The 111,785-nt window shown below is 35.0% G+C and overlaps 14 protein-coding genes and 1 pseudogene across 18 annotated transcripts in view; 8 read left to right on the forward strand and 7 right to left on the reverse strand.

Moving 5' to 3' along the window:
* The window catches only part of LOC110787198 (pectinesterase), a 5,249-nt gene extending 2,801 nt beyond the window's left edge, over nucleotides 1-2,448 (reverse strand). Inside the window, exon 1 of the mRNA XM_021991773.2 lies at nucleotides 1,156-2,448. Coding sequence (XP_021847465.1) covers nucleotides 1,156-2,239 — 1,084 coding nt within the window. The 5' untranslated portion in view covers nucleotides 2,240-2,448. The remainder of the gene's footprint in view (nucleotides 1-1,155) is intronic.
* Nucleotides 2,449-7,376: 4,928 nt separating this feature from the next.
* On the forward strand, nucleotides 7,377-15,780 carry LOC110787197 (pumilio homolog 23). 2 transcript variants are annotated; one of them, XM_021991772.2, is made up of 11 exons: nucleotides 7,377-7,599; nucleotides 8,036-8,340; nucleotides 8,456-8,819; nucleotides 9,130-9,429; nucleotides 9,769-9,936; nucleotides 11,626-11,769; nucleotides 11,985-12,104; nucleotides 12,467-12,652; nucleotides 13,925-14,073; nucleotides 14,572-14,754; nucleotides 15,248-15,780. In XM_021991772.2, the coding sequence occupies exons 2-11, from the start codon at nucleotides 8,066-8,068 to the stop codon at nucleotides 15,609-15,611; spliced, it is 2,253 nt and encodes a 750-aa protein (XP_021847464.2). In that variant the 5' UTR covers nucleotides 7,377-7,599; nucleotides 8,036-8,065; the 3' UTR covers nucleotides 15,612-15,780. The 2 variants fall into 2 exon arrangements, with proteins under 2 accessions (XP_021847464.2, XP_056685054.1); XM_056829076.1 differs by having other exon boundaries at nucleotides 8,088-8,340.
* A 2,551-nt stretch (nucleotides 15,781-18,331) lies between these two features.
* LOC110787194 (ubiquitin-conjugating enzyme E2 34) lies at nucleotides 18,332-24,642 on the forward strand. Its single transcript, XM_021991770.2, has 10 exons — nucleotides 18,332-18,531; nucleotides 20,434-20,540; nucleotides 21,589-21,643; nucleotides 22,531-22,569; nucleotides 22,704-22,767; nucleotides 22,863-22,924; nucleotides 23,016-23,055; nucleotides 23,415-23,442; nucleotides 23,640-23,731; nucleotides 24,185-24,642. Exons 2-10 carry the CDS (start codon nucleotides 20,484-20,486, stop codon nucleotides 24,459-24,461), a joined length of 714 nt encoding a protein of 237 aa, XP_021847462.1. The 5' UTR covers nucleotides 18,332-18,531; nucleotides 20,434-20,483; the 3' UTR covers nucleotides 24,462-24,642.
* Nucleotides 24,643-26,953: 2,311 nt separating this feature from the next.
* On the forward strand, nucleotides 26,954-28,472 carry LOC110787196 (peamaclein). Its single transcript, XM_021991771.2, has 2 exons — nucleotides 26,954-27,144; nucleotides 28,029-28,472. Exons 1-2 carry the CDS (start codon nucleotides 27,018-27,020, stop codon nucleotides 28,217-28,219), a joined length of 318 nt encoding a protein of 105 aa, XP_021847463.1. The 5' UTR covers nucleotides 26,954-27,017; the 3' UTR covers nucleotides 28,220-28,472.
* Nucleotides 28,473-32,392: 3,920 nt separating this feature from the next.
* Nucleotides 32,393-33,904, forward strand: LOC110787164 (peamaclein). Its single transcript, XM_021991738.2, has 2 exons — nucleotides 32,393-32,744; nucleotides 33,408-33,904. Exons 1-2 carry the CDS (start codon nucleotides 32,621-32,623, stop codon nucleotides 33,590-33,592), a joined length of 309 nt encoding a protein of 102 aa, XP_021847430.2. The 5' UTR covers nucleotides 32,393-32,620; the 3' UTR covers nucleotides 33,593-33,904.
* Nucleotides 33,905-35,949: 2,045 nt separating this feature from the next.
* On the forward strand, nucleotides 35,950-37,119 carry LOC110787193 (uncharacterized). Its single transcript, XM_021991769.2, has 3 exons — nucleotides 35,950-36,333; nucleotides 36,414-36,508; nucleotides 36,603-37,119. Exons 2-3 carry the CDS (start codon nucleotides 36,419-36,421, stop codon nucleotides 37,035-37,037), a joined length of 525 nt encoding a protein of 174 aa, XP_021847461.1. The 5' UTR covers nucleotides 35,950-36,333; nucleotides 36,414-36,418; the 3' UTR covers nucleotides 37,038-37,119.
* A 3,421-nt stretch (nucleotides 37,120-40,540) lies between these two features.
* On the reverse strand, nucleotides 40,541-42,219 carry LOC110787163 (RING-H2 finger protein ATL3). Its single transcript, XM_021991737.2, has one exon. The coding sequence runs from the start codon at nucleotides 41,836-41,838 to the stop codon at nucleotides 40,939-40,941; it is 900 nt and encodes a 299-aa protein (XP_021847429.2). The 5' UTR covers nucleotides 41,839-42,219; the 3' UTR covers nucleotides 40,541-40,938.
* A 7,285-nt stretch (nucleotides 42,220-49,504) lies between these two features.
* Nucleotides 49,505-53,776, forward strand: LOC110787192 (O-fucosyltransferase 36). The gene is made up of 3 exons (XM_021991768.2): nucleotides 49,505-51,161; nucleotides 52,553-52,802; nucleotides 53,294-53,776. The coding sequence occupies exons 1-3, from the start codon at nucleotides 49,837-49,839 to the stop codon at nucleotides 53,468-53,470; spliced, it is 1,752 nt and encodes a 583-aa protein (XP_021847460.2). The 5' UTR covers nucleotides 49,505-49,836; the 3' UTR covers nucleotides 53,471-53,776.
* Nucleotides 53,777-53,951: 175 nt separating this feature from the next.
* Nucleotides 53,952-56,626, reverse strand: LOC110787191 (uncharacterized). Of its 2 annotated transcripts, XM_021991767.2 has the most exons (3): nucleotides 56,389-56,626; nucleotides 55,107-55,127; nucleotides 53,952-55,014 (listed from the first exon to the last, which is right to left on the reverse strand). In XM_021991767.2, exon 3 carries the CDS (start codon nucleotides 54,978-54,980, stop codon nucleotides 54,072-54,074), a length of 909 nt encoding a protein of 302 aa, XP_021847459.1. In that variant the 5' UTR covers nucleotides 54,981-55,014; nucleotides 55,107-55,127; nucleotides 56,389-56,626; the 3' UTR covers nucleotides 53,952-54,071. The 2 variants fall into 2 exon arrangements, with proteins under 2 accessions (XP_021847459.1, XP_056685065.1); XM_056829087.1 differs by having other exon boundaries at nucleotides 53,952-55,127.
* A 6,081-nt stretch (nucleotides 56,627-62,707) lies between these two features.
* Nucleotides 62,708-67,204, forward strand: LOC110787190 (uncharacterized). The gene is made up of 8 exons (XM_021991765.2): nucleotides 62,708-63,109; nucleotides 63,924-63,988; nucleotides 64,079-64,177; nucleotides 64,527-64,574; nucleotides 65,170-65,239; nucleotides 65,326-65,397; nucleotides 66,328-66,450; nucleotides 66,800-67,204. Exons 1-8 carry the CDS (start codon nucleotides 62,903-62,905, stop codon nucleotides 66,938-66,940), a joined length of 825 nt encoding a protein of 274 aa, XP_021847457.1. The 5' UTR covers nucleotides 62,708-62,902; the 3' UTR covers nucleotides 66,941-67,204.
* A 1,974-nt stretch (nucleotides 67,205-69,178) lies between these two features.
* LOC110787162 (receptor-like protein 2) lies at nucleotides 69,179-71,422 on the reverse strand (annotated as a pseudogene).
* A 941-nt stretch (nucleotides 71,423-72,363) lies between these two features.
* Nucleotides 72,364-74,472, reverse strand: LOC110787161 (receptor-like protein 2). The gene has a single exon (XM_056834541.1). It carries the CDS (start codon nucleotides 74,470-74,472, stop codon nucleotides 72,364-72,366), a length of 2,109 nt encoding a protein of 702 aa, XP_056690519.1.
* A 6,063-nt stretch (nucleotides 74,473-80,535) lies between these two features.
* LOC110787189 (26S proteasome regulatory subunit 7-like) lies at nucleotides 80,536-85,480 on the forward strand. Its single transcript, NM_001426372.1, has 10 exons — nucleotides 80,536-80,715; nucleotides 81,575-81,656; nucleotides 82,381-82,472; nucleotides 82,563-82,640; nucleotides 83,141-83,202; nucleotides 83,764-83,908; nucleotides 84,067-84,285; nucleotides 84,371-84,552; nucleotides 84,641-84,816; nucleotides 84,996-85,480. The coding sequence occupies exons 1-10, from the start codon at nucleotides 80,629-80,631 to the stop codon at nucleotides 85,151-85,153; spliced, it is 1,281 nt and encodes a 426-aa protein (NP_001413301.1). The 5' UTR covers nucleotides 80,536-80,628; the 3' UTR covers nucleotides 85,154-85,480.
* A 1,220-nt stretch (nucleotides 85,481-86,700) lies between these two features.
* Nucleotides 86,701-89,947, reverse strand: LOC110787187 (methyltransferase-like protein 2). 3 transcript variants are annotated; one of them, XM_021991763.2, is made up of 9 exons: nucleotides 89,598-89,947; nucleotides 89,255-89,492; nucleotides 88,916-89,055; nucleotides 88,710-88,743; nucleotides 88,350-88,425; nucleotides 87,805-87,982; nucleotides 87,603-87,692; nucleotides 87,438-87,534; nucleotides 86,701-87,179 (listed from the first exon to the last, which is right to left on the reverse strand). In XM_021991763.2, exons 1-9 carry the CDS (start codon nucleotides 89,907-89,909, stop codon nucleotides 87,019-87,021), a joined length of 1,326 nt encoding a protein of 441 aa, XP_021847455.1. In that variant the 5' UTR covers nucleotides 89,910-89,947; the 3' UTR covers nucleotides 86,701-87,018. The 3 variants fall into 3 exon arrangements, 2 of the variants coding, with proteins under 2 accessions (XP_021847455.1, XP_056685081.1); XM_056829103.1 differs by having other exon boundaries at nucleotides 89,255-89,484; nucleotides 89,598-89,731; XR_002533043.2 differs by having other exon boundaries at nucleotides 87,040-87,179; nucleotides 87,438-87,527.
* A 4,434-nt stretch (nucleotides 89,948-94,381) lies between these two features.
* On the reverse strand, nucleotides 94,382-102,362 carry LOC110787186 (protein STRUBBELIG-RECEPTOR FAMILY 7). The gene is made up of 16 exons (XM_021991762.2): nucleotides 101,973-102,362; nucleotides 101,150-101,282; nucleotides 100,975-101,046; nucleotides 100,818-100,883; nucleotides 100,547-100,618; nucleotides 100,385-100,456; nucleotides 99,954-100,025; nucleotides 99,759-99,824; nucleotides 99,614-99,676; nucleotides 99,219-99,517; nucleotides 97,545-97,855; nucleotides 96,797-97,065; nucleotides 96,573-96,705; nucleotides 96,013-96,137; nucleotides 95,775-95,931; nucleotides 94,382-94,784 (listed from the first exon to the last, which is right to left on the reverse strand). The coding sequence occupies exons 1-16, from the start codon at nucleotides 102,058-102,060 to the stop codon at nucleotides 94,641-94,643; spliced, it is 2,142 nt and encodes a 713-aa protein (XP_021847454.1). The 5' UTR covers nucleotides 102,061-102,362; the 3' UTR covers nucleotides 94,382-94,640.
* Between the last annotated feature and the right edge of the window lie 9,423 nt (nucleotides 102,363-111,785).

Raw genomic sequence — 111,785 nt, forward strand, 5'->3', positions numbered from 1 at the left:
ACTGCCCGTTCTATAAACGGGCTAAAAAGCCAGTTATAAATAAAAAAAGGTAGACGAAAAAATTAACATGTGACTTATCATAAACAGGCATTTGATTTTTACTACTATGCCAAAACTTCATTAACAACATTAAATTATTTTCTACCTATAAATTATTAAGGATAAAGGATAAAGAGGGGGAAAAAGAAAGAGAAAAAGAAAGATGCGGAAATAATTTTGAACAATCACATGGATGTGTCATATTCGTATGAAAAAGCCAATTCAAATTATCTTTATCATGGAAGATTAGCAATAAAAGTCCGCCAACGATAAATTGATAATGACTCTTAGGCTCTATTTAACACGGATGAATCTAATGTTACTTATATGTAAGTTGTTTGACATTGAAAAAAGATGAGAGAAAATATCATCCTATAAATTTGAGAAGTTACTTTCACTATTGTTAATTGGGCAATTGATATATATTAGTGAATGGGGCAATTGATAGATATTAGTGTGAATTCTTTGGTGACTAATATGCTTATAAGTGGATATTGAAATTTTAAGATACCAATTAAATAATTAAATTGTTTGGTTAAGTGGGATTGAGGCTGAACTTGGTAGGGAGGACCCCGTGTTCGATCCCTCGCAATAACAATTGACAGGGGACTAGAACATATCCACTCAAAACTCGTCCCGAATCCGAATTAGCTCTAAGGATGAAACGAGTGGTACACCCAAAAAAAAAGGTTAAGGGGATACCCCACGTACCTTAATTAAACTCATATTTAACTAACCTTAACCCTTTTGATCAACACTAATTATCAAATATTATGTACAAAATCATTCTGATCAAGTAAAATTCTAATCAGTTAACTTATCGGATTCAACTCCTTTTCATTCATTGATATATACCAAACAAAACCCTAAAAACCTAGTGATGTATTCTTTTATCTCTTTTTAAGAAAGGAAAAGCAAATGAAAATAGGATAGTGATACATACATCTACCAAACTACTTAACTACCAATAAAATTATTAATGTGGGGTGATCTATACTATTCCTATTAATAATAATAAATATATAACATGGGGTGTATATATTAATTATGATTATTGAATTGAATAACTAAAATTAGGCTAGGTAAAGCTATGTGTTAATTAATGCATGTGCTTACCAACAGTTGCAGAATTGTATGTGGTGCTACCATCAATCACATTCTTCTTCCCAGTGATAATCGTCTTGGACCTCCCATCTCCAATAAACATAAGATTCGTCTTCTTATTATGAATATCTACATTTTCGTTGTACACTCCTGCTTTAATCCTAATCACATACCTCTTCTTACTCTTTACCGGTGCCGCCGCCACCGCCGCCGCTATCGTCCGGTGGTTCCCGGTCCCGTCAGCCGCCACAACAGTATCCGCCTTTACGGGACCCCCTTGAAGCATCCTTCTATCTACACTTGACATCCACCTTGGCCACCCGAACTCGTCGTGATCATGATCATGATCATTATTATTAGTAGAATAAAGTTGCCTCTTCTTAGTGGCTGCTTCGGCAGCCATATCAACGTCAGTCATGTTTGTTATCATGGCTAAGGCGTTACTACACATTTTTTCCACGTGGACCTGCCCGCTTTGGAGCGTGTCTCGCACGTGCCTATCGGCGTCCCCGTGGGAGAATCCGTCTAGGCATGTCTCTTGATCGGTTATGGCGGATGATATGAGCGTCTTCATATCATCCGCATAACCCTTTAAGGACTTACTGCGTGTTGTATTATTATTATTATTATTATTATTGTTGTCAGTATGTTGGTAGCTCAGGAGGTCCTGTAAGGTTCTCCTGAGCTCATCCAGAGTCTCATCAATAGACTCGAGACAGTCGTGGAGAGCAATTTTTTCGCGGACTGTAAGATTCTTACGAGTCTTGATGAGCTTTTTTACCGTGAAGTAGTTATGTTCCACGGCCAGTGTGGTGAGGTTTAAGGAGGCGGCAATGACATCTTTTAGGGTGGAGATTTTGGTGGTGGAGGTGGTGGAAGGAGCGGTGGCAATAGCCGAGTAGCAAAGGTCAGGGTATAGAGTGCTACTGCATGAGGTTTTAACAACGGCATGTGTTTCCGGGGAAAGTCTATGATCTCTTTGCCGATGAGATGAGCTTACTCCGACGCTAATGCCGATGGTGGTGGCTATGAGTAGGAGGGAAGAAAGAAGGGCTAACAAGAGTAATTTCTTGTGTTTTTTAGATAATTGCTTCATGATTATGGCCTTTCTAGCTTTCAATAATGAGTAGAAATGATTTTGTACTAATGTACTATGAATGTATATTTGAGAGAAAAATAAAGGATAACAAGTTAGTGGTTGTTTTGATGAGGAGGTAGCAATGGCCAATAGCGGGGTATATATTGGATTATTGGAATATTAATTGTGAGTTGAAAGTTCTTTTCAAAAAGCATATTGACATAAGATGCTTGGTGATTTTGGCGTAAATAGTGAAGTTTAAAGGAGATAAGTCATAGGTTATGTGTATATTTTACGTCATAATTAATGATAATATAAAAAATAATCAAAATAGGTTAAAAGTTATCAAAAATATATTGGGAAAAAGCTAACTGAGTGCGCGCAAGACCTTTTGATCTCAAATTTTCCAATTACTAGGGTAGTAACATACTTAAGAATAACAATAGGCTACAAATTTGAAACCCCCCTCCCTCATTTGTGTTTTATTTTCCTAAAAAAAAAAAAAAAACATCTAACATCCTCCTTTCTTTCATTGTTTAGTTCGTTGGGATCATACATTCATACTTTGACATACAAATTAATCCCATGAATGTAGTTGGTTGCCATTAATTAGGATGATCTAAATTAAAATAATTAACAACATGATTGAGATATTAATCTAATAATCTAGTGTTTAACACGGAGAGTCTATGTAGTGTAGGACGATAAGTCACCCATTCTAACATTCTTTTTTCCACTTGTAATTTATAATGACTTATAGCTCGTTTCGCACCTAAAAAAAAAATCAACGTCTATTCAGGTAATTGTAAAGAGAGAGCATTTTGCTTTACAAAAAATTTTGCACGAATAAGTTATACTTTAGTAATATTGAAATAATTTTTATCTAATTTTTTGTAACTTTTAACAGGTTTTTGTTGAACTTTTATATTATGAAAAATAAATGATAGGTAAATTTTAAAGGATTAAATATTACTTTTATATATCATTAGCAATTTTGAAGGAATACTTTTATTAAAAGAAAAAATTACATGATTAAAAAATAGATATTATATCAGGATCATTTTTAAGTATTATGATGAAGTTTTCCATTAGTTTAACCGCGGTTAACCATTCCTTAACAATAATAATAAATAAATAAATAAAACAAATCAAGAAATACTCCCTCCGTCCCTTAATACTCGCACCGGTTTGACCGGTGCGGAGTTTAAGACATTTGAATTGACTTATTAATTTAATGGGTGTTAGTTGATAGTGGGGTATTTTTTTTAATATAGTTAGTGGGAAATGTGTAAGAGGTGGAGAATGGTGAGTTGGGGTGTGAATTTTTAAATGATTTTTTGTAGGGAATAGGGGTGTAGGTGGGGTTAGTAAATAAGTGTGAGAAATAATATAATATTGGTATAAATTTTCATTTATAGAAGCGGTGCAAGTATTAAGGGACGGCCCGAAAAGGAAAGTGGTGCGAGTATTAAGGGACGGAGGGAGTAATTAAAAGAGATGTGTAGGCATTGAGATGCATATTTTTGCAGTAATTTTGTACGTAGTAATTTTTTATGACATGGAAGATCTAGGGAAAGTCATTCGTTAAACACTCCGAAATTTGACCCTTTTGAGAGTTTTGTCATGTATTTGAAAAAGAACATTCAATTCTCCATTGCGAGATACCTTGTTGATTGTTCATTCTAGACACTTGTAGTTTTTGTATAACACAATTAGTTGACATCTTTACAAAACTATGTCTAAAAAAATTAAATTGGCAAAGAAAATCACTTCGACAACATACTTGTATTTTAAGAGAAATTAATTCATTAGTCATCACCATTTTCTGAACATAATTTTTGATACTATGATACTATGTGTACTAACATGGGAAACATGAAAAGAATTTTTTTTTTTTTTTTTTTAACTTAGATAACCGTGGTTAAATATTTAATGGAATAAGTCATGGTAACAAAGAAGTCAATACCTTAAATGTACCATTGGCAATATAATTAAAATTAAGTGTATTATTGACAGAAGACAATAGTACAAGTGTACTAATGAGAATTTCCCTATTATTATAAATTGCCTTTAAACAAGAGTTTTTGCTTGCTTTATCTACTCTTTCACTGATTACTGAAAGTATAAGAATCGAAAGTCGGGAACCGACGAAGCTATTGAAATAAAAATACTTATCACGTTTAAAAGCATATAACTATTGATAGCTACTGAGATGCTTTCATTATTGGTGGAAAAATCAAAGGATCTCCTTTTCTTTTCCTTTACTTTCTTTACAACTTTTTTTGTTTTTGTTTTTAAGAATTAAATTTCCTCACAACTTGATATAACGTGGAGCCCCTTTGATGAAACGTTAACGAGATTTCCTCTCAATCCAATCACAATATTTTACTCAAGACGGATATATAGATGGTTGGTCTTGCCAATTGACGATTTAAGAGAATACTTTATCTTGCAATATCTGAAGTAAGGATCCTCTCCATTTTCTTAAATCAGCACTTGTAAATACAATGAAAGGAAAAGTAATTACAAACTTTTCTATAAGGCGGTCTTACATAAAAGACCAACTTGGTATCATATAAGTTAAACAATGAAACCAATTAGTTAAGCACTTGAACTAATTAGTTGCGCACTGAAACCAATTAGTTAAGCAAAAGAATTAATTAGTTAAGCAATTGAATCAATTAATTAAGTAATGTAACCAATTAGTTAAGAAATTGAACCAATTAGTTAAGTAACCAAAGTGGTCTTTCCGGTAAGGCGGTCTTACACAAAAGTTGCCGAAAAGTAATGGGCCGGGGTTTGGAATGTTCTTTTTAACTTGCATAGTTATCATGATATTAAGATAGAAAATAGATTAAAAAAAGAAACATAGATTACCTTAACATTAACGCCAATGTTTGAGTACCTATTTTCATTGTAACTTATATTACCTCCTTCTCTAAATAATCGTATCACTTTGACTTTTGTCACTATTCATTTATCAAGTTAATATTTTTTCTATCATTTATACAAGCTACTAAGGTCCTGTTTTTTTTTTGCTTAATTTCAGTTTCAGGATTTATTTCGCAGTTCAACTCAGTTACGGTTAAGATCAGTTCAGGAGCATTCAGTTCAGTTCAGGAGTATTCAGTTCAGTTCAGTTCAGTTCAGTTCAAGAGCATTCAGTTCAGTTCAATTCAGTTCAGGAGCATTCAGTTCAGGAGCATTCAGTTCAGTTCAGTTCAGTTCAGGAGCATTCAGTTCAGTTCAGTTCAGTTAAGCTCTAAAGAACATGGCCTAATTAGGGCCAAAGTTTAAAATTTGTGACCATATGAATGATAAACATGAGAAACATTATGGAACGGAGGAAGTATACACAATTGTTAACATAAATAATTACTTGATTTTATAGTTATTTTACTTTTGTTTTATATATTAAAAGAGAGGCATATCCGATAGCGACAATTTTCAGTTGATTTGATGCACCTCTCTTTTAGTACATGAACTACTAATCTACTATTTAGTAGTACTATAGTACTTGTGCGATGCACGACTTATAATCTCAATATTAATTTTGAATGAAAACTAAAACTATAGTTATTGACAATTATCATCAATATATCTTATACTCCCTCCGTCCCAGATTAGTTGTTACACTTACCTTTGCACAAAGTTTTAGGTGGTAAGTGGTTGTTTCATTATCAATTGTTATTTTATTAAAAAAAGTAGATGTGATAGGAGATAGTGGGGTATTTTTTTAATTGAATGAGAGAGAGTGTGGGGACAAAAAAAGTTTAGTGGGAAGAGAGAGACAATATAATAATTGTGGGATCATTCCTAATTTAGAAGTGTAACAACTAATCTGGGACGGACGAAAAAGGAAAATGTAACAACTAATCTGGGATAGAGGGAGTAGATGTTTTTCTAACTAAAATTAATGATAGATAGATATGTTATGGCTCGTTCAGTGTCTTATTTTATTTTTCAATAAAAAGTAAACCCACTAAGGGTATGTAAACCCCTTTTTGCATCTAAAGGGGTATGTAACAACTAATCTGGGATAGAGGGAGTAGATGTTTTACGATCTAAAATTTTCAATTAGCTATTAAATGAATTTCAAATTCATTTAATTCGGCGATCCATTTTATCCATTGTTGCGACCTTGTAGGTTCATTCAAGAGTTGTTGAGCCTAATAAGGATTAGTTCTCATTGATCGGAAGCATTGCTCCAGCTAATTCTGATCACTTAATCTTACTCGGAGAATTAACCCGAACCTTAGTATTAGACTAATGCACCTTGGTTAAAGGACAAATTCCCTTCAATATGTATGTTGAGAGGCCTTCTATTTTATATGTAGACGTGCAAAATGATGATATTTTTACCACATTTGGGGATGTATCAATCATACATACGGGATTGGTTGGATGAGTTAAGTTGATGATGTTTGTCATGTCTTGAATGTTTAAATGTTGATGGAATTTGCTAATCACCTTGAACTGTCGAACTTTGAAACTATAGAAGTTGGAACTTGAATTTTGCAGAACAACAACTTTGTGTAAGACCGCCTTATCGAAAATACCACTTTGATTATTTAACTTATTTGTTATTTCAATGTTTAACTAATTAGTTTCGTTGCTTATTAATTAGTTATAGTGCTTAACTAATTAGTTTCATTGTTTAACTAATTGGTTTCAGTGCTTAACTAACTAGTTATAGTGCTTAACTAATTGATTTCATTGGTTAACTTACATGAACCAATGTGGTCTTTTGCGTAAGGCCGCCTTATATAAAAGTTTATGTTTGCCGAATAAGAGGTTTGAACTTTAGAAATTTGAATATTGGAGCCTTGAATTTTGAAATGTAGATACCGTTCATAGCATGTACGGAGTAGTCGAATGGTAGGAATTTGAATGGACCTTGAACGTTCGCAAGTTAGTCACTCCTCCTTTCATTTTACTTGCAATGTTGGTCATTTTCACGCATGCCTGCACAACTTTGATCATTAATATATTTAGTTCTCTTTAAGCTAATATTATAAAAAATTGATATTTTAACCATACACATTGACATAATTTAACAACATTCAACATGGTTGTGTTCTAGCTTACAAAATCACCACAAATAATAATAGTAGAATGAGTAATAGTGTAAAAAGGAAACGGAGGAAATGGGGATTAGGGAAGAGAAGGGTAACATAGTAAAACAATTATTTATTGTTGAAATCCTGAAACTCCAACTCGCAGCTGCTGGTCGTCTCCTTCCTCTTCCTCCCGCCTCCTCCCGCCGCCTCCTCCGCCTAAAACCCTCCAACAAAACCACCATATTGTAGTTGTATAACCACCACTAATCGGCGCCGCCTCTGTCAACCGCCTCTCCTTCTCAGGCACTGATATTCTCGGTATGTACTTTCTTCGCTTACCTATGTTGTATCGATTTTTTGGATTATCTGTTGATTTTATTTGTATTTTCATTGATTCAGAAAGTGTAGTTTTCTGATATGATAGATAGATTCTGTTGGGTTTTTGTATTAGCTCTGTTTTGATGTTGTTTTATGTCCAATTAGTGTATACCCGCTTCATAGTCTATAGGTTCAGGGACGGGCCTGGTTGAACACTGCTTGTCTTCTGTCAATTTTCTCAAATGCTTGTTGATTATGGTCCTGTGGCAGCTTAGAAGTGTGATTGTGCAATTTTTTAGGTTTTCTGAGTTGATATTTTTGAGTGCAATGTTTAAGAAAACCTAAATTATAAGACTTCAAAACAAATTATGCTCTGAAAACCGGTCTTTGCATTGTTGGAGACTGCTTAATGTCTGTCAATTTGTTCAAATGACAGCTTAGAATTGTGGGGGATACTTAGACTCTTATGGTTGCTGTTGGTTATAAAGCTTTACCTCTTAGAAGACTGAAGGACCATAGTGTTGCCGAGACTACCCAATTTTCCGGGGAAGAAGGTTGTGTTGTGTATAGGCAGGGAAGAAGAAGAAACATGGGCAGAAAGGCGGATGGAAGACGGGGAAGTTCTGATGGGAATTATCAGTCCAAAGCTTCTCATGGAAGCGAATTTGACAAGGCTATGAAAGATAAAAAGTATCAAAAGAAGCAAGATTATTCGGGAGACGCTGAAACTTCACATATCAGGTATTTATTTCTGTTTGTTCCCCTTCACCAAGTGATAATATGTATGTTATCTTGTCATTTATTTTTGTGCTCGAGTACTCAACAAAATCTTAACCAAACTCTAATATCCACATAGGAATCAGATAGACCCTGAAACAGTGAAATACTTATCTGAGATTGCGAATGTACTAGAAAGTGGCGAAGTAGAGTTGGAAGAGCGTTCTGTCGTATGTGGCAATGCTTTAGAGGAAAGCAGAGGGAAAGAGATGGAGCTTGCAACTGACCATATTATCAGCCACACGATGCAAACGTTGTTGGACGGCTGTGATGCGGACCATCTTTGTAGTTTTCTCCGTAGTTGTGCCAAGGATTTTGGTCGGATTGCTATAGATAGGTGTGGTTCTCATGTAGCAGAAACAGCTCTCAATTCTTTATCCAAACATCTCCAAGATGAGGACTTCTACAATCTAATCAAAGATACTCTAACCTTGATATGCCAGGTAGTCTTTTTTTCTCTTGCCTATACTTATGTAGAACAAGGAGTTTCAAGTTTTTTTCAGTTGCTAGTATCTTTTACTGCTTCCTCTTGATGATACTGCTTTCGCTTGCAATATATGCTCTCTAAAATTTCTTTGGTGTGAGTTATATAGTTCACAACTTCACATGGTAGTTACTGATACAAAGTAGATCTTATAGTGCATAGTAAATTGTTCCTTTGTAGTATTTCGAGCATTTGTTTTTCCAAATTTATTTAGTTAGCATTTGTTTCTCTGTAGACTAACGGACATCATTTTTCTTTTTCCTTGTCAGGAAATTGTCCGAAAACCTGTAGTTGTTATGTGCAACTGTCATGGATCTCATGTTATCCGGAGTCTCCTTTGTTTATGCAAAGGAGTACCATTGGATTCAGAGTTCCATTCTGCAAAACCATCTACAGCTTTATCTCGCCGGTTGAATCTTAGTTCCGACAAAGAGCTCAAGAATGAGACACCAATTGTCCATCAAGGGTTTCCAGATTTACTTAAGTTTCTTGTGTCTGAAATGTTAAAGTGTAATGCAACGGATATTGCGGCCCTTCAAGTGGACCAATTTAGCAGTTTAGTTCTGCAGGTATGTTCCTATAGCCTTATAGTCACCACTACCTCTGTTGGCCTCTTGCTCTTGTTTGATACCCATTCTTTCGAAAAAATTGAGCTAGTGTGAATATTATGTGGGAAATCTGATTAATGTATCCAGGTAGCCTGAACAGAGCTGCCTCAGTCTCATTCATGCAATGGGCTGAGAAAATTTATAGTTTATGGCTTTATGCAGCTTCAGTTATTGGTTACCTGTCGCCTGTTTGTGCAAAGTTGTATATGTGAAGATTCTGTCAAGAATTATCTAGTTTACAATACTACAACCCGAATACTTGTCTACTTCCCAATAATCTGTGGAATTTGTGCCTTGCAGACAGCTCTAAAGTTGTTAGCAGGACAAGAGCAGGATCTCCTCCACATCATTCCAGTTATAATGGGTTGCAATGTGGAAAACGCAGATCAAAGTAGCTTTATAGAGAAAACAGAGGTGCAGAACATCAGAGATTTGGTCAAAGAAAATGCATTTAGCCATTTGATGGAGGTAGGCTGTTTTTGTATGAAAGTTATTTGACTTTGGTTCATGAACACTTATTTCTGATTCAAAATTACTACTGTAGTTTACTTTGGAGTTGGGTCCACCTAATCGAATGGTATTTTCCTTCTTGGATTGCTTAAGACCTTTGACAGTATGAAAATTTTACATTGTTGGTTCAAATTATAAAGGTTAGAAGTAAATTAACAAATTAAATCATGTACTCTCCTTTTTCATCATTATCATTATCATTACCCCATTGCCTCACAGAGGCTCCCGCAAGAAGCGGGGTAAGGGGGGGTCGGACGTACGCAACCTTACCCCTGCAATTGAAGAGAGGTTATTTCCAATTGACCCAAAAACGATAACGGGATGACCACAGGACGACCATCTTCTACTTCATGGAAAAGAAGCGAAGAGGTTTTAAGAGCCATTTTGATTTAGTCCATTATATCCCACAGCCAAAAGAACAAATGAATCTTTGGCTCCATCCGAAATGGACTTATACTCTACTTTTTCATCTTTAGTGAAAATTAATGAGAGCCATCTGTTTATTTTTCCTGGTATTCGCCGGAAGAAATTAAAGGGGGGGGGGGGGTGCCTAGGATTTGGGTGAAGAGGAATGAATTAATCCAAAATCATCCATCTGCAATCGTACTTCTCTTCTCTGTTTTAAAAGTATGCCAGCATGGAATTGCTACTCAACTTGCTTCTTAACTCTTAAGATATCGCTGTGGAAAGGGGATCATCTTAGTCGTCAATTAACGTCCGTTTTCTGTTGTCCTTTTTTGTGCTTCTCTTTCTCTTGCAATAAGTATATCTGGATTTACATCCTTGTAAAGCTAGAGGGAAGCTTCAGTATCATCATCCAGGCTTCAAAAGATTGTAGTTCTTTTTTTTTTTGTAATATACAAATTTTTATGCCAATTAGCGTAACCTTTGTACTACTTATCCTGTTATCCATACACAAGTATAGATTTTTGGAAACCTGATTGTTTCACTGGGATTAAGGCTTTGGTTTACACGACTTTGGTGTGGGGTTCATTAAACTTTGCTGCTTCTAATACGTTGTGAAGTAGCAAGCATCTGTTATGTGTCAGGTTCAGATTAAGAACCAACATAAATCGAAAAATCTGCCATATGAAGGTGCCACCTAGTTTCCCTCTTATGTACCCATGCTTGGGCTGATTTTGGTGAGAAGATACTGATTTTACCTGTTTGGTTCTGTTTCATGGTGTTTTGAAAGTTTTTGGCTGGACTTAATTTTAGAAGGGTACAGAATTGAGGTGTTCTTATTTCATTTTCGTTTTCTCTATATAGTTTCCTCAACCTCTATATTATGTGTATAGACTCAAAGTCTTTCCAATTAGTGGAAATGCATCTTTTTTTTGTTACTTTCTTCACAATTCTGAGGATTTAAGCAACTAGGCCCATCTTTTCCTACTGTGTAGCTTGCTGCATGTTTTCATATTAGTGGCTGATATATTAAAACTACCAGTTCAATTTAAGCCAAGCTCATAGGAAATATTGAAGAAATTGATTCAGTGATCCCAATAGTGTTTCGGGTCTCCCGAGGCAAAGGAGTGCTAAATTGTAGGGGGGGGGGGGGTTAGATGTTAGGTTTTAATCATGTTATATCTAGGTGTATCTAAGTTTCCATTTATTCTCTCCTTTTGATGAAAAAAGCCGACTTTGCAGGTCATATTGGAAGTGGCTCCAGATACTCTGTATGATGAGATATTCATGAAAATATTCAAGGATTTGTTGTATGATATTTCAAGTCATCCCGCTGCCAATTTTGCTGTGCAAGCCTTAATTTCTTATGCAAGAAGTCAAGATCAGGTATGTCGCTTGCTACTGTCCGTGGAGTGCTGGTTCCAATAGCGCAGCATCAAATGTTTGCTCATCAATATATCATACGTTCATCCTTTAATTTTTCCCCTATTAATTAGATCTTGTCATATTGTATTTTGAATCACTCAGTTATGCTGTGTACTGTAGTAATTCTGGTTGAAGTGTTACTCTCCTTATTCGATTCATGTTATATTATGCTCTAGGTAGGTGCAATAAGCGAGGAACTTGGACCAAAAATGAAGGATCTCCTGAAAATGGGAAGATCAGGGGTTGTAGCATCTTTGATTGCCGCAAGTCAGAAGCTCCATGCTAATGAACATAAGGTACACGCATGACACATCTAGGAATTATAAAAACTTATGTATGTCGATCTTATGTGTAAGACCAATTTCTTACCTAATAGTTATATATTGTGATCAAATAGTTATATATTGTGATCAAATAGTTACACATTGTGATCAAATAGTTATGCTCAATAATTACAATCAATCAAATAGTTACAATTTGTCATTGTATAGTTATATTTTTCAATGATGACATCAACGGTTTATGCGTATGACGGTCTAATAGGAGACTTACTCGTCTTAACAGTACACCAAGAATTATTTTGGCTTTCCTTTTCTGTGCTAAATTTATTTTCACATCAATTTATTAACTTTTGTCATTTTTTCTATCTGACTGGCAGTGCTCTAAGGAGCTTGCAGCTGCTGTAATGGCAGCTAATGAGGCCCCGATTTGTATTGTACCTCGATTACTGTTACTTGACAATTACTTATTCTCCAAGGATAAAGCCAACTGGAGCTGGACAAGTGGATGTAGAGTACATCTCATGGGCTCTCTAATTCTGCAATCACTATTCAAGTATCCAAGCGTATGTAACTTTCTTCTGTCTTTTTACTCATACAGTCATTTATGTATTGCAATCACTGTGCATTGGTTTGCTCCAAGGTTTTCAGTGCCATTATGCGCTATTAAGTATTTATCGCTTGCCGTTAATGGCGGTTTTGTGGTGGTGGTGTCTGATCTTGAAGGGGCAATGTTTAGGTTGTAAGGCAAGGATGGAGTAAGGGGTGGGAGTGTGGGACAGACCCATGAAAGTCTAAAATGGAATGTCCTGTAAAATTAGAAAGTGGAACGTCAAAGCGAATTCAGCTGTGTTTCTTTATCCGCAAATATTCTGAGATGAATGAAACCAAACTGTGAATACTTCAGCCAAAATTTTAGTATGTTGACTTTATCATATCAGAAAGCTGCGGAAAAATGGCTAAAATATACTATGATTACTCAACAGTCAGCAGGTTGAGTAGTCAAATTCATACTTCTATATACTTAACAATTTAAGCTTGTGAACATAAAATTCTACAGAGTACTTCTAAATATCATTCGGAAACTGTAAGCAACCTTCGGAATAAATTAAAACTGGATGACAATTTTACAATAAATCTGAACTAAACAGAAAATTTGATCAGATATCACTTGCAAGAATTTCAACATCATGATAAATTCTTAACAACCTAAGCAACTAACATAAGCTCTGATAGACTGCTCACAGTAAACATATGGCAGGAGTAATTCTGATTGAATCTTCATAATACAAGCAATTCTGTCACAGCAATTCTGTCCATGATCTTCGAAACAATGTCTCATTGAGTGGTGGGCAGCAGGGCTAAGAAGTTATGGACTATGAAGCGGAATGTGTGGATGGAGGTGGTGGCCACCGTGGGGCGGCTGGCTGGGATGGTGGGGCGGCTAAAAGGGAGAGGAAGGAGAAGAGGATTTAATGGCTGTAGAAGAAAAGAGAAAAAAAAATTACAATAGTTTGCCACGAATTTAATCTGTTACAACAAGTCATTACTCGTCCATACTCCCATCCTAATAAAAGAGAATGGGTGCCGAAGTTTGTATTGTTCTTAGTTAATCCAAAGGTCAACCTATTTTAAGCATACCGGCCAAAGGTTATTTTATTAGAATCAATTTTTCTTTAAAAAAAAAAACTCTAGTAAACATTAGAATTAGAAATTTATTTGCAGTGATTTGAACTCTTCATCTTATCTTGTAAGTTTGAAAAAACCCTTCCCTTCATACCTAAGTTTGTAATGTGACTGTGGAGAATCCTTGAATCAGTTAAGCTTGTTAATTGCAGGAATATATACAACCTTACATCACAAGCATCACATCAATGGAAAGCTCTCATGTCCTAGAAGCGTTGAAAGACTCCGCAGGAGCACGTGTTATTGAAGCCTTTCTGGCCTCAAAGGCTCCTGATAAACAGAAGAAGAAGTTGATTAGCAAGTACTCCCTCTGTCCCTTAATACTCGCATCGTTTTGACTTTTTACACTATTCACGTAATTCACGTTGACCCTATTTTATGTCTAGTATATGAAAACTAATGTTAGTATATAATATATGGTTGGCTTCATCTTAATATATATTTTCAAAATATTAAATTTTGTATAAGTTTTTATAATATGTAGTTAAAGATATTGGTGGTCAAAGTTGTGCATCGGCATGCGTGTCCAGTCAAAACGATGCGAGTATTAAGGGACAGAGGGAGTATACTTTTAGCCTTATTTTCTGTTAAATTAATGTTTTGTGTCCTTTTTGTTACCCGAAGTTGCTAATTAACCAACAAATATGATAAAGCTCTCTCCATAGCTTTATCAATCCTATATTCTCGTGGCAAAGGAGAAACTATAGAAGACCAAGTAACAAAGTGTAATTTAGGGTTAGCATTTCACTTTCCTTAAGCAGCCAGTTACTTTTCTGATTATTATTAATATATTGTGAAGGTTGAAAGGTCATTTTGGAGAACTTGCAATGCATTCATCAGCTTCTTTCACTGTTGAAAAGTGCTTCAATGCCAGTGATGTTCCATTAAGAGAGGTGATAGTCACTGATTTGCTTGGTGTACAGAAAGAGCTTTCTAAGACGAGGCAGGGTCCTCTTCTCCTGAGGAATCTTGATGTTGATGGGTAAGCCCTCGCTTAGCTAATTTTTAGTCTTTGAGCAGTATTATGTTTACAACATCAAAATTAGTTTGAATTATACTTCAGCTTGTACAACTCTGAGAAAAAGGTTTGGATACGTGGGCCTTTGAACACCAGAGTCAATTGCTTGCAACTTATAAGGCCGTTTTAAGTTTCTTATGTCAGAATTGGATGAGTTGGTATATAGCTTGTTACGATCCATATGAGTGAATCGTGTAGACATTTTTTTTTACTATGTATAATTTAAAAAGTTATAATGTAAGATGAAATTTTAAGTCAAGCATTTAAGAGATGTTTTATGACGGATGTGCGGAGTATTTGCTAACACCAAAAAGGGTGATAAAGTGAAGGGATGTATGTGATATTAGTTTTTCATACTGGTGAATGTATATGCTCATTTCAAATCAAGGTTTTGTCCTTTTTTTCCCCTTCTTTTGTATACCTTCTTAATTTTTTTTTTGTCTCAACTCTTATCCAGTTTTGCAAGACGGCCTGAACAGTGGAGTTCTAGACAGAAGTCTAAACTTACTGTTTACAAGGACTTTTTAGCGGAATTTAGTGAGCCAGAAACTGGCTCCTGGGAAAGGAAGAATCCACCTCCTGATGTTTCTAAGAAAGCAACCCAGCAAACGAATATGAAGCAGATGAGGCAAGAGATTGACACTGTCTTGGCATCATTCACAAACTCTGATTCTTCTAAGAAACACAAGAAACAGAAAAAATCTGGAAAAGATCACGGTGATGATAATGTTGAACAGAAATCCTCTTCTGACAAGAAAAAGCGTAAGCATCACCAGAAAGATGATACGTCAAAGTCTTCTAAGAAGAAGCTTAAATCCTAACTTGCAGGCGCTATTACACCAACTGCTTAAGATTTTAATTTGTTGAGAAATAGATATGTTAGAAGATTATCCCTGTAACAATTCCCCTTTTTCTGTGTAACGACAATATGTAGAAGATTTAACATTCGAAGTTTTTATGAATGAGAATAGGCAATTTTGGCTTTGATAATCCTACCAGCATTTTCTTTACAGAATTATTTCCTGACATTCCTAATTTCTCTGTAAAACTGGAACTCGTGACTACCAGCTGACTTGTTTCTTTCTACTTCTTCGTTTGTGTGGCGAAACAATGCTAATTTTCAAGCGGGACAGAGATAGCAAAGATGATTGTGGGCTGGCCCAACCCGGCAAGAAGCCATGGGCTGGGCCTGGGCTGTATTTTTTAGGAAAAAGCGCGACAAGGCACCGCACGACAAGGCACCTCACGACAAGGCATGCTAAATGTAGTAAAATTAGGCTTAGGCATGACGGTCTGACCCGCCCCGACACGACAGCCTGTGGGCTGGGCCCTGTTTTGAACTTTTCAGCCCACCCCGCCCGACACGATGTAAACTGGGCCTGGTTTGCACCCGGCCCGGCCGACGGCCATCTTTAATTCAGAGAGAGTATATGTTGCATTATTAGAAATCGACATTAACATGTGATAATAGAGACAGCAAAATTGTTGTATTTATAAGATATCAGGAAAATTTGTTCTTGGAGTAAAGATATCAGAAAAAGTTCTACATATACATACAGTAAGCTAAAAGCTGTCCACAACATATCCCAAAAAAAAAAATCAAAAAACTACTCTACAAAACTATAGACTAAAAAGATTGAAGACCTTCATTCCAATCATCCATGAAGTAGTAGAGGCTTCAACCTGACAAAAAAACAGAACAAGAAACACAGTATCTGAGACAACTATGAAGCACCTAACTATTCTTTCTGAAGACTTGATCATGAACAAAACCAGAATTTACTTGTTCTGGGTTGGATTCGATCTGCTAGGAGGTATCCTTCGAAAACTCGAGTCTACCTTGTTGAAAGGATTCTTCATATCGGATCGCAGATGTTTTAATGTCTGAGACGATACACCTATTAACCTCGCTTGCACTCCACTCGACCATGACAGCAAAACCAGTGCAAGAACAAGAACAAGAACAAGAACAAGAGTCTTACATTGGACTTTCATGGTCATACTATCTTTAATTTCTTGTTTTGTGTTTTTAGTACTGTATAGTAGTTTGTTGAACAAACAAAGATACATAAACTCTCAAATCATTTAGTTATATACTGGAGTACAGTTTAAGGGATCTGAAAGGAAGTGGGATCATGTGCTACTTTGTTTGACTATATGCATGTTTGTGGTCTGACCATTGGATTAACTACTAACTATTGTACTATATACTATAATCTCAGAGGTAATCATGTGATCTATCACGTGATTATGTTAGTTTAGTTTTCTTGAAGTTATAAAAGGATAATTAATTAATGCATGCTTCTTTCTTTTCTGATAATCTTTGGATTATTTTATGATTATTGATTAACAGAAATCAGAACTTAGAATCAGAACACTGCAAATTTGCTGCTTTGTACTTGTAAATCTTATAGCTGTCTTTAATGAACAAAATTAGCGTTTTTGTCAAAGACACTTTTTTGTTGTCCCATTTCTCACTTGCTTTTGCTAAATAGGTGACTCATCTACTATAGTTTATTGTTAATGAGGGATCAATGATTCAAGGGCCTTATATGTACAGATAACAATATTTGGCATAATGACATAACAACACGATAAAGCATACGCGGAAACTAAATCGAAATTTTGTCATATTGTGCGACTATCCTGTTATGTATGTCTGATTTTTGTATATTAGGGGAAAACCCGAATTTGATAAGTGTCAAAGGACCAACTCAACCAAAAGCTTAAGCTTATGGTTGGAGCCCAAATATTAGTTTTATACTCTATCACGCCCCCTCACATGAAAGCCCAAAGGGCTTGAAGTGTGGATGCAGCATAGGCCTCCTCATACCCATGTCAAAGGACCAACTCAACCAAAAGCTTAAGCTTATGGTTGGAGCCCAAAGATTAGTTTTATACTCTATCAATAAGAAATCAAACACGGACACACATGGTTCTTTTCTTTAAGAGGTCATTTCTTGGTTTATTTACCCTTTACATATAAAAATCATCTATTTGTAAAGTTGATTTTATGTGAGTTGGTTTGAAGTTAATGATATTTGGCTATTTGGGATGCAAATACACAACACATGATATTATTTTCTATGGATCATGTAAAATGTTCTCTCTTTTCGAAAAGATATTTTAATCAGTCCGCCTAGATTTTCTTTCTTAATAAAACAAAATGTAAAATATTCTCTCCATATTACTTTGACCATCATCTTTGAACTACTTTAACTTTTTATTAAAAGTCTATTTTGACCGTAATTAATTAATAAAAGTAAGTCAAGATTTTTGTTTTTATTTTTGTTTTTGCGAGTCCGTATAATATGATAAAATTATTATGACAACATTATAGAGGGATCGATTTACTAATCGACTATTTTTTCATCAGACCAGAACAATATAAGTTATAAATGGAGGCGGAAAATCAAACCTGAAAACTACTTAGTCAATTCTAAGATCAAGACCTCATTGGTTCATTTGACCAAATATTAGTTAGACGAAAAACATTAAATTTCACAAGAATCATAAAGAAGGAGAATATTCTTTAAAAAAAAAAAAGATATTTTGAAAATCAAAAGAGGCCCTTTCCCCAGCCACCCCCAACGAAAGAACTTGCAAAAAAGGGGCGAAAGAAACAGGAGCACATGAATTTCCATTTGTACGAGTGATGATGAGGAGAGAGATTACCAGCGAACAAAGATAAGATTATTCTACTGCGATCTCTTCTTTGCTCACGCTTTCATCCTATTTTTGGTAATTATTCTTCGATTTCTGTTCCTTCTTATTCAATCTCGCTCTATATTTTTCTTGATTGATTGGGTTTCGATTTGGTTTCATAATTAGGGATTTTTTAGGTTTTTGGTTGAATATTTAGGGTTGATTCACTAATTTTGATGAAACTATTATCAAATTTTGTTTTCCAGACGATAATCAGTTGGTACTAGGGTTTTTGTGGTTCTTGATTGATTGGCCTTGTTTTTTTTTTGATTCGTATTGCTTGAATTGATTGATAAAGTGATGCTTCTTTCTTACTCTTCTTCTATTCGATTGAATTTTTGAAATTGAGGATCTTTTAATCATGTAATTTTGTTTGCATTTTTAGTTGAGCCAAAGTTAAAATTGAAAGAGGATTTTTAGATTTGATTAAGAACGCAAGATAAGGCCAGTGGAAACTGAAGATTATCATTGTAAATTGCCAGATTCTAGCTGTTTATGGTCATTACTATCCTATCATGTCAGGATTATGTGTTTGATTACTGTTGTAGAAATGACTCCTTTATCGATCACTGGAATTCATGTTCTTTAGTCGACAATGCCATTTTATTTATCTTGTTTGTCGAAGATAGTCATCTTGTTGAGAATTCATAAGCTAGCAAGTTCTTTGATGGGTTGGCGTTCGTTTTTATGGACTAAATTTTCCCTTTTAATTGGGTAGTGGATCATGAAGAGAGGGCTGGTAGTCTGATCCTAGTTATAGACAAACATTTTCACTACACCATTTGGAATATCACCATAGGAACATACAATTTGATAACACAACCTTTTACATTTCTACCAGACCTATCCAAAGTGCTACAGAAATCACGAGATCGGGATATTTTTGTTATCCCCACGATCAACTAAGATTACCTCGTCATGAGTATGTTACACAACAGTACAATTTAATTAGTGAATTAGCATCATAGCTCTTTATGAATTATGAGTTTGCACTTATGATTGAAGGATTTATTTTATCTCTTTGTCTATTGTGCCTGCCAGTTTCTATAAAAGGACCTGGTGTTTTTCTCATTCCCCGGAGTTGTGATAGAAGAAAACATCTAATAAGAAAAAGATTTATCTGAGAAAAAAAGGCGAATTGGATAGGTTCATTTTGAAATCGTTTTCTAAACTTTCCCAATAGCTTATGTTTTTAGTTTTTCTGGCCATGAATCTCTAAATTTTGGTGTTTGTTTGTGCAATTCGCCTCTTCTATCACTTGTCTGAGATGTTGCCACTTGAAATTTTGCAAGTTCTATTTCTACCCATCACAGTCCTTGTATATGCGGGTTTTGAAGTTCTTCAATAATGAAAGAATTGAACTCTTAAGGTTAGGAAGATAGAAAGAGAGTATATGTCCAGATGTTAGATTGGTGTTAATTATGATGATAAGATATATTTGTTGTATTAAAAAACTGGTTGTATTTCCGTCTTGCATGTATGATGTATGTGCCAACCTTCTTCGTATGACTCTCATCAGATCCTATCTACCACTGATCCACTACTTGCTGTGGTTTGTCTTTTTCATAATTCTCTTTTCTGGTTATAGCTATCACTCCCTTTATTTGTTTTCCCTAGGAGTAGAGTGATCTCCAAATTGCAATTTCTCTTACCTGGTTATAGCTGTCAACCTATCACTCCCTTTATTTGTTTTCCCTAGGAGTAGGAGTGATCACTGAATTGATATTTCTCTGTCTTCAGTTTTGATGTTCCTAGAAAAGGTTGGTTTTGATTAATTGTTCAATTAGCCAATTAGGTGTTTTCATCTAAGATAATTTTGCATGTGATGCATTTGACTGGGATGTCTTGAGTTCTTATTTTTTTCTTAATATTGTAGACCTGGAATCAGTTTAATGTTGCCGATCCTAATCATAACTACTTATCTGCTGTTTCTGACAGTTTCATCTGTTACCTAAGGGTTAAGTTAGGAGTTGGATTGAAGAATATAAATGGCTGAAAAAGCTTGTGTCAAACGTCTTCAAAAGGAGTATAGAGCACTCTGTAAAGTATGCTTCCTCCTTTTTTCTTTCTCTTGTGTCAACAGTTGGTTTCTTTTGAGCTTACTATACTATTTCTGCTGTGTATTATGATATCCTGGTGGATTTTTCTGCAGATAACCTTGTTCTCTCTCTCTCTCTCTCTCTCTCTCTCTCTCTCACACACACACACACACACACACACACACACATGTGCAGACACTTGCTTAGTTGTTTATACCCTCCGGCCTCAGCTGTCTCTCTTACTCTCAGCTCATGAATGCTGCTTAGCCTGCGTATCTTTCTACTGAGGGTATATAGTTTCTAGATATTAGATATCTCCTATTAGTTGCTTGGCTTCTTCGAGTGGTGGAGGTTACTTTACAGATCTCTTGCAGACTGCTCTCTCTAACACACACACTCAACACACGCATGCACAGTCACTTTCTCTCAGCTGAAAAAAGTACTGATAGGGTGTTCTAAGGGCATTTAGTTTCCTGTTCCTCTATCTCTTTCTGCTCATGAATGTCTTTGTACTGAGGGGATATTGTTTCTAGATAGTAGATATCTTTTTTTTCGTTGCTTGGCTTCTTTGAGGGGTAGAGGTAACTTTTAAGTGAAATATGTTTCTTGCGATCGTAATAACTTAATTCCTCAAGAAGAGGACAGAAAAAAGCTTCTGTTGATAAAATTGAATGTTCAAACATCCTATCATTATGCTGTAATGATTGTTGTCTTAATGTATGTGCCGTAGTGCTCTCTACCTCTCTATATTTAATGAAAATATTGGAGAAACAAAATTTCTTGTATGACAGAGCAAATCTCACCCCAACTCACTATTATACTGCAGTGTTTTAGAACTCAGCTTTTGTGTTTTTTTTAAGAAAAAGAGACGGAAGCAGAAATCTCATACCAGGCCTCTTTTTTTCTGGTTATCTTTCTGTGAAATGGATGTTCAAAAATTTATGCAATCACTCTTTAGATATCCCCACAAGATGGAGTTATTTCTCTTGTAATTTTGCTTTTATGCATACATTGTTCCATCATGCATTGAGATGATGTAGTTGCATTTTTGCAGGAGCCTGTATCTCATGTTGAGGCTCGCCCCTCTGCCAATAACATTCTTGAATGGTGTAAGTTTTATTTCAACAGTCCTTCACTGAAAATTTAAACTAAGTTTCCCTTATTTTATTTGCAAAACAATTCGAACTGAAGCATACATTTTAGTTTTAGTATACTAGTAGGTGGCAAATAGGGGAAATTTGGCGGTTTAAGTAAGTCTGCCTTAATCTGGCAAGTGCTACTTGCTCAATGATCTTTTGGAAAACGGAGAATGATGTGACCATATTTGTTGGACGTTTCTGCTATACTTTTTTTTTGGGATAAAGGGAAATGGAGAAGAAGGGAGGGGATTAAGTTCCATTGTTCGGAAAAGAGGTTGGAGGAAGGAAGGGGACCCTTGTTTCGAGAAAGGGATTGGGGAAAGGAAGGGTGGAGAGGGAGGGATCCCTTTTCCATCCCTCTTTAATAACATCCCTCTAAAACTGGAAAGATTTGGAAGGAAAATGGAGCTTCACCTTCCCCTCCCTTTCTTTCCCCTCTCGTTCGTCTTTCCTTACCCTCCTTTCCTATCTTGCTATCCAAACAAAGTGGTAGTAGATGTAGCTTTAATTAAGCTGACATTCTCTTTAGATCAAATTCTCCACCATGTTTTCAAAATTTTAGAAAAAAAATTATTTACTATTTGACTATTCTTATTTTTTTTTTAAACGGGGAGGTTTGGAGTATAATTAAACTAGAAGTCCTTACACTTAGATTATCAATTTCATCAACTTATAATCTCCACAAAATAAGGATGCCCTGTTTTTGGTGGTTTCACTAATGATATTGGACCGTGTACTTGTTTGTTTAGGGTTTTTAGTTTTCAAATTTTATTACTATATGTTGCATTAGCCTTAGTTTTGTACTGATCTCTCTTTCTTATTTGTGTTTTGTCTTCCGGTCTTGTTTTCTATTTCAGATTATGTACTCGAGGGAAGTGAAGGAACACCTTTTGCAGGTTTGTCTACTTATTTTTCCTATGTGTTTATTTTTTCCTAGTTGTGAACTCTTGTGACTCGGTCATTGCTCTTGTTTTCTCGTGTGAACTTCATTTCCGTCTGTTACTGTTCTTACTTTTCCTGTCTTATGAAGGTGGATATTATTATGGGAGGATCACATTTCCATCTGAATATCCATTTAAACCACCATCAATCAGGTATCTGTGTTGCTTAATTTGTTGCTAGTAATCTTCTCTGTTGACAGCATACAGATTTTTGTGGCTTTGGCATTCAAATGTTTTATTATGAGCAGGATGACGACTCCCAATGGACGGTTTATGACTGATACAAAGATATGCTTGTCTATGAGTGATTGTAAGTGTGATTTGAGCTCCATAGATGCTTTTTTATGTTCATTAGTCGTTGATAATGATTTGGCCGATAATGATAATTTATGTATTTGCAGTTCATCCGGAGAGTTGGAATCCAATGTGGTCAGTATCCAGGTAAGATACAGTGTGTTAACAGGTGTTCAATGCCAAAGGTTAAATTTTGTTAAGGTTAAATTTAGGAAGATTTTTAAGGGAGTCAATTTAAAACATTTATGGAAATCAAGTATTTCATCTTTTGCTGGATTCAATAACATAGAGCAGCTTTTTCAGTTTTACATCAAATTTTTTGTATTATCATTGAAGTAACGAAGTTTCGGAGATCTTCTTACCCAAATGCAGGATATATGGAGTAGTTATGTATCATTATAAATTCCTCGTTTCTTAGCTGCTGTTGGTGAATGAAGTAAAGACCATTTTTATGTCTTCCTGTAATTTTAATGCATGGCATTGACTACTCTTTGTTTTTGATGCAGTATTCTTACAGGTCTGCTCTCCTTCATGGTAAGTTTATTCTTGCTAGTTGATTAAAATTGTTAATGCTGCTTTTATTTTTTTACTGAGCAAACCACTTTCATTTCATCTGTAAAATTCAGTGATAATTACATGTGTTTACTCGCATCTCTAGTAACACTGTCAGATGGATATGCCTAGTTTCAGTTGGTATATTTGGTTGTTTAAGTCTCTCTTTTGTCTTGCAGATGGATAAAAGCCCTACTACAGGAAGCGTTTCAACATCTGCTGAGGAAAAACAAAGTTTAGCCAAGACTTCACTTGCTTATAATTGTAAAATGTAAGTGAATGACAGTTTACTGTTGGTTTCTGTTTTCCTTTTGGCTGTTGTCTTACAAAGTCTGCTGATTAGTATTGCATATAAAGCCATTCTGCCTCTTGGTTTGTTATATTACACGATGCGCATTAAGGCCTCATGCACACAATTACATTTTATTTGCCATTTTGTCATACAATTTGCTCTTCATACGTTGGCGCTTCAGATGACTAAAGTCAAGGTTATGAATTGACATTTTGCTCTTATCATTTCTTACACGTCATTTAGGTCAAAATTTACTGTGAATTGAAACATCAAATAAGCTGCTTTTCTTTTTTCAATTTTTTTTTTCACTCTGTTTCATCATATCTTCAGATGAATCCTGTCTGAGTATGAAATAATCCTGAAATTGGAAATACAGCGGACTCTGTTGGTTAATTCAGTCGTGTTTGGTTTTGTAACTTCTCTTTTTTCTAGCCCTACTTTCAGGAAATTGTTTCCGGAATACGTGGAGAAGTACAACGAGCAGCTTGCTGAGCAAGCTCGGTTAGTGGCATCTTCAGTGCCTCCACAAGAAGAATCATCGCTTCTCAATTCAGAGACAGTTGATAACAATAACATGCAAGGTAGAGTAGCGACAGCAGAAGACGGGGACAGAAGAAATAATCAGAAGAAATCCTTCCCAACCTGGATGCTGTTGTTGCTCTTGTCAATATTTGGTTTAGTAATGTCACTGCCTCTTCTTGAACACTGATGATGTCACAGCAAAATTTAGGCTTTTTACCTAAGTGGGTAATCTTCAAACCATAAGTTGTTATAGATGTGTATGTGAGGTGGTCATATTTTTCACATCCAAAATTACCTTTTGGGGTGTTCAATGTCTTGTGATGACACTATACTAACTTGTACAGTCTATGGAATTCTATTTCTTCCTATATTCATTTCTCTAATCGAAAGTTTTTTTGAAGTGTTGAAATTATGTCATGATTATAATTTGTTACAAATTCGAACCGATGTCCTTGGAGAAAAACACAATTTGTCCCTTTCTACTATGACCGCGATGGTTAACCGTAGTCAAGACGCGTAGGAGTGTGCACCGGTCCAAAATTAACCGTAGTCAAGACGCGTAGGTCGTAGAAGTGTGCACCGGTCCAAAACTGGTTTGGCCCGGATCGTAACTGGTATGAGGAATGGTGGATTTAGAAAAATGAGTCATTAAGTGTGGACAAACTACAAATGATTGTGACTTGTCACTTGCAATGGCTCGCAAATTAAGCTTTTGCCCCTTCCCTTTCTTTCTCAACTCCTTTTGGCATTTGGACCACCGTTCTTTAGACAGAACCACCACAACCAGCAACCAGAACTTGCCTGAGCACCGCCACTGAATCAGCCACACAATTGCAGCCCACCCAGAGCTAAAATAATACTTCGTACTCCTTTGACTTGAATACTGAGAATTTATGGTCAAAGTTTTTTAATGAGTTTTTTATATTTAATAGTGAGAATTTATGGTCAAAGTTTCGATTGTTGAACACATTATTCAAAGCTTAAAAACATAATGAAACGGTATATAATAAAATGAACTCCACAAGTCCTACTCCCCCTATTTAAGAGTGCAGGAGTTGAAGTTCTCCCCCCTTTCCAGAAGAAGACATTCTTAATTTGATTAAAGTATTCTCTTCCTCCATCTGAACGACTACATACATTGTATATTGTATACCAATATGAGAGGACGAGGTTTCATGATAGGATGACCTTATTGAATTTACATTATACTCCTCTAAACTTGACCCTCTTTGCTGTTTTTAGGTATGTGGCTAACTAAGTGTGTGATTAATTATCTTATCACTCTAGAGGGCATGAAGGCACGATGTAACTACTGCTTTAGTTTAGTCCTGGTCAACTCGGTCAACGCCTCTCTTTTCACACCGTGTTCGAATTACTGCACTTATTATTGAGTTTAAAGAAATAAAATGGATCTGAGTAATTAGTTTTTTCACCGTTTAAGGTCTATGTTTTACTTTTTTCATTGGTTAAGTCTATCTTCAATTTTAAGGCAAACTAACTCATATAAACTGAGTTGTACATTGTGGTATAAATACTAAACATACATAGTTGAGTTAATTAAGCTCATTTGCTATTCAAGTTCAAAACTTACGTTAATCTTAGTACCGATATAGTTTTGAAGAAACCGATTCGATTAGCAAGCCATTCACAAATGTATGGGCTCGTTTACAACTCCGCTCAATCGACTAATCGAGTGAGTAGTAGACCTACTGACCAAGTAGTGATAATAACGCACAATAATTGTCATCAATATTGGCCAACATACATCATGCATTGATACATATATGACCCTTCATTATTATATTTTGCAAAAACGCGTCAAATTAAAATTCATATATTGGGTAAGATTACAGCAGTACCTGTTGCTAACTTGCTTGTAGTATAGCCAAAAGTTAGAATAGTCTTCTAAAAATTATAGTCTAAAAAATGAGTAAATGTATTATCTATGTACGGATCAATATCTCAGTGGTTCTGGATGTGATGACATAAAGTGATAATATAATCTGTTACGCGATTGACTTCTCCGTAGATACAATAGAAAGAATTAAGAACTATTAACATCATTCAAAAGTTGCTTGATATCTTTCGTCAGCCCTCAATTCTTCCATGGGCATTGAGCTTGTTTACTAGTATAACAATTAGCAACACATTGAATATTTTACTACATATCGTCCTTAACCAAACAAGCTTGTAGGGAACTCACTTATAACTTTCAAGTTACAAATTCGAACCTCACATTATGCATGTACTTGATTATTTGGGAGTGGAAAATCACCTATAATTTCAACTGTTTTTGTGTAACTAGGTTGGCTAACTTGTGAAATTTGATATCATTCTAAAATCTTAATACCAATGTTTCATATTAGGGGAAATTTGACCAGTTCTTACATTTTCATTTACCATGATTACATTTTCTTAATGGTATAATAATCAGGAAAACTCAATCATTCAGGATACTTCAGTAGTGAGTTGGATGTTAAATATCTTACTACCTTCCTCACGTGGATTCTGATTACAAAACCACCGACCAGATTTTAAATTCCTAAAATTCAGTACAATTGGCACCAGCTGTGTCTTCTTTGGCTGCCTTTAATTTTATTAATCATCCCATCTACTTGATTTTTATTTCAATTATTTTGTTTAACTTTAGATGTACCATTTTATCTATATATACCCCCTTTATATTTCTTATACAAAATAAATCAAACCAAACAAATAATTCATACTTATAAATCCAAACAAAATGATGAAGAAAATCTCACTTACAACTCTTGTTCTAGTTTCTATTGTTATAACTTGTGCTTTCATTCAGATTGCTGATGCTGTTTCAGCTCCTCCTACAGCTCCTCCTACTCAACCCCCTACCGGAGGTATATATATATTTTTTACTTCTTTTATACATTTTTGTAATGTAGGTCGTGTTTAGAGTTTATCATACTTGATTTATCTTTTTTTTTTTTTTTGACATAGACTTAATATTACATAAATGAAAAGGTTTACACACTACTTAAGAACCTGTAAAGCGCGCTTGACATACAAGGAAAGAAGTAGAAGAGTAGTAACGACACGAGTCGGTTGCAAAGAGCCTGTGAACTGCTCACAAGCTATAAGAATCATAAAAAATAACCCGGAAAGCATGCTATGAAGTATGAACCCCCATAAAATGAGGAACAACGTAACATTATTTATCTATACTTAAAACATGATAAACTCGTACATTATTTTTAATAACGCCGTAATATTATTTTTGGAGAACAATAGTCAAAACGGTATCGTCAATGAAGTCAAAAGCGTGCAAGTAAGAAAGTATTCTAGGACTATCCGAAAGATCTCAAGTCATTGACTTCATTCTGCAGTGCTCCGTACATGTTTAGTCAACGATTTTTGACTGAGATTCTGATCGTTTTTTTAATTGTGATTAATTATTCGTGTCAAATCATATTCTTAGTTACGTTAACCCAGTACTAATTAGTGAAACTAGGTCAAGAAAACCAAATTTGAAAGAAGAGTAGATCATTTAGACACCTAAATATAGTATACACTTTTTTTGGTAGTTAATTAAACCATTCCACATGTTTAGGTTGCGTTTTCTTCGCCTGTTCTAGTATGATTTTTCAAGTTTCTAATCTGACATAGAATAAAGGTTTTTAGGAGTGTTTTTTGCTTATTCTGTTATGATCTGATTTTTCTGAACTGATCTAATGATGCAATGGCTAACATTTGAAATTGGTGTTTGTGTATGGTAAAACTACAGTGCCAAAAACTTGTGCGGAGAAATGCGCATATAGATGCTCAAGGAATCCCAGGAACTTATGTAAGACATTGTGCATAAGTTGCTGCGCAAAATGCAATCAGTGCGTTCCTTCAGGCCCTTTCGCCGACAAAAGCGAGTGCCCTTGCTACAGAGACATCAAGACCAAGAAAGGCCTATCTAAGTGCCCTTAAATCTGAAGTATTACTTAAGAGTTAAGACCCTACGACTTCTTTACAAGTCCTTAATTTGTCTATTAATAAATTATAGATATAGGGCAGTAAGGGCACCATATATACTTATATTGATATATATTATATGCCCATAAATTTTCAAGATTTGGCCCATTCGTGAACTAGGCTGTCTCTTTTTGTTTTTCTTATGAGCTTGTATGTAATTTCTTACCAAGTACTCCGTATATCTTAAATAAATTTTGGTTTCGAGTTACTTTTCGGCAATTTTTATTATACAACCAGTAATTGTATATTGCAAGGCTGGTACAACCAAGGTTATTTTATTTGCTCATTTAATTATTTGTCATTCAAATGAGCAAAAAGACAGAGCATAAGTTGTAGTTTATAATAAGATACAACCGATTATACCATGCATGATCATTTTTTCCTCTTAATATTGACATAAGATAAGTACTTATATGGTTTGATTGTTTTACTAATATTTGGATTGAGATCATTTTCATATTGATCATGAGGTAAGGGTTGTCCTATGGGCGGTTGATGGATAGGCTTGTTAACGTATGATAAATTCAATTTAAATCAGATTCACATATACCAATAAAAGGGTTAAAAAATATTTAACTAGAGAATAAAATTGCACGTAGTGCAAGTTATTTCTTCCTCTAATTAAGTGATTTTTTTTTTTGGACAGCACACAACAAGACTTTAGTTTAGTCATTTTGATTTGTATAACATCTAAATGATGCTTCCTCTATTTCTGGTAAAGAAATCTAAAATTTAGTTGTATGTTGCTTAGGCATAATTCCAAGACTCACCTCACCGCCTAGGATTGCCATTACAAGGAAACAAAATGTTATGTTTTTGTTTGTTTGTTATGTTATGTTGTGTCACACAACTTGTGTGTATTAGACTAGTGTGTATATATGTTATTCAAAACAATCTTTTATCCAAAATTCGTGACATTTTCCACGAAATTTAATCCGGCAAAATGAAGAAGTTCACATTTCCAAGTTTGGTAATCATTTCCCTCGTCCTAACTTCGGTTGCCCTTGAGATTGTTGATGCTACTACAACACCATCTCATGAAGGTAATTTAAACTTTTTCAATCCCTCTGTTTTATACGTTTTCAAATTAATCTTGGAATATTAATTCATGTCTTTTGTTACACTTTGTTTTGTAGACTCTATTTTATTAATAAAATAAAATAAAACACATATAGTAGTATCTAGACCGAAAAACATTTTTGAATGTACTACTTACACCGTAAAAGCATTTGAATGCAACCATCTTGACTCTTGAGGAAGAAATATTTTTTCTTTTATCAAACGACACAAAATCATCTTTAGGTACATCGTACACCTAGGTATATATGCACTTAATACACACTCTTGTGTTGAGTTGTGACGTACGTTTGTTTATAAATATGTATATAAATTTACACATTTGTGAATTGGCACTATAAATTAATCATTTCCTTGAAAATAATAAAACAGTTGCTCCAGAATTGTGCACGAGCAAATGTGAGTGGAGATGCTCAAGGAATCCAAGGAATTTATGTAAGAAATTGTGCAATATGTGCTGCTCAAAGTGTAAGTGTGTTCCTTCAGGTCCTTTTGCCGACAAAGCCGAGTGCCCTTGTTATAGAGACTGGAAGAACAACAAGGGTAGAGACAAGTGCCCTTAATTTTACTTATAATTTGGCTCAATTATTAACTTATCAAAGATAATTGTAGGATTATACATACACGTTAATGTCTAAAAAGTAGTACTCCCTCCGTTTCTTTTTGTTGTATCCGTTTCCATTTTAAGCATTTCATATTGTTGTATCCATTTAGAATCTATTCTATTTTTGGACATACATTTTATCCTAAAATACCCTTACATTTTTATCTAATTACCAAAATACCTAAAGATTCTACCCATATTCCCACCTTATTTTCCCCACCCATAATATTTAATTCTTTTCCCTTCCCCATATACCCACTCTCTCACCTCCTTTATCACCCATCATTATCACTCATCTCTCTTACCTTATTTCTTTATTATTTTCTCACTCCTTTATTTATTATAATGTCTTACACCCAATCATTTCTCTTACACCCAATCACGTAGGATTATTAACTTATCAAAGATAATTGTAGGATTATACATACACGTTAATGTCTAAAAAGTAGTACTACTCGTGTTGATTATGATTTGAATGTTTGTTAATTTTATAACTTTCGTTCTTATTCTCACGTACCATTTGTGTATCACTTAAATCTATTGACCATCTTTATTTATATTAAATTTCAAAATAAAAGACGTCAATCAATAAAATAAACCAATTTGACATCCGTCAAATATAAACAAACAAATGGTGGGATACAAAATTTAAACTCGCACCCGAAATCATTCAAATTTTGGTGAAACTTGATTTAATACTTCGTGTTTTCGTATAATTTGGATTACTCGGATCTTTCCCTAGAAAAAAATAAAAATAAAAATAAAAATAAAAAATGAGACTTTCCTGGAAGCGCTTGGAAGCTTCATTTGGAAACTGTATAACTCCATTCAACTAATGGCGACAAGTTCTCTACATAGGTCGAAAGCACATGCACCCATAAATTTGTATGTTTAAAAATTGTTAAAAGATAAACAAAAAATGCCAAATAATCCAAGTAATGTGGTACACCACTATCATGCATCAGTGTTACTATTGACTAATTTGGGCTAAACACCACCGACAATTAATATTATCCGTCCTTGAATTATTCATGCACTTCAACAACTTTAACATGGTTCTGTCCCAATTTCTATGTTCTATAACGGCTAAAACACTTGAAAAATGCCGTTCAATTTTATTTTTTGTTCACTCATACTTACTCTACTCCGTAGTAATTTGGTACTTAACGGGATTTTTTTCAAATTACTTCGTACGTACTACTACCTCCGTTTCAAAAACATCTTTACAGTTACTATTTGTACGGACTCCGGTGCAATGTTTGACCGTTAATATATCCAATTTCGTATGGAAAAAAATTATAAAAAATTGATATTTATAAAATACATTTAGAGATGAATCTAACAAGATATCTCATGATAATTTTTGATAGATATAATAGTGAGAATTTATGGTCAAAGTTTAGAATATTTGACACATTTTTCAAAGCGTAAAGATCTTTTTGAAACGGAGGTAGTACGTTGTAATAAATTAATGATACTGAAAGAGTTTTTCTCACATAAGATGTGTTGAATGGAGTAATCCAGTCAACACCATAACAGCTGCTTGAATAATTCGAGTGGTTCTAAACAGAAGTATCTAGGTTCATTCGACTCAATCCATAACCATCACCATCACCAATTGATATGTCATTTTGTTACACACCGATCCTATTTGGATAACTTTCTAGTTTAATGTCTTGACAAAATGGTCTAGTGGTTAAGATTGAGGGATTGTGTATAATAGATCTCAAGTTCTAAGACAAACCCCAATTTATAACTTATATTGTCCTTTTGACTCATTCGCGCAAAAAAAATAACAATTTACTTAAAATACGGAGAATCATCTTAAGAAGTACTCCATAATTTTTTATTCAAATTAAATCTATGTCGGCCCACCTTCTAAATTGCGTGTCTGGTCTGCTTCAAGTTTCTTTCAAGAGATTTCATATTAATTTGATATATAGGATACAGAGTATTAATTAATTCAAAAATATTGGATACCAAACACCAAGAACCTTTAAGATGCATTCACTAATACACTCACATAGTCACATATGGAGCTGGTAAACCTTAACACTAACCATTTACTATATATATACTTGTTTAATTGATATGTCATGTCTTGTTGACCTACTTAATTAACCATGTTGGAAATTATTGACGTATTCATGAAATTTGGCTCCATTATAAAGGTTTGTCATTAAATAAATTAAATTATTTGTTATTTTTTCTTAAATCGTGTCAGTTTTGTGTTGAGGATGTCAACAAATAACCCGACCCGTTTAATTAAATGTAACGTTTCATATTTACCCTTTTAATTAAGCTTGTTAGCAAACTCTTGACACTAATCTGCCTTTTTATATCCGGTTCACGTTGTGTTTCATGTCCGCTATACTCACGTACCCCTTTACATGTGACTATGTGAGAGGAAAATAGGAAAGGATCACCTAATGTATATTAAAAACACCTTTTAGTACACCGATTAGGTATGCCGTATTGCGTTACTTCCCCGAAACAGAGCACGATTTTAAGTTTGCTTCCTCGAATTGTCAAGAAGAAAGGGGAAAAGGAAAAAAAGACTTTGGCTTCGTGAATATAAATGCGCAACACGGCATGAACTTTTTCCACTAGCAAGTCATACAAACATTCATATCACCAAAAACCAAGTATTTCTCTCAAAAAACTTGAAAAATAAAATGAAGATTTCAATGGCAACTCTTCTTATTTCCTTAATCATATGCTCTACTTTGCTCGTTATCACTAATGCTGATCTCTCCGTTATGCCACCTCAGCCTTCTGCTGCCTCAGCCACAACCTCCGGTAAACATCTTTCTTTCCTTTTACCATACGAGTATTTTAACCAGTAAGGTTTTAGCCTAGTGGTTAAAACTGATAACATCCTGTAAAAGAAACATATTTTAGGAAAATTGTTTCATATTTTACATTTTCAAAAGGTCTTGCGCGCACAAGGTGTACAATAAATTTATTGTACACCAAGATAACTTTTATGCAGTTTTTTGTAACTTTAACCTATTTTTCTGTAACTTTTATATTATAAAATTAAAAAGTTGATAGATAAACATTTTAAATGGTTAAATGATTAATTTATACATTATTAGTGATTTTGAAAAAATAATTTTTATTCAAATGAAAAATTTATCATTAAAAAATAGATAACTTATACATATATAAATGTAACTTTTAAGCATTTTGATTCAACTTTTACTCCGGTATACAATATTTATTGTAAACCCATTATAAATAAGAATTTGTGTTACATTTTTACATCCAAGTATAAGTTATCATGTCACAATGTTTGAGGTTGTTCCCAAAAAAAGAAAAATGGAGTCACATACTTGGAAAAAGTCGTTACTGTCCCGTTATAAATTATTGTAAGTTCGTCTCATTAATGTATTGCGCGTGTTAGCACTTGGAATTTATGTTTCTCACAAATGATTTCATGGCAATATTTGGTTTGTGCAGGATTTTGTAACAACAAATGCGGTGTAAGGTGCGCCCTAAAGGGGATAAACTCAAGGTGTATGAAATATTGTTTGATGTGTTGTGGGAAGTGCAGCTGTGTTCCTTCTGGGACTTCCGGGAATTTGAATGAGTGCCCTTGTTATAGGGACATGAAGGCACCAAATGGCAGGCCTAAGTGCCCTTAAAATCAATCATCACTTTTAATTAATAATTAATTATGTATCCCAACTTTTCTCATATTTAATCGATCAATTAATCTTTGTTGCTATAAATGAGAATGATGTACTTCGTATAACATGTATTATCATATGGATCATTAGATCTTTATGTGTTAGATTTTAATTGATTGAAATATGCTTTATCTAAATAAAGATATGATTTTGTAATAGTTGGTCCAAGGAGAATTTGACCATATTATATATAGACCCTTAGTATTAATCACTAAGTTAATATCTTAGTAAAACTTTAACTTGAAATTAATATTTTTTTTAATTGGATTTGATTTACGGTAGAAAATACCGTAATTAATGGTCAAAAATATGTACTAAAAAAATACATAAATCCTCTAAAATACGAGGGTTGTGACCATCGAAACATATTCAAATAGAAAAGTTGGTCTTTCAACTTGATAAGTTGGCCTTGTGTGCAAATCCTTCAAAATAATACCACATTTGCATCCAATTTTTTCACTTGGCAATCTGTCTTAATCAAAATGTTCCTGGACATACCTGCTGCACTCTTCAGCCCTTCCCAGATCGCTATACATTCAGCCTGTAGGCCAAAGTGGCACAAACTCTCATAGACCTTCGAATGTGTCTTTCCGTCGACCTCTCCCTTGCGTGGTTATCCCTCGTCTAATTCCTCGGTGATTTATCTTGGTTTTGCGCTAAGAAACCGCGTTAAAATGCAAAGGTGAAGAATATCGAACGATGGATAATTTTGGGCCAATACTGGACCAATTGAGATTAGTCTAACACGTTGACGTTGTCACCCCAAGCCCTAAAATATAAGGACTACCGCAATCAGAAAGAAGAGAAGGCCAGAAAGAAATTGTATGTTGACTTGTACAAAGTAACAAAACTATAAAAATAACTACGTGGGCTTAAATTTATTGTATTGGGCCTATGTTTATATCTACTGTTTAATTTAATAATCAGATTAGAATAGAGGGCGCAAATTAACACCAACGTTGATGCCTTTTTGAACGGGATCACAACATTGGTCCACGTTCACTTTGTGGACACCTTGCAAAACTATTAGGTTATGTGTTCACCTTATTTTCACTTTTTTTAAAAAAAATAAAAAATAAAATCAGATAATATCAAATAAGTTCAAATAAGGTGATTATAACACACTCTTACCCTTCCAAATAATAGCATTAAGCAGGTGCTATCAAACTCGATACCACAGAAGAATATAAAACTCGATTTTAATATAAAGAAAAAGGTCGTGGAAAACAATACCCATTTGGAGTCCTTTGTCCGAGGGTCACTCCTAAGAAAACACTACAAAGAACTGAAAGTAGGGGCGAACTATTACAAGTATTTATATACATTCTACTGCTAATAAGGTGGCCGACATTCGCTATCCAACTTGCTTCTCTATTCGCCTATCTACAAATATGATTGATGTCAACTATCTACCAAATCCCACCCAAACAACAATTAATATCGAAGGGTTTTAATCATTTCCACCTCTTTTCCTTTGTTGGTCTCATTCCTTTTACCCCATGTGAACCAAACTCCCCCTAAGTGTAATGAATAAATCATGTTGGTTGTGCCATTGTGGCCCAATTTTTTTTTTTTTTGCAAATGAGCTAGAAGGGCGATATAAATTTCAAATATGAGACCTATTGCTCATAAACCCTTTATCTTAACCATTATACCAAGACTTCGTGGTAGTCTAACTTAATTTTATTGTTAGAGCTCGACGTCTATTTACTCCCTCAGTCCCTAATTGTTTGTCTCATGCAATAACAATGCTTTATTAAATTTTTGTTGCGTAAAATTGAGAAGAGATAAAAGTGGTAGGCCGAATGTAATTTAGGTTAGAGTAAAGTTGTGGTCCGTGAACTTTTATAATTATACTCCCTCCGTTTCGAAATAAAGGGAACAATTTACCTTTTTACGCTTGCCAATGTAATTGTTTGAACATTAATATATTTAATTTTGTATTCGTAAAAATTGTAAAAAATTGATATTCTGAAAATACATATCGAGACAAATCAAACAATCCTACACCACTATATTTTTCATTGTTCATAAATCATAAATGATAGTCAAATTTAAATTTGTAAATAGTGTCAAAAGTCAAAGTGTCTCCATTATTTCAAAATGGAGTGAATATCATAATAGGACAATCTTTTAAAAACGACATAAAATATCAAATGAGACAAATAAAAAAGGACAGAAGGACTAGTTTGATATGTTTACCTATTCTCAATTCCACTCAGTTTTTAATTTTTTAACAAAACTCTCTATTTCTCCAAAAGTAAATATTTTCACAAGAGGGCGCACCGTATCGTCAAATCCAAATTGATTCCATACTCAACAAACAGGGAGTTGGGGTGGCCACAGCAATTTGCCTATTATGTTGGGTTCCTTAAAATGTGGGGTTAATTGCCCACTTGCCACACTCATCACCTTCCTAAATTACCTTTAACTGTCCACATAATTAGCTGTAATCATAAAAGTATATCACTCCCAAAACCCCCAATTTGAACAAAACAAACCAATTTTTTTTGGTACAAAATCGTCTTCTATTTTCCTATCATGGAAATACAGATTTCTTCACCTCATTCACTTCCTCCTTTTTGGGTAGTTGGGATTTACTTCTATTTTATCTACTCTTTTGTTTCTATCATTTTTTACTAGTTCTATTTCAAGTGTTACTCAACAAAAAGAAAAACCCCAAAAGTTCATAAAAGGTAGTCCATTTTTACTCTGATTTATTCAAAAATTTCATGGAAAACTTTAGGAATTTGAACTAATCCTGTTTCTTTTGCAGAGAACATGAAGGAATCCCCTGTTTTTCCTGGGTTCGAGACGGCCAAGAACGACAACTGCAACAATGGATTTGATTTCCAGACAGATTTCACACAGGTCAGGAAAAAAATTCAATTCAATTCAAATCGATTCTCCTAAATGCATTGTCTGAATTTTAAAATCTCATTTTTGGTTGTGTTTATCCGATCAGTTCTTGGTAGAGGCGAGGAAATTTGCTAATGAGAAGAAGATGCAACCAGTAATAGAACAACAAAGTAGTACAAAAAAAGTGGGAGCAAATCAAGAAAAAAAGGGAAAGAAGAAATCATGGAAAACTGCATTGTTTTCATTTTGGAGATCATCATCATCAGAAAAGAAGGCTAAACAACAGCCTAATGAAAAATCGTGTCCTAAGAGACGCGGCCATGTTTCGGGCCCGGTGTACGGCGTTGTAGGAGCTGCAACCACCATCGGCGGCGGGCAGTGGCAGCGGCTAGCGGTGTCAGGGCCAATGAGTAGTCAATTTCATCAGAAGAAGATGAAGGGATATGAGGATGGAATAGGAATAGCATATGTTAGCCTTGAAAGGCTTAATCAACCTGAATATGATTCCAAAACTTATGGTCCTGTTTACTTAGTTTCTTAACTAACTTTTTGTGTCAACTGTCAACTAGGTTTATTTTGTTAGGATAATAATAAGTACTACTTCACTGGGTCAATTTTGATAACTATTGATGTAACTAGGGGTGTTAATGAGCCGAGCCTGCTCGTGAACTATTCGATACTCGGCTCGCTAAAGCTCGGTCAAAGTTCGGCTCGGGCGGGCTCGACTCGAGCTCGGGTTCGGCTCGAGATCTTAACAAGCCAAGCCTGAGCTATCCTAAGCTCGGCTCGAAAGCTCGTGAGCAAGCTCGAGCTTTAATAATACTGTAATTTTTACTACTTAAGACTATCCCACAATGGTTATTGCAAAAGAATGAAAGAATGAGATGCATATAAATTAAACTCATATTGCAATAATCATACTTTATATGGGCCATTTGGTTTGTCAAGCTGAGGTGTTTCTCTTTGAAGCATTTCGTCAAGGTCTTGATGAGGAAATGGAAAGGGGTGCGAATGTAAAGTGACTAAAGGACTGGCCCCCAAATATGAGGATCTAAGAGTTCTTGATACACCAATTGCTGAAAATTCCTTCAGGGGAACGACCATTGGAGCTGCCATGACTGGTCTAAGGCCTATTATAGAACTATAGAAGGAATGAACATGGGATTTATTTGTTGGCAATATGGCATTCAACCAAATCTCAAACAATTGTGCACGTTGCATTACACTTTTGGAGGACAATTTAAAATAGAGAATCACATTTGTTAATGGCAGTAGTTGAGACTTTATTACTGACAAAGTTTCATTGTCCCATATCGGCAAAAGCAAATAAGTAGCCAACTAGAATCACTTATAAAACTAAATGACTATTAGGCTGTTTGGATATGGCATCAAATAATACCATTTATTGGGCCCTATAAAGTCTAATATTTTGTGTCTATTTTGGGCTTAGCTTATTTTGAATTGGGCTACAGTTATTCCTATGCTTGAACAAAGCACGAGCCGAATCGAGCTTGGTTTCGAGCCCGAGCTCGAGCCGAACCGAGCCTAGGTTCGAGCCCGAGCTCGAGCTCAGTTTTCAAGGCTCGTCGAGCTTCGAGCTCGAGTCGAGCCTAAGGTTAGAAGTTTCGAGCTCGAGCCGAGCTTGCCTAAGTTCGGTCTCGGCTCGGCTCGTTAACACCCCTAGATGTAACTTGTAAGATTTTGGATTTCGCAGATAGGGATTTCAGATGAATGGTTGAGATTATAATGTTACCATGATTCTCTTATTAAGATTATAACTTCGTATTTGACTATTTGAATTTATCCACTAGTTTTCGCCCTCTAATATCGCTCTGTATTGTTCTCGTCTCTAATTAGACTATATGAATTTATCCACTAGTTTTCGCCCTCTAGTATCGCTTAAAGATGGTCGTGGGCTGGGTCGGGTCGGGCTTTAGGCCGAGCCCATGGGTCGTGGGCCTAACCGGGTCGGTCCACGCCATGCCCGCGTTGTTTCGTGCCGTGCCAGGTCGGGGCGAAAAGTTAAAAACATGACCTAGGCCAGGCCCAAGTCCATGTACTTTCGTGTCGGGCCGGACCGTCGTGTCTAAGGCTAATTTTACTAAAGTTAGTGTGCTTTGTCGTGTCGTGCATTGTCATGCTTTTTTCAAAAAATTAAGGCCCAGACCCGGCCCACGACTTCGCGCTCGTGCCGGGCCGGGCTTTTTCCGTGCCGGGTCGAGTTGGGCTCTGGGCCTTAATTACTCGTATACTCTAAATCGCTCTGTATTGTTCTGGTCTGTATTTTTTTCCTTTTCAATCACTAGACGTGCTTATTCGTATATTATCATGTATGGATTATCATAATAAGTTCTTTAATATAGGTTGTTTATCATGTGTGGATTAAGACAAGTACTCTTGTTACTACAAAAGTACTAAGGCATTTAATGGTATGCATCAGATATGATGGCAATAGGCAGCATGTCACATGGTTTTGTAAGACTGTATAATGTATATGAAGAAAAACTCCCGTGCACGGCAAACAACGTCGGCTATGGAAATTGCTAATGACTACTTATATTAGTCGACTACCACAAATACAGAGTATATGAGTAATTAAGGTTTATCATATTGTGCTGAGTAGAATTTATTAAAAAGAGAAGTTTTATTACTAAAAAAGTAATACTCCGTAATTTTTAAGAATTATCGGGGTAACTTTACATCCGTCTTACAATATTTATTGTACACTTGGTGTAATTCAGAATTTGTGTAGTACTCGCTTGCTAGTACTTTGCTAGGACATTTCTCTAGAGAGTTTTAAGTTCTCAACTAGCGTATCTGAGGTGAGTGATAGCCGATAGGTGCTCAAAATTGGCAAGGAGCCTGATACTGAGATAAATAGGGAAATGAGTCATAGAGAAGAGGTACGGTGTAAGAAAAATACTTCGTAGTTATGAAATGCAGTATTTAATTTGTAGAAAATGATACGAAATACAAAAAGTAAAAGAATTTGCATCGTTTGTTTACATAATTTCTTAGCTTCATTTTCATAGTCTATGTGGAAATGTGGATGATTACAACACCAAAAGAGACAACTTAATTGGATTACAAAACTATAAACACATAATTATAATCAAATGCATTATGTAATGCTGATGTAACATCTAGACTCCCACAAGCAAAGCCAACTTATTATAGTTTAAGGTAAAGACTTTAGACTCCTTTTCTTTTCAACATTTTTTATATAAAAAAGGTCCAATAATTTGGGAGGATGCATGTTTTTTGATAAAGACTGACATTTTATTGATCTTATCAGCTCCAACGGTAACAATCTTCGTCCATCATAATCATTAATCACCTGGTCTATTTTGATACTTTTGTGTAGGCCTTTGCGATGGGGCGGGTCTCGGTCGGATCCGGATCAGAAATTAAACAGGCTAGATCGGATCAAGATAACTCTTAAAAGGGATGGACTGGACAAGCCCATTTATCATGACCCGACACAATCCATTTATTGATTTCTATAGCTCAAAACAGAATCCAATCCAAATAGTGAAAGATACTAAAAGATTAATGCTTTGAATTTGGCATTCGGTTACGCACACTAGCATGCTCAATCTTGAGGTGCAAGAAGATGATGGTTCTTATTCCCCACTAATACTGAAAGATTAGTAAGATTACAAGTTGCGTGTGAGTCGATTTCTCGTTAATTAAGTTTAAAATTGAATATCTCCATTTCACATACGTAAGTTGTACGTAGTACGGAGTATAATTTTAATGGACTACTCTTCTATAATAGTTTTAACAATAAAAGGTTGACCCAAGATTCTCAAAGTCTTTAAGATAGATTGAAGAAAATTGATACTTGTATAACATAATTTCAAATATTTCTAGAAAATGGTTCTTATTCCCAAAATTTTTTTTTTTTTTTTTTTTTTTGCAATTCAAGGTTAATATAGTTAGCGTACTTAGTTTTCACAGGAAAAAAAAAACTGTAAATAAATTAACTGTTATCACGTAGTAAGTCATTATAATACTCTATTCGCATTATGCAATAAAAGAATGGATAATTGAATATATCTTTAAAACTTAGGCACTTCACTACTTCAATATATTCCATAACAAATGCTCAAATATATGATTACACTTACAAACGAAGAATATGAGAAGAAAATATGGAATTTTTAAGAGACCTAGTTATAGACTTTTGCTTGTACAAATTATGTTACCGGGCAAGAATTTTCCCGGTAACATCATACGAAATATGTACTCCGTAGTACTCTGTATAACTAATCGAAAGAATGAACTAATGAAGCTATGAGGGCGTGGGATTTTTCATCATTATGTAAGCAAACCACCAATCACCCCCTTATACAAAATTTGTTAAATTAAATTGGTAAAATCTATACACATTATCAAACCTTAATTAATCAAACAAACTTGTTCAATCAATTGTGGTTTAGCTAGACTTGTTGACCAGGTGCCACCCTCATACCCATACTCAACAACCTCCTCAATGATCTCAACCTCGACATCACCGGAGTTTTCGCTTCCTCCACCCGTTGTGGCGGCGAGGACGAGCACTCCTCACAGAACTGATCACGACTTGGTATATCAATCACCATATCATCACCTCTTACCCTACTAACACCAGAAGAAGATGCCGATGAAGAGGCGGAAGCCGCCGCCGCAGCAGCAGCTTGACCGAAGGTGCTAACTCGAGTTTCATTACCCCAAAACAGAACATTTGTAGGAAGAACTGGTGCATCAATTCCCATTGGAGAAGCATAATCAGACCCATCATCAGAATCCGAATTCGAATCCGATGAATAAGAACCATCATCTCCTTGCACTTCAACATTATTGCTGTTACCATTATCAGTACTACTACTAGTAGAAATCACAGAATCCCTACAAAGAGGACACGTGGAGTGAGATTGAAACCACATGTCAATACATTCAACATGAAACCCGTGATTACATTTAGGCAAAAGTCTAGCTTTCTCCCCTTCTGACATTTCACTCAAACAAACCGCACATTCTAACCCATCCTTGAAATCCTTAGGATCATAAACCACAACAGGTAATGACTGCAAAGAGACCGGGTCTAAACCTCGGCGATGCGTATGCGATGCCCCACGGCGTTGGTTAGCCAATTGACGACGCCATGATACAATGTTAGGGTCCTCAATATCAGGTGATGAAAAACATTTGACATACAAATGAAGGAAGAAACAAAAGGCTAATATGAAAAACAGGATTACTAGAGCAACTACCATGATTTGAGTGGAGATATTTATTGCATTTGAAGTTGCTTCGTTCATTGGTGGTGGTGGCACGAAATTCATATAATCATCTCCCATTTTTTGCACTTTTTTGTTGTTGTTTGTATTGATTCAAGCGAAAGAAACAATGTTTACGTAAATTAAGATAAACCCAGATGAGGAATTTAACAGAAGAGCAAAACCCAGAAAGGAATTCTTGAATTTCAGAAGCAAAACACAGATTGAAAATATTGTGAGAGATAAATGTTTGAGGTACAAAAGAGAACAAGAATTTTGGGGTTTTAAATGTGTTGAGAAGTGAGAACTCCGAATTGGACGTACGTATTTGTGTCAACTGCGAAAAGTTTGGAAATTTCCAAATAAAAAAGTACTTGAATTTTCCAAGAGAGAGGAAAGTGAGTAGTAATTAGGCTGAGTTTTGAAAATGGGATTATATCATGTATGATGTATGGCTCTGTTTTTGTGAAAAGGTCAAGTAAACTGAATTTTGGTGGGCAACTTTGAAGGTGGAATGGAATTGGTCTTGTAGTTTGACTAGAAAATAAGTGTGAGGGAGAAATTAATTGACATTTTGATTAAAAAAAAAGGTAAAATGGGAGAGTAAAGTGAGAAGGTGTTCTATATTGAAATGTCAACAAGAATAATCAAATGAAAGGGTAAGTAAGATTGATTTAAATAACCAAATGGAGAACAATATAATCTCAAATTCTAGATAATGTGAGTCATTTTGAGTCAATTTTGAAGCCATTTTTATTTTTTAACATAGTGACATGTGATAGTAAAATTGGGCAGCATGTACACAAATCTTGTTATTTAGAGAGTGAATCAAGAAGAATATCAATTAACATATTTAGCTTATGAAGATAATGAAGATACTATTCACCTTACCAAATCAATCAAGATTGCTCAATATTTGTTCATATTAGATACATGACTAATTCGTGTAAATACATGCATTCATCCCCTCTTGTAGTTCTTTCATTAATTATTCAGTAACAATACCTTATTAGTCATGATCCCCGCATTTAATTTCACCTAGCAGTATCGACATCAAAGCTAGAGCAATATTTAGATTGAGTTTGTCTTTAATCCCTTTTTATTAACTTTGTTAGTAATACATTTTTCTATGCTTTTGATCTAATCATCGGGTTTATAAATTTTGTGCTTTGTGTAAACCTAACAAATTATGTGGATCTTTCCACACACTCATTAGTATACTGTGGAGAAGTTGATTATGAGAAGTGCCGGAGCCACGTAGGTGCAAGGGGGTCCACCGACCCCCAAAGAAAAGTTGGAAAAAAAAACTATAGCTGAGAGCTAAGAGACGTGTTACTATATAGAACCGGTCTAACTAGTCTCTTAGAGTTTTGAATAACCATGGGAGATTATCCTAAGTAACCAGTCTTTAGAAACGACTGGTCTCTTAGAGTTTTGAATTTAAACATTGGATAGGTGATGTAACATATGATTTTTTTTACAGTTTATTATGGATAAGAGGATCAGTTATAAGAATATAAATATTTAGAGATTAAAAATCAAACTTAAATCTCAAAAAGAAAAAATGACAATTAGGACAGGAGAAAGTTATAAGTCGCCACAAAGAATAAAGAGGAAAATCTTAGCATATTTAGCCGTCTTTGATCATGGCCGCCAATTTGATGAGTTGCGTTTTGTTATTTGGTACGTTTTCTAGATTATACATATTCCTCAATTATCCTAATGTAAGTGGAGTTAGTTGCTAATTGCTATGCTAATTAAGAATGATAATGGAGCATTTATGTACCATTATAAATTACTATAGATGTTGACATGAAACCTCTTATCTACACAATTACATACTCATTGACGGTATGACCTAGTGGTTAAAACTTAAGACTGATAGTCTGTAAATTATATTGCCTTTATAGCTCATTTTACACCAAAAACATTTGTAATTTCTATTGACTTTTATGGCTCATTTACGCCAAAACATACCCGTTAGCGGTCAAGCAATCGGAAAAAAAAAAAAAAAAAAAAAAAAAAAAAAAAAAAAAATTGACAAAAGAAATCTTAACATATTCTCCCAACATATTTTAATCAGTTACAACTTACAACAAGTAGATACATTACACTTGTGGATTATCAAAGGTACGTAAATGTATTTACCAACTTGTCAAAAAAGAATTTCGTAAACTATTTTAACTATTGGATAACTAAAAGAGAGTTGCTATTTAATTTGACCCAGTTGTGAAGATTGAGGTACAAGTAGATTTCACTACTGGCTTTTCAAGTGTAGATGTTTTTTTTTTTTTTAACTACAAGAGCAAGTCAAGTGGTAGATGTAGTAGACTAGTAGTACTACCAATTTGGAAACTAACAACTCTTAATCGAACAATACGGGTCTTCTCGATAGGTCCAAAAGATATTCCACCTTAAAATCCTAGGATAATAAGGAAAGTAGACCTTTAACCTAATTAAATGATTATCTATGACACTCATATGTACGTTAACCTGATTAAATAATTACCTGTGACACTCAACTGTGTTATTTGGAAAGACTATACTTCAACAAGCATACTCCCTCCGTCCCGGAATACTTGACCTGTTTTCCTTATCGGGCCGTCCCTTAATACTTGACCTGTTTCTAAAAATGGAAATATTCTAACAATATTATATTATTTCTCACTCCACCCCTATTAACCCACCTACCCCCTACTCCATACAAAAAATAATTAAAAATTCAACCCCTACTCTCCCCAACCCCACCTCTTAACCCACCTCCCACTAACTACATTAAAATAATACCCCACTATCAACTACTACCTATTAAATTAAATAAGTCAATTCAAGTCCCTTAAACTCTGTGCCGGTCAAATCGGGTCGAGTATTCCGGGACGGAGGGAGTATATTGTTATACTATTCCCTCCGTCCCTTAATACTCGATCTGTTTTGACCAGACATGTTTGCCAATTCACAAGTTTGACCACAAATTTCTTTAACTACATATTATTAAAACTTATAATCTACATATTATTAAAACTTATAAAAATGTTAATATTTTGAAAATAAATATTAAGATGAAGCTAACAATATATTATATACTAACATTTATTTTCATATACTAGAAATAAAATAGGGTCAAAGTAAATTATGTAAATAGTGCAAAAAGTAAAAAGAAGTCGAGTATTAACTGACGGAGGGAGTACTTGATTTTATTTTTGATGAAAACTAATTAGATTTAACGGATTTTTCATGAAATACCCCTCAATTTTCACGAAATTCACCAAATGCCCCTCAACTTTCAGAAATTCACCAAATGCCCCTCACCTTTAATATAATACCCAAACTACCCTTACTAATGACACGCCGTTAGTCCGCCGTTAGTCCGCCGTTAGCCTACTTTTCTAATTCACCAAATGCCCCTACAATGTAACTTATTTCACCAAATACCCCTATTTTAAAATATAATTCACCAAATGCCCAAATGTAAAAATTACCTTTTTAAAGCCCAACGACTAGTTTTTTGGGATTGAAAAATAGCCGTAGCTTATTGTTTTAGTCACCAAAACTTTCCAGTCACTTGAGAGTTGAGACTATGGAAGATATAAGGCTGTGTGATGATAGATACTGTGGCAATGGTATGTTACAGTTTAGAACTATTCGACCCGAGTTAATAAGTAAGCCCCTTGAGTATAAGAGGATACTCAAGGGAAGGGAATCCTCACCCCAAAATACAACTTTAAGGTTGTAAGATACAATCTCAGCAACTAGGTTAGGCCAAGTACTACTTGGTACTTTGTATATGCAAGCAATACACTTGATACAAATATATAATGCCTCAATTTACTTATTTACATTTATTATAGAGTGGCATATGAAAAGAGCGATACAATTAAGAGAATGTCTCCAAAATAAAAGACCAACCAAATGAAACTCTACTCAAAAGACTAACACCACTTAATGAGTTTGATGCGTGTTTGGTTCACGGTTATTTGAGGCCACGAAACGAAATTAAGAACATGACTTTCTTCCCGCTTATCTGCTTGGATAACAGGAATATGATACTCCATTAGTAGAGGTAATAGAGTGTAATATCAATTGGTTATCTGCAATATGGAGGCCCTTTTTTCCTTTCCTTTCCTTGAGTAGTGATTTTAACTTATATTCATGCAAAACAAGAGGTAATAGACTCATTATGTGTGGATGATGATTTGAATGATAACTCATGACACAAAATGAGATGTAACTACAACAAAACAATTTGGTGACTAAATAAACACTCAGAACAGGGTTATTTATACTAAAATAATAAACTACGGCTATTTTTCAATTCCAAAAACTTGCCGTTGGGCTTTAAAAAGGTAATTTTTACATTTGGGCATTTGGTGAATTATATTTTAAAATAGGGGTATTTGTTGAAATAAGTTACATTGTAGGGGCATTTGGTGAATTAGAAAAGTAGGCTAACAGCGGACTAACGGCGTGTCATTAGTAAGGGTAGTTTGGGTATTATATTAAAGGTGAGGGGACATTTGGTGAATTTCTGAAAGTTGAGGGGCATTTGGTGAATTTCGTGAAAATTAAGGGGTATTTCATGAAAAAGCCGTAGATTTAATGGTAGTACATTGTTTTAGACGGTTAGCCTAGGCCCTCACACCTAATAAGTAATTATATGAGCCACAACCACAAATCAATAGATCAAAAGAGCACATATTATTTCTTATGGAGAAACTTAGCTACAAGCTAGCCTACAAATACACAATTTCTTGTTAGCATGGCATGCATTCGATCTTATAGTACATGCCAAACTGAGATAATGCAAAGGAAAATACATTTGCTAGATCGAGTAAGATTAAAAAAAAAGAAAAAAAAAAGAAAAAGAAAAAAAGAAGTTGATCTATTTGGTAGAGGGAGACTTAGGATGTTGATCTTGATCGAGGTCCAGGAGTGAGTCCACAGTTTTCTCAATCTTTTTCCTCTTCTCTTCTTTATCCTTCTTACCTTTTTTTATTTCCTTCTCCAACTCCTCCACCTACAATAACAATCCCGAAATTTGATTACTTCACTCTTATACAGATCGAATTAATAGTTACATATACTATTCCGTACTGCTTATCTAATACTACTTTCTATTCTTTCGTTTCATAATCTTTACCGTTACTATTTGCGCAAATATTAGGATAAAAATAAAAATATTGGTTGAATATAAATAAAATATGGATAAAGCAAGAGAAATGCGTAAAAAGTTAGGGTTAAGAAATAAATGATTAAAGTACAAAATTGAGTGAAAAATTGTAAATATTATGGGTAAGAAGGATAAAATAAAAAAAAAATATGTCTAAAAATAAAATAAAGCAAAGTGCAAAAAATATTATGAAACGGACTAAAATGAAAAGTGTAAAGCTCATTTTTAAACGGACTAGTACATAATTAGAAAATTTTAAAATAAATCTTTAATTAATTGCTAACTTGTTAAAACATTTTATTCATTATTAGCAGCGCCGAACAAAATCTTTTATCCCACAATTTATGTGAAAATATATGAAAAAGAAAGACGTATTAAGGGAGGTGATAACATACATTATCAAGGGTATCGGTTGTAGGGAGATGAGTGCCATGAACCCCAGAACGATTGTTAGCTCTGCCCACCATTAATCTATGTTGTTGTTGTTGTTGTTGTTGTTGTTGTTGTTGTTGTTGTTGTATGCTTTTGTTCATGTTAACATTACTAATCATCACAGTATTACAGGGTTTCTTCTCTCTGAACATTAACGACAACATCATTGGTGACACAACTCTCATTCTTTTCGGATTTTTTGGCCTTCAATTTGTTTTGTTTTTTTAGTTGTTAGAATTGATTGTAGGTGAATTTGGAGCAACCTTAAATGTGGAGGCATAGAAAAGCTTGTTGTAAGACATGCATATACTCTACGTGTCTTCTTCTCTTTATTATCAACCATGTGGCTCTCTTCTACGGAGTACTACGTATGATATACTTCCTCCGTTTTTTATTACATGGCATAATTGAGTTTTTGACACTATTCGCATAATGAACACATTGGACTTCCTTTAATGATTTATACATAAGAAAAAACACAGTCGTGTGGGATCTTATTTGATTCATCTCGATACATTTTTTTTAAATATCAACTTTTCATATTTTTTCTTATCCATAATGAAGATGTTTAAAATCGTGCATTGGCAAACGTGTTTAAATAATTGTGTCATTTAAAAAAGAACAGAGAAAGTATTATCTATCTGAAAGTAATAGTCACATAAATTCTTTGAACAACAGTATCCGAGCTGTAATGACGTCATGATCGACTACGAGTGATATATAATATTTTAAAATGAGGTGCCCGTACAATTAAAGAAAAAAAAGAGGATAAATAAAAAGACTCTAAAAATCAAAGTCATGACCTTGGGCAATATACAATAACACATTAACCACTACACTAATTTTTATCTTTGTTTACCCGTTAAAAAAAAAAAAAAAAAATTATCTTTGTTTATAGAAAACAAATTATATTATATCTAAAATCTAAAGCTATCTTCCATCGCTCACCCAGTACGCCCCTTCAAACCCGCTCACGAAAAAGGTTAAACGTAATTTTCAGCATTAGACCAAAATCTCAAACACATTGCATGGGTTTGTTTAGTCTCAAATTGGAGGCGAGGCACCTATTATAAAGTGTCGCAAATTCATTCGGTTCTAGAGTACCAAACTAAATAAGTTTGTCCCAAACTGTTAATGAGGGAGCTAGACTTGAAGGTTAAAAGTCCAAGTCCTTCATAAGAGCACTTTAAGGATGAATTTATTATACTAACATGCCAAAATTCACACATTTTAGTTTAGTTAAGTTAATTTAAGTTCAATTCAGTTCAGAAGCACTCAATTTAGTTTATATATAAAATGTATACTTATTTTTTTTATTTTTTAAAAAAATGTTACATACAAATGAAATCTAAATCAACCTGAATAGCAAAAAATCAAAATTATCATAATTTACACAGATTCTTCGTCTAATTTGGCCAAAGAATCCAAATCATATACTCCGTAGTAGGTATGATTATCTCATAACAAATAAACTAATTAAATTGGACAACTAATCAGAAGTTTGAATTTGGTTTTACGATCGATATCAATATTTTTCATTAGACTAAGACCTTATCGAGGGTGAGGTTACATTTAGAACTTAGAAATGCATAATAACCATCACAGTGTCACACTCTTCTGGCATCTTGAGCAGAAATGTTAATCGATCGAAGGAGATTCCATTAGGGTCTTAATGCTTTGAATTTTGATAGGGCTGGTAAGGGTTAACTGGGATTGGCAGGAGGAGGTGCGCTTATACGAGACCATTTAGGAACTCTCATCTCGGCTCTATCGGCAAATTTTGGAAGCTGTCATGCTTTTAGAGCTGAAATTACTACTCTGGGTGAAGGTTTGAAACTTGCACGCGACCTTCAAATTAGCTAGTTAGTAGTCCAACTCGTTAATCTAACATGTGAGCAAACCTTAAAGAGTAGTGCGGTCGAATATATGAATGTGCTAACCTAGTCAACTATGATCGTTCTTTGATTAACGAGTCAAGGTATGAGGTCAAGGTGGTTCATGTTTACCGGAAAGAAACTGTGCGCCGGATTGACAGTTGCTCAACTTCAAATCATCGTGATTAATTTTTCATTAGTTGGTTTTAATTTTTGTAACTAATCCACATTAAAAAAAAAAAAAAAAAAACAGTCACCCTCTTCCTTTCTTTCTTTTCCCACCGACGAATTTCACATGATTATGCTTCGTTCTTAATTCTTCACTCCAAACCAACTCAAACTTAACTACCACACTCTCTCGCTCTTTCTCTATCCTATCTGGTGAGCAGATCTCTTCGTCTAAATATAACTTCCCACCTTAAACTTCAATCTTAAGCAATACCCGTCTTCTAACCTCCCACCAAATTTCAATTTACATTCTCTGCAATCAAATTCAGTAAACCCAGTAACAGTTTTCCATTGCTCGAGCTAATTCTGCAACTGGGTATGTTTAATTCCGCGAAAGGTCGTTGAATTTCTGTGAAAAATTGATATAAAAAAGCACCGATGAAAGAACTGGGTAGAGAGGGTGTTTCTTCAGATGATGAGGAAGGGGATCGCCGGAATTTGATCCCTCAAAACGACGCCGTCAAACCCACCTCAAATTCTCACTCCTTTTCCCCTTTTCACATTGACGACACCGGTTTCGTGTCTTCGATACGGCGGCGTTTTAAGATGAACAAGAAAAGGTACCTTTTGGTGATCTCAATTATTTTGTTAGTTGTATTTCTTTATTTTTCATTAGGTTTTCATAATTCAAGTGTTTGGGATGTTAAATTGATTAAGTCCCCTTCTGATCGAATGAGGGAATCGGAATTAAGGGCTTTGTATCTTTTGAAAGAGCAGCAATTAGGTTTAATTTCTTTGTTGAATCGTACATTGGGAACTGGATTGAATCATAGTTCAAGTATTCATGGTAATGATAATAATAATAATAATAATAATAATAATAATAATGTTTCTGGGTATTTGAATTTGAGTGAAATGCCTGTTGAGAATTCTGTTTTTGAGGACTTGAAATCTAGAATTTTTGATGGGATTATGTTGAATAAGGAAATCCAAAAGGTGTTGTTGTCAACACACAAAAATGGGAATGTTTCCGAATTGGGTGTTGGAAATGATGATTTGGTCGAGGGAGGTGTTAATATTTGTGGGAAGGTGGATCAGAAGTTATCTCAGAGGAAAACTATTGAGTGGAATCCAAGGTCGGATAAGTACTTGTTTGCTATTTGTTTGTCTGGGCAGATGTCGAACCATTTGATTTGCCTGGAGAAGCATATGTTCTTTGCAGCGCTTTTGGACCGGATTTTGGTTATTCCGAGCCATAAGGTGGATTACGAGTTTAACCGGGTGTTGGATATTGAGCATATAAATAAGTGTGTTGGGAAGAAGGCTGTTGTCACGTTTGAAGAGTTTTTGGAGGCGAAAAAGAAGGATTTACGTATTGATAGGTTCATTTGCTACTTCTCGCAGCCTGCAAAGTGTTATATTGATGAAGACCATGTGAAGAAGTTGAAATCTTTGGGGTTATCTGTTCCTAAGCTTGAGTCACCATGGGAGGAAGATGTAAAGAACCCAAAGAAAAGAACAGTCGAGGATGTCAAAACCAAGTTTAGTTCTGATGAAGGGGTTATTGCAATTGGAGATGTGTTCTTTTCTGATGTGGAAAAGGACTGGGTGATGCAGCCAGGAGGTCCGATTGCTCACAAATGCAGAACTTTGATTGAACCCAGCCGACTCATAATGATCACTGCCCAACGCTTTGTCCAAACCTTTCTAGGGAAGGACTTTGTGGCCCTTCATTTCCGGAGGCATGGCTGGTTAAAGTTTTGGTATGTTTTTTGTACCCTTTACTTCTTTTACGTCATTTTCATCAATATACAGAACACGAGGGTTATTTTTTGTTACTTGCAGAGTTATATGCCTGGTTGTTAATTACTGTATGACTAAATGTAAGTGGTTACATCTTTTATTATTGTCACTAAATCTTGTTGGATTTTCCTTCTAAATGTCTTGTTGGATTTGGATTGGTTTGGTAGGTATACCCAACACCCCTCCCTCCCTCCTCCCCGCGTAAAACAACACACACTTTTGAACTTGTGAATTGGAATGTTGACTGTATTCCACTGTGAGTCACAAGGTTAGCTTAAGAAAATTTAAGTAACAAACTCATTCCTGTATGGGATGTTCCCTTTTCTAGAACCAAAACCAAGGCAACTCCTTACTTGGATACTTGAATTAGATTGATTCTTCTTGCTGTTGTTTGTTTCCGCTATGCCAGACTGATGGTCTCCCCTGGTTTTCCTTCCACTACAGGAGATTTTCTTATTACACTATTACAGTATATTGCAAATCTTTGATTCAGAGACAACAACTGCTTTAACTTGGTCGAATACTAGATGTAACAGAAATTTATGTTGTGAAAGTTATTTGTTTCATGTTGTTTTTAATCATGGAACATAAAGAAACGCTAAAAGTAAAATCCTTAAGAAACTGTTGCGGTCTTAATTTGTTGGTTTTTACTTCTTTGGGCATGCTTGGATATGGGGTAAAGACTTAAATAACGAGACAAGTAGTTGGTGGATATGCGATTTTTGAGGGAGTAGCAAAGGAAGGGGGATGAATTAGGAATCATATGAGGTAATAATTGCCCACCACACAAGGCACCCATAGAGTGATGTACTACCCCGAAAATGCCCCTTTGCCCCTCCTCCTGCTTCAATTGCTATTACTTCCACCCAAGTTCCTTTCCCTTATTTACCCCTTATGTTTTACTACATTCCAAGCATGCCCTAAGTAGCACTTGAAGGCAAGTTGATTTTCTTAAATGTCATCTAGAAGAAAGAAAAAGTACTCGGATTTTGAATTGATGCCTGAATTCATTGATGTCCACAGAATCTGGCATTAGTTTTATTTTTTTTTGGGTGTAGAGAGAGCCACAAAGGGCAAGGCAGCAAATAATGTAGACGGGATTCGATCCCAGGTCTTGGGTACCACCCCCTCAAGACTTTACCAACTAAGCTAGTTGACATTAGTTGTGCATGCAATACACTCAGTTATCTTGTTTCAACTGGCATGTGATTTACATTTGCAACATAATCAAGTTTATTCTCTCTACTAGTTGACAATGGTCTAGTACGTCTGGTTGTATCCAATTTCCTAACATATAAAGACGGTTTTGGAATCAGAAAGCCTCTAATATTATGATCACTTGCGTTTGTAGTAATGCGAAGAATCCAAGTTGCTTTTTTTCTATTCCTCAAGCTGCAAGCTGCGTTGCACGGGTGGTAGCAAGGGCCAATACACCGGTCATATATCTATCCACAGATGCAGCTGATAGTGAAACAGGATTGCTTCAGTCTCTTGTTGTTATTGATGGTAAGACTGTACCTCTTGTTCAGCGGCCAGCTCGGAATGGAGCTGAAAAATGGGATGCTCTGCTGTATAGACATGGTCTTGCAGATGATTCCCAGGTGAGTTATGTTTACCATTAATGTCTATACCATTAGTTAAGATCTTTTTGTCTTCTTGAATTAAACCAGCTTTAAGGGCTAAAAACAATCATTAAGTTCTCTGGTTTTAAGTGGTGGTTACCAAATTTACTCTATCATCATCTGCTTGAGACTGCTTCTCTCTTACTTGCAAATTAACAGAGTTCAATACCGAGAATGGGGAGAAAATGAATAATTATGAAAATAAAATGTTTTTCTTAGTTAAGAATCTGCAAAATTTGAGAAATCACAACTTGTTCTGTTAGACTGTTACAATGCAATGATATTTTCACTTTCCAATTGGGTAAATATCTACTTCATACTACGTATATGTTAAGAAAATATTGCTGTGTGTGAATTTACAAAATTCTGCCAGAAGTGAATATCTATATCTTAGGAAAAATGATGGTTTACGTGAATTTTCAAATTTCTGCCTCGAGTTAATCTTATTTTGCATGATTTGGACAATGAAGGTGGAAGCCATGCTGGATAAAACAATATGTGCGATGTCAAGCGTGTTCATTGGAACCTCGGGATCTACTTTCACTGAAGATATACTGCGGCTAAGAAAGGGCTGGGGGACATTATCAGTTTGTGACGAGTACATTTGCCAAGGTGAAGCTCCGAATTTCATAGCAGAGGATGAATGAATTTGGAACCAGTTTGCTTAGGAGTTATTAGTTAGTACGATTAGGATGTTGGTTTTGTGAAGGCATTTAATTGCAAGTGGTATATGATAAAATAGTGTCATCTGTAAAAAAATAACACATTGAGATTTTCTTCCTAGGATTATTTTTTTTAAATCATTCCCCTGAAATCAGTATTACTCCCTCTGATTCTTTTAGTTATGTTCATTTAATTTTTTTTTTGTTACCATTATTTTGTAATAGAAGTTGTAAGTTTTGACAAGGTATTGAAATACTTGTATAATTTTACAAGTTTGAGCCGATCTCGAACCAATTTAGCCAATTTTTTTTACAGAAGAATATCCCTGTCATTCCTTCAGAGTTTTCCACAAATTTAGAATCATAGTTTATATATAGTAGAGTTGGCAAACGTTTATATATCGATAAGAGTTCATATCCATGTCCAGATTATCCACACTCAAGGCCAAACATGAATTACAAAATATACTCTAAATCGAAGAAATTATAAATTTGCACTGAAACCTTGTCAAATTGGATTATACAATAGTATAAATCTATGATAAAATCATCATTTTTTTAAAAAAACCAGAGGTGTGTTATGTACTTATGTAAAGAATTCAATATGACCTGCAATCTCCTTGCACAACAATTTGGCTTCATCTGCTAACCTAATGCTCTTGCTTATCACAAGACCAGTTTGTTTATGAACAGGTGCTGGCTTATAATAGTTAGCTGCTTCTTCCCCACCAACTAATAAAGCTTCTCTAGCAGGAATTACATTTTCCCACCAAAACTCGCGCAATATTCCATGTATGAGCTCCCAATATCCTCGTTCTCTGCATACTCTAAATATCGTGCTCCCATTAGGAGTCCAACAATAGAGATCCACCCATTCTCGGTCCATTATCTCCATTTGACCCTGTATTTGGGGCATGTAGTAGAATGGCATTTTTGACCATGGCAACGCCAATTCAGGCTTCCCTTTATTATATGGACATTTCACTTCAAGTATTCCTGCCTCATGAGTGCAACTTAGAAGACCATCTGGAGATGCACCCATCCAATCAAATCTTTGCTCGGCATGAATTGCAAATCCCATGAAACCGACATCACGTCCAGTAATGCTTTTATACCTCTCTATAGCTAGTGTTTCATTGAGAACACCCCATTCCATGGCCCGCTTTGCAGAAGCTTCCAGAATTCTGGAATCGGAAGCAAAAACCTTCTCACTCCAGAGTTCAGCTCGGCGTGTCCCCTTCCAGAACCCTAAAGCCGTACTGAAGGTGCTTGTAGTGAGCTTGTCCTTGCGTAGCGCAAACCATTCTTCAGACCGTTGTGTTGTATCAGATGGGGAGTTATTGATGATGAAAGGACTAGAAGTTGCAACAACCAATGGACTACAAGTAGAAAAGCTTCTAAACAGTTCAAAAACAATACTTCTATTTGAGGGCAGCGGAGTAGCAGCAGCAATGTGTGGGATGCTGCAGTATCTTGATAAGTAGGCATTGTTCATTGCTGGAAATCTCAGGCTAACAGTAGCAATTGCCCTGAAATTAAATTGACATACCATTTTGATGGTTTAGTTCTACTTCAAAGGTAACATGAAAAGGAGTATTGATGTATGAACATTGGTTCTGACCTCGAACCTCAGGCTCTCCACCTATAATTCAAAAATAAATTGAAAATGTTAGAGCAAAGTCCATAAACTCTCAGACATGGGTAAGGACACTTTGACACTTAATTTTGGGTTAATATCATGAAACTTTTACACAAAAATACCAAGTTGAAGACTTGGACACATACCTTATCTAGTAACGAGACCAATAACATAGGTTTTAGAGTCAGAAAATATACATGTACCTTTGAAAGCAAAGTTACTTAAGACAATAAGTTCAGTGTACAACACTTAGCGAGTGTTCATACATACGAATGCGCTGAGATCATCCATGATTCACAAGGGTCCAAATGAAATCTCCCAACATTGGTTTTTTTAGATATGAGAAATAGTTATGTTCAAGGATAGTCTATAAGGCTGCAGGACCTCAAATACCGGTCGGTCCGGTCATATACTTTCCCTAATTATATGACATCCTCAAACCCCCATTATTACATAGCAACAAATCTTTGTTCCTCATTACTTCCATACATACACAATCAAAAGCAATTTCCCTTTTGCCTGTGAAAATCCTAACACCAATTACATTTCCATACGCAGGCGGATATGAACTATCAAATCTAGTGAATTATAACACCATGGAGTCTAAATTACTTCATCTTCTCGTTGAACAATGAAATTTTAACTTCTAATATAGAAATTCATTCACTCTTCTGTTCTATCTTGTCCTAAAATGAATATCCCTTTAATAGACTCCAGGCTTGTCCCTGGGCCAAGGAAGGAGGGGGGCCCGCCCAGGGAGAAACAGACCATTTTCATAGTTTTCCAATCCTAATTTAACAAAAGCCTGCGAAATTAGGCTGAATGGTGGAAGTGGTTCAATGGTAATGAGGCCTTGTTTACCAAATACACCATCTTCTCATTAACAAAACAACCACACCATCCCCATTTCCTCAGTTCAAGCTGCAGAATTAAAATTTTAAGAAAAACCCAAATTCTTATTCAAATCAAACTCATTATACAGTATATAAGAATTGATTCAATCAAACCAAACTTAATCATGCCCTTAAATATTGTTCTTTCTACTCTGTTGCCTCCTTAAAAAAATCAAATCAACCCCCAAAACATAGAATTTCATCAAAAACAATTTGAATAAAGGATAATGTGATTTTCAACTACAATTATGAACTGGGTATAGAGTAATTAGACACAAACAACACCAAACATATAATAGCAACAATAGCAAAAGAAAAATCATAAAAAAAATAGAAAAGGGAAGCAAATATCTAAGGAAATGAAGCTATACACTGTCGTCAAATAGCAGCGGCGGAGAAGAAGAGGTCGGAAGATGCGCCGGCGACTAGGGGTGGCGATGCAACTACAAGATGGTGGTTTTGTTAAGAGGAATTTATGAGGAGGAGGAAAAGGCAATCAAAACGAGGAAGAAGATGAAGAGCAGCTGCTAGTTGGTGTTTGGAAAGAGAGAGAGAAAATTCAATTGAAAATATTTTCTTTATGAAGTTAAAGGTTAACCGCAAAATATCGTTTATGCATCAGGACGTACAATACTTATCACTTATTATGCATCTTATTTTCAAATAAATACATAGTTTAAATTAAAGAATATACGAAGTATTGTTTATATCCAAAAAACATACAGCAAATGAATTTAATAGTTCAAATCTAAATAATATATCGTTCAAATATTCTACTTGTACTTGTGCATTGAAATTATTCTCTATGTTCATTAGATGTTCAATGAGTGTTAATTAGGGTGCACAATGAGCAATGTGCACCCAGATGTATAATCCAAATTACGATTAGGCAAGCTATTCCAGACGTCTTAAATGATAAGGTGCTGAAATTTTAAGTCACTTTACATGATTAGAACATGTCAAGCACCTTAAATAGCATATAAGGTCTTGAAATTGACTTAAATTGAGATGTTACTTTGAGTAATGTTTCAATTTAAGATCATTAAATTTTCATGTAACTCCCTATATACCAATTATTTATTTTACTTTTTTTTTTAACTAATTAGCTTAATTTGTCAACTATCTTTATCAAGGGCAATAGTCAACTACCTTAATCTAAACACTTCACTGCATATTTCTTAGGTACTCACTCAACTCATACTCCTTAATCTAATAATCTTGCTCCTAAGTACGAAGTATATTTAGAGCTGGGTACATGTACCAAATGTCTTTTTTGTACTAACTTTATCGGTTTTATTTATTTACGATTTAATACAACCGATCAATAAGATAAAAACCGATTTTGAGTACACCTAATTATAAACATAGTTGGGAATAAGATAAAAGTTCTCATATACGTTTGCATTTCATTTTTTATTCAAATGAAATGTAGAACATGTACTGTGTATAGTATCGAGTATCCAATTTTAATTTTCAACTCTTATTATTGAAAAAGATTCTCATATACGTTTGCATTTCCTTTTTTATTCAAATGAAATGTAGAACATGTACTGTGCATAGTATCGAGTTTCAAGTATCCAATTTTTCAACTCTTTTTGTTGAAAAGGAAAAATACATTGAAATTAGAATAGAATTCTGTCATTATTATATTTAATTTATCTAAGGTAATAAAACGCAGAACATATACTACATAAGGGTATTTAATTTTCAGATATAGGATTTGATCCGATCGATCTGAATTTTTTGGATCGGATTCCAAAAAATCCGAAATCGATCTGAATTCAAAAAAAAAATAAAAAATTAAGGTGCTAGAACACCATCGGAGCCAAATTTAAATATCCAGCCACACTGCGCGCAACGCGCGCGGCCATCCACTAGTATGATAGAAAATCAACATGTCCAAAATATAACAAACATTAAATTGTAGCTAGTTGAGATGGTAGGAAGTGAAACTTATAATCCATGAGGTTTGATGTTCGATCCTTGCTTACATGATTTTTTGGTTGTCAATAACATGTCATGATGCTTACTAGTGGTGACGTAGCGTAATAAGGAAGGGGCGTACGTGACACATATACGTTTTCATAAACGCCTTTTAATATATTAGTAGAGATATATCATCATTATGTTAGTAGTACTTTTTATTTTCATCAGAGTCTATCTTTTAAGCTAATTTATTATGTACCTACATTATCTTAATGAATAATGACCATGATAGTTTATCACCCAAACGTTAGGTTTTGTTGATCTCCATTTAATCTTTTTTGTTGTAATTTTGTTTTTGCTTTCTACGTTTCGTAACGTTCTTTACGCTTACTATTTGCATGGATTCCAATGCAATATTTAACTACTTATATATCCAATTCCGTATGTGAAATAAAATATAAAAAATTGGTATCAAAATACACAACGAGACCAATCTAACGAGATCTTAGATAACGTTTTGATGCATATAACAGTGATGTTTTTCGGTTAAAATTTTCATACTTTGGACACATATTCTAAGGTATAAAAACCGTTAAGAAACGGAGTTAGTATAACTTATTTGGCTTCAAGATTACCCCTCATGACAAGGTAAAGTAATGCTAATAAATTAAGGAGTATTCCGTATTAATTATATATTCATCGGTTATTTTATTATACTTTATTTCGATTGCAAAGTTTATAAGACTAATTAGCAATTTTTCTAAAAGTATTTGTTAGAAAAATAAAATATGGTCATATGCTACGATCTTCACCTATAATGATAATATGTTCATATTATATAGAGTTTTTATCCACGTCCTGTATGCACTTTTGTTCTCAATTGAGCTCTTCGGAGCCAATTTAAGTATTAACTAGCTCTTGAGCCCATTCTAAGAACGGGCAATTAGTTGTTGTTTACGTGTTTTAAAATTCTAACTTTTTTAGGGTTTGTGTTCTTAGGGGGAATATATGATTAGATAGAGAGGAAATTTGAAGGTTGAAATAATATATAAAAATTAAATTAAATGGTGAATTAATATTGAGTGTTAAAGAAGTAGATGAAGTGTAAAAAATTGAATAAATATTATTAAATGATAAATTGATGTTGAATAGTGGAAGATGCATTAAAATTGTAAATTATAACAAACAAAAAAATAAACAATTGAAAGAAAAAAAAAATGAGTGAAAGAAGAGGATGCCACATGTCATCTTAACATATATGGTGTTGCTTTTTATAGACTAGGTATAGATGTGATCCTTGTAGTGTGTTTGTAGTTTTAGGTTTATAATTGTAGGAATTAGCATATTTATCAATTTATACTAGCTAATATATTAAAAGGCGTTGTGAAAAATGTCTACGTGCCCCTTATTACTCTTCCCATTGCGCCACATCATTCACTCATCAAATGGTATGCCATGGACAACAAAAAATTAATACAATGAGATTCGAACTCCAAACCTCAAGTATGGATGATAACTCTCATTACCATCTTAACCAACCACCAATTGTAGTTTGTTTATTCATATTAATTTATAAACTCTGAATGATAACTCCCATTACCATCTTAACGACCCACCAATTGTGGTTTATCTATCCACATTAGTTTATAAATAATGTTAACATTAAGTTAAAATAACTAAATTTTTATATGACTTTTTATTTTCTATGGACTATTTTGGAAAAAAAAAACTATAATTAAAGAACTAGGACAAGATGAAGAAATATGATGTCATAAGTCTCATAAACATCAACTATAGAAATATCTTGCATGGTTTCATATATCTGATTTGGTGTTTATTAATTTGAAGCACTTAGTTCTACTAGAAAACAAATTATACAAATTGTAAGATGATCTAATTGTAAAATTATTTGGCGTGACAAATGACGTAGTGTTCTGCGTAGTTGACGAATTTAATGAATGTTTTTCACTCTACGGTGTACATGTATTTTGTCAAATGTTGAGCTCAAGAGAAATCTAAAATTTGAACTATTCAATGTAGTAATCGGGGCATTGCCCGGACCACACACTAGTTTGGGTGCATTTCCTGCTCATTTCAATCACTACAAGAGATGATTTACTTTTGAGGGCACGAATATTGAGTTAGATTTTCGTCCACTCTTTTGAAGCAAAGCGAATATTGAAAGAAGTAGAAAATCGATTCTCGTCCACTCTTTTGTTCATAACTCAAGGTCTACAAATATAAATGTAGTGATTTCAATTGGGTTGAATTCTAGACTTCAAGAGCTTTTCAACGAGTGGTCATTTGCCTAATTTAGATGAATAACGAATGAGTTATGGCGTTTGTAGATAGAAGATTTGTGCAGTTTTTCACCGAAACCCCACCGGGTTCCGAAATCCGATACCACCGGTTTCGGTGTTTTTCCAACCAAATTTTTTTCTAAGTGTGGAATTAGTGTATGCATTCGTAACCGACCAGTTTTTGTAATTCGGTGCCACCGGTTTTAAATACGAAGAAGTCTATTGCAGCTCATTGCGCTGAAAACCGACCAGTTTTCGGACCCGATCGATTTTCGATGCTCTTCCCTTTTTAGTCGGTTTCCTCCGTATGTTCCAGGTGGGGCCTATATATATTAAAATTAGTTTTTTTAGTCAAAGGATCTTTTAATTCCATATTAGTTTTCTAGCATTAAAAAGTTTCGTAGTTTTTGGTACCTATTTTCGCACTAGACTTTTGTAGATTACTTTCGTTAATTCAATTTAAGTTTCAACCTTTGTTCTTCAATTCGGTATTATTCTAATCCTTATTTAATTTTCTTAAATTCAGTTATGCGTTCAAACCACATTTGCTTTGTTTAATTTTAATATGAGTGAGTAGTTTAATTTCTAGGGTTTTGGGGATCCATGAATGCGTGATTGGAATTGGATTGGATTTAATTCTTGATCTTCACTTATAATTTCTATAGCTTATTTTAATTATTCATCAATTATGTTGGGCCGAACTATTTTGATTGAGTATGATGAATCTTAGATTATACGTCAATAAGTATAAATATGATGTTCATGATTTGTGGCTATTAGATAGGAGTTATTTCTAGTAAATTACGAGAGCCTGCTAGTTGCTTTTCTTAAGAAATTCATAAGATTCGGGAGATGCATGGTTTCCTAGTTATGATTGTTAATTGTTTATTATTGTCCGTCGTCCTATCCTAGTCTGCATTTGTGGTGGACCGTTTCCCTAGATTCCTTTAATATTGATATTTTTTTATTTAATTATTGTCGTAGTTTAATCATATAAACCAACCCTTGTTATATGTTATTGATAGTCTAGACCTGTTAATTAGTAATAGGAAGAACACTGTTTCCCTGTGGATTCGATCATGACTTCCCTTGCTATTCAGTTAGTGGATTTAAGTATATCTTTGATTAGGTGGTACACTTTAGCCTATCAAATGACGCTCTTAATTCATACCACGATAAGTCACATATTCGAATTCCCTTTATTCGGTCAAATAAAAAAAGAAGAATACTGCTACATACCAACAGGAAAATTGTATAAATTTAGTAACCACATAGTCACACACTAATATCAACATGATTTAACATAACATGGAGAAGATATACGAATTAACGACATTGATTTGTATAAATTGGTTGATTATACCCAAATGAAATTATATGAGAATTAAATACACGTAGTCTTTTAATCACAATAACTTATCATATTTAAAATGTCCTTATTTTAAATTATTTGTTTATTAAGGGTGAAGGGTTCAAGGCGAGGGGAAGGGGATGTGTAGGGGTGGCAATGGATTAGAGGTGGATCAGGTGCAGCTTCATCCGCCAATTGTCCATACATCATCCAACGATTCAATTCCATCCCATCCATCACCCTCCCTTTATCCACATCCTACCCATTCATCATCCGTGGATGAATCGAGTGGATTGGGTGATTAACATGTGTAATTAAAAGTACCATCAAATTTATTTATAATATTAATATAAAGTAATATGTGTTAAAATAGTGGACAATGAAATATAATTTTGATACATCTAATTTATGAAATATTAGGTAACAATTAGATGCCTATAAACCGACAATAACGATAGTATATCAATGTAAATATATTTATATATTCTATTAGTAATTAAGTAATCGTAGCAACTTTTTTTTAATAATTGTAAGGATATTTTTCTTTTACCACCTAAAAAATAAAATTTGTATGTTGCCACCTAAAAATAATAATTCTAAAACTTGTTTTTTACCACCTAAAAAAGAAAAAAAATAATGAAACTATCATGTGGGTGGACATAATAACGATAATATTTATAATACTTTCTCTTCTTCTACAATTTCATGTACTTAACTTCCTTTTCTTACTTCCTCATTTTCCATGAATTCACATAATTTTTCCTCCCATTAATTCAAAAAATTGACAAAATTCATAGCAATAACAGGAGGAAGGTGAAAGAGATAAAGAAAATCACAGAGGAAATGTAAAAAAAATGGAGGGATGTGAATTAGTAATTCTTTATTTTTTGGTGTAAAATACAATTTTTAGTTATTTAGGTGGTAAAAAATAATTTATTGTTTATTATGTATGGTAACAAATAATGTATTCTAATTTTAACGGGTGGATAAATGGGTCTGGTGACTGGTTAGATGAACCTCCACCCGAATCCGACCCGACCCGACCCTTGAAGATCCACCCGCCATCTATTTAACATCCGTATTTTATTGGTTTTTATCCATTTCGCTCCGGGTGGTTTCGCGTTCTCCAAAATCCCGCCGTTTTCTCTCTGTTTGTCGTTCGTTCTTTATTTTCACTTACCTAAAAGGCTAAATCAATTCCCAAATTCGATCAATTTGTTTTTCTAGGGTTTATGATCCTCACTAAACCCTCAACCTCAAATTTCTTCCTAATTCTGTAAACATCAATTGATAATCAATTAAACAACAATGATGAGAGCAAGATTGGTAGTATTTCCAGTAAAAGGGAGAAATTGGTGTTTCAGCAGATCAGTGGATTCGTTAATTGCAGGAGATTCGTCGACATTGTCGACTACCCCTACGACTGTTAGAGATCTCTGGAAGTCTCTATCCTCCTCTTCTCAACCTTCTGTTACTGCTAATGCCGAGCTCGTCGTCGATTTCGTCTCCCACAAGGTCTTTCTTTCTCCTCCCTCTTTTGCCGTATGCATTTTTGTGGATATGATTTGGGGTGATTGAGTTTTTTTTGTATAAGATGCAACCGTTGTATAAGAGTTTTTCGCGTTCGCGGATTCATCGGTGTTTGCTGACATTATAATCCCAGAAAAGGGATTTTGATATTTGGTAGTAAAATAGTAATGATGTGGTGGTGCAAGTTTGTTATCGTTGCTGTTGTAATGTTGGTAATTTCTCCCGTCAAAAAAAAATGTTGGTAATTTCTGAATGTGGGTTACTTGTTGGGCGATTAGGTATGAAATTGGATTATTTTGGGTGATAAATTTGGTCATTTGGCTAGTCATTTTCAAATTGGATAGGGATTATTTGTCGTGTTTTCCCGATCTCCTGTTATAGTCATAATCCGGTTTTCTGAAGCAATTACGTGAACCATTTTTCATGATATGTTCTAATGATTAGACGTGACTCCCCCGTTGTCAGTTGCAATTGCTAAGCAGTTATTTGCTCATATTGAACCAGAAATGATTTCTGTTTAGCTAGCATTGAGATTTTGGTGGATGCCAGGTTCAATGGGAGAGACACCAGCCAAGAAGAACTGGTTTGATAATTAGAACTAGTGTTTCGTTTTCTCTTGTTCGGATGTTGAGAAGTTCAATAAAATGGATCGATTTTGGGTGCTATTATCGAAACATTTTTCACAACATTGTGCCAACAGTTTGATATGTTATCATATGTATTGCCAAGTATGTGCCATATTTTATGTAGGAATTTATCAACTCCATTAGTTAACATTTTTTTCATTTTTATTCTATAGATGAATACAGCTTGGTCGGGTTTGGAGAAGGCACCACAAGGGTCTTTCAAAAACAAAATTCATGGGTACTCTTAGATGTAAATTTTCTCTTTGCCTACTGTGGTTAGCTGGACTTCCTACCACTTTCCTTATTTTAAGCCTAAATTTGTATGCAGTGTTGGGTTGTGGTTGCTTTCTCGGGTCAAGCCATCCGAGCTCTTCTTAAAATCTATATCTAAGGAAGTTGCTGGAGTTGAAGTTACATATCCAACAAGGTTCCCTCTTTGCTTTCATGTTTAGACATCTGTGTTTGGGTTTCCCTCATTTTTCTTAGACTGTTATGAGATGTATGCAGTGCTGTTCTTAACCAGGTGAAAAAAAGACTGTTTATTGTAGTAAAAAATGCTCATATACCAACTGTTCAATATCAATAACATAAACTAGACATCAAGCTGTCTGGAAATTTATCAGATTGCTCTCAGTCTCATCTCCAGTCAATTGAAATACTGAACTTATTTCCTGTAGGAGTATCAGTATTTGATTATTTGGATTTTCCAAAATTTCAGAATCATACTTCTATAAATTTCTGAGTTTCTGACGTATGGTCTGTTTCTGAATATGCAGTGTAAATGCTAGACTCATACGCCGAAGGTTACGGCACATTGCCATGAGGTATTGAATTTTGGCTCGATCTTTTCCGATCCTTTGGTATTTATATAGTATTTACATAGAGGATGTAGAGCTTTGGTAGATTCAAAAAGTGGTATGAGGCATTCAAATGACCTTTTGTTGTTATGTAATGCAATAGAAGCTTAAGTTGCCATCATTTATATAATGAAACTAAAATATGCTTTGTGCATAACTAGTTAAAATATGAGACGATAAGTAGGCGGTTAACGGTTTTGTTTGATGTGGGACCTTTTTGTGAGTGCCACCAGTTTTTATGGTATCTTAGTTCAGCTTAATAATGCTGAAACAAGTGATCAGCAGGTGTCCTCAACAAACATTCTTTTATTAAGTATTTGCTTCTTGAGGTTCATCGTTCTCGAACATGGAATTCCTGCCTTTGAGTATGGCTGCATGATCCTGAATTCTAATCAATGCCGTAATTTTTGTTAGGGTGGTGGTGGACTCTGGTGGTCACCTTCTTGGCCTGCCTTTGTCCACTTATTGGCGTACACACTTCTTTTTTCTAGCTAGTCTATATTTCCAATGAGAAGTAATGCATTTATTGATGAGACATTGGTATTTCGTTTTTTTTTTCCAGTGGATCAATAATTCACAAAAAGTATTTGTATGCGTCTGCAGCATTGCTTCCAGTAACCACTGTCTTCATGGTAATAACCTACTCCAATGAAAAATCATTTCTTTCATGGCCTATTGAAGTAGCCAATAGTGATATGATCTGTTACTTGATGATTAGGTTCTGCCTTTGCCCAACATCCCATTCTTTTGGATGCTATTTCGTACATACTCCCACTGGCGTGCCTGGCAGGTGTGTACTGAATTTAATGCATTTAATTTAACCAAGGTTTGGTTATGTTTTATGCTTCGTATTTTTATTGGTGACTGGACACTGACTAATTTTGAATTATTGTAAATCTCCGTGTGGTTTTATTCTTTTGAGAATAAAACCTCTTCAATAATCTGTTAAAATCACTTTAACTTTCATAAATGATCAAATTGATGGTTGTTGGTCATTGATCACTCAAGTTTTCTCAACATTTGGGTAGAGTGGTGTACTAACTGTACAGTTTGTGCTTCCCAGCTCCAATATCTGTTTCAAACAACATTATAAATTAAAAATGCTGCTATATCTAAGTTAGTCTTTTGATATAAGGATTACTGCATACCATGTTATTGGTGGAACCTTCATAAGAGATACCATGCTGACAATACATTATGGAGTTCTTAAAAGTATGAGGTGGAACTAGAGATGTCTAGCAACTAATCAAATTTTACTAAAGAAGAGAGATTACCTTTGCCTGTCAAATTACTGAAAATTTTGGAAAGATACTCTAAGATTACAAAGTTCTAGATCTCACATTAACCTTCGCAGTTATTAGGTATTTAGGTGTGCGGTGTGCCAGACTGCCAACCAACCTGTTATTAATGTTTCTGGTCCACAAAATTTTCTGGGGATCTAGCCTCTAGGTGAAGTGTACTGACTACCACCTACTAGTTTTTTCTTAGAGTGCAAAATGTGGAGAAAATCATATAGATTACCTTGGCTAGCTAAAGCTCTTTGCAGTTTGTGTTGTAGAGACATGATTAGCAGTTGATGTTGTTGAAACATGATCTACCCTTCCATTGGTATATCGAACTGCAATCACCTGGAGATGGAGCAAGAAGTTTTTCATATATTTCATATTACACTGCACCATCTGTATGTTTCTTAATAGTAATGCTGGCCAAATTCTTACAGGGCAGTGAAAAGCTTCTTCAGCTTGTCTCGGATGGTTCAGATGGACGGTGCAGTAGCAAGAAAGAAACTGAAAGTCCTAATAGATCCCATGATGGAAGTCAAGAAGTCAACGGGTTACGTTGTGTAAGGAACCTAGTTCTATTTTCTCGTCTGTAGTTGAGTTTCTACTGGGTATAGCCTGCTTAATGCTGATAAACGGTCACCACTGCCACATAAATGTTGATGCTGGAATGTATAGGAAAAAATAAACGCGAAGTTCAATTTGTAAATCAAGCCCAGGAATTGTTGGTTTTTACCGTCAGAGAAGCTAATAAAAGTTCTTCAATGATTAATCAGAACTCTTTTAGATATGATAAGATAAAATAATATTTTTTTTGTTATGTAGCGTGAATGACCAATGAAAAACCTTATTCTTGTAATGTATGGAGTACTTGTTATTACCCACTGAGAATGTTTCTTCATATTTGGGTAGGTCTTTGAGCCATCAAAGCAACTTGAAGAACTTGTTCGCCGTGGAAATGCAAATGGTGGCCTTAGCAAATGCGTCATGATAGATATTTGCAAGACTTTTGAGTTGAATCCACAGGAAGTTCTCAGGTACCAGAATTTGTAGCTGAAGTGTTAGGATTAGGAGCATAATTGAACTTTTCTTTAGAGGAATTAGATTTGCAATTTGGTCAGCAGAAGAACTCAGCCACATTGAGATTGAGAATTTGCAGACATTGGAAGAAACTTGTGTCTGGAGTTTCAACTTTCAATTGATATAAATTATCATGATTCGTGGTTTTCAAGCATATACAGGCTATATTATCCTATTTATTTAATTCCCTGTTAAAAGTTTAAGCATAGTTGTTTTTAGAAAGTAAATTGTTCTCTCTATTCCGATTTCTCCTGCTCCCTCGATGTCTGAAAGCCTCACTGTAGGTTTGTAGCTCAAGAAAGGATTGGTTTTGACATGAGGACTAAATCTAGCTTTAGGTTTGTGTAAGATTATTTAATAGATTTGTTGAGTGCTTTGTATAGTCCCCCCCCCCCCCCCCCCCCCCCCCCGCCCTCCCACAAGCGGATGAATAAATTTGTATTTTTTTTTCCAGAGAACAGAATTAAGCTTTGTGCCAGGTTGATGGCCTTGTTAATCATATGGTTGATTAGTTGTATTCTGTATGTTTTTATGCAATGTGTAGTTGTGAGGATAGGGTTCAATCAAAACAAATGCTTACACTCAAAAAATTATTTGAGGGGCTATACTGTGTAAGACCATCTTTCTGAATGATGTGGGTTTTGAAGATGTTAGAGCTCATCAGACAACTATTGTATCACATTTTGGTTGGATGAATGAGGTATTGGGAATGAAGTGCAGATCCTATCTAACCAAGAAAAGAGGATTTGAAACTCATCTCGCAGAACTAGAATAATCAACGAGCAATCGAGCATCATTATCTCCATTTATCTTCTGTATCTGTGACAAAGGGTCTTCTGATGAGTGATGACTGCTTGAATTGCAAGCCTAGATAGAAATATAGTGCAGAAACCTGTGCTTATTTCTTGAGTAAAAGCTGTCTTCGGGTTCCCATTGGATTGAACTCCGAGAAAGTGTAAAACTGTCCTCCTGTTAGTATTGAACCAGGACCTGGTTGTTGTACTAAACATTGAATCTAGATAAGAAATTTAGGGTTTGGACTTTGAGTGATGTTGGAATTGCTCCCTTTAAATTATTCTGAGACAGGTCTAGAGGATTTGAAGGAATGAAACAGTAATATAAAGAGAAGACCGTACCTGCTTTGAAACGAGAAAGGCCGGAGCTCAACGAGCATGGCAATTGGCTAAGTGAAAGAAGGTTTTGATATGTACGGTTGATGTTATTCGTAAATCGTAATGCTATATGATACAGAGGATAATCTTGTTTTGTTTCTTGTGATTGACGAGGAACGGAGGAAGAAGACATTTCTTGTTTTTGTTTTTGGCAGCTTGGAAGAAGACATTGATGTGGTGGCCATGTGGGTGCTAAATCAGCAGCTCCATTTTCTCTCTCCTGTTCTTTTCTTCAGTTTCTCAGAAGGTCAGATTCCGAGTTTCTGCTAAAGTGAAAATAGAAGCTATGTTCTAATTTTCACCTGTGAAATCCTATGAAGACTATGGGTTGGCCATCTGTATCAGACTGTCAGTAGAATATAGAAATATGGATTCCGGGGAAAAGGCATCAATTTTGAGGCATAGCTGCTAAATATTGACCTGTTGAGTATTCGTTGGCTATTTTGAGATTTTCAGATCCAGCAAAAGTTGACCATGTTGATTAGACATGGCAACTTGACACTTTCAGATACTAAAATAAGCGAGTTAGTGTCAAGTTATGTTAGCATTGAGTGATTATGGATGTGGTGCTCTCTAATTTGTTTGATATGATTGCAAGCTTGCTGGTAAGAATATGTGATAGTATTCAACAGTAATATGAAGAGACAAATGAAGAAGATTGGAACTCCACAGGTATGGTTAAGGAAACCATCAACCGAAAGCTCATCTTCTTTCTTTACTAAATCCCTTTTCTGTCATCGACAAAGTTTTCATTCTGCCCAAACAGCGAAATGATTGAGTTGCAAGTACAAGTGTACAACTGGGAAGAATATCGACAAAAAAAAAAAAAAATCAAACCCGAGAAGATCTTTTTTCCTAGCTTATGGGGATGTTGTCCTTCTGAACCTGATTGAAGATGAGAATGAGATCATTCTTGAAATTGATAGCCTGTCAGTGTTATTCCTATGAGCATGTTGACATAGAACTGATTACAAAAAAGGGGTTTTGCACTTAATTATTCTGACTGAATGACTGAGTAGGGGTATCTTCATTCATCATTTCATCGCTTCTTGCTGTAAAAGAGGACTCTTCTGTGATAGTATGCTTGAATTGCAAGAACAACTGAAAAGATAATGGAAAAACCAGTTATAAATCCTTCAAGAAGAATGTGCTTCTGGCTTTTATCAGCTGTATCCTGATATCCTCCTCTTTGAACTGGTTGAGCTGAACAAGAACTCTGCAGAACTCGACCACATAGCCCTGGATTACTGATATAGCTACTTTCTGTGAAAGTGTCAAACTGGCCTCCTGTAGGTATTGCTCCCTCGAGATTGTTGTAGGAAACGTTGAACTTTGATAAGAAATTTAACGTTTGCAATGACGTTGGAATTTTACCAGTCAAATTATTCTGAGAAAGGTCTAGCATTTCAAGATTTGTGAGATTTGCAAATTTTGGCGAGATCCTGCCTGAGAAACTGTTCTTGCTGAGATCCAGCACATGAAGCTTCTGTAGTTGACTTATCTCAACTGGAATACAACCACGAAGGTGGTTACCTTTGAGGTATATTGCTGGAGGCAGGTGTGCGAGCTGGTTGTATTGGTGGCTAGAAGCACTGTCAGGGGAAACAAAGACTGGGAGCTGAAGATAACTTCGGTTTACTTTTTGAGCAACCCTATCTGAAATCAATGCTGGAAGCCTTGAAAGTTGCAGAGGAAATTCTCCTCTGAGAAGATTCATAGACAAGTCTAAGTAGAAGAGGCTTGGCAGATTGCCAATCGAATCTGGAATTTTACCTGTAATTTGATTGAATGACAAGTCCAAAACTTCTAGACTGTTAATATGAACCAGCCACTCTGGAACTTCCCCCCTGAAGCTACATCCTCTTAAGGAAAGAACTTGTAGGTTTTCAAATCCTTCTTGGCCTATAAAAGTCTTTTATCCTGGTATAACTTCATTATAGAAGTTTTTTGACAGGATGAGGGTGACAAGGCTCTTGCAACCTGCAAAAATCTTGATTGCATTTGATACATTGGTGAAGCTATTGTTAGAGAGAGAAAGGAAAGTTAAAGATGTTAATGCCACTATATTGGGAGAAATTGGTCCTGTTAAGCTGTTGGTGGCTACTCTAACCGCAGTTAGTGATTTGCACGAGAATAAGCTCTCTGGCAAATTTCCTGTGAATTTGTTGTTACCAAGGTCAAGTACTTGGAGGTGGATAAGTCTAGAAAAATCAAGCATAGAGATGTTACCTTGCAGGAAATTCACTCTAAGAATGAGTTTTACAAGATTTGTGCAGTTCATCAATGATGCTGGAATAGAACCATTGAGATTGTTAATGTGAAGGTGCAATTGCTCCAATTTTAATAGCTTCCCGATTTCCTGAGGAACTGTACCAGCAAAATTGTTTGAGTACAAGTTGATGATCCTGAGGTTTGCAAGCCTGGAAATTCTTTTTCCAATGGTTCCACCAATGTTATTTACAGGCAGTGATAACTCAATAAGTGAGCTTAGCCTGTAAATATCACCAGGAAGTACTCCAGAGAGATAATTGAAACCTGCTCGGAGTACTCTAAGTTTCAAGCATCCCCCTAGTCCAACAGTGAACTGACCGCTAAAAGTGTTTTCGGAGAAATCAAGTGTCCTAAGCAGAGGACAAGTGACACAAATAGCTGAAGGAATGTGGCCGGTAAAGTCATTGTTACTGGCATTGAAACTCGACAAATTTGAACCTTGGAAGAACCAATATGGTTCAATTCCTCCATGGAATTTATTGCTTGAAACATCTATAACCTGAATGGTGGAAGCAAAACTACCATCTGAGGTAAAAGATGCTGACAGATTACCATACAGAAAATTTGAGCTTATATCAAAGATCTCAAGGCTTTTCAATAAGCTGAAAAGCCCATCTGGGAGAAACCCTGTAAGGTGATTGCAGGATAGATTGAGCTTAGAAAGACGTGTAAGGGTTCCAAGCGAAGAGGAGATGCCTCCTTCTAATCCTCTCAATGGTAGCCACAAAATGGTGACCCTGCCATTATCATCACAGCCAATTCCCTCCCAAGAGGAGCAACAATCAGAGTCAGAACTCCAATTCAGAGGACTCAATGTAGAGGAAAGCGAATTAGAGAAGGCGAGAAGGGATTGTTGATCATTTGGATTGCAAGCTTGAAGATAAGAGAAGGTGGAGGAATATAACAAAAGTAATATGAACAAATGGAAAGAGTTGATCTGAGCCAATGCAGGTACGTTTCTTATCTGCATAGCTTGGAGAACTGTTATCACTTTATTAAACCTTTTACACATCTGTTAGTTTTGTTTGTAATTCTTGTGTCTGATTATTTGATTAGAGTCCTTTAAAACAAAAGCTTATATTATGCGAACCTAATTAAACGTTTACTTTTGGTCAAGGGAGGACTTGGTCTGTTGGTCAAGATGTTTACTTTGCCATTATAGTAAATTACTACTATAAACATCTGATTTTGACAAGGACTCAATGAGACTTTAAAACTTAAGAAACCTTTTGTAGTCTATTATAATGACATTCCTTTTTAAATAATGAACCTTTGCAGTTTTTTTTATGAGAGAGTGCTTTCATAAACATGAGGGTTCTCTCATGTTATGTGTTGGAAATTTGCGATGATAGTTTTGAGGCATTTTTAGCACTCGATCAGTTGAAATCCGATATTAGTTTGTTATTTCTGTGGATGTTGATAACTAATTGACTATCTGCTCTTTGCATATTTTAGATCACCTGAGAATGCTTGATTAGTGAGACTTAAGGTACTTTGATGTTCCCCATTTTTTGGTGCTGTGATGTAGTGGAAGACCCCTTATTTGGAACTATGTTTATATAGGTGATAAAAGTAATATGGTGCATGTAATGATTGCACATAGTGTTCTGGAGTCCAAGAAACTAGGATAAGAAACTTCCTGTGTCCCAGAATTACAATGAAGGAACACCAACAAAAACTTAAAAGGCTTTATCACAGAACTACGGTGACAGGAACACAAACAAATACTTCAAATCATTTACAATGCTTACAGTCTTACATATAATCCAGAGTAATAAATCCCTAGTTTGGTTATTCCTATACAATCATTATAATGTTAAAATCCTAATCTTGATTTAGGACATTTATTTCTTCCTGTGAGAAACAATCAACGGCTCAGATTAAATATCTCAAATAAATGACTGATTTTCTTTTAGAAAAACGCTGTAGACTCCTAGGCAAGAGTGTCTCAATTCATTGCCCATTTGTGTAAAAAAGTATCCTCCGATGGCGGTATGCTTGAATTGCAAGTACAGACGGAAAAACTGTGGAGAAACCAACTATCAATCCTTCAGGAAAAGAATTGAAAAAATTCTTGTGGTTCATATCGGGTGTATCCTGATGGCGTGCTACTGGAACTGATTGAGCTGAACAAGGATGATGTATCAGGATTCCACCACATAGCCTTGGATTCCCCGCGTAGCTACATTCTGCGAAAGAAAACTGACCTCCTGTTGGTATTGGTCCCTCAAGGTTGTTGTAAGAAACATTGAACTTAGCTAAGAAATTTAAGCTTTGCAATGAAGCTGGAATTCTCCCGCTCAAATTGTTCTTGGAAAGTTCTAGAACTTCCAGGTTTCTGAGGTTCCAAAGTTCTGATGGGATGTTGCCTGAGAAGTTGTTTTGACTCAGATCAAGGTTTTGTAGATTCTGTAATCGACTTATCTCAACTGGGATATTACCACTGAGGTGGTTTCCGTTGAGGTATATTGCTGGAGGCAGGTCAGCAAGCTCGTTGTATTGTTGTCTTGGAGCGTTGTTGGTTGCCACAAAAACTGGGAGTTTGAGGTAACTTTGGTTCAATCTGTGAGGTGACCCTTCTGATATTAATGCTGGAAAATTGTTATATTTCACCACAAATTCTCCTGAAAGAAGATTCATTGACAAATCCAAGTAGAAAAGGGTTGGTAAAGTGCCAAACCAATCTGGAATTCTGCCTGTTATTTTGTTATATGACAGGTCCAGAACTCTTAAACTCTTGACATGAAACAGCCATTCGGGAAATCGCCCACTGAAGTTGCATCCTCCAAGAGCAAGAACTTGCAGATTGCTGTATCCACTTGGTCCTATGAAACTCCTTTCAGCAGGTAAAGTTTCACCATAGAAGTTATTTGAAAGGATTAAGGTTTCAAGTTTTTTACAACCTGCCAATATTCTGAGTGTATCTAACACGTTGATGAAGTTGTTGCCAGAAACACAGAGGAAAGAAAGTGATTTTAACTCTGCTATATTGGGAGAAATTTCACCTTTTAACCTGTTGCTGGCTACACCTAATGCAGTTAATGACTTACATGAGAATAAGCTCTGTGGTAAATTTCCTGTAAAGTGATTGTTACCAAGGTCAAGTATTTGAAGCTTGACAAGTCTTGAGAAATCAAATCTAGAGATGTTACCTTGTAGATTGTTTCCTCGTATAGTAAGCTTTTCGAGTTTTGTACAGTTCATCAGGGATTCTGGTAACGAACCACTGAAATTATTTATCTGAAGATGCAATTGCTCCAAGTTAGGGAGCTTCCCTATATTCTGAGGGATTTTTCCAGAAAAGAAATTCCCGTTCAACTCAATGATCCTGAGGTTGGTAAGGTTAAGTATGTCTTCTGCTATAGTTCCACTTATACCGTTTGCAGCCACTGATATTGCAACCAGTGAACGCAAGCTGTAAATATCAGCAGGAAGTAATCCATACAGATTATTGCAATCTGCTTGGAAAACTTCAAGGTTAGAGCATCTCCCTAAGCCAACAGGAATTTCTCCATCAAAAATGTTGCGGGAAAAGTCGAGAGATTTAAGCAAAGGAGAAGTGGTACATATGAATGAAGGAATATGACCAGTAAAACCATTGTTGCTGGCATTGAAGTTCGTCAAATTTGATCCCAAAGAAACAACAGAAGCTGATAGATTACCTTTCAAACGGTTTGAGCTTATATCAATGATTTCAAGGCTACTCAATGAACTGAAAATTCCTGTAGGGAGAAACCCAGAAAGTAAATTATGAGAGATGTTAAGGTGAGTAAGACTTGTAAGGTTTCCAAGTGAAGAGGGTATGTTTCCTGTTAATCCTCTACTGGGTATCCACAAACGCGTGACTCTGTCGTTATCATCACACCCAATTCCTTCCCAGAAGCAACAATCAGATGATGAACTCCAATTCAGTGGATTCAGAGAAGAGGTTATTGATTCAGAAAAGGTGATAAGTGATTGTTGATCTTGCATACTGCAAGCTTCTGCCTGTTGATGACATATGGTGAAGGAATACCAGAGTAATATGAAGATAAGATGATTGTTGCTTTGAGATACCAGCATTGTTTGAAGTTCTATAATTATTATGGAGGTTTTGTTTTCGGTTTCATGTGAGGTTTCAAAGATGGAAGTTCAGATTATATGCTCCTTAGTTCATGGGTCAAAGGGTGGACTTGGTTTATCGGTCAAGGACTCAAGGTATCGCGAATTTGATGGTAAAATAGTACTGAAAACATTGATTTTTGACGAAAGGGACTTAAAAAACGTAGGGAAATCTGCTGTTATTGACCCTGACAATATTTATTTCTATGAAGGATTTGTGAGTTTCTGTAATACCTTACCTCATAAACAAAAGACCTGTTCCTGCTGTGTGTTACAGTACTATTATTGATGATAGTGTGTATGCATTTTTTTTCCGAGGGTCTCCAACTTCGTTCTTTTCGTAGTTTTGCGGCATTATTGCCTGCTAATTTACGCTCTTTGCAGCTCCTAAGTTCGCCTGAGAATGCTTATTCTCAGCTAAGCTAATGTATTTTTAATGTTTGCTGCTTGTGTGTTTGAAGATACATACAGTTTAAGAAGGATGTCCTCGGCTATTGGAAGCACAAATTAAATAACGTAAATTAAGTTAGTTGACATCCGCATAAGTTTTTAATTATTGAAATATCATTAATTCATTTCATTACTAGTGGTTTGTAGAGAGACTTGGTCATTTTTCTGTGTATTTTTTTTTTTTTTTTCTTTTGAGATGAGTTATATGCCTCATTGTTAATTACAGTAAGAGTTTTATAGTTGATAATTGGTTACATTTTGTATATTATCTCTAAATCTTGTTCGATTTTTCTTCAAAAGTTTTGGTTGATTTTGATCAGTTTCATCGGTATTATCAAATTGGCAAATACTCCTCCCTTCTTCTCCCACGAAAAAAACACTCTTTACCCTTTTCACTGTGAGTCATTGAAACAACAAACTAATTCTTTACCCTTTTCTAGTACCAAATCACAAATTCACAAGCGATAGGCAATGCCGCGTTTGGATACTTTAATTAGCTTGATTATGTCTTTCCGGTTGTTTTTTTTGTTTCTACGATGAGACGGATGGTCTCCCCTGTTTTTTCTTTCTATACTACATGAGATTTTCTTATTTACGGAATTGCACATATTTAATTTAGAGATAACTATTTGAACTTGGTCAAAAGTGGTTGTAGCAAAAGTTTGTATTGTAAAAGTCATATGTTCATGTTAATTTTTCATGTTGTTTTAAACATGGAAACATGAATAAGTAAAACCCTTGAAAAACTGTGGCTGCTAGTTTTAATTTGTTGGATTTTTTTTGGTTTTTTGTTTTAAAAAAAATAAATAAAATTGGGCATGCTTAGATATAGGGTGTAATAATGTCCCTCCGTCTTCATTTACCATTACTTCTACTCAGGTTGCTTTCCCTTATTTTCCTAGTTTTTACATTCCAAAACATGCGTCAAGTAACACTTAAAGACAAATTTATTGCTAGATAAAGAAAAAGTATTAAATGATAAGAAATTGTTTGAAATTATTGTCGCATGTCGACATGTCTAAATTCATTCTTTATTAAAGAATCATATATATACTCAATTCACAACAGAGCACTCTCTGAGTCTCTGCAATATTCCGTACTCGTTGAATCAAATACACTACCCAAAATTCATACTTCACATATTGATGGGGAACAAGTTCAGCTTCGACTGTATAACTCTTTTTCTATAAAAAAAAAACCAAGCCAACAGTAAAAATTATCAAGCGTAAAGAGTATAATTGAGTGAAAGCATCTTGCGAGTTAGGGTGCCCAGAATCCACGATCATACTACACACGACCATTCTCAACCATTTTCCACTCTCCATTATTGCACCAAGGATGCGAACTCGTAATTTTTACAGCAAGAACTTAGAACTCGTATATATGTTAATGATAGATTATTATCATTAATAGTGAGAATTATATTGTTAGAGATTTACGTGCAGAAAAATTGGTGGGTATTTATTAATTTTGTTGATGATCTCTAAGAGAACTCTTCATATCATTAACGTAAATGACCTTTTGGTGTGTCCTATAGAATAGTCTAAAATGTCCATATTAATAATAAATTATATGTACATATTAGAAATAATATAATTGGCAGCTTAAAATTATTTGCATCCAAAATCAATCTCTTCTTCTTTAATTACTTTTTTGTTTGCTTTTTAATTTCGCACGCACCGTATGCATATGAGACTAGTGTTAGTAAGGAGAGCAAGAGTAACTTTGTATAAGAGAATAGCTTGTATTGCATTTCATCATCATAAAACACCATGCATCTATTTATAGTTGTACAATGTTGATATTCTTCATTCTCTAGAACTTCCTACCTCATTCACTAGTTAGATTTTTCTAGACACCTACTTAACTTGTTATTCTTAGGTAATTTCTAAATATTATTCTACACTAGATTTTTCTACAAAGTTTACTACTAGATTTTTCTAGATTAATATTTTCACATATATATATACCACTAGTCTTATATGCACTTAATGCGTGCGGTATTTAAAAGCTAAATATTGTATTAGTATTATATTACATTTAACGGTGAATTTGGTGTAAGACCGCCTTATCGGAAAGACCACTTTGATAGCTTAACTATTTGGTTCCATTGTTTAACTAATTAGTTCTAGTGTTTTACTAATTAGTTCTAGTGTTTTACTAATTAGTTTGCTTGTTTCACTAATAGGTTTCAATGCTTAACTAATGAGCTCTAGTGCTTAACTAATTGATTTTATTGATATGCCACAAGGTGGTCTTTTGTGTAAGACTGTCTTATATAAAAATTTGTATACATTTAATCACATAAAAAATTAGGTAAGAAAAAATGTTCATATACAACAAAAATTGACTTCTTGGTAAAATGAACTTGCAGTTTAGCATTAAAATATACTCGGTAATTTGATACAACATATATCTTCAACAACAAAGATGCCTTCAAAATTTTGAAACTTCGGCCAATTCTCCTAGTTTCCAACTTCCAAGTCATGAATTCGTCATACTCGACAAAATCAAGGTGATAACATTCACAACCTTTATTGGAAAATCAAAGAAGAAAACAATACAAATACAAACCCCGGAACTCAATTCACAAAGAGTAAATCAAACCTTTAATTTGCCACCGGCAAACTCCAACACAGAGAAAGACAAAAAATCCTAGTAAAATGAACTTGCTCATATTGATCTTTGTGGGCACATGAGTTCGAGGGAAAATAATTGCTTCATTCTTTCTCAAGACATAAGTTCTTGTTGATGCTGCAAATTGCAGAGACTGACCATCTTCAAGTTCAACTGGTGTATCTTTTGTTAATCTCTCATTCGCAACAAATATACCATGAGCTGATTCCAAATCAAATACACATATGTTGCAAGAAATCTAGGGATGACCATAACGTTTGCAAAATATATAATATTCAACAGAGTGTCAATACAATTAATCGCAAATTAGAATGAATTCAGACTCAAACAACATGTGAGTCTTTATAATGACAGTGAATAGAAATAATGGTCCCAAACTTCAGACAAAAGGATACTCCAGCCATGGGTCTTTTACCGTTTGTGCTACAAAATATTGACAATAATCCAGAATAACAGTCAATTAAAGGATTAACTGAGGCCACTCTTTGCTCACTTTCACTTTTGGATCCTAGTTTGGATGAATTATTTCATTCCCCACCATTGTATCCGCTCAAATAGTGTTTAAAACTAATGACAATCACACAATCCGAGTTTGGATGAATTAAGAAAATAGTGTTTAGAGAAATGGAGACCGAGCTAATACCTTGAGCTTGTATATCCCACCCCCATCCCCAAACAGAAAGAAAATCCATAATACTTAAATTATCAACACCTAATAAAAAAATCCTAATAATTATCAAAACATAAGGAAAAAAACAGTAAATTTTACTTTCCCGATATCTGCTGATATTGCAAAGTCTAGTTATATACAACTTACCTATTGTGGGTTAGGATAACCAATCAAAACAACAATATGCATTTATATTTAGTCAACTATCATACAGAAATCATCAAATGCAAGAAAAGTCTTGGGAAATTCCACCATATCAGATGTTATAAATAGGAGTAAAATATAAAATAAATCCAATCCAATGAAACCACCCACAAACTATGTTTGATTAATAAGAGGTCGGGGGGGGGGGGGGGGGGGGGGGGAATACCCAAAAACAAAATAAATGCATAGGCTATAGTATTGGCTTTAGTAGCAAGGTTGAAATTAAGAAAGATAATAAAGCCTAAACTCCATGCATGTATCATTTGTAATTTGAACTTCCAAGTCACCAAATCAATCACCTTTTGAGTCTAGCACATTATCTAAGAGCGCTAGTAGCAAAATTTTAGTATCAGATGATTTTTAATCAGATAATTAATCATCAACAACATCAGAATAAAAAAATCACCATGAAAGTTCAGCGCTATTAAAGAATCAATGGCAACTTAAGGGCGCTAGTCACCAAATTTTAGTATCGGATATCGACTTGGTTCGAAATAATTTACCATTTGTATCAAAACTGTAATTTAGACACATCAAATCAAATTTTACCGAAATACAAAAGAGAATACAACAGAGGTTCGAGTCACGCTCCAAGCTAGTCTCCAAACTTATCCAAATAGGGATTATAAAAATCCAAATTGGCGCAAAGAAGTGACCCAAACTGACCCGTCAATCAACGTGTCTAATAACAATTATTTTATGATAAAAAAATCATTAACAACAAATTTGAATGTGAAAAGATCCAAATCAGGCCAATGTGACTCCAAAACGATCACGCACTTACGACGCACGATCACGCACTTGCGACGCACCTCCGAGGCTTCGACTGCAGCTTTCCAGAACTCACCGCCAAGTCTCCGACGAATCTCTTCCACGAGTTCTTGGTATTCTTTTGTTTGCATTTGTCATTTTTTTGGGGATTTTAAGATGTAATGTTGTTTTTGGAACCATTGTGTTCTTGAATGATGTAATAGTATAAATACAGGATGGGGCCAGATTTGGTCCGGTGCACAATCCTAGTGGTTGGTACTTGATTTTGTTATGCATTAAGTAGAAAACAACAACACATGTAATTGGTGCACATATGTTTTGCAAGTAAAGCTAAAACAGAAAAGCTTCCCAACTGGGGTTTTGTGCTTAATTATGCAAACACATTGATGATTTATGGAATATGAAATTATTGCTCATTCACTATTTCACTTCCGAATGCCAACGACTACTTTTCAAACACAAATTACTAGCCCTTGAGCATCGAAATGGGTACTTTTAATTTATGGGTATTCGGTGAATTAAGTTTCATAATATGGGTATTTTGGAGAAATAAGTATTAAAATAAGGGTATTTGGTGAATTTAGAGCATGGTTAACGGAGGACTAACATCGCGTGATTAATAAGGGTATCTAGCTTGGGTATTAAGTTTTGTTTTAGGGGCATTTTATGTATTACCGGAACTTGAAGGGAATTTGGTGAATTGAGCCAAAAACTCATGGGTATATCATGAAAAAATCGTTTATTTTTTGTGTACAAAGAGCTATAAGACGATAACGTAGATGAGATTTGATCTCATGATATCATCTCTAACATTTTAACCAACCAAAATAGTTGATATCCATGAGATTATTTTCATTTAATGGGCCATATTTGAATTATTCCAATAAATTTGATGAGTTTCATGCTGACATATCGTTTTATGAGGTTTATAAGTTCTAATCACGTCCTTAAATTTACCTTCTCAAATTTGTTCACTAGAAGTCTGATCTGATCAGATCCAGTAAATTCCTCACTTGAAATCAAGTCTGATAAGATCCAATAAATTACGACCAAATCGTATCAGATAAATAAACTTTAATCAGATCCAATAAATTCAGGTATTATAAGGCGAAAAGACCCACCAAAAGTGGGATAAGTGGGCTTGGCTCACATACTCACTTAACCCAACCAAACTCCTTTTATCTTCAATTCTACATGAACACGAAATAGTATGTCTTTCCTATAAAAATAAACCCAATAAGGGAAAATATATATATTTTTTTTTAAAAAAAAACACTGAAAAATTGTTCCTTATTTCTCGCTCACCTCACTTCTTCCTCAAGAAAGCTTTCAACTTCTTAAAGGAAAGCGGAGGAGAGAGAAAATCAGAAACTCCCAACTCAATCATGGCGATTGAGCACGAAGACGATCTCAAGGACGAGAAGAATCCTCGTCCTCTTGACGAGGATGACATTGCTCTTCTCAAAACCTATGTAAGTCTTAACCCTAATTGTTTTTTTTCTGTTGATTTTTCCTTTCGATTGTTTAGCAATATAGGAAAGTTAGGGTTTTATTTGTTTAATTGGTTCTCTATTAGATTTAAGAACATGATATTTGATGCATGAATCTGCGGAATTTTGTTAGGGTTTATGGCGCTCGATTGAAATTTGCGATGCTGAGATTGTGCATGAATTCAAATTTGTTTCTGCGATCTGCTATGTTTGAAAGTCGTGTTTTTTCGTATGTATAAGTTGTTAAATTGTTGTTTAGCAATTAATTTCACGCCGAAGGTTGTTGGAAGTGAATAGTGAGATAATGCAAATTTTAGGTTAGTGCTAGGATTGAAGAATAGCGCTTGATACTGAAACTTTTAGGAACGAAATCTTAAGCCTTTTGTTAAAGTAGGGTTAGAGTAGAGTGTGTATGGAACCTCGTTTTCCAATTTATCTAAAATACTAACATGAAGCCGTTTCGTTTTCAATTGATGCCTTGCGGAATGTGTAGAACTTGTAAAAGTTCTTTCTGAATTAATTGGAGGACATTTAACCAAAAAAAAAGTATTGGATGCTCAGGCAACCTAGAAGCCTTGTTGAAAACAGGGTGTTTACTAGTTCCCTCTTGGCACAGTATATCGGTTACTAGGTTGAGATTGTGGTTATTATGGGCACCATCGGTAATCGTGCTTTCCTTCTAATGGAGATTTTAACGGATGGAAGATCCCATTTTGCTGTGTTTATGTTTGGTTTGTATGTGTCTAAAACTTGTGAAAGTTGATAGCATGTTACAAAGAAGTTTGAGAAATTTGATGTCTTCATTGTTATTTTCTTGGGCTTAATTTGATGATTTATGCAGGGATTGGGACCTTACTCTGCCAGCATCAAGAAGGTGGAGAAGGAAATCAAGGATATGTCAAAGAAAGTTAATGACTTAATTGGTATGTATGATTCACAATTGTTGGAAGCTCATTGAATTCATCGACTTCATCTTTTCCCCTGATATAGTCAACATAGAATATTTTTTCACTTATATAGAGTCATAGACAACGTTGCAGTTAAATTATTATCAACTTATTATTCCCGTGATGAACACATTTACGTGGACTTTACATATAGTGAAGATGTACACAGTTTATTTTAGTAGTTACTGATACAGATAGCTTGACTGAAATTTTATTTTTGTGTCTTAATTTGTTACTTCAGCAACAATAATAGTACTACTCTGCAGCCAATATTGAAATGATATTGTTAGTAGTTGAAGGGTTTGTTGCCTGTAAATAGGAAGGGGATTTTCCATCTTTTATGTCTTCCAAAGTCCTAAAAAGTAAAGTTCTACAATTATGTCAACTTTTTGGTCCTAAGTAACCAAAAGTAAGGTTATTAAATTTTCCTAGTTGGATGAGAACCATGGCACTCCATACTTGTCATAGGATTAAGCTTTCTTAAATTAGCTCATCTAGAATTCTTTATCAATGTTCGTAGCTTGTGAGCAAATTTAATGTTACTCTTGGCTATAAGTGCGAAAAGTGTGGTGGTATCTTTTCAAACTAATGATTGCTATTTTCTGTATGTGGTTTACTGACTGTGAGCTACAGATTATTTTGTTAAAGATTGCGTTATTCTAGAATTCCGCTTTCAGTAATGATCCTTTTTTTACAACAGGTATCAAGGAATCTGATACTGGATTAGCAGCTCCTAGCCAATGGGATCTCGTCTCTGACAAGCAAATGATGCAGGAGGAGCAGCCACTCCAGGTACTGTTTATGTGAAGTTTATCTATAACATGTTTTTTAAACCATTTTTAAGGTCTGAATATATATGGTGAATGCCTTTAATGTGAGCAGGTTGCAAGATGCACCAAGATAATCAATCCAAACACTGAAGATGCTAAGTATGTGATTAATGTGAAGCAGATTGCAAAGGTACTAAAGCAGATTGCCATTTTTCACTAGTTTGTCGTCCTTTCTTTTTCTCTCTTTTCTTTAATGTGAAGCAGAATTGCAAAGGTATCAAGTCTGAATACCTTTTTTTACTTTCTGAAATTTCTTTGTTGTCATATAAAAGTTACTCTCCTTTTAAATCTTAACAAGAATTCAAAGGCCCTTTTCTGATTCACAAGGTTTTGAGTTATGTTGTGTTCCTCTGTCTAATCATAGACTTCTAATTATATTAGTTGCTAAACTCCAATTTTTTTCTCAATTGTTTGTTGGGATTTTTGTACTCCGTTTTTTCTCTTAGAACATCAGAAGAGACATATAGTTGTCTTACTAGAGTATTGCTACAAATTCATTCTGGTTGAAGATAATTTTCTTTCCACGATATCTTGGTATTAATTTTATGCATATGCATCTATTTGCATGGTTACTTCCGTTGTGGAATTATGAACTTCTTTCTAACATTTATTTTATTTCAAAATTTTCAGTTTGTTGTTGGGCTGGGAGATAAAGTTTCTCCAACAGATATTGAAGAAGGCATGCGTGTTGGGTATGTTTCTTTTTTTTAATTCTTGTATAATTCTCTACATGTGAGTGAAAAACTCTTATTTTACTAGTGTTATGTGATGGAGCCTAGAGCTAGGTAGCTGGTATCCATTCAGAACTTCTGTAGATGAATTTAGGAGGTTGTTTCCTCATTGTGAGTGTTTAATTGTGGATTCAGTTTCATTCCTTGGAAGTTGAAATTTGTTTCTCGAATTGATTCTAGATAGACCTTTCCCAAGTTGTTGGAGATGTGACTGTATTTCCATTAACTAATAACTTCAAAAGATCTTTGGGGTATAAATTAGGTTTACCCCACACAATATGCTACCTAATATTTGATTTACTGTATTTACATATGAATTTGGCATGCCTTATAATGCTTTTAAACTTGAGATAGCTTGTTATTTTACGACGTCTCTTCAGCAGCTTAGACATGCCCTCTTACCCTTTACTACTCTTTTACAATTTTCTTCCATCTGTCCCTGGATTCGATACTTCACATATATGCATTCTGTTTGAACCTTGGCTTACACAGCTTTTATTCTTAATATCATTCTTGTTACAGTGTTGATAGAAACAAGTACCAGATTCAGATTCCCTTGCCACCAAAGATTGACCCCAGTGTGACCATGATGACTGTGGAAGAGAAGCCAGATGTGACATATAACGATGTTGGTGGATGCAAAGAGCAAATTGAAAAGATGCGAGAAGTGAGTTTGTTTTGCTATTTTTTGAAGTTGCTGCAATGTTAGCTTTTGTTGCATCCAGAGATCAGTCTCGCCTTGTTTTTCAATTCAGGTGTCCTGCTTTCTTCTTTGAAGTTGTGCTTTCGAGATGGTTCTGAAACCTCTTTGTTTATTGGTTGTAGGTTGTTGAATTACCCATGCTTCACCCAGAGAAATTTGTTAAGCTTGGAATTGATCCTCCTAAGGGTGTATTGTGCTATGGTCCTCCTGGTACTGGAAAAACACTTTTGGCCAGAGCTGTTGCTAATCGGACTGATGCATGCTTCATTCGTGTTATCGGGAGTGAGCTTGTCCAAAAGTATGTTGGTGAGGGTGCCCGAATGGTTCGTGAGCTATTTCAGGTATGATTCTTAGAGGTTCTACGGTTCTAGTTTTTTTACTACTTTTTTTCCCGTGCTAAGCATGTATATACGCTTGTGTGCTCAGATGGCAAGGTCAAAGAAGGCATGTATTGTTTTCTTTGATGAAGTTGATGCTATTGGAGGTGCACGTTTTGATGATGGTGTGGGAGGAGACAACGAGGTTCAACGTACTATGCTTGAAATTGTAAACCAACTTGATGGTTTTGATGCTCGTGGAAACATCAAGGTTCTTATGGCGACAAACAGGTAAACTCTGTTCTTGTAAAGCAATACAGCATGTCTTTATGATCCTTAAATTATGAGTGATAATTCTGATAGTGCTATCTTGTGCCAGACCCGACACTCTCGACCCAGCTCTCTTGCGTCCTGGACGGTTAGACAGGAAGGTTGAGTTTGGTCTTCCAGATCTGGAGGGTAGGACACAAATATTCAAGATCCATACCAGGACCATGAACTGTGAAAGGGATATCCGATTTGAGCTTCTTGCGCGCCTTTGCCCAAACTCCACAGGTAACTAACTTTACCTTTATGATTCTGCAACTGGATTATAACTGTGAAAATCTCTTTTTATTTAGTGTTGCTAAGTTCCTGAAAGAATTAAACAGCAAACCATAACTCTAGAAATGTAAAAGAGAAATATCTCGTTTATCATGTGAAAGAAAATGTTAATCTGACAAAAACTCTTACAGGTGCCGACATTAGGAGTGTGTGCACTGAAGCTGGTATGTACGCAATTCGAGCTCGGAGGAAGACCGTCACTGAGAAAGATTTCCTCGATGCTGTGAACAAGGTCATTAAGGGATACCAGAAGTTCAGTGCAACCCCCAAGTATATGGTCTACAACTAAAGAGTTGTTGCTGCTCGTAGAACCAAGATGCAAACTCTGGAATCGGTGCTTTGGTCGGTGTCTTGTGCTATCGGTTGGACATTCACGCTAAATGGCTACCTATGCAGCTCGATAGCATATCTTTCACAAGGGTCTTTGAATTATGGTATTAGTAGGAAGGTTTCATTTATTTATAGAACTTTAAAAATAATTTTGGATTTGGCAGACGGTTTTGTAGTTGTTTTGAGACGTTTCTTGCAACACTGGTGGACAAGTTCTGTTACCCTTTTATTTTTTATTTTTTTTAATGGGATTTCAATCTTCCGTATTATTTAGTGATGGATTTCTACTTGGACCTTGAATTTTAGTTCTAAAGATTATTTCCAATAGTTCATTTTTTAAATGGGGGCATCATGGATCGTGTCATTAGTCATTGACCCATTGCTGTCATATTTGTGTTCAGAAGGAGACTATCTTCTGCTCAAGATTATATTGCAGAAAGTGAATGAATTGTCTTATGCCCCTTTCCCATAAGTTATGTTATATTCCTAGCTTTCTAAACATGATAATGGATTATGTGGCTTCAATAAAATGTGATTTTAGGGTATAGATTAAGCTTGTTGAACGGTAAGATCTTGGTCATTGCCCAGGACGCGCTCGCCTGCTGGGGAGTTGACAAATCTTTAAGACTGAAGGAAAACTGAAAACACCAACATAGAGTTGGCTCAAGTGGTAAGCAGCTTGATGTCGCTTAAGAGAGGTCTCGGGTTCGAGCCTCGCCGTATGCAGAAACTCTTATTGGGAGACTCACCCACCATAAGCAAGGTGTGCGACCTGGGTCGGATCCGGATGTAGTCGGAGCTAAGCTTCGGTGAACTGGGTGTGCTATGCGTAAAAAGAAAAAAAAAAAGAAAACTGAAAACTATCACCACTAGACCTGTCAGACGGGTCAGTCGGGTCGGGTTGTAAAAAAAAAAATCGGGTTCGGGTTAGATCAGGTCGGTCACTAAATGCTTGTTCAAGACCCAGAACTTTCGTATTTTCTTTAATTTAGGTGATAAATATACAAAATATGGGCACAAATTAATAAATTTTCCTACACAAGTTTATATTAAGTCAAATTCTACCAGAATGACGTATAATCCAAATTAAAATTATATATTACATACAATAATAGTAAAAACAACGTGTTTATTATGCTTAAATTTTCTTAAAATTTCATTTATTACTATAAATACAACGATTTTCACTCGGTCGGGTCCAAAACAAGTTCGGTCGGGTTTTGACCCATTACTTTTCGGGTTACTCGGATTCGGATAAAATCGGGTTACGGGTCACAAAATCTTGTTCAGGACCCAGTATTTTCGGGTCGGGTTCGGGTCGATTTTCGGGTCGGGTCGATTTTTGACAGGTCTAATCACCACCGCAGAACTGCATGCTACAGGGTCTTGTGGATATGTCATTTAGTACAGTAGACCGGTGACCATGAATAAGCAAAATATAAAATGAGTAAGATTGAATGAAGAAATCTATGGAGACTCTTGGTCTCGTTTGAGTATTGACAAACGTGAAAAGGTAAATTATCCTAATTATTTCGATACGGATGGAGTACTTGATAAGTGTACTGTAGGAATTTGGGGGAAGACTTATTTAGTTGGTCACTCAATACTCACTATTAATAAAAATACAAAGTGATTGATATCACTAATGGTGAATATGTACCCCACATACTACTAATTCTCAATTGATTTGGGAGTAAATATCAAAGAAATTTTACAATTTGGAAGCAAAGTCATCTTCAGCGGCGACATAGTTAAAACACAGACTCTTCGCCTCAACTAGTGTCAGTAATAGTATAATCTCTGAATATGCTTGAGCGATTCTCTTTACTTGGTACATTTCCCAGTTATCTTCCTTGAGAAATATCTCATGTCTTGAAAGTGCAGAGGTTCATTACCCCAAGATGTCCATCCAGCCATCATTTCTCTGGCAAATAGCTCGATGCAACGAGCAGGTCTTGGTCCTGGTACATACTCCAGGAGCAAGTCTGACAATATGCAAGAGGAACTAAATCACATATCCATTCACAAGTCGATAACATCTATATATTATTAAGACAAATGAAGAGCCAGAAATAGAGGATGAACTATCCTATTTGTGTCAAAGCAGTGCAACTGATACTTCAAAAATGAATTGATTAGATAACTTTCAAGCATTGAAAAACCCTTAATAATATGCTGATATTGAAAAACTTATGCTTCTGATAGTTCTCTGTACTAACTACAAAAGGGATAGATAGATATACCTCCAACCGGGGGCTTTCTTGAATAGTCCCCTGGAATGGTCATCACTACTTGATCCTTTAAAGACTTTACTATGGATGGCAGCTCATAATCTGTCACCTGTAATAAGTTCCTCAGATAATTCATAAAAAAAATCAATTTGAAGGTGAAGATAAAGAAAAACCTACATGTCTGTCAATGTAACCAATAAGAAGGCATTCATATGGCCTATGATGAAAGAGATCTAGGTCACATATCAAAGTCCCGTTAGCTTTTACCTGCAAAATCAGGCATAATTGCATATGGAGATTATGTCAAATACGAAGCAGTGGCAGCTAAATACTGTCAGTACAAATTGGAAAAACCAATAGCATGCAGCAATGCACATACTTTCAACCAATATAATGTAGCTGCATATCTGACTCCCCATGCTGGAAATAGTTCATTCTCAACAAATTTCCGCAATTTCTCCCTGTTTGTCACCCATAAAGCTACAAGAGCTCCACTTGTATGAATAAGTTGCTTAATAGGAAGTGACAAAAAATGCTTGTTTGGCAAAGTAGGGTACCTACAACAACGAAATAACCAAAGAACCATATCAATCCATTTAGTTGAGTTACTTGAGTATAAAATATGAGGAAAACATGGGATTTCAGTTTTGAGATTAAAAAGAATAGCACAAGAGTACAATATTAGACACCCTTTATCCACAGTAATTAAGTAATCATAGTGAAAAATGAAATCTAAACAATTTTTACAGCAGTCTTTCGGATAGATATCAAAAACAATAGACAACGCATGAATCACAGTAGTTTCCTAGAGTAAGGCTCCAACTAGCAGGGGAAAAGGTTTTCTTAGGTTCTTTCTGTGATCAACCAATCATTCTACGGCAGATAGTGCAGAAGCAAAAAACACAAATAATTTGCAGTACATACTTTGACTTCTGATAGGCACTTCTGTTTTCCCACGGTGGATCGATCATTATAAAATTAAAGCCACATTCCGAGTCAGCTGCAATGACAATAATAAACATCACAGTCCACAATGTTAAACTAGAAGAAAGCAACTAACTGTCTGATCACTAATCTGCATTAATAAAGATGAACAGGGAACAGATATATTCAAGTGTGTTGAACTTAGAGATCAAGTGATAAGCTTGTAGGTCTGACTTGAAAGTTCAGACTCGGCTGTGCACATAATTTGGTAAAGAATCGTAATGACCATCAACTTTTGGCAACCTAGCAATATGCATTATGAAGCAATGTGCTGTGAAGAAATCTCATAACGACCATTACCAGGAACAAGGTTGTGAATCTGCTCCAGTTCAGACTTTGACATGGACAAAAGAAAAATAAAAAAAATAAAAGGTTGTGTAAGCAATAAGTAGAATGAATTTGATGCTCAAGGATAAAGCCCAGTGAAAGCATAGCTGCATGTATGATAACAATTACTAAAAAGCTACAAATCAATAGAAACCAATAAGCAAAGGCAAACAGTATACCATGTAAAAGCAGCTATCTTTTGGTAAAATGTACCGAATTGTCTGGAATTCCGACACCATATCATAGCTTGTATCGTTTGAAACTAAGTTATTGAATAATGGGAGTAACTCTTGATCATCATGCTGAGTACAGGGGGAACCTGAGAACCAAACAATAGAAGCCGATGAACAATCATGGTAAAATGCATTAGTGAAGCCTCTAAAGATAACAAAACCTATTCCAACACGAAAGATAAATATTTGGATTCAAAGTGTTGACACCAATTGCAAATTTGCAACACAACAAATGAAACTAGAAGTCTAGAAGGACAAAATGTTGTGAAATCAACAAAAACTAACCTCCATTTTTTCTAACATGTTTGTTAGCTTGAGTAAAATCAAGAGCAATATCATACAAAGGAGCTTGCCAAACTTTCCCAAGCTCAATAAACGAAACTTCTTCTTCTTTAATTCCACCGTTCAATTCAGCACAACATTCCCAACCCTCAATTTCACAATTAAGCTCACAAATCACATTTAACAGCTTCTTAGCTTCTAGAAATTCCTCATGTGCCTTCACTAGTAAAGGCCTAATTTCCTTCAAACAAATCAACCCCAGAAAAATTAAACTAAAAAAAATCAAAAGAGCAGAAAATTAAAATTAAGTTGAACAAAAACCCTAAAAACTGAATTAAAATTCAACCTGGTGTCGCTGATCGGCCAGTAGTTCTTTCTCATTAAGAGAATAACATTGCTTCCTCCTTTGTGTCCGTTTTCTCTTTCCACTGCTTGCAGAAACCCTAAATTTTTCTTCAATTTTTTCATTTTGTTCATCAATGGTGAAACTGGAAGTGAAGAAGCGAGAGTAATAGGAAGAAGAGCAAACCCTAAATTGGGTGTAGTTACGATTGAGGATTCGAACAGGATCAACGAAGAATGTTTGTGAATTAGGGATTTTGTAAACGCCACTTTTCTGGAACTCTAACATGAGTTCATTATTCTCAGTGCCCGCCATTTTTGCTTTGCTATTCTGTCTTGGTTTGCGGAGGGATCAAATAGAGGTTAAAAAAAGTACTCACTCCGTTTCTAAATACGTGTCCACTTTGAACATTTACACGGTAATTAATAAAATTGAATGGTGTGCAAGAGATAATGATTGAGAATATTTTTTTGGGAAAAGAAAAAGTAGATAATTATTTATTAATAAAGGAGTAAATAGATCTGCAGGTCCCTAAACTTTGCCAAAAGGAGCAGTTAGGTCCCTCAAGTTTCAAAAGGAGCATTTAGGTCCCTCAAAATGGATGGAAACCGCTGCTTTTTGACTTCTGTTACTAACGGCCGTTAAAATTCAATTAAATTAAAAGGAAACTAAATAAAAGGCACTAAACGACAAAAAAACAGTTATATTTACCATTTACCAATAATTAAATAAAGGGAAATTCATTTCAGTTAGCTTTTTACAAAAATATAGCCGTTGAGGCTCTCAAAAAACAGAGTATTTAACATTCCATGGCAAATAAAACACTTAAAAATTTTGTAGAACGTGAATTATGAATTTTGTTATAATTTACAATTAGACGTTGCACTTACCGATATGTCCAATATTTCATGCTCCTGAATCTAATTTATTTATCAAGTTTAGATGTGTGTTCAAGCCCGTCTAATTAATTAAATAAATGAACATAAACGAGCTTGTTCACGAGCTTGTAACATGAACGAGCATGTTTGTGTTCAGATCATGTCCAAACTGATTTGTTTAATGAGCCTCATTTTGTGTTCTATCTCGTCTCAAAGCTAAGCTCGCTCATCAGAGTATTATTTAACGAAATTCAATTAATGGTCATACTCGTTAGATAAGAGGACGTAAAAGAGCTTCGTCCGAGTAAGGTAATGAACCTTAATACGGAGTATGTGTTCAAACTAGGCACATATACGGAGTATGTATCCACTGTTCTGGAAATTTAAACATTTGTATTAGATACAAGTTGCATTTCAGACGCACTATATTTAATTTGGTCTTCCTTGGTCTACTAACTACTCCTAAGTATTTAATGAGGAGCATTGAGATGTGAGAAACAGCTTATCTTCCATTGGTCTTCCTTGACTATATAAACACAAGGGGGTTGGCTTAAAGCATTACAACAAGACTATATTTAATTTGGTCTTCCTTGGTCTACTAACTACTCCTAAGTATTTAATGAGGAGCATTGAGATGTGAGAAACAGCTTATCTTCCATTGGTCTTCCTTGACTATATAAACACAAGGGGGTTGGCTTAAAGCATTACAACAAGACTATATTTAATTTGGTCTTCCTTGGTCTACTAACTACTCCTAAGTATTTAATGAGGAGCATTGAGATGTGAGAAACAGCTTATCTTCCATTGGTCTTCCTTGACTATATAAACACAAGGGGGTTGGCTTAAAGCATTACAACAATATTCATCTCTTATATCTTGGTTTGTATTCAATACTCCATATATATTTCTTCTTCTACTCAACAACCCAGTTTTTTTTCCTTTCAATTCATCACAACACAATGAATATCTTCTTAACCATAGAAGATTTCGTATACAAATATCACCCCCCATATCAGAAAATAAAAATTAGTCATAAAAAAAACACGACCGTAGTTTCTCTGTCTAAGTAGCCTTCCAATGTCATGCTTCCATGACCCCTTGTTGAGTCATTCTCAAAGGGGTTGTGAATGTTGGAGAATCCTGAAAAGCAGATCATCGAATGGTGAGGAAATCATTTTTCGATGAAGTGAAGCTTGGGTTCGACAAAGGCGTGTTGTGAAGGGATCCACCTCGTGGGGCCTCACCCCGAGAGTTCTAGATGATGGCCATCAAACCAAGGCTTCAAGCAGTACATGAAACGAATGGATGGCATGTGAACAGAAGGTACGCGAGGCAGTTGGTCTGTATCCCAGAATGTCTGTATCCCGGGCCGAACAAACGTGAGTCGGATCAAATTGTGCATAAATGGTATCCGTTACTCGGTTGGTCTTATGTTATGGTTCAAGTGTATTACCCTTTTGAGGATTGGGTTGGCAACGGGTATTTACTAGCCTTGTACAGTGGGGAAGGACCATTGTCATGTAACTAGATTATCCTTTATTAATATATGTTGTGATTTTGTGTTTAATAAGTTAAGTGTAAGAACTATTTGTAATCACATCGACACTTGATTTTTAACTACTTAGATATCTCATAGGATTTTGCCTTGGGATATTTGATGTATATTAGACTTCTAGTCATATTAATGAATTAGGACTCGATCATATTGTAATCCCTATATCATTGTTCAATGGAATACACTGTCATCTTCCACCAAATGATCAATCTATTTGTTTGGGGGGATTAGATCTCAGTTTTTTCTTTCTCGGAATTAATCAAGATCAAATATTTTAGCATCTCTTTTAATATATTTTGTTAATTTTTATTGTAGATGTATAGGGTTAAATTGCTCTGTTATGATGAAATGTGTAGGGTGAAAAAGCAAATGAAAAGGCTAAGGAACTTGAAAAAGCTAAGTCAAAATCAAAAGAAGCTATTTTAAATCATTTATACACATGTACATTGATTTCCCTTTATTTAAAATCAGTTTTATTATTATTTAATTGAACTTAACGGAAAATGTAACGGTGTTAATAAAAATAGCTTATTCCATCCATTTTGAGGGACCTAAATGCTCCTTTTGAAACTTGAGGGACTTAACTGCTCCTTTTGGCAAAGTTAAGGGACCTCCAGACCTATTTACTCATTAATAAAGTATATATAAAAGTGGATGTGGTGATTGAAAAGTGGTAAAAGTATAGAATGTGTAAGAAAAAATAATAATGATTTATAGAAAAGTAGGAAAAGTGTGTGGAAAAGTGGGAAAAGTGTATGGAAAAGTGGGAAAGGTGTATGTCCAAAAAGGGAAACTGGACACTTATAAGGGAACTCTATTTATGGGAACTGAACACGTATTTAGGAACGGAGGGAGTACATTGATATTTGACATCCGCGTATTATAGAAAAAAAAGTACAATTCTACCTTTATACATCCTCTATTCTCTTTTAGAGCAACTTCAATGGTTGCATTTAAGGACTTGCTTGCAATTTTCAAAACTTTCAAGCAAGTAGCTAAATCATTGGAGCAATTTTGTTAAATTAGCTAGACAAAGCAAAATAGCTCTACCAAGCTAATTAGCTTGGAAAAAACAACTTATTTTTTCCTATTTATTAGGAAAGTAGTTATGTAAACGTAAACTTTTTTAGAAAAGAAGTTAAACAAAAATCAAGCTACTTGCTAACCATTGGAGCATGTTTGTAGCTAGAAAATATTGTTGCTTAAAAAATTGATGTGGCATACCAAGCTATAATGATATTAGCTAACCATTAAAGATGCTCTTATATGACACAATTGAGGTTTTGACACTATTTACACAAACTCTTTTGATTTCAATTTGTGATTTATACTTAAGAAAAAACATAGTCGTGTGGAATCTTGTTTGATTCGTCTCAATAAATATTTTTTAAAATATCAACTTTTTATAATTTTTTCTTATCCATAATTGTAGATATTAATGTTTGAAATCGTGCATTGGCAAATGTGACTAAATAATTGTGTCATATAATTAAGAACAGAAGAATTATAAATTACTTCACCTCCCACCATTATTTACCCCAAACTTTTAACTTTTCGTTTCCGGTAGGCTACTCAAAATTCCGGCTACTTTTCGACGAGTTATCCACCTCAAAAATCCGCCCAATTTCCACCATCACCTCCACCATCTTCTTCGTTGTTACTCCTCACCACCACGTTGCTCCACCACCACCATCACCTCCACTTACTTCGTAACTGTTGCTCCACCACCACGTTGCTCTGTTGCTCCACCACCCTCATCACCTACCACCATCTTCAATCGGTTGGGTCAAAAACATATTCGATCGGATTTTGACTCATTACTCTTCAGGTTGTTCGGGTTCGGATAAAACCGGGTTATGAGTCACAAAATCTTGTTCAAGTCCCAGTATTTTCGGGGTCGGGTCGATTTTTGACAGGTCTACCTAGCCTCCATCTTAGGTTCCGTTTTATTTGACTTATTTAGCTTTAACTTATCTGAACTTATTTTATCTGGAAAAACTTATTTGTGTGCCAAAATGTGAAAAGTTTTTCTGCACTTATTTTATCTGAAATAAGTCAAAATAAATCGAATAGAACAGAGCTTGAACAAATACAATCTGAAATAATTCAGTCATTCATGTTAATGAGGTAAAATCAGGTTTAAGTTAGTTTTTGTCAAGCTAGCACGGTTGAAATATAAAGTTTTTGGAGGATGTTCTTTGTTATTGTTACTACGTACAAAGTCACATAGAGGCACACGTCTTGAAAATTTGTTGAGATTTTTTGACTTTCAATATTATACACAATTTTTCTCTCTTACCACTATTGTGGGAACTAAGAACCAGAATACAAGCCGATGTGGATGCACCCACATGAGAACGTAACCACGATGTATTAACCTTTTTCACCTTCAATACATTATATCATACAATAAGGTGATATCGAAAATGAACAAATATAAAACGAAAAGAAAAAAAACGACAGCACTCGGTAGTCGGTACCCTGAATCTTTGTGAATGCAGAAGAAGGTTGTGGAGGAGAAAAATGATGAGGTGAAGGAAGTGAATAAATAACTTTACTTTTGGTCAGGCGCAGGATCAAATGAACAAAATTATTATACAGCCATTCATTCAATTAATTAACACTATCATTTGTGTCTGTGCTTTCTGATTGTCGACCGGCATTTCCAACGGTTCTCTTACTCATGTTTGCTCGTTGAACCAATCGAACCAAAGCTTGCACCACCTCCGACATTGGTGGTCGGAACTCAGGCTCGGACTGTTTACAAAGGAAAATTTTGTAAATGTTAGGCACCAACCTAGAAGAACCTAGGATATGTCTAAATGGAAATCTGCAGTTTATATGTTATTCAAGAAGGTATTCCAATATTCATATGTGGGTGAAGGCTTTAACTGCTGGGTAGAAACAAAATCATAAACTGAAAACCACAAAACTGGGCCCGTTGGTATCGTTTTTAGTTTTCATTTTTCTGTTTTTAACAAAACTAAAAAACCAAAATATGAAAACTACAAAAAGTGGTTTATGGTTTTTTGTTGCCAGCTTTCAATTTCAACATGATGATTAGTTCATTATTGACTCTAAATCATATGACTTTTAAAAAAAAAACTGAAAACTGACGGTGATACCGAAAGAGACAATAATAGGTTTTGCAATTTTTCATGCAACACTACAGCAGATGCTTACTGTAACACATCTACATAGTTACACCATAGTTCCGATGTTAAGATCTGACTCATGAAGCAGCACGTGTGAGAGTCCAACATTGATAAAAGAGAAGAGATATAATCACTTAATAAGGCCAAGGGGCTACTCCCCTTATTGCCATATGGTTTTAAGGTGGAACCTCCTTTGGTCTTGTTAAGTGGAAACATATTCTTGGAGGTGGAGATACATTTCACAAGAAAAATGCGTGTACAATTCCAAATTCAATACCAATTTACCAAATGGGTTATGAATTTGTGATAGATATGGGCTAACCCTAACCCCCTCTGTTCGAAACAACTGCAGAACCAAGGACAATTATGTTGCATTGAGAATAATCTAGATGATATCTCCTACGCACAAAACCCACAAATACGCCTAACCATATTTAAGGTGATAGGATAATGGTACTTTGTTGATTAATTCACTCTCTCCTCCACAAAAAAGGTTAAATCATCTGGCAGCAGTTCAACTAGCTCAGTAACAACATGCAATTCTGCACTAATATAGTAAAACCAAACCCAAGAATAAAACAGTAAGCAATACCTGAACGCAAAGAGCAATGACATCAGCAAATCGCGACAAAGATTTCACAGGGTAGAGGCCTTCTAGAGTGGGATCCACCATTTTAGTCAACGCATCAATATCATGAAGCTGAGGAGTTGCCCACCGAACCAACGACTGCTCAGACCTCAGTAACGAGCTAAATACAAAGTAAAAACATTTTAGGAAATTATTTTTAAATTCTGGGTGCCTCCTCACTATGCATTGATGAAAACATTACCTATCAAATGGTTTTCTTCCACTGAGAAGCTCTAACATTACAACCCCAAAACTGTAGACATCACTCTTTAAAGTATACTGACCAGAATCAGCAACTTCAGGCGCACATGCATTATGGTTAACCGCCTGCATAAACAAACAAAGAACAAAAAAATGAAAGGGTGTTTAATATGTGAGAATGTCATGATACATAGTTGTCAGAAATGAACCATTTACAAGGGAAATCAGGATTTTACAGAAAGAAGATTACAAACACAAAGTACCAATGGACGGAAATTTCTCAAATTACAATCACAAACAAATTAAAGGGGATAAGGGAAGGAAATAGTATAAGTTTTGGTTGCATGTTAAGTAGGGTTCTTAAACAATGATCCGACTATGCTTTTCTCCTGTTTTCTCTTCTTTCTCTTCCTTTTTATGGTGGCAGAGGGCAGATTTTTAAATCTATACTAAAAGATCCTATAACTCATGTCCGACAATTTTTTTGTCATATATGAGCATCACGAATGCAGGACATGCCTCATTCAAGGAAACAACTTTTAATATAGACTGAAAATTTACCTGATTTGTATTTGGAAGGAGGTTTGCTAACCCACAGTCAGAAAGATGAGGATTAAGCTCTGCATCAAGCAATATGTTCTCTGATTTGAAGTTTTGATGAACAACAGATGGTGAGCAAACTTCGTGTAGATACCTGGAAAAGGTTTAGGGCATAAAGTTAACGTGAATATGGATATTAAACAAAAGAAAACTACACATACACTAAAGTCACTAAGTTGACTTACTCAAGAGCACGTGCACTCCCCAAAGCAATCTTGACACGAGTATTCCATGTCAATGGTTTACTGTACTCATCATCAAGATGTAAGAAGTCGTGCAATGAGCCATTCTTGTGGAACTCATAAATTAACAAGTGTTGGCCGTGTTCAGAACAGTAGCCAACAAGCTCAGTTACATTTGGATGGTGTAATTTGGAAATGCTCGCAACAATTTCCGTGAAATCTTCAGGATGGTTAGCTAGAACAGATGAGTCTATCTTTTTCACAGCAAGAACCTATCAAAAACAACAAATTTACCAACAATTAGCAACTTCATCGTCGTTAAAGGATTCAAACTAAGGACACAATGACTTGTGACAAACTAACAGCAGTTCAATGATGTTGAATTTGGAAGTTGCCAAATAACACTAAGCTAATAATGCATATTCAAATGTCAAGAAATTAATGAAATATTCTAATATATGCCCCTTTCACTTGTCCGAGCATTTGACAATTCATTTCGGGGAATTTTCCTTCCCACACACACAAGGACACAACATACTTTAGGTACATTGCATTATTCAAAATCAATATTATAGGTACATTGCATTTAACAATATTTATCTTTCAGTGCACAAGACCAAATTTTAGTACATTGCATTATTCAAAATCAAGAACAACAGTAGAATGGTTCTTGCCATTGGCAGACTTCCGATCATGGAAGCAAAACTAAGAAACAAAAGGGGAAAAACCGAAAAAGATTTAGGTCACACACCTTTCCATCATCAAATTGAGCACGATAAACACGTCCAATAGACCCCTCTCCAATAAGATTCTCAACACTAAAACTGCCGGTGGCCATCTGCAGATCTGCTATAGAATATGATTTCACATTGTTGGGCACTCGTGTAGGAGTTTTGGTGACAATAGGGAGAATAGGCTTATTTGATAAGTCTTGATCATCAAATGATTTGTTGCGATCCAATGGAGGCGGTTTAAGAGCAACTAAGGGAACTGCGTCAAGCGTCGTTGTGTTGATTGAGGATGATGAATGAACTGACTTCAATTCCATAAATTCAGGCTTACCTAAACAATTTTAGCATCCAAAAGAACTTTAAAGTAAGAGTCATAAAATTGAGGAACACAAGGTAAGTTGGTGTATCAAACATAAACATTAATTAAGCAATCACAAAATACGAAGCAGTGATGATTGTATTGTTTCAAGGTTTACTGAGCACTTTCACGGCATGAAAGGGAACTTAGTTCCTGAATGTATCCCACTTGACCTAAAGTAATGCGCATTCAGATAGCACTCTCCCTTCCTTAGTAGAACGGATTTTAGATAACTTGTGGACATTAAAATCACTCTAAACAAACAAGCAGTTTTATACAACTACTAAGCCAGTATGGAAGGACTCCACAACTACCCCACATTCAGAATCTAGCAAGCTGCTCCTCATGGAGCATGGGATACTTCAATACAGAGAACCATGCAACCAAAGACAACTAATTGCCCAATACTTGGTGAAATATTGTTTCTCTAGCCCAATCAATGAAGATAGGGAGTTACTTACGGCCTAGTTTCATGTGGAAACCTTACATTTCTACATTCTGGAGATAGTGTTCAGCACCCACACATCATACAAAAGGCAGAACGCGATAGGGAATTTGCAAGTAGATTTCTGTTGATTGCTTGTTCAGAACAACGTTTTTTTATCGCATGAAATCATCAGCACCTAGAGGAATTCATTACATCACAACCAGTGAAATGTGGTTTCAATATGGTACTGTAAATGCAGACCTTGTTTAGTAATGAAGCACCATATATGAAATATAGCAACTTCCTGGCAGATTAGACTGCCAGAAGATAGTAAGTTCATGATATTAGAACTGTGGAACACAATGAATATGTATCAAGTGAAAGTGAACCTATTTGACCTATGATACAGAGTATAAGCTCTGACTATAAACATGGCTACCTTTATTTTAAAATAAAAATCCATATCTGACTTTTCGAGTAATTTTAGCCATTAAGCCTTGTATTGACCTATAATGTTGGTTATTTAAATTATTATCTTGGTAAATACTTGCATGGTTACATTGGGTCATCTTGCTATAATTTTATTATTACATAGTGCTAACATTCATAGTCAAATTCAAATATGCCCTTTTACTGAAACAGACGGAAAACCTAAAAGTTATTGTTTAATACCTACTCCCCCACTCCGGCGTGTGGCCCTAGTACAAGGTGTAAGAGTATTTTTATAAAATCATCAGCAATGTCAAAACAAGAAAACCTAGGCACGAGAGACTGTTCATGTTCCTGCTTCTAGAACTACGATATACAACTTTTAAGTCATAAATCTAGAGCAAATATTTAAGATATTTCTGCCACTGGAGAGAGGTCCGTTAAGAGGGAAAAAAAGAATCGCAAAAAATCATGAGTTACCTTCGACATCATTCGAAGCAGCAGCAGCAACAAAAGGCTTATGAATGTCCACCTTCTCTAAGTCGGGGGATGGTCTCCGTATTCTTCTCTTAAATAAGAAAAATCCTATTACAGCTACAACTACGAGAATACCCAAAATAATTCCAACTATAGCACCAGCACTGATACCGGATTTCCCACCCCCCGAGCTTGAACTCTCTGACGACTTTCCATTATTTCCAGATTTGTGATGACTACTGGTTTGGGATCCAGGTGGAGCAGGAGGTGCAGGACCTGAGCTCCACGAGTTACCATCTTTCCTGCAAGGTACAAAAACAAAGCATAAAGAGGGATTCAAAAATCTTACTCAGTTAGAAAGAACCCGGAACACAAGTGAGGTATCCATCAGTTCTTACTGCAAATTAATGTTTTGTAACTTCTTTGGAACCCATCCACTGAAATGGTTATTCGCAATATTCCTATAGAAAGAGAAAATAAACGATCAAGAAAAGAATAGTGCAATTCCACCCCTTAAATTTTTCAGTAGACAAGGATACTAACAAATTCTCCAGGGGTAAGTCTCCTAGGACATCAATTGTGCCCGTAAACTGGTTATTTTGCAAGTACCTGCACAACAGTAGCAACATACCAATGAAGTTACTAATAAAGAACTAAATGCATAAAACTGTCCACAAAGAAAAGGGAAAAAAAAAGGTAATAAAGAAAGGCATAAAGCTATACAGAAAGAGCACTTACAAGGATTTCAAACTGGTCAAGGAACTCAATGTTGATGGAAGATTGCCTGTGAGAGCATTGTCTGAGATATCTCTGAAAAGTAAATGTACATCGAGTCATCATCTAACTCAGTTTCAGCAAGACAAGCTACATGCAGAAGTATACAAGTTCTTTCACACTTTCACCAACATATTATATAAACATAAATGTTCGACCTAAATTTTGGGACTACAGAAGAATGAAAAGCATTATTGTAAAGCTAACGGAAGGTCGGAAACCACTTGGACTCTGTAAAGTAATAAAACAAGCAAGTAAAAGGAGTCCATTGCCAAGATAAATGTATCTTATACGAAAAGTTGTATGAACTGTGTTTTCATCCCCTCAATACAAACAAATGTATCCACAAACAGTACACAATAGTAGATAACATAAGGATGGGGAAGATTACTCACGCAGAAGAGAGCGAAGTGAGCTGTGAAAAATCGACATTCAGCTGTCCATTAAATTGATTTTGGCTGAGGTCTCTATTCTCATGCACAGAAATGAAACTTAGTCAGACTGGTCATAGATTATTATATCAAGTAGAAATACTGGTCAAAGGGCAAGTAACTTACAGATGCTCCAAAGGTTTCATAAGAGAAATCGAATAAGGTATTGCTCCATTGAAGTTGCAACCAGCAAGGTTTCTGCACAAGAAAAAAACAGCCTAAGTATCACCCGGAACTCAGAACTCCAAAGAACAAGAGAGCCAAAGTAACTACTAACATACTAAATTTGGAGAATAAAACAGAAAAACAACAGCTGTATCTATGATGGCATTCACTTCATCGACAGAGTAAAACTAATGAAGCCTTTGAAGGCATAAGTCAAAGCAAAAGAGCTTACAGTCGTTGCAAATTTTGAGGAAGGTTGTAAGGTACTTGGCCTCCAAAATTGTTATGGCTTATGTCACTGCAAACATTTGTCACAAATTATTAGACAATAATGATCATAAGATATAGGAGACTTTAGAACCAAATTGTAAAAAACATATTTGTATTACAAGTCAGTCAAGGATGTCAAACTCGTCAGCTGGAAACCTATTGACCCAGTAAGTCCAAGATTTGGTACTTTTCTGCACACAAGATTGAATGATAGCAAGAATTAGAACACAAAAACTTTTAGAGGTAATATAACAGCAAACTAACACAAAAATAAAGCAGAAAATTTAGTCTTACAATTGTGTTACCCTTGAGCCTGAACAAGTAACACCCTTCCATGACTGACCACATGGATCACCGCCAGTAGCGGTCCATCCAGTAAGCTGTGAAGGCGAATTCATGCTGGTGAACATGCCATTGAGAGCAGTAGCTGCATATTCAAGAGAGAACAAATGTGACAAATATGTTTCAGTTACTAAGAATAAGTCCTCGTATTTTGAATTTACCATATTGATCAGTCATACAAAGTCCTAACAGATGCTACAACAAAGTATCTATCTTAAATCAATAATCCGGTGGAGATTCTCCCCAATTGGAGTTGTCAATAATATCATGATCATCAACATATAAACATCCTTTGACCAATAATTTCTGCAACCCAAATACAGAACAATCCTCTGTTTTTTTTTATTATTGTATTATTATTAAAAGAATCTAATTCATTGTAGAATACCTTCTCAGCTTCGATGAACTAGATCAATCATTGCTATCAACCAGCATTCACCATATTCCCAACTCAAATTTACTAAAATACAAATTAAAAATAAATATAAACCCAATGCAAAAATCAAGTAAATATCTTCAAGACAAACATCAGCAAACATAAACCCCATCTTTAATCAAAACCCCAAAATAAAAAAGAACCGATTTTTATAATTATACCAAAAAATGCAAGAAAAAGAAGGGAAAAAAAAAACAATGTAAGCAGCTGAGATTACCAAATTAAAAACCCAGAAACCAATTAAATCTTAAAATCAAAATTGACAGCTGCCCAGATGAACAAACTTAGTAAATAGCAAGATAAATCAACAAAATTACATAAAATAAAATAAAAGCTAACCATCAGATTGATCTGTGTCGCCATTAATGAAGCTTGAACTAAACATCAAAATGCTGATTATCAGGAGCCTCCTAAGCTCCATCATCATCTCCTTTTCTCTCTCCTAACTTTCTCTCTCTACAAATTCTGTCAAATATTTCTCTCTCTATCCACCTCTTCCTCCCCTTCCAGTGAAGACTACAGAAACAGACAATGATGGCCTGCTCTAATTTTAAATTTTTTTTGTTTTTATTTTTTTGAGAGAATTATTAATTTATTAATTTCATGGATTTGGTATTTGATTATTTCCATGAATTTAATAATATTGGTGTATTTTCGTTGTAATTTCTGACCGACGGATTGAAATGTATTGTAGAGGAGAGAAGAGTTGTACTCCGTACTCCGTAAGTCCGTATGAAAAGTGGTGAATTTGCCCGTGTATTTGTAAAGCTGGCAGGCACGATAGACTAGAAGAATCTCTCAAGCCACAGAATGTATCCTATTTTTTTATTTTTTTTATTTTTGTTATTTTTGTTTCTTTTAACATGGCTTTTTGCAAATTTACCAAAATTAAAATAAAAATTACTCTGTTTTTTGCTTCTTTCAATTTTTGTTGTTCAGTTGTTCTGTTTTAGGGAATGGGATTTTTGTTTGTTTCTCGTCTTGGAATCCAAACTTTGAAAATGATGGTAATGCCTTTTTGCTCCCTTTTTTTTTCCTTTTATTAATTTTTTTCCCGGTCTGTTGGCGTTTGTTTTACTTGGCTTGTTTGATTGACTGTTTCCATTGCCTTTTTATATTGGATGTTTGACTATAGATTTTCTAAAAATTATTTGATAAAGTTGGTTGTTCGGCGCTAGTTGTTTCATAAAATGTACTTATTAAATTGAAAAGCCGACGACCAATGTAAAAACATTACTCTTACTAGCTTTTGTATTTTTGTGGAAAATGCTTTTTGGCCAAGGAAAAGGCCACTTATCAAACTTGTATATTGGTTGTTTGGCCACATGAAAAAGGAAAAAGCCAACAAAAAGTCAATTACCAAACAGGCTCAGATTTCTCGATATCCTTTTAGATCGAAACCTTTCACAATTAAATCGACCTAATTATACACAGTCATACCATACACTTAGCCTCTTTGGAATGAGATGAAGGACAAATGAATTCTCATCCCCAAAAACCGCATCTGATTTGGTCGAACCCAATGTGATAAGGTGAAAAGTTTATTTGACTAACTCGTTCTCCATATATTATGATCTGAAAATTTGTTACCACCTGTACTGGTAAATTGTGTTATTAATCTATCAAGTAAGTTTAGTAAGAATGTTATGAAAAATTATGACTTCGGAAACTCGCACTTGTGATGTTATAATGGAGAATTGAATTATATAACTACATGCAGTTGAGTACGAGTTGTGTTTTAGGATGCAAAATAGTAATTATTTTGACTGTAACAATTATGTCTTTCTAAATAAAGTATGTATCTTTAATTCTTAAGTGAGTATTTCAAACATATATGGAGTACTTGGTATAAATGAAAAGGAAGTTGAAGTTGGCTACTTGATGTTGATGATAGGGAGTAGATGACATGGTCACGAGAAAAACTCCAAAGTAGTGGAGTTTAAGTAAAAAGGAGATCAATTTAATACAGCACAACCATAATGATTTGCTTACTTTTTCAGATCCAAAATCCCCTGATGTCTTTAATTTTGGCACTAACAAATGAGATTACTGTCTATCTCATAGCATAATTAATACTAATCCGTAGTAACTAGTGGTAACAACTTTGTTTACTCGGTAATACAATTAGTATTCCTTTTCTGTCTTCATTTCTAAATAATTGTCGCATAAATTAATAAGCGTGAATATAGCAGTCAAATTAAAGGGATTATTAATTAGTTGGGAGACAAGTGGGATGCTTTCCTTACTCAAAATCACCTTCTTTTACTTCACTTATGCTCTTTTTTTTATTTTTAGATTTAGATATTACTACTAGAATGTTGCCTTTTAAGATTTCATCTGGGGGTGGTAGGTAGAGATCATAGATCTTGATCACTAATCTGGGTTTCCTAATTTACTAAATTAAGGTAGCAAAACACAAGGGGAAATGATAAATCCAAGGAAGAATTTCACTCCTTCCAAGGAAATCAACTTTAAAAAAATATGGATTTCCTTGGAAGAAGTAAAATTTTCCTTGGATTTATCACTTCCCAAACACAAGTAGCTAACATAAATACTTCGTCATAGATTGTGTAATATTTTCAGATGTTATTTTAGATTTCTAGTACTCCGTACTAATTATGGAATTTTCTTTTTTGTACTATACCCTTAAAAATGTACTTTGTACGTACATGTATCCAAAGGTATATTGCCAAACATATCGCTATTATATTTGTGCGTATCTTCAACAAGAAGAGAAAAAAGGCCCCTTAAAAAAAAGGAAGAGAAAAAACTACTTCGTATAAATGGCTGACATTTAATCTGATGCTCGATTTGCTTCTCTAGAGATATGACGATAGTTTTCCACTTGTGGATGTCTTGAATATAATTGTGAAGTTTCCATAGGGTCAGGATTTCCATGCAAGTTCCTTTGAGGGGTTGATAACGAGGAGATTGTCTCCTTCAGTGAAGATGTCCATGGCTCCATTATTACTACAAAATAACCACTTTATAGAGATTAGAGTTTTCATATCTAATTAGTCCAAATCCGTCTCAAAATGAAGATTAGAAGGATTTGAGACGAAAATAGGACGTCCTTGTAAATATTGAGACGAAATTTTATAAATTTTATATCCAAATTTATCTCTATTTTTATTTACATACAAAATTTTAGTAATCCGTCTCAAATTTCAGATGTTTATAGTATCCATCTCAAAATACATATCTAATAATGCATAATTTTGTAATGTGTCAAGCGCTACTTTTAAAAGTTTTTTTTAAAGAACTATGGTTTCTTACCCTACAACAATGACATACTATTGAAAATGACCGTACGTTAAATAAGTGACATATACTGTAATAGGATATCGAATATTTGGGTTATTATTTTCTCATGCATAAATTAAAATTAAAATTCAATATCATCACTTGTAGTGGAATAATATCCTTGCCTAATGCCTATATATATCACTTTGAATCGTTGAACCAGTCGTTTTAATCCACTAACCTCCAATGATTCGGTGGTCGCAACTTTATTTATTTAGGAAGTATTATTGTTTGTATTATCAACGAATTAATAAAGTCAATATACGTTCGGTAGATTGATAGTTTGATACCATTACCATCATCTATTTGAGTAGCTATGGTAATTGCTAAGAGACAACTAACTATAGATTATGCATGCATGGTTATTCTAATTCTAATCAACCACTAATTGACTACTACTCCGTACATTCTAATTATCAACCAGTCACAATTATTTAATTTATTTTCCACTTATTAACACATCAATAAGGGTATAATAGGAATTTCAAAAGGGGTCACAAGTCCTCCATAATCATTTAGAAGAAACGTATGAATTAGCATCTATTTGAGTAGTTAGGGTAATTACTAAGAGACAACTAATTATAGATTATGATTATTCTAATTCTATTCAATCACGAATTGACTACAACATTCTAATTGTCACATTAATAAATTATTATTAGCAAGAGTTAATTACACAAAACCCATTCCTTCAATATGTAATCATATTTGGACTACGCGCAAACAAAACAAATATTCAACTCTCACGTAGCTGTATGATATATTGGAATTCAACAATATGTATATATATATGCGCTACATATTAACATATATATGGTAGGTGAGTGAGGTGATTGTCACTTTGATATTAAATTAAGATACGTGCTTAATTTGATGCAAGTGTTAAATTAAGATCGACATTTATTGCAACTACTTAAGATTATACATATAAATTAAGGGTATTCTATATACTTTACATTTTTTTTATATAATGCACGATGAAGTTTCTATCGGATCAGAATCTTGTACGGGTCTATCTGACCCGTATTATCGGACTAGACACTTTAAAAGTAGGGGGGACAGTAGGGGAAACTTTTCATCAAAGTGTCTTTAACTAATGGGATTGTACATCAACCTTTTTCTGTATGAATTAGGAGCTAGTGAAAAATTTGTACATGGGTGATGGGTTGGGTACCTATAGAGTTAATGAGGATTCAATTCTATGCACTAGGATGCATAGTTTGTTACTCATTTACTTCGGATAATTATTAATGATGTGATCATTTTATTTGTTGTTATTGAGTAATCCGAGTAAATGCTCCCCACGGTTTGGGATTCTCTAGAGTTCTAAAATAACTCTAGAAGGTATAATTTGGGCAATATCAACCATTAAATGAAAAATCAATGGCTCATATGTTATCTTTACATATCCCTACTATTTTTTCTCATCAATATCCACCCCCTGAATTTCCATTCCTACTAATATGAGCCATTGTTTTAAAATGTATTGTTTAGATTTAACTCTACCTTGTAGAGTTTTATTAAAACTCTAGAGGAACCGGACTGTTAGGTTATGATACATATGACACTACATAGATCATGCGGAAACAACCATTAACCCAGGACAACATATTATTTACACATAATCATATAGCATAATTTAGATGCATACTCTTTGTTGCGTGCCCTCCCTAGCTGCGCCCGAACCGAACAAGAACAAGTCTTTTAGGACTCCAAGTGTCGTCCCTCCGTAGATAGTCCACAGCACGTCCGGATCCGCCTTAAGATTGACCAACTAGAATCGCCCTTAAGGTACTAGAAAATTTCGGCACTTTTTGAGCAAGATGTGTTTTAATTTTCTCTCAAAAAACTCACTTTTGAATACTTTGAAACTTATGTATAAATTATGACCCCTAGGCCTTTATTTATAGAGTTATGGAAAAGGAATCGTAATCCTAGTAGGATACGAATTAATTGAAATTAGAATCCTACATGAATTCTATTTAATTAATTTATCCAATTAGGAATAGAAATTTAATCATACACTGACTCTTGTAGATTCAGGAATCACGCATGAGCACAAACTCACACACACACGGCAGCCACAAGGGCTGCCCATGCGCGTGCGAGCAGCAGCCCGCGCAGCACGGCCCACGCATCCGTGGCCCTTGGCGCGCGCTGGGCCTGCCTTGCGGTAGGCCTGGGCGCTGCCTTGGCTGGGCTTGTGGCGCGCATGCTTGCTGGGCGATGGCCCCGGCTTCGTGCTGGGCCTTCGTCCGGCAAGCCTCGTCCGATGCTAATTCGTACGATACGCTTCCGATTAAATTTCCATTTCCGGAATCTATTTCCGATACGAACAATATTTAATATTTCCGATTCCGGAATTAATTTCCGTTTCGAACAAATATTTAATATTTCCGTTTCCGGAATTATTTTCCGATTCCGGCAATATTTCCGATTCTGACAATATTTCCGTTTCCGGCAATATTTCCGATTCTGGTAATATTTCCATTTCCAATAATATTTTCCGATACGTACCATGTTTCCGTTTCCGGCAACATCTACGACTTGGATAATATTCATATTTCCGATACGATCCATATTTCCGTTTCCGGCAATATCATCGTTTCCGGAGTATTCATTTCTTGCCTGTGACGATCTTAGCTCCCACTGAAACCAAGATCCGTCGGTTCCGAATATTCATAGATGGAGTATTTAATGCCATTAAATACTTGATCCGTTTACGTACTATTTGTGTGACCCTACGGGTTCAGTCAAGAGTAAGATGTGGATTAATATCATTAATTCCACTTGAACTGAAGCGGCCTCTAGCTAGGCATTCAGCTCACTTGATCTCACTGAATGATTAACTTGTTAATTAATACTGAACCGCATTTATTAGACTTAACATAGAATGCATACTTGGACCAAGGGCATTATTTCCTTCAGGGACTCCATTTTCACTTATTCAACTACGTAGTGTAAATTTAAATAAAAGTTGGTAAGAGTTATTCACGTACAATTTATAACTAAATACCCCCTCCGCCTCTTTTTGTTCTTTACGTTTTCCTTGTTGGGTGTTCCAAAATGTTCTTTACATTTCCTTTTATATTAACACATAATGCTTTACTATTCTATCAAAATTTGTGTTCAATAATTATATTAACCAATTAAATTCATTGGGTCATTTAATCTTTCACACTTTTCCATTAGGACATTAAAATTTTCTCATTTCCCAATATCAGAATTTTGATAAAAGTGAAAACATTATAAATACACGTAATTTGTCTAGTTTAAATAAAAAAATAAAGGAATCTCAATGCATATTAATTAATCGTTAAAACGCGTGCAAAATACAAAACGTAAAGAACAAAAAGAGACGGAGAGTATATTTTAAATAAGTAAAATAAAGTGAATAAAATTTACCGTATAAGTTTTGAGTATCTAGATAGAGAAATTAAAGCCATTTTGTTCGCCACTGATTGATAAGTGGTCCAACAACGCGATCCCAAGTCCATAATTGTTCTAACGGTCATGCCGGTATGTCCCATTTCCCAGCCCATCAAGGAGAAATTTTAAAATTCTTTAATTAGATACTACTTTCTCAATACCAAATCATACGGACAAAATTACAACAGAAACCATGATTAGTCAATAATCTAATAGTAGATAAAACATGATTAGTACAATATACCTACGATTAGGTACTTAATTCTCACGATGATACTTCCATCATTTTTTTTTAAGGTAAGATGAAGGACCTTACTGTAATGGTACCTCGTACATGTATTTTCACCCAGCTTTGCAGGTCATACTCATTGGAAGTGAGGGGGATTATAGGGGAAATCCTCACTCCCAAAGAGCCCCTAGTGGGGTTTGATCCCATAACCTTGAGGTTATAAGGCCAAACCTTTACCACCAGGCCAAACCTTGCTTGGTAAAGGATACTTCCATCATGGTGGTGTCTTTATCCATTAGATGGAGTACGTATACAAGTACGAAGTACAAAGTAATTACTACTCTTACATAGGATAACAGTAATGAAGACAAACTTGCAATGATCGATGATCACGAGTTTCAATCCTGAAAACCTATCTAGGTAATTGGACGTAACTTGTTTAAAAGAACGTATTCATCAATTTTTTTTTTTATGTTAGAAAGTGTAGGGAAAATAGTAAATGTTTTGATCGAAATGGGAGGAAAGTCTCATAAGGTACGTTCTTGTAATAACTTTTTTTAAAATTTCATAAAAGTACATATATGTAACATGTTTATCCACACTTTACCCTTGAACTGTTAGACATATATACTTCGTATACTATATGCCAATGCATCTAGAATGCCACCACCTTGATATGTTTTATACGAAGTATACATGTATTATGTATATATGCATGACTGCATGAGTGGATTGAATGACCAAGTGTGTCTTGGCCTAGTGGAAAGCAGATTGAATGACCAAGTGTGTCTTGGCCTAGTGGAAAGCAATGGCGGAGCCAGGAATTCAACGTTGGGGGGGAGAGAAAAATAATGGGACTAAAAAATAAGGGGGGGCGAGGAAAAAAAAAATAAAACTAACAAAAAAAAAGGTATGGTATTAGGATTCGAACCCTAAACCAAGATGTACACATGGAATTAAACTAGAAATAACCATTGAAGAAAATACCATTTAGTGATATATTTTAATATTTATTACTATATATAACTGTTTTTTGAATTTGTTGATTCCACCTTCCAACCAAAAGGTTGGGGGTTCAATCCCCACTAGGGGCACTTTGAGGGAGGGTTCTCCTTATCACTCCCCCCACTTTTAAAGTGTCTAGTCTGCTAATCCGAACGAGTTGACCCGTGCGGGATTCCGACCCGATAGGACTATTTATCTTACCTGCAAAAAAATAAAAAAAAATAAAAAAATGAGTGGATTGAATGGAACTTGTAGAAGCTTGGGATAGTCCATAAACAACTATGTCTATTCCGGCCATGTACATAAATCACAACAGGTTTTTTAAAAAAAAAAATAAGAAAAAGTTTACAAAATAATATACTGATCCAGATTGTTAGAGCTCCTTATAAAATTTACAACAATTACTACAAGTCAACGTAACCTAAATACTTACTTTTAAAAGCTAGCTACACCCTATGTTCTCAAATATTTCCGTTTGGAATCTTGACATTATTCACAATTAAGGAGAATCTTCTAATTTCTTTCTAATATGTACTTCAAAACATATTCATGTGAGATTTTATTTTGTTCGTCTTAATGTGTAGTTTAACAATATCAAAATTTTATATTTTTCTAACATACATATTTGGAGATATTTACGTTTAAATGTTGAGTTGAAACGAGTTGAAAGGTCAAAACATGACTAATATTTAAAAACGGAGGGAGTACTTCAATTCATATCAATTAGGTGGTATGTTTTTCCCCAAATTCTTATATGAGACTGTCCTCATCATCAACTGCTGGTGAGACCAGTTCACACTTGCGAATTTAGGTATGTTATTTCTATAATTTAGAAATGTTACTTTTTTTTATAATTTTAGAGGAGGTACTTTTTTTAGTTTAGGTATGTTACTTCTATAGTTTATACATGTTACTTTTTTTTATACGGAGTAGTTTTAGGGGAGATACCTTCTTAGTTTAGGTATGTTACTTCTATAGTTTATACATGTTACTTATTTTATATATAATTTTAGAGAAAATATTTGTATTAGTTTAGGTATGTTAATTCTATAGTTCATACATGTTACTTTTTTTATACGGAGTAGTTTTAGGGGAGATACCTTCTTAGACCTTGTTCGGCAAAATTAGCGGTAGCGGGTAGCGGTTAGCGGTTGAGTAGCGGGTAGCGGTTAAAGTAGCGAGTAGCGGTGAATAGTAGCGGGTAACGGTTAGCTATCAAAGTAGCGGTAACTAATATGGGTGTTCGGTAAAAGTAGCGGTTGCTATTATAAAAATAAAAATAAAAGCAAGAATATTATTTAAAACTTTATTATAAATTTGTCAAACGCTACCCGCTACCTTAAACGCTAATAATTTTAACGTTTGACAAAAGCTACCCAACCGCTACCTCAACCGCTAACCGCTACCTAAATCGCTACTTTACCAAACACTTACAAATTTTACAAGTAGCGTCTTAACTAGGTCAAAATGCTACCCGCTACTTCAAACGCTACCACCGAACACGCCCTTAGTTTAGGTATGTTACTTCTATAGTTTAGACATGTTACTTTATTTTTAATAATTTTAGAGGAGGTATTTTTTTTAGTTTATGTATGTTACTTCTATAGTTTAGACATGTTACTTTTTTTAATAATTTTAGATGAGGTACTTTTTTAGTTTAGGTATGTTACTTCTATAGTTTAGACATGTTACTTTTTTTTTATACGGAATAGTTTTAGGGGAGATACATTTTTAGTTTAGGTATGTTACTTCTATAGTTTAGACATGTTACTTTTCTTTTTTTTTAAAAAAATTTAGAGGAGGTACTTTTTTAGTTTGGGTATGTTACTTCTATAGTTTAGATCTGTTACTTTTTTTTTTATATAGTTTTAGGGGAGGTACGCTATTGGTTTCGCGCTCGTCACACCATCAAGTTGATGGTGTGACTGGTCTCACAGGAGACGCGCTGATGTTTTTCTGCCGCCTTCTCTTGAATGTTGAGATAGCCTATCGTTAGAGCTCCTTATTAAGCGTACAACCGTAAACGGTTATAGGCCAACTTAACCTAAACACACACTTTAAAAACTACTACAATTAGGTGGTATGAGAGTGGAGGATAGCTTAGTTGATAAGAGCTTTTCTCCCGATTTCAGGTGATCCTGGGATCGATTCCCATCCCCGCAATTATGACTCATTTACCCTAAAAT

This window comes from Spinacia oleracea, chromosome 1, assembly GCF_020520425.1.
Source record: "Spinacia oleracea cultivar Varoflay chromosome 1, BTI_SOV_V1, whole genome shotgun sequence".
Classification (NCBI taxonomy): Eukaryota; Viridiplantae; Streptophyta; class Magnoliopsida; order Caryophyllales; family Amaranthaceae; genus Spinacia; species Spinacia oleracea.

Bases quoted from the DNA above. Each gene is read 5' to 3' on its own strand.
- LOC110787197 (XM_021991772.2), top strand. From the start codon at position 8,066: ATGGTTGCTGTTGGTTATAAAGCTTTACCTCTTAGAAGACTGAAGGAC. The intron at 9,937-11,625 runs GTAGGCTGTTTT...CCGACTTTGCAG, and splicing joins CATTTAGCCATTTGATGGAG to GTCATATTGGAAGTGGCTCC. The intron at 14,074-14,571 runs GTACTCCCTCTG...TATATTGTGAAG, and splicing joins AAGAAGAAGTTGATTAGCAA to GTTGAAAGGTCATTTTGGAG.
- LOC110787194 (XM_021991770.2), top strand. From the start codon at position 20,484: ATGGCTGAAAAAGCTTGTGTCAAACGTCTTCAAAAGGAGTATAGAGCA. The intron at 20,541-21,588 runs GTATGCTTCCTC...GCATTTTTGCAG, and splicing joins AGTATAGAGCACTCTGTAAA to GAGCCTGTATCTCATGTTGA. The intron at 22,570-22,703 runs GTTTGTCTACTT...TGTCTTATGAAG, and splicing joins TGAAGGAACACCTTTTGCAG to GTGGATATTATTATGGGAGG.
- LOC110787196 (XM_021991771.2), top strand. From the start codon at position 27,018: ATGATGAAGAAAATCTCACTTACAACTCTTGTTCTAGTTTCTATTGTT. The intron at 27,145-28,028 runs GTATATATATAT...GTAAAACTACAG, and splicing joins TACTCAACCCCCTACCGGAG to TGCCAAAAACTTGTGCGGAG.
- LOC110787164 (XM_021991738.2), top strand. From the start codon at position 32,621: ATGAAGATTTCAATGGCAACTCTTCTTATTTCCTTAATCATATGCTCT. The intron at 32,745-33,407 runs GTAAACATCTTT...TGGTTTGTGCAG, and splicing joins TGCCTCAGCCACAACCTCCG to GATTTTGTAACAACAAATGC.
- LOC110787193 (XM_021991769.2), top strand. From the start codon at position 36,419: ATGAAGGAATCCCCTGTTTTTCCTGGGTTCGAGACGGCCAAGAACGAC. The intron at 36,509-36,602 runs GTCAGGAAAAAA...TTATCCGATCAG, and splicing joins TCCAGACAGATTTCACACAG to TTCTTGGTAGAGGCGAGGAA.
- LOC110787163 (XM_021991737.2), bottom strand. From the start codon at position 41,838: ATGGGAGATGATTATATGAATTTCGTGCCACCACCACCAATGAACGAA.
- LOC110787192 (XM_021991768.2), top strand. From the start codon at position 49,837: ATGAAAGAACTGGGTAGAGAGGGTGTTTCTTCAGATGATGAGGAAGGG. The intron at 51,162-52,552 runs GTATGTTTTTTG...TTGCGTTTGTAG, and splicing joins CATGGCTGGTTAAAGTTTTG to TAATGCGAAGAATCCAAGTT. The intron at 52,803-53,293 runs GTGAGTTATGTT...TGGACAATGAAG, and splicing joins GTCTTGCAGATGATTCCCAG to GTGGAAGCCATGCTGGATAA.
- LOC110787191 (XM_056829087.1), bottom strand. From the start codon at position 55,037: ATGGTATGTCAATTTAATTTCAGGGCAATTGCTACTGTTAGCCTGAGA.
- LOC110787190 (XM_021991765.2), top strand. From the start codon at position 62,903: ATGATGAGAGCAAGATTGGTAGTATTTCCAGTAAAAGGGAGAAATTGG. The intron at 64,178-64,526 runs GTTCCCTCTTTG...CTGAATATGCAG, and splicing joins GAAGTTACATATCCAACAAG to TGTAAATGCTAGACTCATAC. The intron at 64,575-65,169 runs GTATTGAATTTT...TTTTTTTTCCAG, and splicing joins TTACGGCACATTGCCATGAG to TGGATCAATAATTCACAAAA.
- LOC110787161 (XM_056834541.1), bottom strand. From the start codon at position 74,472: ATGCTGGTATCTCAAAGCAACAATCATCTTATCTTCATATTACTCTGG.
- LOC110787189 (NM_001426372.1), top strand. From the start codon at position 80,629: ATGGCGATTGAGCACGAAGACGATCTCAAGGACGAGAAGAATCCTCGT. The intron at 82,473-82,562 runs GTACTGTTTATG...TAATGTGAGCAG, and splicing joins AGGAGGAGCAGCCACTCCAG to GTTGCAAGATGCACCAAGAT. The intron at 82,641-83,140 runs GTACTAAAGCAG...CAAAATTTTCAG, and splicing joins ATGTGAAGCAGATTGCAAAG to TTTGTTGTTGGGCTGGGAGA.
- LOC110787187 (XM_021991763.2), bottom strand. From the start codon at position 89,909: ATGGCGGGCACTGAGAATAATGAACTCATGTTAGAGTTCCAGAAAAGT. The intron at 89,493-89,597 runs GTTGAATTTTAA...ATTTGTTTGAAG, and splicing joins TGGCCGATCAGCGACACCAG to GAAATTAGGCCTTTACTAGT. The intron at 89,056-89,254 runs GTTAGTTTTTGT...TTTGGTTCTCAG, and splicing joins ACATGTTAGAAAAAATGGAG to GTTCCCCCTGTACTCAGCAT.
- LOC110787186 (XM_021991762.2), bottom strand. From the start codon at position 102,060: ATGATGATGGAGCTTAGGAGGCTCCTGATAATCAGCATTTTGATGTTT. The intron at 99,825-99,953 runs GTAAGTGCTCTT...ACTGTTGTGCAG, and splicing joins TTGACCAGTTTGAAATCCTT to GTACTTGCAAAATAACCAGT. The intron at 96,138-96,572 runs GTAAATTTTCAG...TTGTTTATGCAG, and splicing joins TCCTTCCAAATACAAATCAG to GCGGTTAACCATAATGCATG.